The following is a 116990-nucleotide window of genomic DNA, read 5'->3' on the forward strand; positions in this document are numbered from 1 at the left end:
GGCCCTCTGAAATGTCGCAGGGGCATTTTGAAACCCAAAAGGCATTTTTTTATACTGAAATGAACCCTCTGGGGTAACAAACGCAGTATTTTCTTTGGCGCTACCAGTCAGGGGTATTTGCCAATATCCTTTGGTCAAGTCTAAAGTAGTTAGATAGCGGGCTTTGCCAAGTCTGTCTATAAGTTTGTCCACTCTGGGCATTGGGTACGTGTCAAACTTTGTCACTGCATTGAGTTTTCTGAAGTCGTTACAGAATCTCCAAGTACCATCCGGTTTTGGGACTAAAACGATGGGGCTAGACCAGTCACTATTGGATTCCTCAATGACATCTAGCTCCAGCATCCTTTTTACTTCATCACTAATGTCCTTTCTCCTCGCTTCGGGAATTCAGTACGGTTTGAGCTTGACATGGACCCCAGGTTCAGTAACAATATCATGCTGAACTGCTGAAGTCGTACCAGGTAACTCTGAAAATTTCTCTCTATTCCTTATCAGGAACTCTCTAGCTTCTTGTTTTTGGAAATAAGACAGGATGTCTGGAACCGTGACCTCAGGGACCAGAGGGGACTCAGTACCCCTAGATGTCACAGGGACGGACCTCGCAGTTAAGGCCAGCCTATCCTTCCAGGGCTTTAACAGATTAATATGGCTTCCTTTTTCCTGGTTGATGCACTTTATAATTGACCTCCCCAACTCTTTCCAATACTTCAAAGGGACCCTGCCACTTAGCTAGGAACTTACTCTCGACAGTAGGAACTAACAGCAGGACCCTGTCACCAGGTGAGAAGACACGGAGTTGGGCTCCCCTGTTGTATATTCTCTGTTGGGCTGCCTGGGCCTGCAGTAAGTGTTCCTTTACCATAGGCATGATCGCTGCAATCCTGTCCTGCATTTGAGCGATGTGCTCAATTAAACTTTTGTGGGGTGTCTGCTCCCCCTCCCAGGTTTCCTTGGCTATGTCTAAGAGTCCCCGAGGGTGTCTCCCATAAAGCAATTCAAAAGGAGAGTATCCCGTAGAGGACTGGGGTACTTCCCTGATGGCGAACATTAAGTACGGAATCAAGAAGTCCCAGTTTTTTCCATCCTTGTCCACAACCTTTTTTAACATACTCTTTAATGATTTATTGAAGCGTTCTACAAGGCCATCAGTTTGAGGGTGGTATACTGTACGGAGGTTCGCAACTGGGTCACCTTAAATAACTTGCACAACTCTTTAGTTATTCGTCGTGACATAAATGGAGTGCCCTGGTCCGTAAGGACCTCCTTAGGGATCCCAACGTGACTGAACACCATGAACAACTCTTTAGCAATGTTCTTAGCGGATGCAGTGCGTAAGGGAACTGCCTCGGGGTAACGGGTAGCATAATCCATGATTACAAGAATGTGTTGATGACCCCGGGCAGACTTGGGGAGTGGACCCACGAGGTCCATAGCGATCCTCTCAAAGGGCACTTCAATAATGGGTAAGGGCACTAAAGGACTTCGGAAGTGGGGTAGTGGGGCTGACATCTGACATACAGGACAAGATTGACAATAATTGTCAAAATCCTTCTGTATCTCAGGCCAGTAAAACCTGTGTAACACCCTTTCAGTGGTTTTTTCAACCCCTAAATGACCTCCTAGTAAGTGTCCATGAGCCAATTCCAGAACCAGTCGTCTGTAAGGCTTAGGGACCACCAACTGTTCAACAATTTCATCGTTCTTTTTATATACACGATACAATAAATCCTCATTGCTGCTGAAAAAAGGAAAACAGGTCCTGTCCCCTGGTTCGACAGGTACATCATTAACCATTACTACATTCTCCCAGGCCCTGGCAAGGGTAGGGTCTTTTCTCTGCTCGGTACCAAAGTTTTCCTTGTGCACATTAAGATCAGCAAACTCCAATGTACCCTTAGGGTCAGCAGAAGGTTGTCCACCTTCACTGGCTGAGGGGACTTCCTCAGGCTCCTCCAGTTTTCCTGCCAAAACAGAGAAAGGAAAATCCGGGGAACCGTGAGAGGAATCCCTTGAACCCATATGGTTGGTGTTGGCCAGGAGTTCTGGCTCCGCCACTGAGTCAGTTTCGGATGTTACCCCAGTTAGGTTTGCTGACAGGCAGTGGCTTCCCTTGTTTGGGACGCCAAACTTCAGCTCTGGCACCAAAAATCCTCCCCCCTGTCTCCTTGCCCTGCTGACCACCCACTTCCCCTGGAACAGTCTTACCGGTTGTCTGGGGAGACCGTGGCTTTGGGTGGAAAGTCTGTGCGGCCTTAGGGGTGGTGACCAGGTTCTCTGCAGCATAGTAACTCTCAACAAGCTCCACCAGGTTGTCCGCCGACTTGGGGTCTCCTTGACTCACCCACTTCTGCAAAGGAGTTGGTAATGACCTCAGGAATCGATCCATGACTACACGCTCCACTATTTGTGGCCCAGACAAGGACTCCAGCTGTAGCCATTTTCGCGCCAGGTGGATTAGGTCAAACATCTGTGATCTTGGGGGCCTCTCATCTCGGAAGGACCAGCTGTTGACCCGCTGGGTTCGAACGGCCAAGTTGACACCGAGACGCGCCAGGATTTCCTGCTTGACCTTTTCATACTCTCCTGCATCCACGGACTCCAAATCGTAATAGGCCTTCTGCGATTCCCCAGTAAGTAAGGGAGCAATCAATCCTGCCCACTGGGTTTTGGGCCAGCCTTCCCTCTCAGCGGTTCTCTCAAATGTAACCAGAAAGGCCTCTGGGTCATCATCAGCAGTCATCTTGGACAGGAAGCGACCAACATGGATGGCTGAGGAGCGGTCTCTAACTGTTTCAGTTTTCACAGCAGACTCCTGTGCAAGTGTCTGCACCACCTCAAGCAGCACCTTTCTGTCTGCTTCTGCAGCACTTGCCAGTTTTTCAAACATCAACTGGGTTTGATTTTGTACAGCACCAATCTGTAGTTGAATCAAAGAGTTTGCTTGCTGTTGTGCAGCGTTTGCTTGCTTCGTTTGTTCTTGTACAACACCAATCTGTTGTTTAAACAAAGAGTTTGCTTGCTGCTTCGCAGCATTCGATAACACCAACTGTTTGAGGATTTCCTCCATGTTTAGTCACTCCAGGTACTGGCCCTTTAAGTAGTAACTTACTACCACTGCCCGCATTCCTCCACCATATGTAAGCTGGGGAACAGGTAGCAGGTGCAAAGCTCCCTGGGATGAGCAGTCTTTCAGGCACAGATACCAAATCCACTGAGGTAGTGACAAACAGTGCGGTGTTTATTGGTGCTATATACAAGTTTATAAACAGGTGCTGTACAGTGCTTTAAGGAAAACAAGCAGGAATAATAATAATAAACAAAAGCCTAGCCGTGTCCCGGCGCTTAATACACACAATACAGTGTTACCAACCTTCTGCTCTCCTAGTCAAACGTTGTCTAATTTCCCAGGCTGAGAGAGCACTGCTGTCTTTCTCAGGTGAGATTAAATTGGCCTGGTGAAGAGGACCAAGATCCGAATTGGATCATGGCTCAGAGATCCCTAAAGGTATACGAGAGATGCCTGGGTGATGTATAAACCCCAAACAGGACTTTTCCTGGCTCTCTCTGTACGTGTGTATATATATATATATATACATATATATATATACATACGTAATTCTTGTGAATGAGTAGCCCAAACCAACTGTATACATTATATATATATGTATACATATATTATATATATATTTATATATATATATATATATATATATATATATAATATATATATAATAAATGTATACAGTTGGTTTGGGCTGCTCATTCACACGAATTACATGCAAAATAATGTTACCGCTTTCAGCACCTAAAATCCAAAAGAATCATACGGCCAGGGAGGTTAAAAGTACAAGTGCAACTTGTGCATCAAATCAATTCAGTGTATTACAGTGCAAGGGGGAACTCTGCTGACCCTGATGTAAAAGGGAACTCTGATGTAAAGGCGCATGCTGCAGACCCTGATGTAAGTGGCAACTCTGATGTAAAGGGTAACGCAGTGGACTCTGATATAAGGTGGTTTCTGGTCATGAAAGCCCCCACTTACATCAGAGTTCCCCCTTAAATGATGATCTGCCGCATTCCGCTTTATGTCAGCGTTCCCTTGCACTGTAAGGGGGAATGCTGCAGACTCTGATATATGGAGGGAACTCTGTGCTGGCTGGGTTATATTATTCTGACCTTTATGTAAATGTAAAAATATGATTTTTGACTTTTGTTCACATTGCTAATAGATACATGTTTATAGATCAAGTATTGATTTTTGCACTGTTTAGCACTGAAAATTGCCATTTTAGGCACTTTTTAGCAGTGTCAGTAAAAAATGTGGCTTGCTCAGTAAATTTCATGATTTTCGCCAGTAGAAAATTGGCGCCGTTTTTAAAATGTAGCGTCCTGTCAGTAAATGTCACTTCGGGAGTGGGGGTGGGGGGCAACACTGAATGTGTTGCAGGTAAGGAATGCCCCGTGTGGACATCATAACCTCAAGGTTCATCAACAAGCACTGCATTGCCTGGGGCCCTTTAATGCTCTTAAGGTGGCACTGATCTTACACAAGGACAAGGTGGTCTTGAGACCCAAGACTTACTTTTTTCCTAAGGTACTTTTTACCTTTACCTCAATCAGGACATTATCCTCTCATTTCTTTGTCCAGTTCCAGCTCATCAAAAGGAGATCTCCCTTCACTGCTTGGACTGCTTGCATTGCTCATTTACTGTGTGCATCTACCTCACAGTAACTGCTTCTGTTAGAAATACTGTCTCTTTGTCATTCCTGAGGGTCCCCCTAAAGAAGAACCCACGTTTCGTTCCATAATTTCTCGGTGGCTGAAACCAATCTCAAGACTTATGGATTCTGTCAAGGAACATTCTAATAGATTTGTGAGTGTTTCTTTTTTTTTTAAGCATTTTTTTTAAGGTGTTTTTGTTTAAGAGCCGGTTCACACTGGGGCGACTTGTCAGGCGACCTGGTCGCCTGACAAGTTGCCGTGGGTCGCCTGCCATAGATTAGTACAGGACCCGTTCTAATAGGAGCGACACAAGTCGCTCCGACTTAGAAAAAGAGTCCTGTGCTACTTTGGGGCGACCTGGAGCGACCTGCATTGACTTCAATGATATGAAGTCCGTGCATGTCTCTCCGAGGTTGCGGTGCGCGCTGTGCACCGCGACTTCACAGGTCGCCCCGGCAAGTCGGGACGCCTGTATGTGAACCAGCTCTAAGTGTTTTTGTGTTTCTTAAGCTTTTTGTCAACAAGCAAATGTTTCCCAGATTTGCAAGGCTGCCACTTGATCTTTTGCTTACCCATTTTCCAAATTTTACCAGTTGGATGTTCAGGCCTCTTCTGATAACAGCTTCAGATGTAAGGTCCTTCAAGTGGCTCTTCAGGTAGTCCCCATTTCTGTTATGTTTTTGTGGGCCTCAATGACGGCGAAAGAAAATGGGATTTTTGTATTTACCCTAAAATGTATTTGTTGGAGTTCTTTGAGGTACACCTCCTTTGCATGTAAAATAATGCTTTTGTTACTGCTTTGCCACAAAACTGAGGTATGCTGGAGGTAGGAAGGGTTATCCTGTGCTTGTCCCAATTTATTTGATTGCTAGTGTTCGATTCTTCTGAAGGCGGCAGCAGGGCTGCTGTTAGAAATCGTGGGGGGCCCCGTACAGACCACCTGGCAGGGCCCCCCCAAGAAAATATTAAAGTTATATTTAGCTAAAATTACAACAAAATCAATATTAGCAGACACAAATATAACATAACTCACATAATTGTTGCTAAATCTAAAAAAAATCTATGTTAATAAATAAAAATGAAGATGAGATGAAAAAAATATACAGGCTGGGCAGGTGGAGCTCAGTGATCAGAGAGACAGAGGGAGAGAAACAAAGTTACAAATCAACTCCTGAGCAGAGATAACATTAGAGCCAGTGCTGGGAGGGGGGCCCACACAGGGAGGGGGATTAGCGAGGGACAACTGTCTCTTTCTCAGAAGATAAAAGCTGGTAGCAGGGAGAGGGACAGAGATCAGATTCAGGTGCTGGAGGAAGATTTCTGTATTTGTTGTCCATCACTAATCACCCTCTCTGTGTGGGCCCCCTGTGTGCTCGGGCCCCCTACAAGAGGGCTGGTGGTCCCCCCCTATCAGCAGCCCTGGGCGGCAGTATAACCCCAACAGTTTCTGAATTCCTATGTTAATCAATGTACTCCAAAAAAAAATAAAAAATGTTTATGGTAAGCACACAAATTCTATTGTTTTACATATACTGCACATAGATTTGTTATCTTAGTACATGTTTGAAATGATGAAAAATAAATAAAGTTAATATTGTGAATTACAATATTATATGCATTTTCTTTGTATCTTTTCCCTGCTTTCTCTCCACTAATAACTGTTTTTGAAACTTACCTGACAGTTTCTGAATTCCTATGTCCTTCAATGAACTCCAAAAAAATAGATTTTTTGGTAAGTACACAAATTCCATTCTTTTACATATACATAGAATTGTTATCTTAGCACATGTGCGAAATTCTGATAAAGAACAATGTTAATATAATGTATTACATTATTATATACTTGCTCTTTATATCTTTTCCCTGCTTTCTCTTCATCAGTAATTGTTTTCAAAACTAAGACACGCAGCAGTGAGAAGCGTTCATCTTATCTTCTGAGACTGTTGCATAATACTAAGGCTGAAGGCAATTGTGTCTCTTGAAAATGACATTGGCATTAACATATGATGTCTGAATTGTGATCTTTTTATTACACACAGATCCCCAGCCAGACGTTGCAGTGATGATTGCAAACTTAATTTTCTTCTTTTGATAGATATCCAGTCTAATTTGTCACAAACTGGAATGGTTTAAAAGATAACTTGGCAATTTAACAAGAACTGCACATAAAAAGATAACTTACCCCTACCAGTCTTCTGTATGAAAACAATTTATAAACTGCAATTTACCAGACTAAATTACATTCTTTACTGGGAGGTAACTGTTAAAAAAATGATTGCGTTTTTTATGAATGAAATAATACAAGTCAAATTTATGTAAACCCAAGCTGTAAAAGGACTCATATTTGGAGTCAAATTATCGCATAACTATTTAAATTTAATCATGTGACAAAACAACTAACTATGCAGTGGGTATAATGGAAATTTTAGATAGATTCCCTATTGTCCTTTGCTGATAAGAGACATAAACTGGTTCTGTAATTCACTGCCCATCGAGAGGTCTTGTAATGTGAACTGAGCAATCAGACAATGCATAATATCAAATATAATGCCTTTAAATTAATTTTTATTACACAGAGATGGGAGGAGGGGGTGATCTGTTTCTAAGTGCTGATTACTGAGTGTGGTAGGTCAATCTCTGGTGTCTATTAGGAAGGCCATAGATGATAAGACTTTCTTTCCTGCAACCACGGAGAGAAAAATCTAAAATTCCTCCTGCTGATCTATTGTGTTCTACCAGGCATGGGGAGGCCACGCTGGTTGTATCCAAGTCCGGGGTCGGGACAAGGGGTGGACACATGGGCGTCCACAGGTAGGGGCAAGGGGGGGAAATGCCCCATGCCCCCCCCTGAAATCTCAATGTTCCCTTTAAAGTGGTTGTTAAGCCACTTTATACTGTCCTGTCTGGTCTGTTTAATAATTCTGTGTGCCCCTGTGTCTGTGTATGTGTTTTAAAAATAAGGCACTCTTTACCAGTTTTTAGAGCGCCGAGCACCGCTCACATGACCTGTCAGGTCTCTCCTCTCCTTGTCTGACAGCTGCCTGCAGCGGGTGGGGCTGAGGATTCCTCGCTGTCGTCAGTCGGGAGGGGAAGAAGAGGGGAGAGGCGGTAGGTCACGTGAGCAGCAATTGGCCCTCTGAAAACTTGTAAAGAACGGCTTATTTTTAAAAAAACACAGACACTGGGCACACAGGATTATTAAACAGACTGTAGACAAGATATGAAACTTTAAATGAAACTATAGCAGCTGCAGGGGAGGGGGGGGGGCACTGACACAGAAGCAGACAGGCAGGGAGAGAGGGGGGAGATAGGATGAAGGAGACACATAGACTGACCACGGTGTCAGGGCTCAGCAGCCATGGTATACTTGGTATACTGTGGTCAGTTTACAGAGGGGAGGACATAGCCAGGCAGGATCAGCCAGGTATTTTAGGTAATAGAGGGGGCCAAATTACACAGCACAAGCACTGTGCTGTATAACATGCTTTAAGGGAACAGGATCATTTTTTTTTTTTAATAAAAATCAAAATAAGTATAATGACTAAGCCCCTCCCCTTCATGACATTGTTAAAAAGGGGCGGAGAATGGGTGATCTTTAAAATGATGCCCCCCTAAAAAGAGTTCTGCGGACTCCCATGGGTGGGCAGGAGGGACGGCTGCCCTGGGCGCAATGGTTTATTGCAGAAATGGAGGTGCCCAAGTCGATCGATGGATTGACGTGGGTACAATCAGCCTTTCTATGGAAGTTTTTAATCTTGGCTGGTTCAGCAGAGACTGGCCAAGATTTGGACCATCTATGGCTGGCTTTAGGCTACACAATAACTTGAAGATACCATGCACAGCTGCTACAGCAGGAAAGCAAAAGTTGGACTATGACAATGAAGGTTGTTGGTACAATGGCTATTTGACTGCATATCTATTTCTGTGACCTCAGACATTTGTGACGTTTAAATGGTTGTAAACTCTTTCATAAACTCAGTGAAGTGACTGGCCTCAGGTAATGCACAGAGATGAAAAAAATCCTCCGACACAAGTTTGACCTGTTTATCTGCAGCCCTCTCTCCTCTACAGCCATTCAAAATACAGCATCTACCCCACATTTCTGACCTTTCAGAAGGTAGTGGGGTAGGGATCTGATTTTCACATTGCACAGCATAGAGCAAGGAGCTTAGTGGAGGCAATGGACACAAACACACACCCTCCACACTGTTTTATGAGGAAATATGTACAGGTAAGGCTGTCAATTACATTCTATGTGCTGGAGGGGGAACAGGGCTGTCTCCCGGGATTGATTGGTGTCAGAATAGATTAGCAGAAGTGACTAAAGCAAATAACAGAGGAATGACAGAGCCGAGAGATTGGATTGAGGAAACTACACACTATAGAAGGATAGTTGTTCCTTTATATTTTTCATTTCAGGGGGTTACAATTTAGCCCACAGCTTAGTGAATGCTGTGACTTCCATCATCCAATCATGTGCAAGCAAAATGCTGTTTTTTAACTTGCATGTTTTTTTTTTTTTCCTTGTATGTGATTATGTATTCTTTGCAAAGTGAAATTTCACCACATTTACTAAGCTCTGGAGAAAATTCCCTTGCAAAGTACAACTTCACTTGCAAAGTGAACAGCCTATCTGCCTTTAGTAAACCAACCACATTATATTTTATATTATATATACAGCATATTTTGTGTTATTGACATTTTTTCAGATGATCAAAGTATAAACATGAATTTGAGACCTAATCCATGTATTTTTCCAACTGAAAGTAGAGCTATTTTAGATGGGAATTTTCCTTTCAGCTATCTCTAGATTAAGGGTCTTCAAACTATGGCCCCCCAGCTGTCCAGGAACTACAATTCCCATCATGCCTAGTCATGTCTGTGAATGTCAGAGTTGTACAAAGCCTCATGGGATGTGTAGTTCCGCAAAAGCTGGAGGGCCGTAGTTTGAGGATCCCTGCTCTAGATTGATACAAACTGCTTTCCATATGTAAAGAACACCATATGATGAGGGTCTTGGAGGCAGTGCCGAGACAAGATTATCCAGCGCTCAGGGCAAGGATGCCAAACTGTGCCCCCCCCCCTTCACTTAGGGTTAAGGTCAAGGCGCCCCCCCCCCCCCCCATCCCTGCAATAAACCATTGCGCCTAGGGCAACCACACCTCCTGCCCACCCCTTGTCCCAGCCCTGCTTGGAGGAGTTTAACCATCTCAGCAGATATAGCAGGATAGGTCAATAATGCTCTTCAGTGCTTATAGAGTTAAAAAATGACATCCCCTAATGGCAGACATACATGCCATATTCCCTACTAATTTTATAAAATATTTGTTTTTAATTAATACAATCATAAATATAAATATATATGTTGATAAAGTACAACATATTAGTTACTGTCTATTTTTTATACACTACTTTGTAGCCTTTCTCACTCCCTTTTCTTTACCCTCTAGGGTGCTCTTATTCAGTATGTACCAACTGTAGAACAAATAGCACTCTGGGGGGGATAGATTTGATATTTAGATTTGACTATATGATATATAACCTGGGATTTTTCACTTCCAGCTGTTCTTACTATATTTCCTAAAAAAGGAGGCAAGGAATAGTGACATCTAGTGGACATTAAATATATTTGCAGCTATGAATGTCATTATTTTTATTAGTAGTTAATTGTACAGATATTTTCAAGGGTTACAATTTAGTAGCTTTGGGCTATAATTCCTTACTTGCAAATGCAGTATGATGTGTATACTTGCACATTATGGCAGGAGCCCTGGGGACCCACAGCAGCACAGTTCCACTGTTAATAAATAAATATAAGGCACATTTCTAAATGAATGGAAACATGTTCGGAGATACATAAAGGCTATCATTGTCAGCCTTCTGAAAATGCTAGTTGCCTGCTTGTTATACTTATCCTCTAGCTGCAATTCTTTGAGTCAATGACCTGGGACATGTTTGCCTTTAAAGGCTTCTTGGGTTTCCTCTTATGATCATGATTTGTAATGTGTTCTGGGTTAGCGATTTAGAAAATGTTAAAGCCAAGCAACTAGCATTTTTCTAAATAGAAAGCAATGTCAGTATATGTAATTCAAAAAGCAATTCAATAAGTAATTCAAAGGAAAACTGTCACCAGGTAGGTGACGGTTTCCCTTTGAATTACTTCCCAATACTGCTCCTCACATGCACTTCATTAAAGTAGTTTTAAATCTCAGACATTAAAAATGAACAAAGGATATCCCCCTAGTGTGTACTTGTCTCAATCCAAGGCTGTAAGTGTCACATATGTCTGCTGCTTCGTTCCTCTACAATCTGCATAAGTCACTTCTGACAAGTTTTCCAGACACCAAGAGAAAATTGGTGACAGGGGAGTGATCTCAGCTCATTGACAGCCTCAGCTCTGATCCTGTGTACTGCCCGAAGGGAATGCATCCCTTCCCTCTAATCAGCTCTCCTCGCTAAGTGCAACTTCAGCTCCCCGCCCCCTGCTTTCTGAAAGCGTAGACAAGCTTTATAAATTCTGTACTTTAACCGGTCGCCGACCGCTTACCGCATATTTACTGCGGCAGTGTGGCTCTCCCAAGCAAACTGACGCAGGGCTACATTTGTTGCTTGACAAGCAGCTAGGGGGCGAGGGCACGCCGCCGCTGGCGAGGTCCCGTGGCGTGCTCCCAACCCCGTTTGTCAGCGGGGAAGCCGATGCACGGGGCAGGCGGCTCCGATTGCTGCCTGACACCCGCGATCGTTCCCCGCTGACCGTTCTACTCCCTGGAATGATCACAGAGCCCCTGTGATCCTTCTATATAGGATCACAGGTCTCGATGATCATTTCACAAGCCACGCCCCCCACAGTTAGAAACACGCCCCTAGGTACACATTTAACCCCTTGATCACCCACACTGTTAACCCCTTCCCTGCCAGTGTCATTATTACAGTAACAGTGCATATTTTTAGCACTGATTACTGTAGTCATATCACTGGTCCCCCCAAAAGTGTCAAAAATGTCAGTTAGGGGTCCGATCTGTCCTCCGCAATGTCGAAGTCCCACAAAAATCGCAGATCACCGCCATCACTAGTAAAAAAAAAAAGACAGAAATCTTTCCCGTAGTTAGTAGACGCAATAACTTTTGCGCAAACCATTTAAAATACGCTTATTGCGATTTTTTTTACCAAAAATATGTAGCAGAAAACAAATTGACCTAAAATTTTAAACAATTTTGATTTTTAATTTTTTTTTTTTCGGGAATGTCATAGCAGAATGTGAAAAATATTGTTTTTTTTTTCAGAATTGTTGCTCTTTTTTTGTTTATAGCGCAAAAAATAAAAATCGCACAGGTGATCAAATACCACCAAAAGAAAGCTCTATTTGTGAGAAAAAAGGACATCAATTTATTTATTTAGGTACAGCCACGCACGATCACGCAACTGTCCGTTAAAGTAACACAGTGCCGAATCACAAAATATGGCCTGGTCATTAAGGGGGAAAATCTTCCGGTCCAGAAGTGGTTAAACAGCTGTAGAGAAGAGAAACAGCTAAATAAACAGGTACAACCTTTGTAGGAGGATTTGTGTCATCTCTGTGTATCCCCTGAGACCAGTGACTTAAAAAAAAACTAAAATGCACGGCTGAAATACATATAGAGCCCTTTCACATTGGTGCACTTCCGGGTTTTTTTTACATGGAGACCCGATCAGAGCCGAATGCAGCTTAGATCGGGTCTTCTCTTCGGCGGCCGTGCAGGTAGGATGCCCAGGTCTCCTCTCCTGGTTGGACGGGAGACCCGGGTGAGCCGCGGAAGGCGGCGGGAGGGGGGAGACGTCCCCTCCCGCTCCTTGTAATGACAGCCGAGTGGCTTCTCAGCCGCATCGGTTGTCATTACAAGACAGCCGACCATCAGCTATGGATGCCGGTACCGGGGTGATGCCTCTAGCTGCAGGCATCACTCCGGTACAGCACTTTCCCGAAATATCAGCAATATTGGTAACCTCAGGGGCCGATTCCGATGTATCAGGGAAAGTGCATATCGGCCCGGATATATCAGCATTGCCGATAATCGGTCGATCCCTAGTTTTAATTACATTTTATTTTTTTTAAAAATAACAAGTCACACTTCCCTGCTCTGTGCCATGGTTTGGCACAGAGTAGCCCCAATCCTCCAGTTCTAGGGTCTCCCGCTGGTGCTCCAGGCTCCTGCCCCCTGCCGAGTACCCACCATAGCAAGCTGCTTGCTTCAAGGACACTTGTTTGGGCTTGCTCCTGAGCCAGCTCTGTGTGTCCATAGACACACAGAGCGTGGCTTGGCAATGCCTCGTCTCCTTCCTCACCACTTGCTGTGATTGACAGCACCGGGAGCCACCGGCTCAGAGCCAATGAGGAGTAAGATATCAGAGAGAGCCTCTGCTGTCCGGCACAACGTTGGATTTAGCTCAGGTAAGTACAAGGAGGGGGGGGGGGGAGCTGCGCAGAGAAGACTTTTTACCTTAATGCATAGAATATATTAGGGTAAAAAAAAAATTTCAGCCTTTGGAATCACTGTAATTGGATGGGGTGAAGGTTTCCATTAAACGCAGAAATCTTCAATAAATATTCATCCAACTTTTTAACTCTTTTTTTATTCTACCTTAATAGGGTAGAAGAAAAAGAAAATTCTAAGCAAAATATAACATTGTCATAAAAAAACAGCATGTTATAATAAAAACCATATTAATACAACAATGTGACAATAGAAATATAATAACAATTAGGATGCCACCAACAGCTGGTGTTAGTAGATTTCCTGTGCAATATTTGTCACCATCATATCTCCTTAGAAGACAGTGGGCATGAGGAGGGTTAAAAAGGGCAGAGCTTAGGATCCAGAGCACTAGAAGCAGGCAGCTGAAACAGTAAAGTACGCTTCGATGATTTCTCATGCTGATGGAATTGCGATAAATCCTTCCTCTGTCTTTTCAAGGATTAATTTGCAGTGCCATATAAATCTGCTCTATGACAGTACATCACTAAAACTGACACAGAAGGTACTCTAGATGAACATGATCCAGTGGACTCATCTCCCCTTTGTACTCATTATTGCTTGCTCCATCAATTCTGGTGAGTGCATGATTTCATTATACATGTGTTTACAATGTTTTCAAGTTATTATGGCTTTTTCCTCTATATCTATGTCTGTTTAGCTATAACTTTAACTTTTCACAGCTCAAGCTGTATATTGATCCCTTGCCTGGAAGTAGTGTGTAGTGTGGAAGGAGTGTAATTGTGAGATAAAGAGATATTGTTAGTATACCACAGGTATGGGCGAAATACACAATGCTTACTTAGTACACATTGTACAGTACTATAATATATTGGTTTATCCTGATTGGACATCAAAGCCAAATATTCATCTTTAAATATATGTGAAAACCCAATAGAATCCCAAATAAGCACTAATATGGTAATGTGATTTTAAAAATATTTTTTAAATATTTTTAAATCTACAACTTTCATTATAATAACGGTGATGTGAAGGTGTCAAACTAGATGTTGTTCAGTTTGGGTTTACATCTTTCACTGTGCCTTAAACTTATATTATGGGTTTAGTGTTTTACAGACCTTTTAATACAATTGTCCTCAATGCCTACAGTACATAACTTTTATTACTATTATAACTGCATTGTTGAAAAAAAATAAGGTGTAGTGCCAACTGGATTTTGGGTGTACTTGTGTAAAATTAATAAAAAGTGACTGTAAAATATAATATGTGATTGTAGTAAAATATACTGTAGATCAATTATCAGTCATAGATCTTGTGCTGTTGTAAGCATGGACTAGCTTCAGTCTTAAATATGGTCTTGTGTTCCTTGTGCATGTTTATTGTGTGCTGCAAAAAAAGATTTAGAAAAGGGTGGCTTTATCCCATGCAGAAAAAAAAATCAGGTCATGCTGATTCTTTTCTTTTTATTAAGAAAAAGAGGGTATATTATTATTATTATTATTATTGTTATTGTTATTATTATTATTATTATTATTATTATTATTATTATTATTATTATTATTATTATTATTATTATATTATTATATAGGATTTATATAGCGTTGACAGTTTACGCAGCACTTTATATTTATAAGTTAAGGATCAATAAACCTCAGGGTACTAATATTAAAAATAACAATCAATTCTACTCTCATATTTCTTCTCATAGGTATTATTTTTTATAAATGTGTATTTTTTAATGTTACAGATCTAAGCATAGACTTTTGTTTTCAGCCATATTAGTCTAAGGAGGCTATGAGATTACTAGTTACAGTATAGAAAGGTGGAAACTAAGACATCTGCCTGGTCTTACTTGCCTCAGTAGAGGGATAGGATCTGCTATGGTGCTCAACCCAACTCAGCCAAAATATATAATTATAGTGAACGCATTGTCAGAGATTTGTTTCATTTTCTAGATACAAAAGGGAACAAATATTGTACCATGATACAGAGATCTTTAAGGCTCCATGTACACGGGACGTTGTTAAAAGTCCCTTTGAATGCTGGAATTTTTAGGACGTTTGAAACGTCCGTTCGGTCGCGTTTGTACCCGCGTTTAGCGGGCGTTTAGCGGGCGTTTGCGTTTAGAACCGTACCTAGAGGTCAAAAAATTATTAAAATGGAAAAACGCGAACGCTAAACGCGGGTCATCGCGTTCGGACGCGTTCAGACGCGTTTGGACGCGTTTGTGCGTTTGAAACGCCGGGAAACACACGTTCGAACGCAAATAATTGCGTTCTAAAAACAGTCCCTGAACGCAACTGCCTGCAAATGACTGTAAACGACCTTGTGTACATGGACAGATAAGATAAAATGTAGATGGGTTCAGGGGCTTCTGAAAAAAACGCCCAACTGCTCCTAAACGGCCATTTCCAGCGTCCCGTGTACATGGAGCCTTAAACTTAATGTGTATTCAGAAGTGATTTTGTTATAATTAAAGCAAACCTTTCCTGAGATAAACATGGAGGCTGCCTTTGCTAATCTCTCATACTGAAAATGCTAGTTGCTGGGCTGTCATACTACTTTTTGGCCTTGGCACCTTGGACCCCTAATCTGGTACAAGTATGCAGATAGGGATATTTGATTTTCTGATTTTCATAATTGAAACCAAAGGGTCAGTAAAAGATATCATACACAGATGTGTGTAAACACCGCTCTAGGTCAGTCTCCCACCTCCACCTCCACTAACACACAGACCAGGTGTGGTCTCATCCATCATGGATTCCAATGAGCAAAAAAGAATTCTGGTTGGCCGCATGTTCATAAAAAACATGTCCAAAAACACAAATAGAGGAGATCACTAGCTCGTGATTCTGTTTCCCTCTATTCGTGATTTTGGACGTGTTTTTATGGACTTACTGAAAAAAAAGGTGATTTTACTGGACATGCGCCCAACCAGAATTATTTTTTGCTCACAAGATATCATGCACACTTGAGCTCAAAAGCCTGTGCTTTTAGAGGCGTTTCAGCTTTTTTCTTTTTTTCCTCTGCCTATAAATGACCCTCCATGTTAGCCTATATGTCCATTCACACTATAGGTTTACAGGAGTTTAGGCAGGAGTGTTTAGAGGCAGAAAAAAAAACACCCAAGTCATGTTCAGGAGAGGAGCTTTTGAGCATAAAAAATGCCTGATGCGCCAAAATGTGGGTAAACGTGTGTAAATATGTCTAAAAATGCGTAAGTACTAGGTGAGTTCAATGCTTTAGCATTTTTTTTTTTATCTCAATGGCCTGAATAAATTAATAGCTAATGAAATAAATAAATGCCCAAGCGCTTGACGTGCCTAAACTTGCAAAAAACGAGGCTTTGTAGCATTTTTGAAGTTGATTTTCTACTGCCAGTAGAAAAGCATTTATAAAAGCCCCCCGTGTGAATGAAGCCTAATAGCAAAGCAATTAGCAGTGTCAGAGAAAGATCAACATTGGAAGCCCCCATATTTCTCTCCCAACAGGTTTAGATCCTACAGCCCAATAGTTTTCCAACGTCTACAAGCAACACTCAATTCTCCTGCATTGCCTGCAGATGCTGAGCTTTGTAGTTCATCTGTGTATGGGAAATACTTCTAGCCTAAATCCCAAGCATCTTATATGTGTAAAAAACTCCGGAAACCTTTACATATTATAATACTGTATTTATATAGCACCAACATTTAGTGCAGCACTTTACAATGACTCATATACTGTATATGTGTAAATTGTGATACTTGCAGATTTATATTAAATGTGGTGCATGTTTTACTAATTTCAAACAAGTTACACCAGCTCAATGCCCATTGGCCTTTTATAGTAAATGCAATTGCAGAACGCATTACTGATGCCTCTGTTTCTTAAAGGGACAGTCTACCTAGAAGTTTGGTTGGTTAAGTTGCCTACGGACTTCTTCCATCTCTTGCAGGTTTAAGAACTAGATCTTCCAGGCATAATTCCAGAGTCTGTTCCCACACAGCACACAGTCTAACAAACTGAGTCAAGCTTATAATTGTTTTGACTAGTGTGTGAACATGACACAGATATTACCATTAGATATTTAAAAAATGTTTGTTCATACAAAAGAAACCCATGTTGAAAGAAACGTGTAGGTCAGGGACTGGGTGATGGGGGTGACAGGATGGTTGTCACGTCCTCCATGTTTCCCTCTTCGTTGGGTGCCAAGCAAGGGTCACATGAGAGGTATACCCCGGGGTGGGTTCTTCTGGCCTATGCTAGGAACTTTATATAGGGTTACGGCATTACACAAGGGGTACCTTTGCTGTAACAATGACTGACATGAGTGACCCCTGACAATGTACTAAATATCACCACGGTAACTTGTGCATTTAAGAGGGGTACTCAAAGCCCTTGCCCTCTCCACCTGTCCAGCATATCACCACTACCTCACTCCCAGTTATAGTATGGAGCCCCACCATGCACCTAGCATACTTGTGTACAGGCTGAGGGCCTCGGCAGTGCAGATCTGCTCCTTTTCCTATGGGAGACGGATCTCTGCAGAAGGAGTGCCAGCAACATCTCCCTCACTGCAAGAGGCTATCTCACCCGTCACATGCACATGCTTATGAAAGGCTGATAGAGAAATCTTTATTACCCTTGGTAACCACTTTATCTTTACACTGTATAAACTCTTGTACTGTGAACTTCATACCCCAAGGTGTTTTTTGACCCATGCTGTAACTACAGTCAGGTCCATAAATATTGGGACAACGACACAATTCTAATCTTTTTGGCTCGATACACCACCACAGTGGATTTGAAATGAAACAAACAAGATGTATTTTAACTGAAGACTTTCAGCTTTAATTTGAGGGCATTTACATCCAAATCAGGTGAAAGGTGTAGGAATTACAAGTGGGAGTGTGCCTCCCACTTTTTAAGAGACCAAAAGTAATGGGACAATTGGTTGCTCAGCTGTTCCATGGCCAGGTGTGTGTTATTCCCTCATTATCCCATTTACAAGGAGCAGATAAAAGGTCTAGAGTTCATTTCAAGTGTGCTATTTACATTTGGAATCTGTTGCTGTCAACTCTCAATATGAGATCCAAAAATCTGTCCCTATCAGTGAAGCAAGCCATCATTAGGCTGAAAAAACAAAACAAACTAATCGGAGAGATAGCAAAACTTTAGGTGTGGCCAAATCAACTGTTTGGAACATCCTTAAAATAGAACGTATCTGGGAGCTCAGCAACACCAAAAGACCAGGAAGACCACAGAAAACAACTGTGGTGGATGACCGAAGAATTCTTTCCCTGGTGAAGAAAACACCCTTCACAACAGTTGGCCAGATCAAGAACACTCTCCAGGAGGTAGGTGTATGTGTGTCAAAGTCAAGAATCAAGAGAAGACTTCACCAGAGTGAATACAAGGGGTTCACCACAAGATGTAAACCACTGGTGAGCCTCAAAAACAGGAAGGTCAGATTAGAGTTTGCCAAACAACATCTAAAAAAGCCTTCACAGTTCTGGAACAACATCCTATGGACAGATGAGACCAATATCAACTTGTACCAGAGTGATAAGAAGAGAAGAGTATGGAGAAGGAAAGGAACTGCTCATGATCCAAAGCATACCACCTCATCAGTGAAGCATGGTGGTGGTAGTGTCATGGCATGGGCATGTATGGCTGCCAATGGAACTGGTTCTCTTGTATTGATTGATGATGTGACTGATGAAGCAGCAGGATGAATTCTGAAGTGTTTCAGGCAATATTATCTACTCATATTCAGCTAAATGCTTAAGAACTCATTGGATGGCGCTTCACAGTGCAGATGGACACGGGTCATTGGGTCATAAGCATACTGCGAAAGCAGCCAAAGAGTTTTTTATGGGAAAGAAGTGGAATGTTATGCAATGGCCAAGTCAATCATCTGACCTGAATCCGATTGAGCATGCATTTCACTTGCTGAAGACAAAACTGAAGGGAAAATGCCCCAAGAACAAGCAGGAACTGAAGACAGTTGCAGTAGAGGCCTGGCAGAGCATCAACAGGGATGAAACCCATCATCTGGTGATGTCTATATGTTCCAGACTTCAGGCTGTAATTGACTGCAAATGATTTGCAACCAAGTATTAAAAAGTGAAAGTTTGATTTATGATTGTTAATCTGTCCCATTACTTTTGGTCCCTTAAAAAATGGGAGGCACATATACAAACTGTTTTAATTCCTACACCTTTCACCTGATTTGGATGTAAATACCCTCAAATTAAAGCTGAAAGTCTGCAGTTAAAGCACATCTTGTTTGTTTCCTTTTTAAATCTATTGTGGTGGTGTATAGAGCCAAAAAGATTAGAATTGTGTTGATGTCTCAATATTTATGGACCTGACTGTATGTGTGCCAGTTAGTGGCATTACACCCCGTTAGTAACTTCAGACCAGGCAAAGTTTCAAATGCTTTTTTGGAATAAATAACCAGGATGACATACACGGACAACGGTCCGAAATAAAGTGCAGTCTTTTCCCTGACATCCCTAGCCCCTAACTTCAGTATTGTGGCTGCCCTAGCATACCCGCATAGGAAAGAGTCCATTCTTGGCAGAGTCCATGCTTGGATTCCCAACAATCCACCTTAGTATTGGGAAATCTGACCTTGGCATGGCACTGGGAATCCAGACTCTGGCAACGGCAGTGAGCGGGTCCCCGACAAGTCAGCAAAGCCCAGTCTCTCCTCCTAGTAAGAACCCCCTAGGCTCCAGGCCTCTGTCCCTTTTATAGTGCACAGGACCGGGGGTCAGACCCAAAAAAACCCTGCCATGAAATACACAGGAAACGCAATAAAGCCCAACCTTCCCAACCAGGGCACCATTAACCACTACTTGCCTTCAAACGTGGAGGCCACAATTCTTTTGAAAATACTGTCTGTCCATCATGTCCTTCTAATAGCTTCCATACCTGCATACAGATTGAGGGTTCTAACTCAAAGAACATTGATGTCATTAGATCCATACAACAACCAGGTAACAGCTTAACTAAAAAAAAGCTTAGAAAAAGTAGTCTCCACATTTCGTTCAGAACAAGTTTCCTTCTAGTCTCCAACTGACCCTTTCATATACAGATAGGAGTACACCATTTACAATGTGTGTCCTACCCCTTAGGAATTATGCAAACTGCAACATGAATAACGTGTAATGTCATTATGATGAGTAGTTCAGTGGTTTCTTGTGTAAATGTCCTTGCTGGTGTTAAATTATGCCCTAGGATTACATTTGTGTCTTCTTCACGCACATTTTTTATCCTTTTAGAAAGCTCAGCTGCAGAGAGGAAGTCTTTAGAGAGCATTATGCAGTGTATACTTCCAGCAGTTCATATTTATGCTTTGTTGTGGATAGAAATCATTTTGTACGACCTTAACAGCAGCAAAGAATTTGCTTTAAAAGCATCTACCCAAATTAAACAACTCCCTTTTGTTATTAAATTATGTAATTTTCTGCTAAAATATGTTAGATTATCCAGCATTAGTGAGGAAATACCTACTGAAAATAGTCATGTTGGCTTCATTCCTTCTTGTCAGTTATAACATTTATTGTCTGGTTTTATCCTGAGCAGTGGTGTTACTGTATGTTAAATTGTAACTAAATAACATGCTTTTAAAAAATGCAATTTCCACTTTTTTTTATAGTTTTTATATTTATCTCAGTGCTGCTGATCACCTGGAATCTTTTGGTAGCCACGTCCTATGTACATGCACTTGATTCATTCTCTCAATGACAAGACTGATTAGAAAAATGCATTACTTGCATCATTATGTGCAACTAATTTTCTAATCCAAACAACAGACAGTGGCAGAGTATATGCTATACAGAGGCATGTGGTGCACATACGACAGAGTGTATAATGAATATTAATCATTCCCTTTAGTTGTACTCTTACTAGAGTGCTAAATGCCTTTCACACAATATAGATTTTAGCTACTTATATAGAGAGCATGTATTTTCAGGAGCAGAGGGAGTATGCTAGTGTCAAACACTCTCTATCAATATATTTGTTCATTCTTGAAAAAAATACTTACTGTGCATTTGTGTCTGCATGAATTAGCACTACCTGGACACTGCAAGGTAGCAAATACATTTTTCTAATAGTTATGTTGCTCCGAAGAAAGTGATGGAGTGTTATAACTGCTGTCAGGTTTTTTGCCATCAGTATTCCACTAGGAAATTTAACTTCCTGTCCCATAGCCACAACAGGAAGTGAGGGTCACCAGAACCTTTAGTCCTGTTCTGGTGACCATTCAAAATTTGGGATTGTCCTCTTTCAATGATAACGGTCACCAGGACAAAAAGAGTTTGGTAGGTGTTCTAACTCCAAAAACAAAAAACTGTTGCCATTGGGTATACTTTAAAGTGCTTCCTTTCTAGTATGGGAAATCTTCATTAACTTCACCATCCACTGTTTCAAAAGCATTCAATCTTTCCCTAAAAAGTGCAGTTGAAGCAGACTGAAAATTACATATTTGACATGTCTGTATAGCTTTTTCTAAAAAACAACAGTCAAGCCTTCATCCCCACCTCTGATCACTCCTCCAGCTATTGGTATTTAGGGTTTTATTTACTAAAGACAAATAGGCTGTTCACTTTTTGTCAAATTTAGATAAAAATACCCCCGGGACAGTCAGGGCTAGTACATTCCACAATGGATAGCCTCTGAACTGTCCCGGGTCGCATTTGCCTGTAAGAAGAAATACTTACCTTGAAAAGTTCTTCTCCAGCGCTGCCATCTCAGGTGTGGGTAGCTGAAGCCAGCGCGTCCTCTTCTGCGTCCTCTTCGGTGACGTAGCAATCCCACAATGCACCGGCCCCACTCGTCACTTCTGGTGCAAGCGCAGCATCCCTGAACAGCTTTTGGGCATGCCCAGAAGCTGTTTAGCAGGGAATGACACGCCTGCACCGGAAGCGACGAGCTGGGCCAGTGCAGGTGCATTGAATCCTGGGAGCGATGACGTTCAGCTCCCAGGAGTCATCGTAAACCGGAAGAGACGGCGCGGGCCGTGGCCATAGAGGGAGGAAGTGGAAGGAAGGTGAGTATATTTTCTTCAATATCAAAGTAAGTGACCAAAAAAAAAAAAAAAACTGGGAGCATCCATTTCTTTTTCAGGTGGCCCTCAGCAAGCGGATGGCCCAAAATCGATTTTTTTCTATTTTGAGGCCGGAACTCCGCTTTAATGAATGAGATGAAGTTTCAGTTTGCAAACAATACCCAATCATGTTCAAGGAAAATAAAAATAAACAAATTAAAAAAAACTGCATTTTGTGTGGAATATCAAAAAAATGGCCTGGTCATAAAGGGGGTAAAAAATTGTATTTTACTGAAAGAGTAGTCAAAGCTTGGAATGGACTTCACCAGCAGATGTAGCGAGTCAGTAAACAGTAAGTGGATTCAACCATGCTTGGGACAAACGTAGATCTATACTATCTAAAAAGAAAAAAACACATAACATTTTGAAAAAAATAGATTTAGTGGAGTATTTGGTCTTTTTTTCTGTTTCAAATAGTAAATTAAAACCCAGACCCATTCAGAGCACATTTATGATGGCTAATATTTCATTCCTTTCTATTCCTGAAAATCAAAACAATTTAAAAAGCTGGAACTGTATGCAGGCAATATTTCCTCTACCCAAAACCTTTTCAGGATATATTTTTTAAAAAAAATGTATTTTTGATAGATGGACTCTCCAGTTAACAGACCATTCGTGACTCAAAAAGGTCCACGGACATACCCACTCATTCTTTATGCCCCTCAAGATAAAATAGTTTCTGCTCGACTTAGCTCGCCCTAGAAATCTACTTACATCTGATAGCAGAAAGCCTTAGCTTGACAGCACTTGATGTTCATTCACTTTTCATCTGTTGCTAAACAGCATAAATAAGTAATGTGAAGTAAGCTACTTAACAGTCTGGTTCTGCAAGACAAAAGACTATTTAAGATGATAAACAGCAAAAATGTTAGGAATCAAAAGATTTACAATAAATCTTAGTAAATGTTTTGATACGGAAAAAAAAAAACGTTTTTTGAAGAAATAGGCTCCTTTCACACGGCCGCTCCGTGTGAAAGGTCCGCTGCGGGACTTTTTTTTTTTTTTTTCCACGGAGCGGATGACATTTCTTTCATCCGCTCCGTGTGCCCGCATATCATCCCATCCGTTTGCGGATGATATGCGGACATAATGTAAGTATATGACACTGCGGATGTCAGCAGATGACACCGCTGACATCCGATTTTCCTTCCTTTCCGTTTTTTACACGGAAGGAAAAATGGGGTTCTGTTCCATTTGTAAAAACGGAACAGAACTGAAAGGAGGAAAATCGGGTGTCAGCGGATGGTATTCCGCTGACACCCGCAGTGCCATTCATACATTATGTCCGCAAATCATCCGCAAACGGATGGGATGATTTGCGGACACACGGAGCGGCCGTGTGAAAGGAGCCATACACATTTTTTAAACTGAATTTACTTTCACGTAAAAGCTATCAAATGAGAAAAAAAAAAAAAAACACCATTAAAGGTAAAAGAGATCATGGGATCCGTGCCATGTCTTTTATTCACAATGTTCTGTGAATGTGAAAACTACAAGTTCTTGCAGCCTTTGCAGCTGTCGGCTTTTAGCTCTCAATGAACTACCAGGGCTCTATTGAGTGCTCTAGTAGTTCATTGAGCTGTTACAGTGTAACTGCCTGCTTGTATCGGAGGTATGGTCAGACAGTTACACAGACAATCTGCAGGACTGTGGTATTACACCCACCATCTGCTGATAGTGGGTGCACCGTGCAATGCTTTACAAAAACAAAAAACAGAGCGCCTCTAAGTGCAGTATTTAATGAAAATATATGAACACACATAAATATACAAAGAAATGGCTGCACTCAGATGTGGTCAAAATCCAGGTTTATTGGACACCCCAATGTGGGAAAAAAGTGGCAAGGTAGACGCATTTCACACACTAAAATGTGTGCCTAATCATTAACCTGGATTTGGACCACATCTGAGTGCAGCCATTTCTTTTCATTATTGACTGTCCACGGAGGCGAGCCGGGGCGAGCACCGCTGTTGGTCATCAAGCTTCCCATTACCTTGAGCAGTGTATCCCTTTCCTTTGTACACATAAATATACACTCACGTGGTAATGAGTATGAGAAGGCTTGAAAGCTCCGTTGGTTTGTTAGGTGGGAGATATGAGTCCTGAAATCTCCCACCTAACAAACCACCGGAGCTTTCAAGCCTTCTCATACTCATTACCATGTGAGTGTCTATTTATGTGTGTTCATATATTTTCATTAAATACTGCACTTAGAGGCGCTCTGTTTTTTGTTTTTTTTATTGCACTCATTTACATTAACAACGCTGTATCTCAGAGCCAGCCCTTGCAGCATTTTATGGACTTTTAACCCTTCCTTCATATAGTGACTCCTTCATTTGGGACATTGCTCTCACTTGATCCCATTTGGCCTATGCAATCTTTTTTGGACTTGACCATCAGTACATTTGAAGTGACCACCACTCATCTGATCAACCATATTGTCCAAAGCTCCTATTGGTCTTTTTGACCTATTAGCATTGATCCCACTCCTGTAAGCCGTATCTTCAGAGCGCTTGTTTTTTCCTTTGTTCGTGCAATGCTTTACAGCAGGAGTTCCCAAACTGTGGGTCGGGACCCACTGGTGGGTCGCAAGCTGCGTTTGAGTGGGTCGCGCTGAGCCGGAAATCACTGAGAGAGGGCCCGCTTAAATTGTGCTGTGTGAGCCCGCGCAAATTACAGAGAGCCAGAGCAGTCAAATCGCGATGGATTCAGAACCCCGCCCACGCAGTTTACGTTTGAGGGTTGAGGGTGCTGATTACTTACAACTCCGCTTATATGCCACACATGCCACAGGTTTTTGACCCCTCACTTAGAACATCTGGCAAGTGTATTCAGTAATAAATTGTAAAGTAGTAAGATTGATATTTGTAATTTAAAATCCTCCTCCCTTTAAAATATGAATTATTAATATTATTTGCATTTATATAGCGCCAACAAATTCTGTAGCGCTTTACAATATTCAATTACAAGCAAGTGAGTCCCGAAAAATAACTGTATTCAGAAGTGGGTCTCAGTCCAAAAAGTTTGGGAATCCCTGCTTTACAGGCTTCTAAAAAAAAAAATAATAAATACATATTTTTTTTTTTTTACCTGCAAATAAATTTACATTTATTTTTATTTTTTTTGTAAAGGTGAACATATCATTTAAGTCTACAGTGTAATGTAGTTTTATTACCTGTAGATCTATTATTTTTCCCCTTCCTTTACCAGGCTAAACTGTGGAGCAAAAGTGGCAGTTATAGTTGGGACAAAGCATAAAACACTGTGTTACATTAGTCAGCTTTTATATGAAAAAAAAAAAGAAAACAGCTGCTGTATCCACTTAAAAAGCATTGGGCTTAAATTTGTAGGTGGTACCCCAACGTTGCTTTATATAGCCATACGTTGCAGCTGGGGCCCTACCATTAGACAAGGTAACCCAGGGCATATTCCTTGCTTTGTAGCCACCATAACCCATTTATGACCAACCTGTCTGCTAATATGTGCACAGATGCTGGTGCAGGGCTGGCCCAAGACATTGTGCTGCCTGGGTCCAAAAAATTAAATGCTGCCCGCCCAAAAAAAAATCACGCCCACCATATCATGATAATTAAAACTAAAATTAAATTTATCAGGAATTCAGATTTATATGCAACAGCACCTTGTCTACATGCCCAATTATATGACATACTATTATATTAAATTCCAACCCACAAACTCCAGCATTATTTAGTTTGTCTGAATGGCTGACGTCATTGCGCACACCCCTTCCGCCTCCTCATCAGTTTCCACTGCGGGCGGCACTATGAGATGGGGAAATGCTGCCCTTAATGCGATGCAAACTGATGACACACAAAAACTGCTGGAAAAAAAATCTTGGGCATCAATTTGCTGCCCCTCTCAAAGTGCTGCCTGGGTCCAATGGACCCAGTGGGACCCATGGTAGGGCCGGCCCTGTGCTGGTGTGAGATTGGCTCACCTTATCTTCCTGATTCTGGTCCATAACAACCCCTATATACCCAGAGCACCTCTCACTTAGGGCCCTGCAATTATCTGTGGTTTGGATTAGGACTACGGAAAAAGTCCAACCGAATATTTGGAGGCCATGGAACACCTTGAGGAGGTCCTCTCACACCACCAGGAGGATGACTCCTTTCCCTAATCACTACCAGCTCCTTGGTCCATCAGGTGTGCCCTAGTGCTAATAGTTACTCTATTCCCCAGGTATTTGCTGTTTACACCGATTCACAGTTCTAATCACTTTCATCATACCACACAGTTGCTTGTTGCACGTTAAGCTTTTTTTTTGGAAATAAATGTTAAGTAGGAATACTGCAGTTTCATACATTTAGTAAATGGTTACAAATAGTTCATATGGATGGCGAACAGTCCCATAACAAGATAAACCTTCATCAATGTCCAGCAAGATGGAAGGAGGGAGAAATGGAGTATTCACAATTTTGTAACGTGTTCTCACTTAGTCCTCAATCAAGGATCACAGCCTTCAGTTCCCAGTCATGCGTCTTCCCAAAGGGGAAAGCACATAGCTCCTCTGCTACATTTTCAGCGTATGGCTGGCCAACTCCACTCCTCTAAGTCCTGTCTAACCCTTAAGTATGGAAAACCCTCATTCTCCACCTACAGGGTGGGTTGTACAGATGAGCCATTGCCTGGACGTGTGTTTGTTCCTTATTTAAATTGTATGTTCAGCCAAAATGTTTTTTGGTTGTTGTTTTAATTACAGTTGGGGAAGGGTTAGGATCCCTGCAAGGGCATACCTGTGAATCATGGAGCACCATAACAAATTGTGACCCCAAGATAGCTCTCTCTGTAGCAACTGTCAGTGTGTCAACTGTGAGAGTGCATGTTGTTGATTTTAGCACTATTCCTAAATTAGGCAAAGGCAGATGGAGTGCTGTCAGCATAGTGAGTAAATTTGTTGTTGTAGTAGCAATAATAAGCATTATGATATTTTATATTATGACAAAATTATTGATGCTCTTGTACGCAATTACTGTATAAGCCTAATACAAACATTCTAAAATTCTAGCTTCTGCATAGAAACACAGCTTTCCTTTAAGGCTTTTTGACTGAATTAGGCATAGGCATAATTTTAGTTGGTAGAATGTCAAAGGGCAATACATTTGCACTGCTTCTTACTGCACAGAGGGGGATCTGTAACTAGCGATCCCGAGGTCTGACTTCAGCTTTACTATACTGTCCACATCACAGTTTAGATTTTTTTTATCAACCTCCCTAAGGGGGCCCCCTCCCACCCAAGGCCCCATTGTAGGTGTGTAAGCTGCTATGGCTATTGTCATACCATTGGATCCCTGTTGAATTTTGCTGCTATCTGGGGCTCTGTTAGAAAGATTGCATCTTTCTGTTCTGCTGGCAATGGTTTCACAAGACAGGAAATTAAGGTAAATTTTCAATGGCAATATGCTGTTTAGTACAGCAGGGGAAGGATAGGACCTATGTCAGCTTTGGATTGCTGCCTGTGTCCCTAATGCAGATATGTCCTCTTTTTCTGACTGGCTTTATAGCAAGACAAGCAAAATACTCCAGTTTTGAGAACCTTTGTATGGGCAACAACCTAATCTGCCCTGAAATTCCATTTTATTTAGATAAGGCGATCATACAGATAATGTGAAAACACTCTACCTCACATAATGTGAACAGCTACCCTCCATACTGTATATACTATAGATCAGGGGTAGGAATCCTTTCAGAGGTTGAGATCTACCTGGACAACATAGAGGAAATCAAAGATACCCGGGAAAGGGGGGCACCCTTTCAAAAATAACTATCAAGCACTCAATAAAATAACAACATAGTGTCCTTTGCCCCCCCCCCCCCTTCACTCCTACTAGTGTCCTCAACTCCCATTTACTGTACATCATCCCCCTCACAGTAGTGTCCTCTGCCTCCCTATAGCAGTGTCCTGCCCCCCTTCACATTAACCCCCCAACTATAGTGTCCTCTGACCCTCCTACTATTGCAGTGTCCCCTGCCATCCCCCAAAGCAGTGTCTTCAGTCCCACTTCACATCAACCTACCAACTATAGTGTCCTCTGACCCTCCTACTATTGCAGTGTCCCCTGCTGTCCCCCAAAGCAGTGTCTTCTGTCCCCCTTCACATTACCCCACCAACTGTAGTGTCCTCTGCCCCCTCAAAGAAGGGTCCTCTGTCCCCTTCACATGCCCCCACTGTAGTCTATTCTGCCCCCTCCTCCAAAGCAATGTCACCTTCACACCCTCCCGCCACTGTAGTGTCCTCTGTCCACGTCACCCCCCACTGTAGTGTATTCTTTCCCCTACACACCCCCCCCCCACTGTAGTTTCCTTTGCCCCACCCCCGTGTCAGTGTCCTCTGTCGCCTTCACATCACAACCCCCCACTGTACTGTCATCTGCACCTCCATAGCGGTGTCCCGTGCCCCCTCAAAGCAGTGTGCAACCAATTACCTGCTGATTAATGTAAAAAGTTAATTTCATCAGCTCCGTCCCCTGCCCCCGCCTTCTATCCAGTACTGTGACTCTTCCCGCTCTTGCTTTGTGGTTAAGAGGAGAGTGGCGGAGGCTGGGGGGAAGGATTGTGTGCAGGGCTGTTTTCTTGATTAACGCGTCGGCGACCTGCTGTCGACAGGTTGATCGCGATCAACTGCTTGCCGACCCCCGCTTTAGATGCATCTCAGGTTTAGTAACCTGACAAAAGCTGTTAGAATTTGATAAAGGCAAAAGGTGTTTTCCTATTTGAATATATAATGCTGCCCTATGTATTTATGGGGTTTTATGGTTGACCAAAAATATACAGTATAGCAATTTGGGACCTATTCTTCCTATTCTTACCTTACAGGAAACTTGCATTCTTCCATTCTTTTCAAAGTATTACTTTTTTTTCTTTACATACTGTACATGTGTAAAAGTGATTATCTTAATATGAATATTTTGGTTGATACGCAATACAAAACATAGGCTTGTTACATATGCAGGTTCTACTTCCTTCTTTGCAGTGCTACACATCCATTGTGCTTTTCTGTTTCTTCTGACAAGGAACTTCCTATGTAACTGATATCCTATTTCAACAAATCTTTTGAAGTTAAGCATAGTCCTTGTAGTAGCTCACCTACCCTGCCTCTAGTAGCTAGACTACAAACCCCTTCATTGAATAAATTAACATAACAAAAAAGAGAAATTAGGTAGGTAAAAATGCGAAGGTCGAAACAAATAATAAAAACTGTAAACTGCAAAATTAGCTCAAAATATACATACCTCCCAACTTTTTGTGATGGGAAAGAGGGACACGCACAAAGAATAGAGGCAAACGACACATCCCTGCCATGCCTTCATTAACACAGACAATGAGGATTAGTGTGCAAAAAATGATTGGTTTACCTTTTTAACACTATTTTTCCTTTATTTTGGCTTTTTAAAAGCAACAAATTGACTAATATAAAAGTTATATAAAAACTTTAGTGCAGTAAAACAGTTTTGATATTTAAATAACACAATTTTTTTATAGAGATCCTTATATCAGACCAAAAAGAGGGACAACTGAGGAAGAAAGAGGGACAGAGGGATTTGGTCCCAAATGCGTTGGGAGGTATGAATATATACTCACTAAAATACACTTTACTTTCCACTTTGACAAAACCTTTTTATGTTACAATCTGTACTGTACTGTTCTGAAGACCCTAAATGTCATGTCTGTTTTGTGTTGTAACACCGTCTTATTTGTGCAGTTTGTATAATGGTAGTAAGCTCTTCTAAAGCCTAGTAAACATGATGAGATTATTGGACGAATGATCGTCCGTTTTCTTTTTTGCATGCTAGTCTCCGGATCGAAAATGAAGAGATTACTACCAGTACCAAAATTCTCGTACAACAGAATAAAAATTTGGAAGTGATGTAATGTGTTGTATTGAATTTATATTGTATTATTGGACAAAATCTGTACTGATTAAACAAAAATTGTATGATCTGAAAATGTTCATGTTTTTCCCTTTGGAAAATTTCAGACAAAAGCTGTGTACTAATGATCAGATTATCGTAGGATCGCTTCAAAAGTGGTATTTTTTGTACAAGTTTCTGATCGTGTACTGGCCTTAAGAAGAGAATTTTTCTTTAAAAGTAGGAAGAGAAGCTATTACTGATTACTGCAAACACTCTCCTGATGTCATCTGTGTGCAGGAGTTCCCTTTTATCTATTTCTTCCTAAAAACCATAAGAGATTTATAATCTCCACAGTGCTGTAAAAAAAAAAAAACATAGAGGAGTTATTACACTAATGAAGATCTTCATTCCTTTCCAATTTCTAATTTGTGATGCAGATGTTATCTTGCACGTCACATTATAAAGTGACCTAATTCCCCGGGTAACTTAACATTTATTACACTGGTAAGTGCAGCCTAGCAGACCTTGGATGTGGTAGCTGCGATCATTTTCTTTTTGTCCTTTATTTTAACTTGGTGATCCTGCTGCTTACTCACTGTACTGTATCTATAAAAGAGCACCATTGTCACCCCAGGACAGGAAGTGTTCTGGGACCATAGAACACCTTCCCCTCTTATCTTACCCATAACACATAGATGACGTGATCTGTAGTCCACAGTGAGAGCTGGGACTAATGCGATCTGATAACAGTTAGCTGAGGCAGAGTATACAAGAAGTTAAAGTGAATCTCAACCCCAATAAAAACAATTTAAAATATTGCAACCTCCCAGTCCTTAGATGTGGTGGCTGCATTATTTTATATTGTTCAGGCTTTTTTTCCAGTATTATTCTAACCTGAATTAAAGCTGGGTACACACAAATCGAAATTCAGCTGTTTCAGCAGGGACCAGCCGAATTTTCGATCTGGCCGTAGCCCTCTCTGTTACACAGAAGCCAATCGTAGGATACAGGATGTGGTAACCTTACAAGCAGACCTGAACAAAATAATGGGGTGGGCAACTACATGGCAGATGAGGTTAAATGTTGAAAAATGTAAGTTAATGCACTTGGGCATCAGAAACACGAAAGCAAGCTACTTACTTGGGGGGAACCTATGTGTGAATCTAAGATGGAAAAGGACCTGGGGGTCCTAGTGGACAACAGGCTTGGCAGTGGCATGCAATGCCAAGCAGCTGCAAGCAAAGCCAACAAAATACTGGCATGTATAAAAAAGGGGATTCACTCCAGAAAGAAAGAGATTATTCTCCCACTCTACAAGACTCTGGTCTGGCCACATCTGGAGTATGCTGTCCAGTTCTGGGCACCGGTACTCAGGAAGGATGTGCTGGAACTGGAGAGAGTCCAGAGAAGGGCAACAAAAATAATTAGGGGAATGGAGGACATCCGCTATGAGGAAAGACTACAAGCATTGAACTTATTCTGGAGAGACGCTTGAGGGGGGATATGATATCAATGTACAAATACTGTATGGGTGATGACCCTAGCATAAGGAACAAACTTTTCAGAGAAAGGGAATACAATAGGGATACGTGGCCACTCACTAAAACTAGAAGAAAACGGTTTAACCTTAAAATACGTAAGGGGTTCTTTACTGTCAGAGCAGTAAGGATGTGGAATTCTCTTCCACAAGCAGTCGTATCAGCAGGGAGCATCGATAGTTTCAAAAAACTATTAGATGGGCACCTTAAAGACCACAACATAAAGGGGTATACAATGTTTGGTTAACACCAAACACATACACACATCATAGGTTGAACTGGATGGACGGATGTCTTTTTTCAACCTCACAAACTATGTAACTATGTTGAATGGAACTACTGGAAAACCTCCTTCAATCAGCGTTTTGCAGGCAAACAGTGTATTCTGACAGTGCTGTTCCTGCTATCGAAATACAGTGTCCCAGTGGATGGGAATTCCTGCATCCATATCAGTTTTTTTCTCAGCCCACAGGTTGAACAACAAAAAGAAGGCTAACAGTGTGTACCCGGCTTTACTGTTCCTGGGTAGCTATGCTCTCCTTCACTGTACCTATCGAGGTAGCCATAGTTATCACCCAGGCTGGACTTCAAAGATGTCTGCTTTTGTTTATCTTAATTACATGGTGGCTGAAGGCATTATTAGTTTAGAAAAGAAAGGTTTTGTCCTCACAGGCAGTGGCCTTTCTGGCAAAATCTACATTTATTTTCTATACTTGTTGAAAATGTTCTTAGCCTGAAAAATTAAAACTAAAGCCACCACCAAATATAAGGATTGGTAAACTGCAAAATATTATTTTTTCTTAAGTATAGTTTTAAAAAAAAAAAAAAAAAAAGAGAGAAAATAAAAGAAATTAATTCTTAGGTTTTTACAAACATCTAAGACTGACTATGTGCAATGTGATATCACATAGCACAAGAGAATTAAAAGAGAAGCTTTCATTGATTGCTACAAGCCCCCTCCTGATGTTATCTATTTGCAGGAGTTCCTTTTCTTTCTTTTTCTTCCCAGCTTACATTTCTTTCTAAAAACTACACTACAGGAGATCTTTAATCCCGTAAAACCATAAAGAAGTCATCACTCTGATGAAAAACTTCTGATTCTGAATTCTAAATCAGACACTGTGGGTAATGTTGTCTTTCAAGACACATTACAAAGCATTTGCCTCATACTGACCAACTAAAGTTCTTTTTTTTTTTACTGTTGTATAATTTGTAAACCTTCTAAGCCTATACACACAATTCTTATTTGGTTTTACCTTCCAAAACTGAGAAAACCACCACAGAAATAGAAATACAAGGCTGTCAGCTCCCCATCCATGACAGCTTAATTCTGTTAGTTCTGCCTCTCCAACTCATAGGACCAATAACTATGAATGTAAAGACTCACAGTCCCCCGTCATTCTTGTATATAGCTAAAGAACAGACAAGGGAGGTTTGTTTATTGCCATGGGTGGGCGCCAGGAAAAGAAAATTACTCTAAGTATAGATAATAATTTTCCATTTTCCTGCTGTCTACCTGGCAGCACACATGTTATTATAACATTTCTGACAAGGGTTGGGTAAAAAATTGGAGTTAGAAAAATAGGAAGAAAGCGTAAATCTCTTGAAATCCACGATAGTCAGCATACCAAGATCCACTAGTTAGGTGGCTAAAAGATAAGATGACCTAGTAGTGGTCTTGCATTCACTAATTCCCTAGCTACTGTTGCCTAGAAAGAAGAGATGTTCCTAGTTGAGTGCACCTTTATATCTTCTGGAGGCTCCTGTCCACTAGTCCTATACACTCTGTGTATGATTTTAACAAGCAAAGATTAAATGATTCAAGGTAAAGCTTCTGGGATGAAGAATAGTCTCTTAGAGGACCTTAATGATCTTGGTGCCACCAAGTAGGCTGACAGAAACCTAGACACATCTAGATTGTGAAGCTGAGGGCTTTCAGCCCCCTTCAAAAAGCTGGTAGCATCCACTCTTGATTTGGGTGAAAGGAAGATGCAACTTTTAAAAGGAATTTTTGCACTAGGTATAGCACCAACCTTTCTTGTAAAAAAAACAATAAAAGGCTCCTCACATCTTAAGGCTTGATCTCTCTGAATCTCTGACACCCTTCACAGCTAGGTAACAGCCAGCAGGAAAATAAAGTATTACAAGTCCCATTATGAACACTGATTGGGGTTTTGAAAAGGAGGCTTTAAAAGGAAATCTAGTGACAAGGTAAGATACCACTTCGGAAAACCTCCTTTCTTGGATGTCAAATTTTCAAAACCACGTTTCTGAAATGATCCATCAAGTGGTTGAACGTAACAATCATGTGAACTTTGAGGGTCCTTAAGTTTGGTCCCATGTGTAGAACTTCCTATAATAGGGAGAGCAGGTTATTGTATTGAGTTGCTAGTGGATGGACTTGATGTCCAGAGAAAAGAACAAATATATCCCAGATCCGATGATAAAATTATACTCTCATCGATTTTTATTGCTCTCAAAAGTGTTGAGACAGTGTTTTCTGAGTTTCCAAATTGTATTAAACTCCTCCTTTCAACTTTCACGTCACCACAGCTAGATGATGCTGTCTTGGTTGGAATATTTCACTCTATAGTAGAAGCTGTGACATGCTCGGTAGACAAAGAGTTGGAATGTAATGCCAGCTGTAACAAAAGTGGGAGCCAATGCCTGTGCAGCCAGTATAGTGCTACTATGATTACCATCACCTCTTTTAGAAGACAAGCCAAAAAGAACAGAAGAAGAGGCAGAGGAACAAATCTATTTCACATATTGAACTTTTAAAATTGTATTAGGGCATCAATCCCCTCTACAGCAATGGTCAGGAGCCTGGAGAAAAAAAAATTTGGTTTTGGCATTGCTTGGTTTCTTGAGGAGATCCATTTGCGGAGACTTAAATTTCACTTCACATAGTGGAGAAATCCAGTTTCAAGTCCTACCACTGGGTGGCATCCTTAATTGCCAATATGAAAAGCTCTACCAGAGCAAAGTCTAAGTCCATTTTACAGTAAGACTCCTCCCCTTTGTCTGCCTCCTCTTCAATGCACCCTGACAGCATGTCCATGGGATATTTTCCTGCCATTGTGAATAATTTTGATGGTTATGATTTGTGAAGGGACCCAGAACTCTTTTATGTGTCCTGATTTATTTAAAGATTCTTGTACAGTCTGCACTATGCAGCAGAATACTTTACATTCTGTTTATTCCACACAGTTTTCACGAAACAGACAAATTTAAATGGTAACTCTATGTCATCCCCAGCATCCTCCATAGTCTGGTCTATGCCCACATGGTTGAAAGAGTGAATAGTGTTCCCTTCCTTAGCCCCTATAATGCAAGCTGTGTAATTTTGAATGAGACGTGCTTACAACATCTTCACCAACATACATATATATAAAATAGCCATCTTCACCTCCAAGATCGTCTGAGACCAGCCACCCGGACAGCTGCTGCAACAATCGGTTTGCATAACCAAAGAATTTCTGCATAAAATGTCAGAAACCATCTCAGGGAAGCTCATCTGCAAGCTCGTCGTCCTCACCAGGGTCTCCACCCGACTGCAGTTTGTCGCCGTAACAGAATTGAGTGGGCAAATGCTCACATTCGATGGCATCTAGCACTTTTGGAGAGGTGTTCTCTTCACAGATGAATTCCGATTTTCTTAGATCTTTGAGTTCAGCTCATGAAAAATGGGGGCAAAAACAAGTGTTGCATTTATAATTTTGTTCAGTATATATACCAGATAGTTTTAAAATGCATTTGCTCATTTGGGAAAGCAACCTCATCAGAATGTAAATTTATATGATTTTTTTTTTTTTTCATATAATAGTGTTTTTGCTAAGTAAGATAAAATACCTCCTTTATATTTTATACCTGTATACTGTAGTTTTAAAACTGATATTTAACCTATTACTGAATGTAAATGTATATATTTTTATTCATTTTTCCCATGCTAGTAGTGTTTTGCTAAATAAGATAAAATACTGCCTTTATACTTTATAACTTTATACTGTAGTTTTAAAACTGATATTTAAACTGTTGCCAACCTAATTATGTTTGTGTTTTAGCTTCTGGAAAAAATGCAAATTAGCACAGATTTTGTAACTTAACAAAATCATCTTACAGAAGATTTTAAATAGTTGAGGATTGTAGTAATTAGCTAAAAAAAAAAAAAGCCACCCTTACATCAGCTTACTTTGCAAAAACACCTTTTTTATCTGAAGACATCCTATGTAGGCATAGTTTATGCACTTTGGATCCTAATGCAAGATGTATGTTAGAATGATGACATCTTCAAATGCATGATGGAATCCTTCTTGCACATATATAAATATTCTACCACCCCTCATACAATTCCTAATACACTTTATAGAGGAAAAGACATTGTCTACAGATGTGCTTTGCTCACTGGTTTTCTGACCTTGTTTACGGGAGCAATATAAGGATATTCATCTTCAGATCTGTGTATACAAAGGAGCACGGGGGAGCTCATGCCAATATTGGAGATTGTATTGACACAGCCCCAAATGATTCAAAATGGCTCAAAAGTGAAATGGTCCGGAAATATTTAGACAAAATAAAGGTAAAAAAAGTACCTTGACCAGATGGCATACACCCACGGAACCTTAAAGACTTGAGCTCTGGTATTTCAAAGCTATTGTTTCTAATATTTAGGGACTGCAATAGTACCACTGGATTGGTGTAAGGCTAATGTAGTGCCTATATTTAAAAAGGGATCAAAATCTTTACCAAGTAACTATAGACATGTTAGTTTAACTTCTAGAGCTGGGAAGATACTGGAGTGTTGAACAAAAGACCAAATAGTTGAGTTATGGCTTGAAAAAAAGTTGTCAGACATTTTTTTTTATGAGGTAGGTAAAACCTTAGACAAATGAGTGGCTGTGGATGTAGTATACTGTACTAGATTTTTGCCAAAGTGTTTGACACAGTTCCCCACACACGGCTAATGTGTAAAGTAGAGTCTACAGGCTTGGAAAAATTAGTTTGCAAATGGATAGAAAAATGGCTAAAAGAACGAATTCACAGAGTAGTGGTTAATGATTTTCACTCTGAATGGTCTAAGGTTATCAGTGGTGTACCCCAAAGGTTCAGTGTTGGGATCCTTACTTTTTAATATATTTAACAATGATATAGAGTCTGGAAAAAAGTACCATTTCAGTGTTTGCAGATGACACCAAGCTATGCAGTGAAATAACATCCTTACAAGATATCTCCAATTCACAAGCCAACCTCAATGCACTGTTTATTTGTGCAACTACTGTATGTGGCAAATGAGGTTTAATGTTGATAATGTTAGGTACTTGGGAGCTAAGAATATGCATGCATCATACATACTAGGGGGAGTACAACTGGGGGAATCAATGGTGGAGAAGGATCTGGGTGTTCTGGAGGATCATAAGCTTAATAATGGCATGCAATGTCAAGCTGTGGTTTCCAAAGTTAGCAAAATCTTGTTTTAAGAAGAGGTATAGACTCCAGGGAGAGAGATATAATTTTACCCCTGTACAAATTATTAGTAAGAGCTCATCTGAAATATGCAGTTCAGTTTTGGGCATTAGCTCACAAAAAGGATATTGGGGAACTTGAGAAAGTGCAGAGAAGGGCAACCAAACTAAAAAGAGGCACAAAGGAGCTCAGCTATGAGGAAATATTAGAGGAACTGAATTTATTCTCTCTTGAGAAGAAGAGGTTAAGGGGGATAGGATCAACATGTATAAATACATAAGTGGTCCATATAGTGAACTTGGTTTTACGCTATTCACTTTAAGGTCATCACAAAGGACAAGTGGGCACTCTTTACGTTTGGAGGAAAAGAGATTTAATCTCCAAATACAGAAAGATTTCTTCACAGTAAGAGCAGTGAAAATGTGGAATAGACTCCCTCAAGAGCTGGTTCTGTCTAGCTCACTAGATTGATTTAAAAAAAAAAAGCCTGGATTCTTTCCTAAACGTACATAAGATAACTGGATACTAACATTTATAGGTAAAGTTGGTCCAGGGAAAACCTGATTGCCTCTTAGGGGATCAGGAAGAAATGTTTTTCCCCTGCTCGAGCAAATTGGATCATGCTTTGCTGGGGTTTTTTGCCTTCCTCTGGATCAACTGTGGGTATACTGTAGGATTGGGTATATAGGATTGTATATAGTTTTTTCCCTTTTATTTGTTGAACTAGATGGACTTAGGGCTTTTTTTTTTAGCCAGACGAACTATGTAATTATATTAGTAACTATTAGTAATCTCTACATCCAGTTTCTGGATTACTCATGTGTGGGACAAAAATTAGGCTGTACAAAGATCATATATATAAAAAGAAGTGGCCAAAACAAACTGCATCTTTTTCATGCATGTTACATTTTAAAGATATGATTGCTAGCTGTGGCCCACACACTTGCAAGTTGTCTGAAGACTAAGGCCCCTTTCTTAGGAGAAGTCTGATCGGGTCTGCCTTTCAGTTTTTTTCGGTAGACCCAACAGACTTTCCATTCTCCTCTATGGGCAGTCAATGTAACCGGATTTGTGTCTGTTTACTCCCGGCTACCTCGAATCTGATCCAGTTCAGAAAAAGCAAACAGAAGGGGATCCGTTCCCCTCCGTCTGGCCAGATTTGATCTGAGCGCAGTCGGGTGTAAACGGATAGCCGGTCCTCCTCCTAATGGTGCTACTTGTATGTTTTTAGCTATGTGTAAGTATGGCATGCTGACACTCACTGTAAGGGGAGCATTGACCCACTGATCACCAATGGGACATTTTTCCCGCTGAAACCTAATGAATTTGTTTTATAAGATATTCCTGTGGATTTGAAAGTTATTTTAAGGTTTCATATTGGGTAAAAAGGTTTACAAAGGCTGTCTTAAAGTTATATTGCCAATGAAGCTAGCATAAATAAATGCATTTGCCCTGATTTCAGTCTCATGTAATTCCTTGTACAGCAGTACTCATAATGGGAGAAGGAGGGACATTGTTTGGGAATAATCATATGTCCTCCATATCATAACAAGGAACATGCTGAAAAAATGAGAACTGAGAGATCAATGCATCAGTCTGTTGCTGGAAGCAAGAAGGTGACTAGTAGCAGGCAGGGTACAGAAGGTGTTCTGCGTTGCCTAACTGCAGCAGAGTAAAACCAGGTCATCAAGCCAACTCTGCCCCCAAGTATGATCTTTTTCTTACCTCTGTAAAAGAGATCTAAAAATCACAGCATATGCTGTCATTTTATAAGATCAACATTGTAATAACAATGCAAACAATAGTTATTTTTGACAATCAATTATAATCTTACTTGAAAAATCTCCTTTGATGTTATGAGTTCTGCTTGACTGCTGACCAACTCTTTCCAAAATTTCCAATATTCCCGCAGCTTCTCCTTTGTTATTAACTTTCGATTTATAAGGACTAAATATCCCATGGCACCTTGCTGCTTGCAAGCAGATATAATGTGGTGTGTTTCATATACTGACTGTGCCTCCTGTAGTTCAGAAGGCAGGCTCTGTGAAATGTGTGACACAGCAGTGCCTACTCATAGGACATAATTAATATTGAGGAGATTTACTAAAGCTGGTGCACACAGAATCAGGTACACCTGTGCATACTAAACAATCAGCTTCTAAATGTTATTGTCAAAGCCTAACTGAACAAGCTGAAGTTAAAAGCTGACTATGGTAACTATGCACAGCTGCCCCCGTTTTAGTAAATCCCCCCGTTTTAGTAAATCTTCACCAATTGGGTTTTCAAACTTCAAGATCTTTCAGACTAATAGGAGTAGGCTAGAAATAATTGGAATTCATGAAATGTGGAAATGAACGTAATATTTTACATTTTGACTTTACATACACTTTAACAATAATATAATCAGTGCAATTGCATCAATATCAAGGCATCAACGTATGCATTTAGGTGCCTATGTTTATTGATAAATATTCTCCTCTATATCATTAATGGAATGGAAGCATGCTAAAACTTATCAGAGGTCTTTTTTTGTTTAAGTCTTTTGCAGCATCCATCCTTTGGCAGAAATAGAAGATGCGCTCCTGCGGAACCTTTTTACAGGTTATCAGAAATGGGTTAGACCTGTTGTAAACCCCAATAAAACAATAAAAGTGAATTTTGGCTTGAAGATATCACAGCTCGTTGATGTGGTAAGAAGGCAATTTAGTTTTTTTTATTCTATAGCCTTTTAACAACCACATTAGAACTCATTAATAACACTCAAAGTCAGAGGAGCACAATACACATTAGTAGAGCACATGGCTGTGCTTTATAAATGTGTGTGGTTTTTTTTTGTATGGCAACTAACTGAATTCCTCCTTTAGTTTTCTGACTTCAGTAAACTGAAATCTGGTTGGTTCCTGTACTATACATATTATTGTACTTTTACTTTGGCTTAATGAATACATTTGCTTGACATTGGAATCTTATTATTTTACCTTTAGCCCCCGTTCACATTGGTCTGATTTGAAATGCGATTTGACATGTCAAATTGTATGCCAAATCAGAGCCATTTGACAGCAATGGCACCATCCGAATTGGTGCAACGTTGACTTTGCGGCATGGCACCAATTCCCAAAAGTAATTTCTGCACTACTTTTGACAACTTTGGGGGGGGGGGGGCGATTTCAATAGACATCTGTGCAGGAACCTGCACAGATGTCTATGAAATTGCCCCCAAATTCGGACTGAAAATGCCAGTTTGAAAACCGGCCTCAGTGTGAACCTAGGCTTAAAGAGACTATGTTGCCAGACAATTCTTTTCAACAAAACACTTCCTTTAAGATTACATGTGTATTTAATGTAGTTTTATGCACAATATTTTCCTGTAAAAGTCTCCCTTGCATAGATATCCAAAACAGACTGAGACTGCTTTTGGGCACTGACATTTTGGATGTGATGTCAGCGCCCCTAGCAGTATTAGGGCTCTTTCACACGGTCCGCCTCCGTAGGCGGATCCGTGTTGCTCGATCCCCGCTGAGCCGGCGGATGACAGCTCCGTCTCCGCTTGCAGAGCGGAGAGGGAGGTGTCTCAGCCCCCGCTACCCTCTATGGGGGATCGGATGAGAGCGGACCGCCTGTCCACTCTCATCAGATCCGATCCACTCCGATTACTGAACGGATGGAAAAATAGGGTTTCCATCCGTCCAGATTTCACGGACAGGATCGGATGCGGGTGGCAGCGGGTGTCAGCGGAGGTGTCGCCGCTGACACCCGCTGCCCTATAGAGCTGCATGGAGGATCCGATCAGATCCGCCTAAAAAACTGACAGGCGGATCTGATCGGATCGCCCGTGTGAAAGAGCCCTTACTCAAGTATTCTACTTCACTATGCCCCCAATAACTACACTAAAAGTAATGTAGTGAGTGGAGAGTCAGAGGAGTTGGGCCAGTATGGACAGTATTTAGATATTCCATCAAGTTCAGTAGCACATTGCAAGTGAAAAAAAATAATTTATGGAAAGAAAAAATACTGCAAGTAAGCATTTAATAAAATAGATTTTTGTGTGCTTATATAAGCAATTTTTTAAGTTATTGACACACTGAGGAGTCTTGCTCACTAGCAACAAAGCATAGAAGAAGCAATGTCTTGCTAGCCCAGCTAGCAAGGAAGAGATTCCATAGAAACTGACAGGCAGACTCTTAGTGATCATGACGCTGGTGATTTGTTGCCTGTGTCAAGTTCACCCACGTGACGTTGTAAGCAGGTGCAGTCTGCTGTCTCCACTGCAGGTGGCACTCAACTGCAGCGGCAAAGCAGAGTGAGAAGAAGTCATAGGGAACAGGGTTCCTGAATGGTTTCCTAAGTCACTGGGGCAGCGAACCTGATTGGATGCTGGCTGCTCATGTGACTCTGGTGGCCATCTTAGGTGTAGCAGAGTTAATTTAAGACCCTGGCCCCTGGGTTTTACTTGCTTTAAGCGAGTGGGTATTGTAGGGAAAGGGACTCCCTCTGTTTGGGACAGTACTTGTGATAGGGAAAGGTTCCTGATGAGGTGGCAAAGTGTAGGGTCACATCTCTCTGGATACATTGCTGATTGGACATGAGACGGCCAGGCCGCATTCTGTCCCCTCTCAACAGACGCTGTCAGTTCGGTTGGAACCTGCTTCTTCACATTGCAGGAAACTGTGAGTGTGTCCGGCTGGGTAGCTGTCCCAATGTGATTGTCTATTGTGAAATATTGCTGCATTACTTCAATACAAGTTTTATTTTGTACCTGATTGTGTGAATTATGGCCACCGCACCCCACTGCACCCAACCTACACTTGGTAGTAGTTGGCAGGATATGTCCCTTGCAGCAGGTGCAGAAAGAGGACTGGGCTCCAGCATGGCTCCACTAAGATCTGCCTTAGCCCTGAAACCGAAGTTTAATGGCTCTAGCATTCCTCTGACAGTCCTAATGCTTTAGAAGCTGATGCCCACATGGGCGCACCACCCTAGAGCAGATCATGTCACACTTCCCCTGTTTGGAGAGAAGCTATCGATGCCAGATCTGCGGCAAAGATTTTTCTTAAGGAAGCAGCAGGAAGACGAGAGCCTCACCCACTATACAGTGGCCATGCAGAATCTCTGGAGATGCCTGGAAAAGAAGGATGTTCATGGCTGTGGTGATATCACTGATTCAGATCACATCCTAAAGGATCAATTCATAACTGGTCTAAAGGCAGGCCCGGCCCCGACAGCCCTGCAGGAGAAGGTTAAAGCACAACCAACCATTTTCATTCAAAATGTGCTGGTGGATGTGGTAAGCGGGAACAAGTAGAGGTGGATACAACAGTAGCAATCACCAAGAAGTTTGAGCCTGTGTACCTCAAGGAGGCCCTGACACTGTCACTCCTGTCAGCCATGCAAACAACACTGATGAAGCTAGCTCAGGACCTGGTCACCTTTAAAGCAGGAGGTATCCTCCTCTATAAAAAGACTCACCCCCAACCCCATAGGGGCGAGAACCCATTGCACATGGATCTGGAAGAAGAAAGAAACTGTTAACAGCGTGATCGCTATGGACACATATCCAAGAACTGTGGGTGGTCTAGACCCAGGAACCCGTTCAGGCCGTCATTAAACAACTAACTCCCGAGGCAGAGGGATGACTCCTTGGACAGTCAACCCAAAGTCCCAACAAGTCTGAATGTATGGTTTCTCCAAGCCCAGTGGTGTCTGTCCTAGTGAATGGGCAAGAGGTCTGATTAACACTGGTTCCGAGATCACGGTAGTGAAATATGATTTCTATGTGCAGAAATTTGGAGCCCAGGAACAGCTGAACCCTTTTGGCTGTCCCTCTGAGCAGCCAATAATAATAATCATAGTCAAAGGCATCACTTGGGTGAAGGTTCAAATCGAGGACCAGGTGGTGGAACGAGTTGGAGTAGTTGTGGCCCAAGGCACAGTTAATACTGCAGTGCCTGTGGTGCTGGGCATGAATGTCTTGAAGGACTTGAATCTGCCCCGTCAGTTAGATAAATATGAGCATTCAAGCTGGCAGGCCCATGGCTGCAGCCTGTGGGCAGTATGGTTTAGAGTACTTTAGGCTTTTGAGGAACAATGCAGAGTTACTAAGAGGCAACCTGAACAAGTGGGGGTGGTTCGTAGCCCCCCGAAGCAAAAGTACATTTTGGCACTGCTGCAAGAGGTGATCTGGTCCTGCCAGTGGGGGCCCACAGGAAGATACAAGGAGCTACAGTGATGGTAGAGCCTCACAAGGATCTCCTAATGCCAGGAGAATGGCTGGTGGACCTTATCCTATCTAAGATTCACTGCCGAATGGTGTTGGTACAGCTCATCAACCTGGAAACAATCCCAATATCACTGCCCAGGCAGGCTGCATTGGCTGACATATGCGCTGTACCTTCCCACTGCATCTCCAAGGTCCACCCAGGGGTTGAGGCGGTATGTGCCCCCTTGAAGGCATCCATAGCTTCCTGGGACGGGACCCGATACAAGTCCCTCTTAGAACAGCTGGATGTTACCTTAAAAAACTTCTCCTTACCTCAAAAGTGACTGCTTCATCAGCTTTTGGAAAAGCACTTATTGGGGCTCACCACTGTTCCGAACGTGGATGTCAGACCCCTACCCTTCTCACCAGCTCGTAACAAAGGACTGGGCAATCTCACACCACGCTGTCACTTGCGTAACAGTGCAACTCTCAACTGCACCCTGCACAAATATTTTCCAGCTTGTGGGACCACAATCTAGGTGCCAGCAGCCTAAGAGTGATTGTCACTGGGTTAAGTTAATTAAACAATAAACCCTTTAACTGCCACCACTGACTTTTGCCAAAGAGTCTGAACTTCCACAAGATTAGCAATACCAACTATGATTTTAAAATACAGTAAATGTCTGCAGTACACACTGTCAATACAGACAGGTATGTCCAGAGTATTTACACCATACAGTAGTACTCTTTAAGAAATAGGGATTATTTTTAGTTTGCATAGAAAATTTTAGAAACAAGGTTAACACTTTTCAAAATGGGGTTTAATAATGAAAAGGTAAAACAAGGTGCAAATACAATATTTACAGAAAAAGGGTGTTACAAAGAAATAAAGAGACAATAAAACAACAGAGATATAAAAGAGTTGAAAAGGAAGAATACTTGCAATGTCCTAGTTTCAGCAGAGTCCAGCGAATAAGCAAAAATGGTACAGTGGCTCTCACAAGTTCTGTTATGTGTTCCTTGGTTTGATGTCAACGAGAGCTGTCAAACTGTCCTGGCATTCCCCTTTTCTCAAGGATTAAAGGGATGTTGACAGAGGCCATCTGACCAACTAAGCATCTGGGGAGTGGCCATCATGGTTATGACTATGTCCTGACCCTCCCTTACACATAGTTTTTTTACTAATATTAATACCTTCCAATATGTGCAGGTTGTGTTCAACTGGTAGATTATTGTTCAGCATTCAGTTTTGTGTTCAGGAATACTAAACACATGGTATCTTGGATAAGCCTGTTAGCCAGGATGTAGGAGACTGCTATCTCCCCTTCTGCATTTTCTAGCTTAGTCATGTATGACCTTGATTTGCTCCCTATTCAAATATACACTTAATTTAATGTGTCATGTTCCTGTATGATTTTTATGAATTGTGTGTGGATTTTGTTAAATTGAAGGTCTCTTAAGAATCGTGTCTTGGCCCTGAATGACTTTTAAGATCCCCATTAGTTCTGGGTAGACATTTTATGTCATGCTATGTATTCTTAATGGATTTAATTGCCCTACAAACTATGGGTGCAGAACTGAATGATTGTGTTATAGTTTTACGATAGGTCACTTCCAATCCCCTCAGGAAAGTAATAAGCTGTAGCAAATGATTGCTAGCAGACAATGCCAGATCCCCGGCCTCAGTGGAGATAACAAGTTCTTTTGAAGCCCCAGGCTACCATATTCACCCAGCGCTGTGTCAAGAGGTTAAGGAGTTACTTCACAATATGCTACAGGGTGGGGTGAGCCAGAAAAGCCACAGTCCATGGGCTGCTCCTTGTGTACTGGTGCATAAGAAAGACTGCAGTATATGGTTCTGTGTGGACTATCGCAAAATGAATGCCTGCACCCTCACGAACGCTTATGCCCTTCCTCGGGTGGAGGAATCCCTAATGGCCCTTGGACAAGTCAAGTTCTTCTCTACCCTCGCCAGTAGCTAATAGCAAGTCTATGTAAGGGATCAAAACTGGGAGAATAACACCTTTTTTGCACCAACGGGTCTGTTAAAGTTAAATCACATGCCTTTGGCCTCAGCAATGCTCCCCGTCACTTTCCAGCACCTAATGGAAAGATGTCTTGGGCATTTCAATTTAAAGACTGTGCTCCTTTACCTTGATGATGATATCATCTTCTCAAAAACTTTGGACTGGGTGCTGGTAAAGAACACCAAGCAAACCAGAGGAAGCAACCTGGAACCCGAGTCGAAGTGTACCCTGTCTTGGATGCTGGGGCAGTTTTTCCCACCTACCCCAGTCTATGACCTGGTCCCAGAGGGGCCCGACCCCATGAAAAAGAGACTGCATCAAACATGCTGAGACCTGTGTGCTGGGCAGCGACCAGGATGCCTACCGAAGACTGGGAAGTATTTGACACAGTGGATCTTCCCCCAGCATATAAAGCCCCAACTGACTGGTTCCTGGCTCCCCTTGTTCTCGAGCCTCTGGGCTCTACTGAGCTGCAAAAGTCCTGTGCAGTCCTGCACAAAAGACTGTACTGACATGTCTGAGAATGTAAATTTGGGCCAGGGTGGGGGGCAAGTGGAAGACATGTGTGACGCTTTGCCACCAGCAGCCCCTGAGCCACTACTTGAAAAAAAGCCTTTGCCAAGGGGCTCAGAAGAACCAGCACCCTTTGCGGTCTAACTGCAGGCAACTCCCTGCAAGATATTTGGAATATGTTGTTTAGCTGGAAGTTGTTTAGTACTCTGCTTAACTATACTCTGTTGTGTTACTGTGTTTTCATGTTGTTGTGATGCAGAGGAATGCATCTGTTAAAGAGAGGAGGGGAATGTAAGTAGTGCTCATCTGCAGCGGCAATGCAGAGACAGAGGAAGTCATGGGAAACAGGGTTCTTACATGGTTTTCTGAGTCACTGGGGCAAATTATCCGATTGTATGTTGATGTCCATGTGACTCTGGTGGCTATTTTAGGTGTGGCAGAGACTATTTAAAACGCTGACCCCTGGGTTTGATGCGCTTTCTGTGAGTGCGTAGCATAGTGAAAGGTACCCCATCTATTAGAGACAGTTCTAGCAATAGGGAAAGTTTACTGACAAGGAGGTAAAGCATAGGGTTGCATCTCTATGGATATCTTCCTAATTGGGCATGATATGGCCAGGCCGCATTCTGTCCCCTCTCAACAGAAGCTGTTGGTTTTGCTGGAACCTGCTTTTTTACTTTACTGGAAACTGTGAGTGTGCCCAGCTGGGTAGCTGTCCCAACGGGTCTATTGCTGCATTACTTCAGTACATGTTTAATATTGTACCTGACTGCGTGAAATATTACTACCGCACCACGCTGCACCCTACCTACATCATGGTGCCATTTCACCTTCAGAATTTGAAGCTATTATTGTGTTGTTTTATGGTCAAATATACAGGCCCTTTCCTTTTCTGAAAACATTTCTTTAAGAGATTTTTGAGTGCAGATGGCAGGCTCAAAGGCAATTAACGTTTACCAATTCATCCACTGCAAATTTGAATTAGTTGACCAGAACACTAGTAATAGAGGAGAGCATGTTGCCAAATTTCATTTCAGGCATATCCTAAATGGTCAGCATTTAGTCAACTCGTACTTTCCAGTCCGTTCCAACTGAACACGTGTAATCGCTGCAGGAAAAGAAAGCATACCAGATGTGCAAACATTCTCTGTAAAGCACTGCTGAGTAACTGCAAAGCACTATATAAGCGCGTAAAATGAAAACATAATAGTTTTTCCAAGCAGCCAGACTCTGGATGTCATTTGTAGTGCAAAAATAGGGAAAAGTAAGGTATTTTTTCAAAGATTTTATACAGACACCTCACCAAAGCCGGCTTTTTTTGCAGCTACTAGCTAAAGAGCATATCAAGAAATGTAATCATTTAAAAAACAATATATCCTATTCACTCTGTTTCATAAAAGAATGAACATGGAACAGAAGACATTCCTAAACTTACAGAGAGCATATTGCTTACAGTACTAATACTATACAGCACAGTAATCCATGTGTGTGATTCACTTGACACTCTGAAGGATCCAAAATAGTCCTGTCTGAAAATCCTGTTACCTGTGTCAGCAGCTCTGCAATAAGCCACCTCGTTCTCATGCTCATCACGTATCTAGCCACTACACCAGGGCTTTTTAACCCTTTTATTCTGGACAATGAATTGTGTCCTATGCTGACCCAAAAGAACGACTTCTTCATAGAAACCTTAAAGTAGCAATGCAAAATAAAAGATTAGTATTTTAACCAGCTACAATGTGGAATTAGAAGGATTGCTGTGTCTTTAGATAGATGCCTGTAAAATAACACAATCTCTACAAAATAAAATCGCAGGAAGGGTATTTGATATAAATTGTGCAAATGCTTTGTCAGGGATATAGAGACAGTGGAAATCTCATACAGTATCTCACGAAAGTGAGTACACCCCTCACATTTTTGTAAATATTTTATTAGATCTTTTCATGTGACAAAACTGAGGAAATGACACTTTGCTACAATGTAAAGTAGTGAGTGTACAGCTTGTATAACAGTGTAAATTTGCTGTCCCCTCAAAATAACTCAACACACAGCCATTAATGTCTAACCCACTGGCAACAAAAGTGAGTACACCCCTAAGTGAAAATGTCCAAATTGGGCCCAATTAGCCATTTTCCCTCCCCGATGTCATGTAACTCGTTAGTGATACAAGGTCTCAGGTGTAAGTGGGGAGCAGGTGTGTTAAATATGGTGTTATTAAGTGTTCTTGCATGGCAAGACTACTTACTGTTATCTCCCATATATATTCTTATTATTATAGCCAAATTTACCACCCTAACTCCCACAGTTTTTACACTACATATACAGAAATATACCGAAATGTGTTGAATGTTCCCGATTGGTGTGCTATTACTTTGTGGAAGGTTTTGCAAAATGGTTCACAAAATATCAGCGTTTTTGTGGCAAAATTGGTCCCACAGGAATGAATGGGCGGAATGTTCAAAACTAGAGTGGGAGCTGACAAAAGCTAGAGTGGGAAATGAAAAATCAGGACATGATTTCTAAACTGCCACCACTCTCTCATTTTCAAGCCCACCTACACAAATCTTATATCAAAACGTTCAGCTATCCCTGCCACCACAAAAAAATGTCCACGGCTAAACCATAGACCTGATAGTTTTCACAATATGACCATTTGTTTGTTGATGTGAATGTGCAATGTATATGTAAAGCGCTGCATAAATTGACAACGCTATATAAGTACCTGAAATAATAATAATTTGTTTGCAACTCACGCCGCCCATTGACATTCATTGAAACTCCACTCTAGCCACCTCAAATTTGAAGGGCAATTTCTAAACTCCGACTGTGTCTTCATTTTTAATATTTTAGAGACATACTATGCTTTGAAATGTATGTCTGGGTCTTGTGTTTCTCACAATATAAAGCTCTTCACTGTAGGATTTATAATTTATAATTAACTACAACCGTTTGAAGATGGCAACTGCCAGTGAAGTGAGAGAGTTGGAGCAGTTTGTTTTTAACCGCTCTTCTCTGCCCTTGCTGTAGAGTGAGTTGCCATTGGAACCCAGGTGTGTGAGCAACCAGCAGAGTGACAAAAGCTAGAGTGTGAGCTGAAAAATCAGGACTTGATTTCTAAACTGCCATCACTCCCTCATTTTCACCTACACAAATCTTATATCAAAACATTCAGCTATCCCTGCTGCCACTAAAAATGTCCACGGCTAAGCCATAGTCCTGATAGTTTTTAAAATTTCTTAACTGCTGCCACTCCCCCACACACACACACACACACACCACACCCCACACACACATACCACACCCCCCCCACACACACACACACACACACACACACACCACACACACCACACCCCACACATACCACACACACCAAAGAAGACAAGCAGACTAAGGACATGGATTACTGGAACCATGTCCTGTGGTCTGATGAGACCAAGATAAACTTATTTAGTTCAGATGGTGTCAAGTGTGTGTGGCGGCAACCAGGTAAGGAGTACAAAGACAAGTGTGTCTTGCCTACAGTCAAGCATGGTGGTGGGAGTGTCATGGTCTGGGGCTGCATGAGTGCTGCCAGCACTGGGGAGCTACAGTTCCTTAAGGGAACCATGAATGCCAACATGTACTATGCCATACTGAAGCAGAGCATGATCTCCTCCCTTCGGAGACTGGGCTGCAGGGCAGTATTCCAACATTATAACGAGCCCAAACACACCTCCAAATCGATCACTGCCTTGCTAAAGAAGCTGAGGGTAAAGTTGATGGACTGGCCAACCATGTCTCCGGACCCAAACCCTATTGAGCATCTGTGGGTCATCCTCAAACCGAAGGTGGAGGAATGCAAGGTCTCTAACATCCACCAGCTCCATAATGTAGTCATGGAGGAGTGGAAGAGGGCTCCAGTGGCAACCTGTGAAGCTCTGGTGAACTCCATGCCCAAGAGGGTTAAGGCAGTGCTGGAAAATAACGGTGGCCACACAAAATATTGACACTTTGGGCCCAATTTTAAATTTTTACTTAGGGGTGTACTCATTTTTGTTGCCAGCGGTTTAGACATTAATGGCTGTGTGTTGAGTTATTTTGAGGGGACAGCAATTTTACACTGTTATACAATCTGTACACTCACTACTTTACATTGTAGAAAAGTGTAATTTCTTCAGTGTTGTCACATGAAAAGATATAATAAAATATTTGCAAAAATGTGAGGGGTGTACTCACTTTGTGAGATACTGTATATCAGCTTTTAGCTGGCCTTTCCTCCCTGAAGCTCTGGTCCATGGGCAGTCCCATGTTGTCATCACGCACAATGCAGTAACCCTGCGCTGTATGTGGTGGGGATAAACATGCAACCATGGCTGGGAGCGGCTTAGAGAGGGGCCTCGGGGGGCCAATTGCACTCCTGGGAGAACCTGCTGGAGCACATAAAAAGGTAAGTATTACACCTTAATCCTGCACCCCTTCCTGGAGTTGGGCTTTAATGCAACAAGTTTCCTTCCATTAAATAGTCCATTTATTTAGAAAAAGTTTACCTGAGCCTTTTTTAATGCAACACAAAGCAGGGTTTTTACATTGTGGTGTGCAGCAGTGCAGGTGGGTAAGGATGCTATTTGAAATAAATGGAATCGCAACACACCACATGTCAAGGAAACGTGTTTTATCACATGACCATGTAGCCTTTGCCTGTAACAATCTTTTTTCATTCACCCAATGGCGGCTGTAGAAAAAGGCTCCACATTTCCCATTGGAAGGTGCCTTCCCGAGAAACAAACCACCACACATTGTTTAGACAGAAAAGGAGGGAGAATATTACTGACCCTTGGCATAGCACCCCCTCCACCCCCCACCTGCCTCGTCATGTAGTGTTAAAGAAGGGAGAGGAGCCTACTGACCTGAGTACGGCTCCCCCCTTTGGCCCCATTTGGGGCTGTTTTAGCTATGGTGTCCCACTAAAAGTTCTCATAGGGTGATAATTGGGTTGAAATAGGTTCTATAAGTCTTTAAAAAGTGGCTTGGTGGCAATTTTCCCCCAATGGTGGCCATAGTGCATCAGACTTTTAACCTGACTGGGAAACCTGTGGGACATGGGCACTATGGAGTTTATTTACTAAAGCTAGGGAAGGCAAAATGAGTCACAATTCTGCAGAGAAACCAATTAGCTTTCAGGTTTTATTGCTAAAGCCTAATTAACCCCTTTAGCCCCGGAAGCATTTGCCCCCTTTCTGACCAGGCCCTATTTTGCGATTCGGCACTGTTATTTTAATGGACAATTGCGCGGTCGTGCGACGCTGTACCCAAACAAAATTTACGTCCTTTTTTTCCCACAAATAGAGCTTTCTTTTGGTGGTATTTGATCACCTGTGCAATTTTTAATTTTTGCGCTATATACAAAAAAACAGCAACAATTTTGAAAAAAAAAAAAAACATTTTTCACATTCTGCTATATAACATTCCCCCCAAAAAAATGTAAAAATCAACATTTTTTTACATTTTAAGCCAATTTGTTTTCTGCTACATATTTTTGGTAAAAAAAAATCGCAATAAGCATATTTTGATTGGTTTGCGCAAAAGTTATCGCGTTTACTAACTAAGGGAAAGATTTATGTCATTTTTATTGTTTTTTTTTCTTTACTAGTAATGGCGGCGATCTGCGACATTGCGGCGAACAGTTTGGACCCCTGACTGACATTTTTGACACTTTTGGGGGGACCAGTGACATTACTACAGTAATCAGTGCTATAAATGTGTGTGTGTGTGGGGGGGGGGGGGTTCTGTGACAGACACAGAGATTACAGTCTCAGCCTTCTTATCTGTCACTGAGAAGATCCGCCTGCTTTGTTTACATAAGCAGGCGGGTCTTCTCACAGTTTCCCCGATGATCAGGGAAGGGAGGCGGGAATCGCCGACTCTCCTCCACCGGCCCGACTCCCGCTGTGTCCCGCTCCCTCTCCCACTCCGGCCCGACGCCGCCGGAATCACTAGGGGAGCCGCACTGCCGCAGTAATATTACTGCTGGCAGTTGGCAAGTGGTTAAACAAGCTGAGGTTAGAAGCTGATTGGTTTTTCTGCAGAATGATAACTAATGTTTTCCTCTCAAGCTTTAGTAAATAAACCCCTATGGGAAGTGTCCACATTTCCAGGACTGTCCAACAGGATCCACAACACTTGGCAACAATGTACTTGAGTATTATTATATTGAAACATAAATACACAAATCACAGTGTGAAAAACAGAGACAGTAGACTTAAAGAGGTTGTAAACCCATATTACTTTTTTTTTTTTTGAAACCTGTAAGAGAAACACATAATGAGCTAGTATGCATTGCATACTAGCTCATTATGAAATACTTACCTTTGAACGAGCACCCGCCGTGCCGCCCGCTCACCTGTATGACGGGCGACATGTCCAGTCGCCTGTCTTCCGGCATCTGATTGGCCGGAGCCGCGGTGACGTCACTCCCACGCACACGCGCGGGAGCCGACAGTCACGACACGGGGCTCTGAAGAAACTGCACCAGCGGCTGTTCCTTCAGAGCGCATGCGCCAGTGATGTTCACTGGCTGCATGTAAGGTAAATATCTCCTAAACGGTACATGTTTAGGAGATATTTACAGTACCTATAGGTAAGCCTTATCATAGGCTTACCTATAGGTAAAAGTGTCAGAGGAGGGTTTACTTCCTCTTTAAATACAGGTTGTTATACAATTTAAATATTCAAATGCTCATTGTTATAGTTTAATATGTAAGTTTACATCAAGGCAAAAAAATTTCTTACAGTACATAGAGTGGGGAAAGATTTGAACCCCTCTCAGGTTTATACTGCTACCCCAGGACTCAGGTAAAGAGATTTACCCTTACTTCCTCTGCTATTAATAATGGTTTGACCAAACAGGACGTAAGGGAGAATTTGTGACAGGGACAAAGTAAGTAATAAACATCTGACAGGACAGGAAGTGAGGGAAAGTCTATCTTAAAAGGCCCCAGATAATAACCTGACAGTGGTTTAACTCTTCCCTGCTCTATTCAAAACTATGTTTTAGCTGGATGTTCAATGAGTCTATCACTACACGTCACAGTCATATTAATTTTAACCTATTGTTTAATGCATACAGTATACCCATTTTAGGCTTGTAAAGTTTGAAGAGCTGCATATTGCATTGTCAAAAAATGAGTTTACATAACAGGAAATCTGCTGTGGACAGCATAATCTCATTCCCATAATGAAAGATGTGGAATATGGTTGAGCCTGGTAAAATGGCAAAATATATACAGTATTTGTGTTTAACTTTGTGTTTAGTTTAACTAGCAATAGAATAGATGCTTAGAGTATTAGAGCATTAGAGTATTTCTGCTCATGCATGAGACTGGTAACTGCAAAGAGCTGGCAGGGAAAATGAATGAGACAGATTATATTAAATAGGTCAAAAAAACTGCTGAATGTTCAAAACTACAGACCTATTTCACTAAAGCAGCGCGGAAGGTGGAGGGGAAGAAATATCACTTCTTTAGCTTCTTAAAATCCTGCCTAAAAATATTTATATATATATATATATATATATATATATATATATATATATATATATATATATATATATATATACATACATACATACACACACACATATATATATATATCAGTATAACATATACTCCTTATCAGTATTTAAATATAATCCTTGATGCCATTTGTTCTTTCTGTTACATGTTTGTTAATGGATGACTATAGAAATATAAATATTTAATTATTTTTCTAGACTAGCTCTTAGGGTAATTGCAGTAGACTCTCCACCCTAGTAACAGTACAGAATGAATTGTACAAAATTAATGTGGTATTAATACTAATATTACATTTTGTAACAACACTAGGGTGTGCATTCATTACTTGACAATAAATTGCCCCTATGTTCTCTTTCTCCGACTGCTCATTAGATAGATAAGCAATAAGATACATTGTTTTGTTTTTTGGTATATTTATCAACAGGGCTTTTTTTGTGGCGGCTTTGCTGCTTGGTTGTGGGTCTATGAGCTGGATTGGATTGTCTATTAGCTGGATTTGGCTGTCTCTGAGTTGGATTAGGCTGGCTGGATTGGACTGTCTCATTGGTGTATTGGACTGTCTCATTGCTGGATTGGGCTCTCTCTTAGATGGAGTGGGCTCTCTCTTAGCTGGATTGGGCTTTCTCTTAGCTGGATTGTGCTTCTTAGCTGGATTGGGCTCTAAACTGGATTGGGCTGTCTCTTAGCTGGATTAGTCTATCTCCTAGCTGGATTGGGCTGTCTCTTTGCTAGATATATGGAGCATGTCTCTTTGCTGAATATATGGAGCATGTCTCTTTGCTTAATATATGGGGAATATCTCATTGCTGAATATATGGGGCATGTCTTTTTGCTGGATATATGGGGCATGTCTCGTTGCTGAAAATATGGGGCATGTCTCTTTGCTGAATATACAGGGCATGTCTCTTTTCTGAATATATGAAGCATGTCTCTTTGCTGAATATATGGAGCATTTATCTTTGCTGGATATATGGAGCATGTGGACTGCCAGATGTTACACTTACGGGTCCCCCTGAGATACCATTAGCAACCTTGACATGCATAGTCACTCTCTCTTTTGCTTCTTGGCACGTCCCATAATCAGTCCAGGGGTAAGTAGTTGTTTTTGTGTTTATTTATAAATTACGGTTGGGAGAAGGGAATAGTGGGATACTCCGAATTAACTATGCACAATATTGGAGGACTTCTATCTCTCGGTACAGCCAGGCTGTTGATCCACCTTGCCACTGAGGTGGATTTAGCTTTAAGTCTCTTTCCTAAGATGACTTGATGAATTAAGGTTATCTTCAGGACACTCTCCTCAGTATCCTCTTTCTCACTGCCAACACCCGTCCACTGACTATCCTACTCTTGGGGTGGCCCACCTCAGGTCAGGCCCATAGACAGTAGCCACTGTACTCATGATACTGTTTTTCCAGGGTCTCCAGTGTCTCCCCCTCAGTCAGCTCTCCTGGACCTCTGGGTTCAGCTCCATTCCTCTGGCCCTCAGGACAACCTCCTGAGGCCACATGCCACTGCTACAGAGGAGGCTTTTATACAGTATCCCAGAATGCCCCTGCCAATCACCAGGACGGTACCAAAGCCTATGCATCCATTTGTCAGGTTTCCTCCCACTGTCCAACATGCCTCCCTATTGGACCAGTGTGAAACACTCTCTAGACACAATGAATCACATACTGAGCACCATGAGCAGACCTCACTAACAGATCCTGCTCTCTAATATACAGAGAGCAATATAGATTTGCCCGCTGCTCCTCTGATAGGCAGACAGAGCCAAAAACTATACTCTCTCACTAGCACCTAGTGAGAGAGGGTGCTAAACAAGCATGACCTAGGAGGGGGGGGGGTTCCTGCATTTGTTTCTCTGAGAAAAAAAGCCCTGCTTATCAATAACTATTTTTCAGCAATATGTCGCTTTATCAACATATGGTTCTATTTGAAAGGAGCTGATTTTTGGCAGGGTATCCCTTTGAGGTTGATTTACTCATACTGGAAAGTGCAAAATCTGGTGCAGCTGTGCTTGGTAGCCAATCAGCTTCTAACTTCAGTTTGTTCAATTAAACGTTGACAAAAAAAAAAATGGAAACTGATTGGTTTCTATGCAGAGCCACAGCAGATTTTGCTCTCTTCAGTTTTATTAAATCAACCCTCAATCAATCAATGTCTCTTGCTATACCATCTAACAGTATCTGTGCATAAAGGCTGGTGCAGGCTTCTGATTGTATCCTTTCCCATGTCACAGCACTCTGGCAAACCCTGGATAGCAACTGTAAAAACTCTGTGTACAAATCAATTTTACCTTCTTAGGCCTGATGTGCAGTGTTTGTCTTAAGCCTTCATGTTTACAATATGGGGAAAAGAAAAGATGAAGGAAAATAAAGTGGAAGGAGGTATCATGGGATTTTACTCATCATTTTATAGATATCTAATAAAGAGCTTACAACAGCATAGATAAACAAAAATACACTGCTCAATAAAAATAAAGGAACACTTTGAAAACACCTCAGATCTCAATGGGGAAAAATATCGTACTGGATATCTATACTGATATGGATTAGGTAATGTGTTAGGAACTGAAGAATGCCACACCGTTTGATAGAAATTAAAATGATCAACCTACAGAGGGCTGAACTCAAAGACACCCCCAAAAATCAAAGTGAAAAAATGATGCAGCAGGCTAATCCATTTTGCTGAAATTTCATTGCAGCAACTCAAAATGGTACTCAGTAGTTTGTATGGTCCCACATGCTTGTATACATGCCTGACAACGTCAGAGCATGCTCCTAATAAAATGACGAATGGTGTCCTGGGGTATTTCCTCCCAGATCTGGACCAGAGCATCACTGAGCTCCTAAACAGACTGAGGAGAAATATGGCAGCATCAGATGGACCAAAACATAATGGCCCAGAGGTGTTCTATTGGATTTAGGTCAAGCGAGCATGGGGGTCATTCAATGGTATTAATTCCTTCACTCTCCAGGAACTAGCTGCATACTCTCGCCACATAAGGTCAGGCATTGTTGTGCACCAGGAGGGTGCAAGGATTTCATCCTGATACCTAATGGCCGTCAGGGTGTTATTGTCTAGCGTGTAGAGGTCTGTATGTCCCTCCATGGATATGCCTCCCCAGACCATCACTGACCCACCACCAAACCAGTCGTGCTGAATAATGTTACAGGCAGCATAAAGTTTTCCAAGACTTCTCTAAATCCTTTCACGTCTGTCACATGTGCTCCGGGTGAACCTGCTCTCATCTGTGAAAAGCACAGGGTGCCAGTGGTGGACCTACCAATTTTGGTGTTCAATGGCAAATGCCAATCGAGCTCCATGGTGCAGGGCAGTGAGAACAGGGCCCACTAGAGGATGTCTCTGATTGTTTGGTCAGAGACATTCACAACAGTGGCCTGCTGGAGGTCATTTTGTAGGGCTCTGGCAGTGCTCATCTTGTTCCTCCTTGCACAAAGGAGCAGATTTCGGTCCTGCTGATGGGTTAAGGGCCTTCTACGGCCCCGTCCGGCTCTCCTAGAGTAGCTGCCTGTCTCCTGGAATATCCTCTATACTCTTGAGACTTTGCTGGGAGACACAGCAAACCTTCTGGCAATGGCACGTATTGATGTGGCATTCTGGAGAAGGTAGACTGCCTGTGAAACCTATATAAGGTCCAGGTATCGCCTCATGCTACCATTAGTAACACTGACCCTAGCCAAATGCAAAACTAGTGAAAAACAGTCAATGAGTTGGGGAAAACAATTTCAGTGGCCTCCACCCATAAAACCATTCATATTTCGGAGGTTGTCTCATTGTTGCCCATCTAGTGCAAATGTTAATTTTATTACCACCAAAGCAGCTAAAACTGATTAACAACCCCCAATGCTACTTAACTGACCAGATCAATATCCCAGGAGTTTAATTGACTTGAATCTGTACTCTGATTAAAAGTGTTCCTTTAATTTTTTTTGAGCAGTGTATATAGTAGGGATGCACCGAATGTTCGGCAACCGAACATTATTTGGCCGAAAATAGCAAAAAAAGCACTTTCGGTGTTCGGCCGAATAAGTAAAAAGGCCGAATAAATTTGTGCCGAACAATGTCCAGACCGGCGACCTGCCATCCCCGAGCATCACTGTAAACATAGCCGGAGGCACTACAGCGGGGGTCACTAAATGGCGGCCCGCGGTCCATCGGCGGCCCGCGCGATGCTTCCGCCCGGACCGCGAGCCCGCTACCTAGGAGTCCTTCAGTCCCCTTCCTCACTGCGGCTCCCGGCTCCCTGCTCACACGCCGCCGGTGTCCTGTCCAGCCGCGAGTAGGGGGTGTGACGTCACGCGCGCGTCCCGCCCCCTGCTCCTGACTGCGGCTCCTTCACACTCGGTCCAGCGAGCTAGGACGTGACACTATGTGCACGCCCTGCCCCCCTGTTCGCGGCTTTTGGCTCCGACCTGGCTGCAGTTCAGGTATGTGGAGCACATTTGGGGGAGAATACGGTAGCTGCACAAGCATTAGTGTGCAGACTGGCATATTTTGCCATATGTTGCCATGCTCATTAGAGTGCCCTATAAAGTGCCCCTTAAAAAAAAAAGAAAAAAAATGTGCCCAACAGAGTGCTCCCTTGACATAAAATGTGGCCATCAGCGTGCCCCTTATTTTATGCTAAGGGACATGCTGATGAGCATATTTTATGTTAAGGGGCACGCTAATGGGCATATTATATGTTAAGAGCAACGCTGATTTAAATGTTTTGTTTTGCCCATCAGAGTGCCCCCTAACATAAAATGTGCCCATCAGCGTGCCCCCTAACATAAAATGTGCCCATCAGCGTGCCCCCTAAAAATTGGCAAAATAAATGGAAAAAATGCGAAACATCGCGTTCGGTATTCGGCCTTCGGCTAAGCATTTCATTATTATTCGGCTTCGGCCAAGAATTTCATTTCGGTGCATTCCTAGTATATAGATATACACGTATATTGGTGCTGTGGCTCATCTTCCACCCCATAGATGTTGTTAGCTAACTACAAAGATATTTGCTCTAATAGTTAGTACCTTAGGTTTGCAAAGCTGTATAATTGCATGGTGGTGGGTGATGATGATGATGATGATGTGTCCAATTAAAAAAAATAATAATAACACATCTGCTCTTACAGTCCTGCTTTCCAAGTGTAAACAAATTTCACTGTTTTTAACACATACACACACTTGTGTAATGCTTACTAAGTTTTCTTAAAGCAGAGTTCCACCCTAGAAAAATTTTTATAGATAAAAATACCCCCGGGACAGTCAGGGCTAGTGCATTTAAGCAACAATAGCCTCTGAACTGTCCCCTGTTTCACTTACCTTTTAGAAGAAATACTTACCTTGAAAATGTCTTGCCCAGCGCTGCCATCTCAGGTGTGGGCAGCTGAAGCCGGAGCGTCCTCTTCGGTGACGTCGGAGTCCCAGAATGCCCTGCTCGTCACTTCCAGTGGAGGTGCGTCATCCCTGCACAGCTTCTGGGCATGCCCAGAAGCTGTTCAGCAGGGAATGACGCGCCTGCGCCAGAAGTGACGAGCAGGGCCGGTGCATTGACTCCTGGGATCGATGGCGCTCATCTCCCAGGAGTCAATGCTAGGAGGAAGTGACAGCGCAGGCCACGGCTGCAGAGGGAGGAAGAGGAAGGAAGGTAAGTATATTTTCATTAAAAAGAAGGTAAGTGAAACAAAAAAAATGTAAATTATCCAATTCTTTTTCAGGTAAATTAAAGCAAGCGGACGGTGAAAAAAAAAATTTTCAGGGTGGAACTCCGCTTTAAGTGTGAAGTGTTGCCAAACGCATACAATCAATACTTTTTTCCCTTCAACTTTGCAAAGGGAACATAGAAGGGAAAAGTCCTATAACCCATGAGAGTCTTTTCTACAGACCCTGCACAAGATTTATGGTCTATTTAAAATCAAAGTTTTGGCATATAAAACTTGGTGGGGAATTATTTAAAATACCTGACACAATGAAAATGTCATTTCTGCAATTACTTCTGTATTTGCTTATTATTTTCTCTCTCTGAAAAATATATCTCATTTCCTTTTATATTCTTGACAGGATGAAAAGAAACAGCTGATGACCACGAATGTTTGGCTGAGACAGGTAATATAATTTATGCCTCTTGACCTTTAGAGAGCTTATACTACTGTTCCATTACAGCTAGCAGTACTAGAAGATTGGTATTATAAGATCTACATAGGAATTATTTACATTCTTAGCTAACTGTTATTTTGGAAAAATAGCAATTGAATAATGATCTATATTTACCTATGAAAGTGTTGGGTTCATTCAGTATATATATTTGCGTATATGCCAGGTGTGAACTGGCATGTTTACTAAATTCAAACTTGATTTTAGCTTCTTATTAGTGGTTGGATGCCGTGTTTCCCCAAAAATAAGCCCGGGTCTTATATTAATTTTTGCACCAAAAGACACAGTAGGGGTTATATTCGGGGTAGTTCTTATGTGTAATGTGCTGTCTTCTCTCCCTCCCTGTCTGTCAGGAATCCCCTGCGTGAACCTAGTAAAAGTGTTTGTAAAATGCAAGAATCCACTTTATGACTGTTTTATATAATGTCCAATGTGTGTTTCTGTAATCTAATAGTGTGAAATACCTTCAGTACAGCGCTGCTCAGCTAATCTCCCGCTCTGCTCTCCTCTCCTTCTTTTCTCATAGCTGTCAGCAGGGGATCTCAGAGCGGGTCACGAAAGCGCCGAGCATATATTATAATTGTGTTAAATACCTTCGCTACAGCGCCGCTCAGCGCTCTGCTGATCTCCCGCTGCTCTTCCTTCTCTTGTCCCCCACTGACAGCTGGGGGTCACGGAAGCACCGAGCGGCTCTGTAACAAAGGTATTTCACACAATAATGCTCGGCGCTTCCATGACCCGCTCTGAACACTGCAGAGGGGAGGGGCTGAGATCCGCGCTGAGAGCTGGGAGAAGAGAAGGAGAGCAGATCGGGAGATCAGCTGAGTGCCCAGCGGCGCTGTACTGAAGGTATTTCACATTATTAGATTACAGAAACACACACTGGACAATTAAATAAAACAGTAATAGAGTGGATTCTAGGATTTTACAAACACTACTGTAAACTGGGGCTTATTTTTATAGTAGGGCTTATAATGCAGCCTTCCCCGAAAATAACAGTAGATCTTATTTTCAGGGTAGGTCTTATTTTCAGGGAAACACGGTACTAGTATTCACAAAAGGTTTGCAGTCAGCAAAGATCACATTAAAGTTTCTCATGCTCTTACTGAATTTGGAACAAATAATTAACATTTTAAGGTATTGGGGAAAAAAGCTAAGTACAGTACATATAGTACAATTACATACGGGGCAAAGCATCCAAAATAATGATTCTAATATTTGAAGAAGACCCATGCCCACAACCTTTATAGTAATTGTGTTAAGGCTTACTGTTATACCTTTTATATTCTTAAAGTAAAACTAAAATCAAAACTTTTTTTTTTTAAGTTTTGGAAATAGTAAAGAGTGATTAGATTACCTGTCAGTTTTTATTGCTATCTGTGCCCCCCGTTAACCACTTCTGGACCGGGCCTTTTTCTGACACTTTACAAGTAAAAATCAGGTTTTCTTTGCTAGAAAATTACTTAGAAAATTTTTTAGCAGAGACCCTAGAGAATAAAACGGAGATAATTGCAATATTTTTTATCACACCGTATTTGCGCAGTGGTCTTACAAACACAATTTTTTGGGAAAAAATACACTTTTTTAAAATAAAAAATAAGAAAACAGTACAGTTAGCCCAATTTTTTTCTACAATGTAAGAGATAATATTACGCCGAGTAAATAGATGTCATGCTTCAAAACTGCACACGCTCCTGGAATGGTGACAAACATTTGTACTTAAAGATTTCTAAGGCGACATTTCAAAAATGGCTACAGGTTACCAGTTTAAAGTTACAAAGGAGATCTAGGGCATAAATGATTGCTCTCACTCTAGCGATTGTGGCGATACCTCACATGTGTGGTTTGAACACCATTTACATATGTGGGCACGACTTGCCTATACGTTCGCTTCTGAGCATGAGCTAACAGGGACAGGGCGCTTTACATTTTTTTTTTCCTATTTGTTTTATCTTTTATTTTTAATTTTTACACAGTTTTTTTTTTTAATTTAATCACTTTTATTTCTATTACAAGGATGTAAACATCCCTTGTAATAGAAATAAGCAGGACATGTCCTCTTTATTGTGAGATCTGGGGTCAAAAAGACCTCAGATCTCACATCTACACTAAAAAAAAAAAAAAAAAAGTCATGTTTATTTATGATGGAAAAAAAATGGGCTCTTTAAATCCGTTGCTAGGAAGCGACATATGACGTCGCTTTAGTCCTCCAAGTCCATAGAGTCGAGTGAGGGCCATCTTGCCCTCACTCGACTTCCTGCCTGAGGGTATAGTGGACTGGATCGCTTTCCCCGCTACCGACGGGTCCGGTAAGCGGGGAAAATGACCGGGAAGAAGCGGGAGGGAGGGGGCACATAAGGGCCATAAGGGTGATCCCGTGGCGAATCCGACGCTGGGACCATCCTTATGTTGAAGCAGACCGCCCGCCGTTTAAAAAAAAAAAACAGGCTATCTGCTGCCATAACCCTGGTATTTAACGTCAAATTACCGACGTAAAACTGTGGCGGGCGGTCTGTAAGTGGTTAAGAAGATCCCCCTGTTTACCCTTATCATTGAAAGTAAAAGTATAAGAAAATCACAAACTTTAGGATACTCCCAGAAAAGTAATAGAGGGGAAATCTTCCAATGGAAACACTAGTTCTGGTGACCTGGGGGTCCCCAAGGAATTCCCTTAAATTGCAGGAATTTCCTCTCACTTCCTGCTTGGCTACAGGAAGTGAAGGCAAATCTCAGGAATGGGACACAGATGGTAGAAAAAAAAAATCCAATGGGGGTTATAACCCTCCCTTACTCTATCCAAAATGGAAAAAAAAAGTTTTACCAATAGTTCTACTTTGACTGCAGGCAACTGTGGAGTACAACTTTCAATAACAGTGGAGCTGTGGTCAGGCTATGAACATTTAAATATTTATATATTTTCTACAAGCCATAAATAAGCTTTAAAGAAACTCTTAATGACTCCTGCATCTGCAAGCGCTTTGGAGCCATCCATCCTCAAAGAGAAGCAGTAAAGTCCTTCAATTCAGGCTTCAGCACTCTGCTGCCTCCCTTCTTCCTGTGCACCTGCTCTGCATTTACATTACAGATTAACCGCTTGCCGACCGCCGCGCGACTATGTACTGCGGCGGTCAGCCCCTCACAGGCAGAGTGACGTAGCGGTACATCACTAGCCTGGGAGGGTCTGGGGAGCGAGCGCGCGCCGCCAGCGGCGCGCTCCCGCTCCCGCGCGGTCACGGACCCCCCCGCGCGTGTGACCGGCGGACCCGATGTCCGCCGGCCACTCTGCGATCGGCGGGGGAGAGGGAGAAAGTCAGGCAGCTTGTGTAAACAAGCTGCCTGTCATTCTCCTCGGTGTAAAGACACTGATCACACGGATCTACTATGTAGATCCGTTGATCAGTGTCCTTACAGGTCAAGACACAGCCAATCACAGTAGAAAGCATGCCCCTAGGGACACACACAGCCCCTCCCTCCCAAATAAAGTTAACCCCTTCACTACCAGTGTATTTTTACAGTAACAGTGCATATGTATAGCACTGATTACTGTAGAAATGTCACTGGTAACCCCAAAAGTGTCAAAAATGTCAGTCAAGGGTCCGATCTGTCCGCCCCAATGTCGCAGTACCGCAAAAAAAATCGCAGATCGCCGCCATTACGCGTTAAAAAAAAAACAACAAAAATGACAAAAATCTTTCCCTTTGTTAGTAAACGCGATAACTTTTGCGCAAACCAATCAAAATACGCTTTTTGCGATTTTTTTTTACCAAACATAGGTAGCATAAAACAAATTGGCCGAAAATGTTAAAAAATTTTGATTTTTACTTTTTTTTGGGGGGGAATTTCATATAAAAAAATGTGAAAAATATTGCTATTTTTGCAAAATTGACGCTCTTTTTTTGTTTATAGCGCATGATCAAAAAATCGCACAGGTGATCAAATACCACCAAAAGAAAGCTCTGTTTGTGGGAAAAAAAGGACGCCAAATTTGTTTAGGTACAGCGTCGCACGACCGCGCAATTGTCCGTTAAAGTCACGCAGTGCCGAATCGCAAAATACCCCCTGGTCGTTTAGCAGCCAAATCCTCCGGGGCTTAAGTGGTTAAAAGGGAACAATCTGGCAATTCACAGCTGGTAGTGGGGTAGCAAAATCAGTTACTGAGACAAAATGAAAGTGTCTTTTGAAGTAAATTTTGAAGATTAACAATGTCAAAGTGACTGTAACTATAGAGGTTGGTGAGGGGTTGTTTTAAAGTTTTTTTTAGTTCTTGTTAAGAATATGTAAACTTTTGAATATCTACTGTATAGCCTGGTGAGAGTGCTTCCTTTTTCACTGCCCTGGCTGCTCTGTCAAAGCTGCTTTGATGTTGGGGGCACACTGCTTGGCATTCACAGAATTCTGACCCTCAGAGTATGTCCTGCCTTTAAAGAGGAAATAAACTTCTATTCCTGACTTTTACCTAGAGGTTGACCTATAAAAAGGTTTACCTATAGGTAGTGTAAATATTTCCTAAGCGTGCAGCGTTTAGGAGATATCGTCATGACATGCAGCTAGTGGCATCACTGGCGCATGCGCTCTGAATGAACGGCTACGTATGCGCGGGAGTGATGTCACTGTGGCTCCGGCCAGTCACAGAACTGGAGCACGCGAACCCGGAAGCAAGATGGGTGAAGTTGGAAGTGGCTGCAGCGCTGACATCCCAGCACTGGAACAGCTGCGTTTTAAGGTAAGTTTCACATAATGTGCTAGTATGTGATGCATACTAGCATATTATGACTTTACCTTGCAGGGGGGAAAAAAGGCCAGCGGTATACAACTGCTTTAAGTAGTATTACAGTATAACTAAAGGCAAATCATTTTTTTTTAGTTTTGTGGAGAAGGATTCAAACCTTTAGTAAAAAATAAAAAAAAACAGTGTCCCCCAACCTTTTAGTAAAAAATAAAAAAACAACAGTGTCCCCCAATTTAAATCCATTGCCAATCATGCCGCCCGCTATACCGCCGAACCCAAAAAAAAGCTCCGCCTGCAAGGATGGCTAACTGACAAATGCCTCCTCCGCCCTTTGACAGTTCTTATATAAGTAAGGGCAGGACCTCCTGCCGACATCACCTGGGGGCACTGCCCCCTTGTGACGTCAAACCTAGCACTAATGACTAATGACAGACGACTAATCACCGAATGCCTCCTCCGCTGTTTGAAAGTTCTTAAATAGGTAAGGGCGGGGTCATCTGCGACGCCACCTTGTGGCACGACCCCTTTGTGACGTCATGTAACAGTGCATGCTGAGTTTGACGTCACAATGGGGCAGTGCCCCAGGTGATGTTGGCAAGAGGCCTTGCCCTTACTTATATAAGAACTGTCAAAGGGGGGAGGAGGCATTCGGCAGTTAGCCGTCCTTGCAGGCAGAGCTTCTTTTTTTTTTCCGGGTTCGGTGGTGTGGTGGGTGGCATGATTAGCAAAGGATTTACATTGGAGGACACTGTTTTTTTATTTTTTATTTTTTAATGAATGAATTGTCAAAAATTATGTCTGTGTTTTTAATACTTTTTGACACTTGTTTGGTGAATGGGTACGGGTACTTTTTTCATTTTGGCGTGGGGTTCCCCTTAAAATCCATACCAGACCCGAATGGCCTGGTATGCATTGGAGGGGGGGGGGCACATAGTTTTTTTTTTTCATCGTTTTTAATTGCCAGCATGTTTTCTTTACATTTAGCTGTTAGTGGGGAACCCGCTGACAGCTGATGAGTCATCCCCACAATTTGTTAATCCAGTATCATGCATATAATTCTGTATTTTTTTTCCTACATGAGATCCATTAATATTTATAGCATTTCTGTAATTTCCTTCCTTAGGAATGGGTGGACCTAAAGTTAAGATGGAATCCTAAGGATTATGGTGGAATTACGTATATTAGAGTGCCTTCTGAATCACTGTGGCTTCCTGACATTGTCTTGTTTGAAAAGTAAGAATGTTTTGTTCTCTTACCAGGTGATATAGAAAAAACAATTACTCTAACTTGTATGCAGTGTGTGATATCCTGGTCTAATATCTAAGGCACTGTTCATAGAGAACCTAAATTGATTCATACTCATGTTTTCATTTAAAGCGATATTAACCACTTGCCGAAAAGCCGCCGCATATATACTGCAGCAAAGAGGCGCTATTGCACAAAACGACGTACCTGTACATCGTTTCATTCAATAGCCACTAGATGGCGCCATCGTGTTGCCGGAGGGCTTGATCGTGCCGTGATTGGTTAGCGGGGATGTCAATCAACTGATCCTGCAGACCTGATGTCTGCCGGCCACCCGCGATCATCCCCTGGAGAGGCAGAACGGCTATCTGCCTATATAAACAAGACAGATCGCCGTTCTGCAAAGCGACAAGATGGAGATCTTGTGTTCTCTGTCTTTTTCCCAATCAATGTGATCTCTGTCTTCCCCAATTCATCATACCCCCCCCCACAGTTAGTAAGCACCCCTAGGGAAACACTTAACCCTTTGATCACTCCTGATGTTAACCCCTTCCTTGCCAGTGTCATTAATGCAGTGACAGTGCATTTTTTTTTAGCATTGATCACTGTATTAGTGCCCCTGGTCCCCAAAAAGTGTCAAAAGTGTCAGTTAGATGTCCGATTCATCCACTGCAATCCCGCTAAAAATCGCTGATCCCTGCATTACTAGTAAAAATTTATAAATAAATAAATAAAAATTCCATAAAAATATCCTATTGTAGACGTAGTTTGTAGTTTTTAGACAGTACAAAATTTGCACAAACCAATCAATATACACTTATTGGGATTTTTTCACCAAAAATATGTAGCAGTTGGCCTAAATTGATGAAAAAATTAGATTTTTTAATTTTTTATTGGCTTTGCTTTATAGCAGAAAGTAAAAAATATTGTTTTTTTTTTTCTTTCAAAATTGTCGCTTTATTTTTTGTTTTTTAGCGCAAAAAAATAAAAACCGCACAGTTGATCAAATACCACCAAAAGAAAGCTCTATTTGTGTGGAAAAAAATGACATATATAGTTTATTTGTGTACAGCTTCCTACAACCACGTAATTGTCAGTTATAGTAACGCAGTGCCGTATCACATAGATTGACCCCCTTCCTGACCAGGCCCTATTTTGCGATTCGGCACTGCGTGACTTTAACGGACAATTGCGCGGTCGTGCGACGTGGTACCTAAACAAATTTGATGTCCTTTTTTTCACACAAACAGAGATTTCTTTTGGTGGTATTTGATCACATGTGCGATTTTTTGATCATGCGCTATAAACAAAAAAAGAGCGACAATTTTGCAAAAATAACAATATTTTTCACATTTTTTTATATGAAATTGCCCAAAAAAATGTAAAAATCAAATTTTTTTTAACATTTTTGGCCAATTTGTTTTCTGCTTTATATGTTTGGTAAAAAAAAATGGCAATAAGCGTATTTTGATTGGTTTGCGCAAAAGTTATTGGGTTTACTAACTAAGGGAAAGATTTTTTTCATTTTTGTTGTTTTTTTTTTAACGAGTAATGGCGGCGATCTGCGATTTTTTTTGCGGGACTGCGACATTGCGGCCGACAGATCGGATCCTTGACTGACATTTTTGACACTTTTAGGGGTACCAGTGACATTAATACAGTAATCAGTGCTATACATATGCACTGTTACTGTAAAAATGACACTGGCAGGGACGGGGTTAACTTTATTGGAGAAGGAGGGGTTAAGTGTGTCCCTAGGGGCGTGCTTCTAACTTTGAAGGGATGTGGCTAGTGGTGTAACTACAGAGATATACGATCCTGCATAGCAGGACCGTATGATCTCTGCACTTACACAAGGGAGAATGACAGGCGGCTTTGTTTACATTAGCCGCCTGCCTTTCTCCCTCTGTAACGGACGATCGCGAGTGACCATCGGGTCCAACGGGCACACACGCGGGGTTGTCTGTGAACGAGCGGGGGTGGGAGCGCGCCTCCGGCGGCGCACGCTCGCCCCCTATTGGCTCGCAGGCGAGTGACGTACCCATACGTCACTTTGCCTGCACGGGGCTGACCACCGCAGTATATATACTTACGGCGGTCGGCAAGCGATTAAAGTGATTGAAAGTGTTCACCTTGTAAAACAATCCATTCAGTTTAAAATAGAAATGAAAGGCAAAACATTTTTGTATAGATTTAAAAAACATTATAAATGCAATTTTCCCTTATTTTTTTTTATAAGTGATCCCACTCCCTCTGTTCTCAGCTGCGTAAAAACCTGGGGAAATAGATGCAACAGCACACTTAGCTTCCCAGGGAATCGCTGTGCCATGGGGCTGTGTCAGGACAAGTCTGATCATTGGAGAAGAGCATACTGAGTTCCCAGCATAGCTAGAGAACTGACCACGGTGTGCTCTCCTGCTTAGTGTGGTCAGTTTTTAACAGGAAATTAGGAGGACTAGCAGGAACACCAGGGATTTCACATAAAGTAAGCAAAACAAAGAGAACGGGATACTTTCTAATACAATTACATGATACAGCAGACATATATCAGGAATTTGAAGTGTTGGGGTAATAAACGCTTTAATGGCCAGATCACCAGGTGAAAATAAGGAAAAGAGAGTCTAAAAAAGAAAATGAATACAGCCACCACATCTAAGAATTGGTAAGCTACAATGTAATAAATGTTTGCTTTGGGGATTTAAGTGTTACTAAACCGAGGACCCTGCATTCACCATATCTGGTTTCTCACAATACACAGAACATGGAAATGCAATTATTTTAGTAAATATAAACTAAAAACCCTTTTTCATCAACATTATATAGCAGTTTTGTGACTTTTATCAGTGTCAGGCAGAGCACTGGTTAAAGCTTGTAGGAGGGATTTTCATTCTACACTGACTGTCCTATGAGGCTGTATGCCCCCTGACCCTCTGTCTGGACAGTGCTGATCGGCCCTGTGTTGGTCACATGCGCCCTCCCAAAAAAAAAAAAACAATATATATATATATATATATATATATATATATATATATATATATATATATAACTAGATATATCTAGATAGATAGATAGATATACAATATCTCACAAAAGTGAATATATCCCTCACATTTTTGTAAATATTTTATTATATCTTTTTATGTGACAGCACTGAAGAAATTACACTTACAGTATAATAGTGTAAATTTGCTGTCCCCTCAAAATAACTCAACACACAGCCATTAATGTCTAAACCGCTGGCAACAAAAGTGAGTACACCCCTAAGTAAAAAAATGTAAAAATTGGGCCCAAAGTGTCAATATTTTGTGTGGCCACCATTATTTTCCAGCACTGCCTTAACCCTCTTGGGCATGGAGTTCCTCAGAGCTTCACAGGTTGCCACTGGAGTCCTCTTCCACTCCTCCATGATGACATCACGGAGCTGGTGGATGTTAGAGACCTTGCATTCCTCCACCTTCCGTTTGAGGTTGCCCTACAGATGCTCAATATGGTTTAGGTCTGGAGACATGCTTGACCAGTCCATCACCTTTACCCTCAGCTTCTTTAGCAAGGCAGTGGTAATTTTGGAGGTGTGTTTGGACTCGTTATCATGTTGGAATACTGCACTGCAGCCCAGTCTCCAAAGGGAAAGGATCATGCTCTGCTTCAGTGTGTCACAGTACATGTTGACATTCATGGTTCCCTCAATGAACTGTAGCTCCCCAGTGCCGGCAGCACTCATGCAGCCCCAGACCATGACACTCCCACCACCATGCTTGACTGTAGGCAAGACACACTTGTCTTTGTACTCCTCACCTGGTTGTCTCATCAGACCACAGGACATGGTTTCAGTAATCCATGTCCTTAGTCTGCTTGTCTTCAGCAATCTGTTTGCGGGCTTTCTTGTGCATCATCTTTAGAAGAGGGTTCCTTCTGGGATGACAGCCATGTGGAACAATTTGATGCAGTGTGTGGCGTATGGTCTAAACACTGACAGGCTGACCCCCCCCCCCCCCCCACCCCTTCAACCTCTGCAGCAATGCTGGCAGCACTCACACGTCTATTTCTCAAAGACATTCTCTGGATATGAGGCTGAGCACATACACTTATCTTCTTTGGTCGACCATAGTGAGGCCTGTTCTGAGTGGAACCTGTCCTGTTAAACTGCTGTATGGTCTTGGCCCCTGTACTGCAGCTCAGTTTCAGGGTCTTGGCAATCTTCTTTTAACCTAGTCCATTTTTGTTTAGAGCAACAATTCTTTTTTCCAGATCCTCAGAGAGTTCTTAGCCATGAGGTGCCATAATGAACTTCCAGTGACCAGTATGAGAGTGAGAGCAATAACACAAAATTTAACACACATGCTCCCTATTCACACCTGAGATTTTGTAACACTAATGAGTCACGTGACACTGGGGAGGGAAAATGGCTAATTGGGCCCAATTTGGACATTTTCACTTAGGGGTGTACTCACGTTCCCAGTGGTTTAGACATAAATGGCTGTGTGTTGAGTTATTTTGAGGGGACAACAAATTTACACTGTTATACAGTACAAGCTGTACACTCCCTACTTTACATTGTAGCAAAGTTGTATTTCTTCAGTGTTGTCACATGAAAATATATAAAAAATAATGCACAAAAATGTGAGGGGGTGTACTCACTTTTGTGAGATACTGTATATATCTAGCAATATACATCAAAATTAGCATGTTCAGAGTTCAGAATGTGGCATTCTCTACACATTGCAGGTTAATCTTCCTGGTGTGTGTTTTAAATTACAGTGATTGATTTACCTGCAGCGAATGTTTCGTGAATATCTTATTTACTGCTTAATAAATATGCTGCTAGTTGTTTTACAACAAATACTGATCAAACCAGGCAAAAGGAGCATTTTTATTATTATTTTGTTACATCTTTTGTCTATAGATGGCATAGAAGATAAACCAATTTTGCAAGGCAATATTGTCAAGAGAATGCCTTTTTGTACTAAAAAATAACCCCAATATATGTATTACTTTTTTTATCCTATTAAAAAAAGTATTTGCTGGATCAATAGACCCATAGCGAAAATGAAAAATTGCTCTGATCTGTAAGGACTATTTGTGTTGTGAAAAGTTGAAGTGATTAAGCTGAAATAAGTTGAAATTTGGCTCAGTATATAGTATAAAGCTGACACACAAGTCAGCAAGTATACTTACATTATTACAGTAAATTTGAAAAAGTGACAGTCCATTGAGATTTACAAAATATAGCACACAGCACTAAAAAGGCAAAATCCTTTTCCTTGTGTTAAAGCTTTATGGATTAAAGTGGTTGTAATGGCAGGAGTGGCTTGCTATGGAGGGAAGGGGGGAGGAGCGTCGGTGGGGGACCCCAGAAAAGGAGGATGCTCTGTGCAAAACCATTGCTTGGACCAAGTAAGTATGGTATGTCTGTTATTTAGGAAAAATATCTTTACAATCATTTTAAGCCTTAAAAAGTATGTAAACTATGTTGGAATATCGCTCAATACGTAAAGCCAGATATAAATGCATGTCACTTGATAAAGCAATTCTCCAGTCAGTTATTAAAAATTTGTAGGAAGGTATCAAACATAAAGTAGCAAATTGACCCCTTTTTCAGTTTCCCGAACTCAGGAAAGAGTAATTTGTCTTAATAGTTGCAGAGCTATGTCGTGTTCAAGTTAGTTCCCTGCAGACTCTCTACTAATGTCTATTAATTTAGAAATTGAATAAGATGTCGCTTGATAAAGGTGACCAAAATATAGCATACAGCTAGAGTCTGTTGGCTTACTACTAATTACTCTAAACATGGTCACATAAAAAGTTGTTTAGAAACAGCTGATATTTTTTAAATCTTTCTTATGTTACAGTGCAGATGGACGTTTTGAAGGCTCCTTGATGACAAAAGCAATAATAAAATATGATGGAACAGTGACGTGGACTCCACCAGCCAGTTACAAAAGCTCCTGCACTATGGATGTCACATTTTTTCCTTTTGATCGCCAAAATTGTTCAATGAAATTTGGATCATGGACTTATGATGGCAATATGGTTGATCTCATTCTTCTTGATGCAAATGTAGATAGGAAGGACTTCTTTGATAATGGAGAATGGGACATTTTAAATGCCACAGGTCTGAAAGGAATGAGGAAAGATGGGCTGTACTCATATCCATTCATCACATATTCTTTTGTTTTGAGACGACTTCCCCTATTTTACACTCTTTTCCTTATAGTCCCTTGTCTGGGACTATCCTTCTTAACCGTTCTTGTTTTCTATCTGCCGTCTGATGAAGGGGAGAAATTATCATTGTCAACTTCTGTACTAGTTTCTCTTACAGTGTTCCTTCTTGTCATTGAAGAAATCATTCCGTCCTCTTCAAAGGTAATTCCTTTGATTGGAGAATATCTTTTATTCATTATGATATTTGTTACGTTGTCAATAATAGTGACTGTATTTGTCATTAATGTCCACCACCGCTCCTCAGCAACATATCATCCAATGGCTCCCTGGGTGAAAGGCCTTTTCTTACAGAAGCTCCCAAAGTTGTTGTGTATGAAGGGGCATGTTGATCGATTTTCCTTCCTAGACTCAGAAAATACTGGACAGCCAACAAAATCAAAGCCATCTGGAAAAAGAAAACATATTCAAGCTAGTGACGGAGAAAGGGTTCTAATTGCTTTTCTGGAAAAGGCATCAGACTCTATAAAATATATTTCAACACATGTCAAAAAAGAACACTTCATTAGACAAGTAAGTATGATTATTCTTTGCTTTCTTTGGGCTATACATACAACATGGTGATGTTGCTGATTTTAGTGATATAGCTGAGCAACAGGTAATAACTTAAGGTGGTTATTATCCAGTACATTAGGAACTAAAAAGCAGGTCCCCTTGCATGTGCCTGGGCTATCAAGATGCTCTTTGCAGTGGAAGTGTTGTCTCTCTATCCACATAAGAAATGAACCAATATTTGGGTGGGAATACAGTTTATGGTCCTCTGAGCGATAAAATAAAACCAAATGGTTTTTGATCTTGTGATGGATTGATTACTAGAAATGTTCCCAGCCTGTTTTAAAGACTCCCTGTTGGCAGACTGTTCGTTTCAAAATACATTACCTATTACATTATATTTGCATTTAATGTATTTTAGGCATATTCTTTACCTGTAAAAACCTGCTTTGTTTAGGCATACAAAAGCCTTGAGACTGTTGCTAGGTACCGCCATTTTGGATGTAATGTCAGCAGCCCCAGAAGACTTAAAGTTGCCACTCAAGTGACAATATAATGTATTCTCCTTTATTCTCCCCCCCCCCCCCAAAACTACATAAACGTTTAAATAGAAAGGATATGGGCAGAGGAGCTGGGTAAGCACAAAGCGTAAATGGACACTTCTAGAAAAAGAAGTGAAGACTGTGGCATGCAAGTAGGGGGCTGGGAAATGAACTCCTCTAAAACAGTCCGATTTGCCAGCAAGTTCCAGAGTAGCTCGCAGTAGGAGGGTTTCAGCAGCACAGTCAATCCAGCAGGATAGGTGTTCCCAGCTTCTGCTTAACAAGCTACAGGCTTGTAAATCAGCAGTAACAATATTGATATCCACAACCCCTGCCAACATCTCTCATCCCACTGTAGTGCAAGCAGCCACAGACTACATACTGGGCAATGCTGCTTTGAATTCAGTAGCAGTGCAGCAATGTTGCCCCCATCACAGAAAGCTGAATGAGATAGAGTTCAATGGCAGAATCAAGAGGTATTTTTGAGACTTTGCAAAGAGTTAAGGGAAAAGTGTATATGCACAACTAAATGCTACAGCCCATTGTTTTTTTTTTTTTTTTTTTTTTATGTACAACTTCAGTTCTACTTAAACACTATCCCCATTTTACCCAAAAGTCCAAGAACGTTTTGGATTTAGATATACTTCAAGTCTGATACATATATTAATGTTACTTCTTAAACCACTTTTGCTGCACTTGGATAATGAAGAGATCAAGCTGTGAGATTCTCAAAATTAGGAACATTTGAAAAAATATCAGACCAAGGATTTTATAGTATGTAAGCCATACATATAGGTAAAAAAAAGGTGTTTTTTTTTGCAATAGATGTCTTCTAAAAGACGTAACATACCATTGGCATTTAATGGGCTAACACTGTAACTTAGTGGTTTGATCTCTTTATGTGTAGATACCTAAGAAACATAGGACAATCTCTTAGAAATGGGTGAAAATGTTAAACTTAAAAAAACACAAAAAAATAAATAAATATTTAAAACAAACTTATGGGAACCTACGAGTATTTAACATTAAATTCTTTATCTCTAGGTTGTACAAGACTGGAAATTCGTAGCTCAGGTTCTCGATCGTATCTTCCTCTGGCTCTTTCTTACTGTCTCCATCACCGGCTCAGTTCTTATCTTCACCCCTGCACTAAGGATGTGGTTAAACAGTACCAATGTCTAATTACCCAGCACACCACATTGAAGAGAATTATTCTTCATAATTTCTCAAATCACCAATAATATCACTTTCTGTCCATATACATTTGAATATATATTATGTTTCAGTCAGTCCTATATAATTTATTGTAGACCTGTTATGATAAAAATGTTTCAATGCAGCACTTTGGTTGTGGAACATTTTGCCACCACAAATGAAAGACAATTTTGAAACTTAGGGTGGACCCAAAATCTAGAAATAAACAATGTACTTGATAAAAATGCAAAAATAATCTTGTAAACAGAAAATACACTTATCGATCATTCAATTTCCAGGAATCTTCCAGGACAGCACATAAGAAATAGGCACCTCCTCCTACAGGAACAGGAAATGCCTCTCCAAAAACCTTTTAAATGGAATTCCTTCTGCCAAACTGGACAGTAATAAACAAGAACAGAAGGACATTTTTTGAAGCTAAACAAATACAACAGAAAAAGACTCTCCCCCAAAAAAGGCCAGTCCTGAGTATTACAGATGATACAGTAATATACAAAGATGTACACTGCAGAGTATATCCCATATGGGAAAATACATTTGTACTTGCTTCACCTCCTAGACTAACTTTAAAAAAGATTATATAGATTTGACTGTAAAAGAAATACAGTATAGAGTCCAATAATAAAACTATGGTGTAGCTTTAGACACCTGGAAACATATACACAAGCTTTATAGAAGATCAATATTAAACTGATATTGATATTAGGCAACTGGGGGTATTCGGTTAGCCAAGTGAGATCTAATAGATAACAGGTCCTATTTACAACATAAAGGAAGTCCATGCAGATTTACCATTATTAAGTCAATAAAAAATGTACAAGGTTATCTTGGCATCAACACATATTTATTCTTTAGGGTTAGAAGGGATGTAAAGGCCTTTACATTAGCCTAGGTCTGAAACAAGCAAAGTAAACAACCAGGCTTTACATGAAACCTAACCCCCTCCCTGAGACAAGGTCTGCTGGGCTGCAAGATGGAGTCAACTTCAGGATCTCAGAGACATCTCATAGCCTTTTTATTCATATGAGCAAAAATTATTATTGCAAAATCTTGAAAGTCAGCTGGTTTGCCACTCGAACAGCTCAAGCTCAAACTTTCCTGGATTATGAATAACGAGTGTATGTCAGCGATCTTAAATGATAACATGCGGATGTTTGAGAAAGTGTGGGACACATGGGTCAAGTCAGAGGCGTAACTAGAACCTTCAGGGCCCTGATGCAAGAAACCATGAAGGGCCCCCCGACCCCTGGCCGGGGCCCTTACCTTCAAGCCCAGGGCTCTTCCTACTAATCCTGGGGCTCTTTACACTCGTTGCATGGCCTTTTATTACGGTCCCGCAGCAGGATTCTTTCACAAGTTCTGCAGTGGGCCCCCTTTCTGCAATCTTGGGGCCTCCCCACAGTGGTGCAATGCCAGGGTCCGGTCGCAAGTGTGACCTTTGCAATCCTGGAAGTTCACCCACTGGTTTGCTACCGGGCCCCCTGGAGCATGGGGCCCGGTAGCGATTGCAACCCCTGCAACCCCTGTAGTTACGCCCCTGGGTCAAGTACCTGACTGGAGATCCTGGATCTATAACCGATTAGGGTAGTTTCAGGACGGTGAGATTCAGAGAGCGAGGTCATACCGTGTTTTCCCTCTTAGCATTCCCCCTCTTTTTCTATTCCTTTTGTCTGTCTTTGATGTTATATCTCTTAGGTTTTCTCACCTATTCCTTCTAAATTTAGAGAAGCTATTGCTAACTCAAGGTGAAGGCCCATTTCTGTGTGACGAGGGATGCGGCTTCCTTTCCATGGAGATATAGGTCCCCTTCTAAGAATATATATAGACAGTTTATACTAGGCGTATTTCCAAGCCATTGCGGTCCACAGGTTGACCTTAAAGCGGTAGTATACTATACTATATGACTTTTACCTACAGGTAAGCCTATAATAAGGCTTACCTGAAAGTACAATTATTATCTCCTAAACCTTCACGGTTTAGGAGATATTAAACCTGCATGCAGCTGCTGACATCTGCAGCGCATGCGCTCTGAAGATCTGGCGGACCTTCAGAGCTCCTTGCCGGATCTTGACGGAAAGTGCATGCGCAGGAGTGACGTCTTCGCGGCTCCGGCCACTCACAGCGCCGGAGGCGCCGAACCAGGAAGAGACGCCGAGGGAGCATGTCAGCTTCCGCAGCATTGGCAATTTATGCCCTTCCTTTTGATTCATAGATGGGCGTGTGTTATGTAAAATAGACTCCGCACATTAGGAGGTATAGGGAATCATGGCAACTGTAGTTCCCTGCGGGAGATGCAGATGATAGCACAGTGGAAGAAAATGCTTCAGAGCTCCCCCCACTATCACTGACATTATCTAACAGAGGAAGAACAGTGGGGTAGGGATTACAGACCCCAATTGTAGCTATATGTTAGGGTAATAATAATTTCATTTATTATATTTGCAGTATTACTGTGTAACTTTCAGGTGTTGTAATCAAGTTTCACTAAAATATGCAGGCTGTCTTTAGTTGTATTTAAATTTTAGTAGAGGAGCAGCATGGAAAAGCCCAAAATCTGTCTTCCAGCATCCATGCCTTCATCAGGAAGCTTTGGGGGAAAGAGACACCAGCAGGTCCAGACATTTGCCACCTGTGGCTTTCACAGCCTAGGAACCAGGAGCTGCTGTGCCTAGGAAGTAGTGTTACCCCACCTGGACCTGCTTCTGATAATGCTGGCCAAGTGAAGATAACCCAGTGTGTCCCTAAGCAGGGACATCGCTTTAGCACAAGACCAGCCCCATAAGGAGTACTCATCTATCCACAGGAGTGCCTTGCACTGCCAATATAAGGGATGCCACTGGTCAGCCCACCAAAGGGGGTAAGTCACAGCCCAGTGCTGGCTCATCCCAGATACTTAAAGGAAAGCAGTCCTAGAATTCTTCCTGAAAAATATGGCCATGAGACCTCCATGCAAGGAGGAGCAAGGGGAAATGGGTGGAGGACTGCAAACAAGAGCCTGGGCTGAGCCTCTTTCCACCAGATTACAAGAGATGTGTCACCCGAGACTGGCAATGAAAAGACAATAACTGACCGGTTATCCAGAAGGACATTTTATTTTTTAGGTATTTTTTTGGTTATGTACACCATGTCATGTTTGTGAAGCCTCTCTATCATGTGCTATCCTCAAAGATGATTTGTAAAAGCTGGATCCCCAGTACTTCCTGGTCACAACAAGCCTTAAGCAGCTAACTGTCTCTCTTACGAGATTAATGTTATTCTGATTTGTCCTCTAATCTGTCCAGAACTCGTCCCTGTTTGCACAGGAAACAGTGTTTCATAAAACTCTCTTCCTTGTGTTTGCACTGATGAAATGCATGCACAATCTAGCAATAAATATTCAATAAATATGAATAAAGCAGCAGAAAGGTGTATTCTTAGCCCTATGATTGGATTGCAGTGGTGCATCTCTATACAAAGGCATCTACTGATCTGTGTCTCATTTTCATATGTACTTGTTAAAGTGTTTGTTACCCCCAACATTTCAAATTCCTGATATGTGCCTGCTATACATGTACTATGAAAAATTATCCTGTTCGCATTGTATTGCTTCCTTTGTGTGAAATCTCTGGTGTTCCTGCTGCTTTCCTGTTCAAAACTAACCACACTAAGCAGAACACATCATGGTCAGTTCTCTAGCTATGCTGGGAACTCAGCCTGCTCTCCTTCAATGATCAGACTTATGTGGACACGCCTCCCCTGCACAGTCTTTCACTGGGAAGTTCAGTGTACTGTTGCCTCTCCTACCCCAGCTCTTATGCAGCTGAGAAACAGAGGGAATGTGGTCACTTATAAAAAAGGGAAAAAATGTATTGATAATATTTTTTTTAATATCCATGCACATATGGTCTTCCTTTAATCTTTAATGGATTCTTTTACAAGATGATTGTTTAGAATCACTTTAAGGAAAGGACCTCTTTCAGGTTGCCTAAAATTAAATACATTATTAATAAAAATAAATAAAAGGTGGGTTCCTATGCACTACTGTATTGGATATGCAATATTACAAGCAATAGGGCAGCTGCTCACATCAGTGCCATGTGTCCCCACATTAAGAATGTTAATGAAAATTATTTATTGATGTGGCGGTCTGCCAATAAGAGTTCAGTGATGATAAATAGTACTTGCAAACATAAAGTGATCTCCTGTTCCGTAGTGCAATCACCAATTAGTTGTGCACAAAATTTGAATAAAACTTCTATAATTTATTTTTATCAGTAGGTAAATAATATTCAATCTTATTATAATCTTGTAAATATCAATCTACTAGATTAAATGACATATCGCATTTAGTCCAGTTTCTATAAAGTGCTCTAAATATTATGTGATATATTAAATTTCCTCAAATCAAATACAGTGGGGATCGAAAGTTTGGGCACCCCAGGTAAAAATTTGTATTAATGTGCATAAAGAAGCCAAGGAAAGATGGAAAAGTCTCCAAAAGCCATCAAATTACAGATTAGACATTCTTATAATATGCCAACAAAAGTTAGATTTTATTTCCATCATTTACACTTTCAAAATAACAGAAAACAAAAAAATTGCATCTGCAAAAGTTTGGGCACCCTGCAGAGTTAATATCTTGTACTGCCCCCTTTGGCAAGTATCACAGCTTGTAAACACTTTTTGTAGCCAGCCAAGAGTCTTTCAAGTCTTGTTTGAAGTATCTTTGCCCATTCTTCCTTACAAAAGTCTTCCAGTTCTTTGAGATTTCTGGGCTGTCTGTCACGCACTGCTCTTTTAAAGTCTATCCATAGATTTTCAATTATGTTGAAAAAATAAACAAAGAAGCTGGCGCTCTGAAGCACTGGGAAACAGCTAGTGTGCAAGCAAAATCATGAAATGAATAAAAACAGAAAACAATGTATAACACAGATACCTATATAGCAATAGGCTGGGGTGAAGTCCATGTAATGAGGAAATGAGATGAAGGTCTGCACGAAGGGCCAGCTCTGCTGCACAGGAAGTCAATCTGTCAAAAGGATGAAGCAAAAAAACAAGCGGAGCGCCTCTAAGTGCAATACGTTTAATGGAAGTAAAACATACAACAGGTGGTAACTCACTAGATGTGCCTTGAGAGCCCGGTCCCGGGGAAGACAGAGCCGGCATCTCCCCGCTGCTTCATCTACCGGATCAGATCCTCTCAACATCCTTCCTCTCGGCAGTAGCTACATGGACAGCCTGACCCCAGGACGTTTGTTTTTGTGCCTTTACTTCATCCACATCTAGTGAGTTACCACCTGTTGTATGTTTTACTTCCATTAAACGTATTGCACTTAGAGGCGCTCCGCTTGTTTTTTTGTTTCAATTATGTTGAGGTCAGGAGATTGTGAAGGCCATGGAAAAACCTTCAGTTTACACCTCTTGATGTAATCCCCCATGGATTTCGAGGTGTGTTTAGGATCATTATCCATTTGTAGAAGCCATACTCTCTTTAACTTCAGCTTTTTCACAGATGGCATCAAGTTACCATCCAAAATTTGCTGAAATTTTATTGAATCCATTTTTCCTTCTACTCGTGAGATGTTCCCTGTGCCACTGGCTGCAATACAACCCCAAAGCATGATTGATCCACCTCTATGCTTACAGTTGGACAGAGGTTCTTTTCATTAAATTCTGCGCCCCTTCTTCTCCAAATGTACCTTTGCTCATTCCGGCCAAAAAGTTCAGTTTTAACCTCATCGGTCCACAGAACTTGTTTCCAAAATGCATCGGGCTTGTCTATATGTTCATTTGCAAAGTTCAAACGCTGATTTTAGTGGTGAGGACGTAGAAGAGGTTTTCTTCTGATGACTCTTCCATGAAGACCATATTTGTACAAGTATCTCTTTATAGTGGAATAGTGTACCACAACTCCAGTGTCTGCCAGATCTTTCTGGAGGGATCGTGCAGTCAAACGTGGGTTTTCAATTGTTTTTCTCACAATCCTGCGAGCTGTTCTGTCTGATATTTTTCTTGGTCTTCCGGATCTTGCTTTAACTTCCACTGTTCCTGATGACTGCCATTTCTTAATTACATTCCAAACAGAGGATATTGACATCTGAAAACGCTTTGCTATCTTCTTATAGCCTTCTCCAGCTTTGTGAGCGTCAACTATTTTCAGTTTCAGTTTTCTAGACAACTGCTTAGAAGATCCCATGGTGCTGATTGTTGGGGCAAGGTCAGATGAGTCTGGGCATTTAAAACCTTTGAGATTGACATCACCTGGTCTTCCCAGACAATGATTGAGAACAATCCATGACACTGGCAGGTCTCAGCCTTGCAAAGGTGGCAGTGCATGCTATAAATTCTGCAGGGAGCCCAAACTTTTGCAGATGCCACTTTTTTGTTTTCTGTAATTTTGAAAGTGTCAATGATGCAAATAAAATCTAACTTTTGTTGACATATTAGAAGAATGTCTAATCTGTAATTTGATGCCTTTTGGAGATTTTTCCATCTTTCCTTGGCTTCTTTATGCACATTAATGCAAATTTTTACCTGGGGTGCCCAAACTTTCGATCTCCACTGTATATATATATATATATATATATATATATATATATATATATATATTTATATATATATATATATATATATATATATATATATATATATATACAGTTGGGCTCATAAGTTTACATACCCTGGCAGAATTTATGATTTCTTGGCCATTTTTCCGAGAATTTGAATGATAACACAAAAACTTTTCTTTCACTCATGGTTAGTGTTTGGCTGAAGTAATTTATTATCAATCAACTGTGTTTACTCTTTTTAAATCATAATGAAATCAGAAACTACCCAAATGACCCTGATCAAAATTTTACATACCCTGGTGATTTTGGCCTGATAACATGCACACAAGTTGATACAAAGGGGTTTGAATGGCTATTAAAGGTAACCATCCTCACCTGTGATCTGTTTGCTTGTAATTAGTGTGTGTGTATAAAAGGTTAATGAGTTTCTGGACCCTTGCATCTTTCATCCAGTGCTGCACTGACATTTCTGGATTCTGAGTCATGGGGAAAGCAAAAGAACTGTCAAAGGATCTGCGGGAAAAGGTAGTTGAAATGTATAAAACAGGAAAAGGATATAAAAAGATATCCCAGGAACTGAGAATGCCAATCAGCAGTGTTCAAACTCTAATCATGAAGTGGAAAATGAGGTGTTCTGTGTAAATCAAACCACGGTCAGGTAGACCAACTAAGGTTTCAGCCACAACTGCCAGGAAAATTGTTCAGGATGCAAAGACAAACCCACAAATAACTTCAGGTGAAATACAGGACTCTGAAAACATGTGGTGTGGCTGTTTCAAGATCCTCAATAAGGAGGCACTAGAAGAAAGATGGGCTGCATGGTTGAGTCGCCAGAAGAAAGCCATTACTATGCAAATGCCACAAAGTATCCCGCTTACAGTATGCCAAACAGCACAGAGACAAGCCTCAAACCTTCTGGCACAAAGTTATTTGGAGTGATGAGATCAAAATTGAGCTTTTTGGCCACAACCATAAATGCTACATTTGGAGAGGAGTCAACAAGGCCTATGATGAAAGGTACACCATTCCTACTGTGAAGCACGGAGGTGGATCTCTGATGTTTTGGGGATGTGTGAGCTACAAAGGCACAGGAAATTTGGTCAGAATTGATGGCAAGATGACTGTTATTAAAAAAATACTGGAGGAAAATTTGCATTCATTAGCCCGGAAGTTAGGCATGGGACGTACATGGACATTCCAACATGACAATGATCCTAAACACAAGGTCAAGTCGACTTATCATTGGCTACAGCAGAATAAAGTGAAGGTTCTGGAGTGGTCATCTCAGTCTCCTGACCTCAATATCATTGAGCCACTCTGGGGAGATCTCAAACTTGCAGTTCATGTAAGACAGCCCAAGAATTTTCAGGAACTGGAGGCTTTTTGCCAGGAAGAATGGGCAGCTTTACCACCTGAGAAGGTAAAGAGCCTCATCCACAAATTCCACAAAAGACTTCAAGCTTCAAGTCATTGATGTTAAAGGGGGCAATACACGGTATTAAAAATTGAGGTATGTAAATTTTTGATCAGGGTTATTTGGGTAGTTTCTGTTGTCATTATGATTTAAAAAGAGTAAACACAGTTGATTGATAATAAATGGAATGAAAAGTTTTTGTGATATCATTCATATTCTCTGAAAAAATGGCCAAGAAATCATAAATTCTGCCAGGGTATGTAAACTTATGAGCACCACTATATATACAGTATATATCTATCTATATATCTATATATATATCTATATATCTATATATATATAGATATATAGATATATAGATATATATACTGTATATACAGTATCTCACAAATGTGAGTACACCCCTCACATTTTTGTAAATATTTTATTATATCTTTTCATGTGACAACACTGAAGAAATGACACTTTGCTACAATGTAAAGTAGTGAGTGTACAGCTTGTATAACAGTGTAAATTTTCTGTCGCCTCAAAATAACTTGACACACAGCCATTAATGTCTAAACCGCTGGCAACAAAAGTGAGTACACCTCTAAGTGGAAATTACACAGGGCTCAAAGTGTCAATATTTGTTTGGCAACTATTATTTTTCAGCACTGTCTTAACCCTCTTGGGCATGGAGTTCACCAAAGCTTTACAGGTTGCTACTGTAATCCTCTTCCACTCCTCCATGATGACATCATGGAGCTGTTGGATGTTAGAGGCCTTGCGCTCCTCCAACTTCCATTTGAGGAAGCCCCACAGATGCTCAATAAGGTTTAGGTCTGGAGACATTCTTGGCCAGCTTCTTTAGCAAGGCAGTGGTCGTCTTGGAGGTGTGTTTGGGGTTGCAATCATGTTGGAATACTGCCCTGTGGTCCAGTCTCTGAAGGGAGGGGATCATACTCTGTTTCAGTGTGTCACAGTACATGTTGGCATTCATGGTTCCTTCAATGAACTATAGCTTCCCAGTGCTGGCAGCACTCATGCAGCGCCAGACCATGACACTTCCAACACCATGCTTGACCGTAGACAAGACATTCTTGTCTTTTTACTCCTCACCTGGTTGCCGCCACACACGCTTGACACCATCTGAACCAAATAAGTTGATCTTGGTCTCATCAGACCACAGGACACAGTTCCAGTAATTCATGTCCTTAGTCTGCTTGTCTTCAGCAAACTGTTTGCAGGCTTTCTTGTGCATCATCTGGGATGACAGCCATGCAGACCAATTTGATGCAGTGTGCAGGGTATGGTCTTAGCACTGACAGGCTCACCCCCCACCCCGTCAACCTCTGCAGCAATGCTGGCAGCACTCATACATCAATTTCCCAAAGACAACCTCTGGATATGACACTGAGCATGTGTACTAAACTACTTTGGTCGACCACGGCGAGGCCTGTTCTGAGTGGAACCTGTCCAGTTAAATTGCTGTATTGTCTTGGCCACCATGCTGCAGCTCAGTTTCAGGGTCCCGGTAGTCTTCTTATAGCCTAGGCCAGTGATGGCGAACCTTGGCGCTCCAGATGTTTTGGAACTACATTTCCCATAATGCTCATGCACTCTGCAGTGTAGTTGAGCATCATGGGAAATGTAGTTCCAAAACATCTGGGGGGCCAAGGGTCGCCACCACTGGCCTACGCCATCTTTATGTAGAACAACAATTCTTTTTTTCAGATCCTCAGAGAGTTCTTGCCATGAGGTGCCATATTAAACTTACAGTGACCAGTATGAGAGAGTGAGAGTGATAATACCAACTTTAACACACCTGCTTGTGACCTTGTCACACTAACGAGTCACATGACACCGGGAAGGAAACATGGCTAATTGGGCATAATTTGGACATTTTCACTTAGGGGTGTACTCACTTTTGTTGCCAGTGGTTTAGACATTAATGGCTGTGTGTTGAGTTATTCTGAGGCGACAGCAAATGTACACTGTTATACAAGGTGTACACTCACTACTTTACATCGTAGCAAAGTGTAATTTCTTCAGTGTTTTTACACGAAAAGATATAAAATATTTACAAAAATGGGAGGGGTGTACTCACTTTTGTGAGATAATATATATATATATATATATATATATATATATATATATATATATATATACACAAAGATAAAGTGCAATAGATTAAAAATTATTGTGCAATACACCGCATGCTTCAGAGTAAAGTCATTAATAATAATTAAAATGTGCAAACAATATCCAATGTGCAAACCATGCCAAACAGTCTAATGTGTAAATGATCCCAATGAGGTAATTATTCAAGCAAAATAAAGTGAATACAAGTCCCATAAAGAATCTTCAATATGTGTGAAAATACTGTATATAAATCAAGTGCTTTTCTCCTTCTTCGCTTTGTATCCTGGTATCACCCCTTATAGTTGTGATAAAGAATCCACCTCTTGAAACCATATACAGATAACTGGTGTAGGTGGCTGCTCACCTCAAGGTTTGATCTATACCCTCATACAGATCAAATACACTTGGTTTCTATGTATCTTCTCCATATCAGCACCTCCGACAGTCTGTCTGTATGTGTCCTCCCTGCCTGTTCCTCTCACACGTTTTATTAAAAAAATATGTAGCACTCACATATAAAAACGAATTGTCTCAGGTAGTAGTGAAATAAGATACTTTACGAACACTGCCGGTCCAGCCGAGACACGGAGGTTGACTTCACCCAAACTCTTCTGACGCAATGCGTCACTACACACCTGACTTCATAAGGGGTGGAGTCGGGTGAGTTCAATTCATCTATTTGTAGCGCATAATGGTTGACATAATGGTTGACATGTGCTAGTAAATCTGCATCAGAATACTAGCACATCCACTCGAGTGCACCTGTTGATCTATACTGGCTGATCCAAAATGGGCATATATCAGTCATTACAATTCCGGTTGTTATAAACACATGTAGGAATTGTCCTTAATCAAATCTGTGGCTGAAACTCTCAATATGGAGGATGTTCTGTCAGAGAAATCACCAACAGAAAAATCACTTTCTGCAATAAAATGTGTCCCTACCTGTACAACACAAGGTGAGGAAAATCTCTGCTTGTGTGCAGATCCCTGGACTTTTCAAATCTCAGGGAACCGAGCCATGAACTAATCATTTTGGGCTACAAAATAGAATTTTGTTACCATGGGTGAGACTGGTTCTCTCCCTCCAATCTCCATGATATTTGAATAGTAGTCAAGGGTTTGCCTTGGTAAGGGTTCACTGCTCCAGTTCTATCCTTGGACAGGTTTAGAATTTTTTACATATAAACCTCAAGGCTCAGAAAGTATGGCCAAGGCTTTTTTTGGCCATGCTTCTCTTCTGGGTCACGGGGGTGCACTTACTTTTGCTCTCCTGTGGCCCAAAATCAGTTACAGAGACAAAGGCTCTAGAAGGCTCTTGAACATATTGTGGGGTTTCACATGGATGTCTAATCAGCTGCTGATCTCCTTAGCACAATGAGAGTCTGAGCCAGCTGCTTCTGCCTTTTCTCCAGACCAGTGCCTCAGTGAGCACTGGAGGGGCAAAGCAGTTTGTGGTGACTGACAGTCACTACTCTCTACTCCGGGAAGACAGAGAGCTGATCTATCAGTGGTTATGTTATTGCTCAGTTCTAGGGCTTAGAGCCGGCAGGGGACAGCTGCAGCATCACACCGATGCTCCAGCATGGAGATGAGTATACATGTTTATTTGTTTTAAGCCTCAAATTTTTCCTTTAAAATCTTTGTGCAGGTCAAAAAAAATTAAAAACAGAGTCCATCCATATAGTGGTGGCATTATATTTAGGAGACTTCCTGGCATCTTTTGACATCAAGGATGTCTACTTGCATGCCAAAAAATTTCCGCTCCATCAACAGTTTCTACATTTTCCAGGGGGAACAATCACTTACAATTTGTGGATCTCCAGTTCAGCCTTGGGCCGATCCCCTGGTTTTACCAGAGTAATAGTTCTGGTCCTGGCCTTACTGACAAAGCATGGAATTTCCATGGTGGGTTTTCTAGATGGCAGCAGCACTGGAGATCTCCCACATTCTATGTTAGATGAAGAGTCATGTTCTGGCTCTATTCATGGTTTACATTCTGATACACAACTGTAGACAAGCAGACTACCCAAGTAGACAAATTCTAGATGCAAGAGCGTGGTCCTGACACCTGAAGGTCTTCCTTCAGATTTTGTGCAGATGGGGACATAGGATTTGGATCTTCTGGCATCTTGTCTCAACATCAAAGGGAAAAGATTTGTTTGCAAAATGAAGGATCCCTGGGTAGATGTGACATATGTTCTGTTGGCACTCTGGAAGAAGCATACTCTTATCTATGTCTTTCCTTCCATCATTTTTAGCTTTTGAGCCAGATAGAAGCCAGCTAGACCTCAACCTGATAGAACACCTTTGGGATGAAATAGAGCTGAGACTGCAAGCCAGGCCTTCTCTTCCAACATCAGTGCCTGACCTCACAAATGCGCTTCTGGAAGAATGACCAAACATTCCCATAGACACACTTTTAAACCTTGTGGATAGACTTCCTAGAAGAGTTGAAGCTGTTATAGCTGCAAAGGGTGGGTCAACTCAATATTGAACCCTTAGGCTCCGTTTCCACTACTGCGGCTACGAAGTCGTGCTACTTCTAGCGCGACTTCGTAGTGAAAGTTGTTTGCGGCTTTCAGTGCGACTTGTCCTTAATTATAGAGGGAAGTCGCACTGAAGTCGGCCCAAAAGTAGTGCACAAACTACTTTTGAAGTCGCCGCAACTCAAGTCGTGACAGTGAAAACGGGCCGAATTGAAATCAATGGCTTTTGACTTGCTGTGCGACTTGACATGTGTCAAGTCGCACAGCAAGTCGCAATAGTGGAAACGATGCCATTAAAGTTTATCTGCATGTAAAGGCAGGCGTCCCAATACTTTTGAAAATATAGTGTATGTACTAAGTGTAGGTGTCAGCGCTGCTGCATATAATAACTATAAATAAATAAATAAAACAAATCATCAACTAATACCATGTGTGGTCCAAAGTGCTGAGTGCAAACTGTGCAAAATATTAAAGTATCAATAAGTTCTTTATCTGTTAATAAATGTCCTTCAAATATCAAATCCAGTACATATAGTTCTTAAAAAAAGTGAAGATAAAGTGCTTCTGTGCTCCACTCCAAAAATGTGCTTGTGCTCCCCTTTGAATGCCTACTCACCAGAACACTATGTATAGATGGCCTGTGTGTCTGTGTGAGGTAGCCGTATCCTCTCCAAGGCAGGTTTGCATCCAAATACTGTGTCCAAACGCTATGCTTGAGTTGGTATACACACTGATATAGATCGTAGTATGCTGGCCAGGTTCCTCCTCAATGACACAGAAATACAACCCGCCATGGTGAAGTATGCCAAACAACGTTATTGATAAAAAAAAATAAGAACTCTTTACCTCTTTTTTTGTGTTGCTTGTGGCGTGGATATTTGCAGCATACTTTCTGCTATAGACTGCTCAATAGAGCTTAAAATTTTGCACATCCACATCCTCGTGAGGCAATTTGTGCAATTTAATTTCTTTGCCACTGCAGACTGCATGCAGGCCCAAAATGCACCCTGTTCCCTATCATGCTGATATAAAAGCATGTGAGCCAGTGCCACATGGGGTGCTTGGGGAGCATGAAAGCCGCCCTGTGGAGGACTCCGTGGGATGTGGATTGTTCTGGGCAGGCAAAGATGATCATTGGCAGGTCTTATGTTTTTTGGAGCATTTGCGTCAGTGTTTCTGTTCCTAAAATAATGCAAAAAAAAAAAACATAATTTGCAGTCCTTGAGCACTCTTTTAAAAACATGTCCCACGTTGCCCCCTCCTACCTTTGCTAGTCTTCTGTGCCACTAAAAGGTGTGGCAAGCTCAAATTTGCACAAAATATATAGCAAAAATCATATTACCGCTCACCGAAAAACAGGTACACTGTCTATTTAAGATTCATCTGCCTTCATCCACTTCAGAAGCTGCAGCAAGTGAGCCCATGCAACACATCTAGAGGCAGACAGCAGACACAGTCACAGTCTGAGACAAACCCAGTCAGACAGTCCAACCTCCAGGAACGCACAGCAGGGAGCAACAGCAACAAGTCTTTACCTGGCAGGACTGCAGAGAGAGAGGGAGAGAAGCCTTTTCCCCTGCAGACCTCCAAGACTGTTTATGCCATTGCTTGGCACCTGGTGGATACCATCCAGTGCTACCCATCTCCCTGCTACCTGTGACATCATCCACAGCCACTCTCAGACTGACAATAAAGTCAGGAGCGCAGTGCAGTGCACTGCATATACAAGACAGGAAACAACACAGGGGAGAGGCAATAACGACATTGCAGAGCTTTTATAATGCCACACCTGTACAATATCAATGCTGTTTAAGCATAATTTGCCCACGGCCCGTCACACAGGGCACACAGTTTTTAGGAAGGTTTACTTCCAAAATTGTGGGTCTTCCAACTCCATGAGAGGCTGAACATGGAGGGATAGGTTCAGTAGGGGGGGATATACTTGCAGCAAACAAAGTACTTAACAACTGCAATCAACAGGTGGCCTGGAACATGACCAAAAAAAAGTACACTTCAGTTGGGGGAGGGGCTGTCTTTTTTTAGCTAGGAAGAAGTGGTCATTTGGGCTCCAGAGGAGATGTTAGTTGTGGTAGTTAAATGGAGTTGTGTGCTGACGTGAGGTGAGCCAGGAAATAGAATGTTAATTGTGCCCAAGCAGTATCCTAAAGAAACAGGATTTTTGTACTCACTCTAAAATCATTTTCTTGGAGGTCATTATTGGACACAGGAATGAGTTATTCAGCGACGACTGAGTTTTAATGACACTTTCTGGAGGAAATGGATATTGACAAACAAAAAAGCCAATGGCCAGCCAAGTATAACTCCTTGTATTTCCATCATGGTTCCTTTTTGCAGAAAGCAATGTTAGTAAATCACAAACACAGAGACAATTGATGCACCCTAAAGCAGATCAAATGAGGGGTGGGCAACAGTAATAAAACATAAACAGGCTCACATAACAAAAAACTGAAATGGGAGTAGCTTAAAGAGCTGCCCAAAAGAACTTTAACCTGAAGCTGACATCAGAAGAGGCTTGAATATCCACCTGGTAAAATATTTGAGAGAGAAGAAAGAACAATGTCCTTGGTGAGGTGAAAGGCCAAAACCACCTTAACCACTTCCATACCGAGCCATAGTAAAATGACGCTGGCAGGAAGTGCTCCTCGATCCGGGCGGCCGTCATATGACGCCCGCCTGCTCTCACCGCTACTTTGCGCTGTTTACCACGCTGTTTACCATGCTATCGGCTGTGTCCAATCACAGCCGATCACATAAGCGGCTCCAGCGCGAGCCGCTTGTTCTCTCCGCAATGCGCACCCCCGGAGGCGTGCAGCACGGCGAGCAGGGATGAGGCTCGTCCCTCGGACTGAGCCCATCCCCGATCTAGGTAAAGAGCCAATGAAATTGACTTTTTTTCACGTGACCGGCTGTCAATCACAGCCGGTCACAGAATGTCAACAGAGAACACAGTAACTAGCTGTCACCGTGTTCTCCTCCTCACGCACTGCTCCTGTGTGAGGAGGAGATTGCGGTAACACTTAGTTACCAATCATAGTGCAGCCCAAAACACAATGATTGCCCCCCCCCCCCCCAATAAAGAGGACCTGTCACTAGCCCATCAAAGTACCTGTCACTAGCCCATCAAAGTATCTGTCACCAGCCCATGAGAGTACCCAAGTACCTGTCACCAGCCCATCAGATACTCTGATGACAGGTACTCGGGTACTCTGATGGGCTGGTGACAGGTACTCGGGTACTCTGATGGGCTGGTGATAGGTATTTGGGTACTCTGATGACAGGTACTTGGGTACTCTGGTGACAGGTAATTGGATGGGCTGGTGACAGGTACTCGGGTACTCTGATGACAGGTACTCGGGTACTTTGAGTACCTCTCATCAGAGTACTCGAGTACCTGTCTCCAGCAGCCCATCAGGGTATCTGAGTACCTATCTGCAGCCCAATAGAGTACCTGAGTACCTGTCTTCTGCCCATCAAATTACCCGAGTACCTGCCTCCAGCCCATTAGAGTACCCAAATACCTCTCTGCAGCCCATCATAGTACCCAAGTACCTCTCTGTAGCCCATCAGAGTACCCGAGTACCTGTCTCTAGCCCAGAGTACCCAATTACCTGTCTCCAGCCCTGAGTACCTATCTCCAGCCCAGAGTACCCGAGTACCTGTCTCCAGCCCAGAGTACCTATCTGCCCCCTATCAGATTACCCGAGTACCTGTCTCTAGCCGATCAGAATACCCAAGTACCTCCCTGAAGCTCATCAGAGTACCTTTCTGAAGCCGAGCAGTGCACCTGAGTAACTGCCTGCAGCCCATCAGAGTACCTGAGTACCTATCTGCAGCCCATGCCTCCTAGATTATGTGTTGGACTGTTTGCTTTCCAAAATGGGGTAATTTTATGGGGGTTTCCATTGTCTTGGTGCTCCAGGGCCTTCAAAAGTGTTATAGGTTGTAATGAAATTATATGTGTAATTTATGCCCCTAGAACACCTGACGGGCCATCTCATCGCCGCACCACACTGTGCCCAGGGTCCGGAGGGAGCGCCGCTCCGCGGGTGGCAGCGGCTGGAAGGAGCCGAGTTGGAGGAGAGTGAGCGGAGCGATCCCCGGCATGGTACGAGCGGCTCCCTCTCTGACCTGCTGTTGACTCACGGCTGGTGATGCAGAAGTGACACCACAAGGTGAGGGACGTGGCGGCAGCAGATTGGAGAATCATATTCAAATTATCACCCTTCTATGTCCCACATTTACTGCCCGCATGGTCTCCGGTGGGGTAATGGTTTGGTTCCGTCCCATCGGCTTCCGAACCGGACATTTCACTGCTGCCATGTGTTAGCGCTGCCCCAGCACAGAGGGTTCAAGTGCGGTGTAAGTATGGTTTTCCCCATATGGGCTCTTCTGAGTTACCATGCATTATTAGCTACCATTCAACTTTACATATACCTTTATATCTTTTTCAGATATATGCATCTACTCCTGATGAATGGGCATAATACGACCCATGAAAAAAAAAAAAAAAAAAAGAACACCTGACGGTGCTCCTTGCATGTTGGGCCTCTGTATGTGGCTATTCTGTGACAAAGTCCCACATATGTGGTATCACCATGCTCAGGAGGAGTAGCAGAATGTATTTTGGGGTGTCATTTTTGCTAAGTACATGCTATCTGTTAGAAATATCTTATAAATTGACAACTTTGTGTAAAAAAAAAATGCGTTTTCATTTTCTTTCCACATTTTCCAAAAATTTGTGGAAAAAAATGACATGTTCAAAAAACTCATTATGCCTCATAGAATATACGTTGGGGTGTTTTCTTTCCAAAATGGGGTCATTTTGTGGGTTAATCCATTGTCCTGGTGCTCCAAGGCCTTCAAAATTTGTGAAATTATATGTGTAATTTATGCTCCTAGAAGACCTGACGGTGCTCTTTGCATGTTGGGCCTCTGTATGTGGCCAGACTGTGTAAAAGTCTCACACATGTGATATCGCCATACTCAGGAGGAGTAGCAGAATGTATTTTGCAGGATAATTGAAAGTTTGCATATACTGTGTGTGAGAAATAACTTGTTATTATGACAGTTTTGTGTAAAAAAAAAAATATATATATATTTCTTAATTTTCCCAAGAATTGTGGGAAAAAATTACAACTTCAAAAAACTCACCATGCCTCTTACTAAATACCCTGGAATGTCTACTTTCCAAAAAGGGGTCATTTGGGGGGTATTTGTACTGTCCTGACATTTCAGGGCCTCAAGAAATGAGATAGGCCATCGGTACATCAGGTGTGATGAATTTTCAATGATTGGCACCTAACATAGCTTGTAGACTCTAACGTTCACACAAACTAAATAATAACCACTAATTTGGGTTATTTTTACCAAAGATATGTAGAAGTATAAATTTTGGCCCAAGTTTATGAAAAATTACTTATTTGCAAAATTTTATAATAGAAACTAAAACAAAATGTTTTTTTTTTTCAAAATTTTTGTTCTTTTTTCACTTATATCGCAAAAAATAAAAAACCCAGTGGTGATTAAATGCTACCAAAAGAAAGCTCTATTTGTTTGAAAAAAGTGATAAAAAATTTGATTGTGTACAGCGTTGTATGACATCATTCAAAGTGTGAGAGCGCTGAAAGCTGAAAATTGGTCTGGGCAGGAAGGGGGTGTAACTGTTCTGTATGGAAGTGGTTAAAAAGAAAAAAGAAAGACTCTAGGCCTCAATACTCTCTTGCTCTAATGTACGACCAAATAAAAGTGCTGGTAACAGGGAACGCAACTTTGTGAGTGAGAGTGGAAAGGGGAATACCCTTAATATGTCCATAAGGCAAATTATGAATTGAATCAGATTAAGATCCCATGGAGTCACAGATGGTTTACAAAAGATTGACATGAACATGGAATAAGATTGGTCACTTGATAAAAAAAATATATATATTTTTACAATATCACTTCTTTTATTATATTTTTCTAAGTTTTCCTTGCTATTTAGTTAGGCCTTGCTAGGTCATTTCTTTAAAACATTTTAAAAAAAGGGGGGTGCTGCACCCCCTCATGTTGTTGAGGTAGTTCTTTATTTCTCAAATGTTTCCTACTTCTGTTCTAAGGAATGAGTCAGTTACAGCACTGACTTCAGAAGGTTCAGGATACAACCAAACATTTTTGAGGTCTGGATTTTCCACATCCATCCATCGCATAACCAACCTCTTGATAAACACCTCCTGAGCATTGGTTTGTAATGTGTTTAGGAGGAGTAAATAGTTTTCAAGGAGTTTTCCAGCCACCATACAGAGCAGGTTCAAGTAGGAAGAGTATTGCAAAAGTTTTAATAGTCTTATGGCCGTTCAGACTAGTACTAGTAATAGCACTAGTAGTGGCTACAAGCTGTTTTAAATTTTAAGGTGATGTGCACCACATCAACAAGAACCAATATGGTATCTCTAAGACTGGGATCTTTAGAAGTTGGCTGTGGCTCTACAGGAACAAATGTATCTATCAACAATTTGTGAGATTCTTCGTCTGACAGAGCCTCAGCAACAGAAGACTTGGAGGCTGCCACAACTGCAGGCATGTCTGGCACAGATTCTGGAGGAAAAGTAATTCTGGGTTTGCAATAATAGTCACACTTTGACCCAAAAAATGGGAGGGGGACTACATCTGACAGAGCTAAAGAAGATTCAGGAGGTCTTCAAGGTACAACAATCTCGACTAATGGTGTCAGGGGCCTGAGGAGGGACACTGCAGCCACCATGGAAATGTTTATGGATCATAAGCGCTGGGTACTCAACCACCTGCTGCGAGCAGGAGAAGTTTAATAGATGGAGATGACTAGGCCACTGCAGGTAGCAGCAAGGACTAACCAAGATATAATCCTGTGTTTCTTGCAAATAGAGTCAATGGCAGGAAACAGCTACCTCACACTGAAAAGGCAGAAGCAAAGCATGGAATATGCACGCATGACTCTCCAGTTAGTGATGCAGCACTTGATTGTCCAGTGTGTTAAGGCTGTTCATGGAACTAATGAAAGGAATGTAATGATTGAGCCCAATGGTACCAACAAATGCAGTGGCCCCTGATGTTTGACCCATTAGCCTACTAATAAATGAATCTTCAGAGACTGGGTAAAACCAGAGAATGTGCCATGGCTCTGGACCAGAAGAGCACTCTGTGGCTGACAAAGTACACTCGGGTCTGGAAAGCACCACAAGTAGAGACTAGAAAAAGAATACATTACAGGCAGGTCCCACAATTTACTGTCCGACAGGGTCCAAGTACAGTCTTTAAAAGCTATTGCTGAGGATACACCAATCTGCATAGCTGCATAAAGAGTCTAGCTCAGCAGCATGCAGATGAACTCTTGACTGAGGAAAAAATTGCCCTGAAAGGATTTGAAAGACTAGTAGAAATGTTGACATTTCTCTCAATAGGGAAAAAAATAATTCATCCTCCTAGAACACTATTGTTAGAAAAAAAAATGAAGTAGAATGGGAAAGATTACCCCTGGCTGGCAAATTACATTTTTGTTTTTCCAGTGTTCAATTACTCCCGAGTTGGCAGTATAACCCAACTGTATCAGAATAACTGGATTTCTTTATTTCTTAAAGTAGAACTAAGGGCAAAACATTTTATTATCATTTTGGACAGAACAGGGAAAGGTTATAACCTCTGTCAGTTTTGTTCACCATTTTTGTCCCTTTGTGGATATTCCCCTTCACTTCACTTATGCCATAGCCAATACAGGAAGTGAGAGAGTCCCTGGCTGTCAAACAGGGTCACCAAAACTAGTTTCCCCAATGGATGATTTCCCCTCTATTCCTTATGTTGTGAGAAAACAAAAAATGTAGGATGAAAACAGAAACAAAAACAGACAAAAGAGGGTAAATCTCCACGAACAGAGAGGGGATATAGACAGCAATAAAAACCTCAAGGTTTTTATTGATCCATTTCCTCTTCACTCTTATTAACCACTTCAGCCCCGGAAGATTTTACCCCCATAATGACCAGGCCATTTTTTTTCATTTCAGCACTGCATTGCTTTAACTGACCATTACGCGGTCATGCGACGCTGTATCCAAAAAAATGTATGTCCTTTTTTTCCCACAAATAGAGCATTCTTTTTCATGGTATTTGAACACCTCTGTGGTCTTTATTTTTTGCTCTATAAACAAAAAAACAATATTTTTTACTTTCTACTATAAAACATATAAAAAAAAATGTAAAAAATCAAATTTCTTCATCAGTTTAGGCCAATTTGTATTTTGCTATATATTGTTGATAAAAAAAATCCCAAAAAGCGTATATTGATTGGTTTGGGCAAACGTTTTAGCGTCTACCAACTATGGGATAGATTTATGGACATTTTAATTTTTTATTGTTTTTACTAGGAATGGCGGCAATCAGAGATTTTTAGCAGGAATATGACATTGCGGCAGACAAATCTGACACTGACACTTTTTGGGGACCAGTGGTACCAATACAGTGATAAAAAATGCACTGTCACAGTATAAATAACACTGGCAGGGAAGGGGTTAACATCAGGGCTATATAGTTTTCTTTAGATTTTTTCCTTTCGATTTACCAAAACCATATATTATGAGGTCAAACTTAAACACTTTTAATTTGTATGCAATCAAGCAGGCCCTTGCACTACATCATAGATGAAGGTAAATCTAATGTAAATCGAACAACAAAAGTTGTATAGTGTGTATCCAGCTTTACTGTGTGGGGGATGGACTGATTGGAGAAAGAGAGAGTTCTGTGTTCCTGATTAGCAAGAACACATGATCTCTCTCTCTCCTCTTATGTAAACAATGCAGACCGCCATTCTGTCTCTTCTACGAATGATCGGCAAGTCCCAGTGGCTATCGCGGCCGCCTGATCCACTTATTGGCTCCCGTTGTGTCCAATCACAGTGGGAGCGCAGCTCTGGCGGAGCACGCGCGCCCCAGAGCCAACAACAGCAATGACCTACAGGTACGTGATTTTGCACCCTGCTGCAGTAAATGTACGTCGGGCAGTCCTTAAGTGGTTAAACTGAGTAGAAAAAAAAAGTTATTCTTTTAGTTATACTTTAATGAATAAGAAATAAATTTATTTTTTTGGAATTGTTCCTGAAAAATATCCACACACTGCCTGGTATGCAAGTGTGAAAAGGCACTACTGGGTCTACAGCCTCATACCGGTATATCCGTCTCATGAATCTAAAGCACTGTGCTTCAGACTGCTAGTTTAACAATTTAGATTGCAGTCTGGAGAAGTCACTAATGTTCTGCTTGTGGCTCTCCTTGCTAGAGGCTCTGGAAAAAGAAAGCAAAAGACCACCAAGATGGCGGTCTTCCCACAGAGACACAGAGCAAAGCATGGCAGGTCAGGAATGAGGAAAGACCAGCTGCTGGGAGATCACAGGCTAAACTGGCGACTGGTCCTTTATCTACCTTTGAGCTCAGCTTTCAGAGTTTAGTTGTTTTTTTTCTTCTTTTTTAATTTCTATTTTCTGCTACAATCAAGTCACATGTACATGTATGAACACCATAAGATACATGCACTGCTTTATTTGTATTTATTTTGTCATGTGATTTTGTGATCATTTACTTTACAGTAATTTTTTATTTTTTAATTAAAATTTTTATTCAAATTTTAATAAACAATACACATTGATCTTCCAACATGAAAGCAGGGATTATACAGGTGTACAATAAAACAAAGATGGGTTCTTGAAATACAGATACATGTTGAAAGGCAAGAGATCTGAACTAAAAGAGTACTCCAGTTCAAGGTCCGTGAGTCCATCACCCCTGATGGGAGCAAACTGTGAACGGGTATTAATCGACAATAAGTAAATCCAGGTAGGTCCCAACCGGTTCTTCATTTAGTTAGCCTTATCTGGGTGCCTTTTCTCATGAGCATTGAAAGGCTACTGACATAAAACAAAATGCAAAATCTAAACAATCAACAAAACAATCCAATAAGCAAGTAGCTGTCTCCTGGGAGGGTTGTCCAATCCTCTAACTCGTCATTATACTATCAAACTAATACTCTGACTAATGTCTGAGGGGAAAGAAGGAGGGGGGGGTGGTGGTTGGAGGAGGAAAGTATTGGATGTCCACCACTAGATGTTGTAAGCATATGTTCTGATTCATTACAGAGGGTTAGGCTTCTATTTTTCACTCATGGTTAGTATCATTGAATTATTCCTATGGTTTACCAACGTAACAAGTTAAATTTTGTGTTTAACCAGATTTGCCAGTGTAAGCGGAATTTCTGGGGTCTCCTTTCTTTAAATGCCAGGATTCTTTCCATTTCGCCTTGCAAACTGACTCTATTAATTACTTCTGAAATAGAAGGGATGGATGTAGAGTGCCAGCTTTTAGCTATGGAAATTCTGGCTGCAAATAGAATGTGGGCAATTACCCTTCTTGTTTGTGGAGGGAATTTCTCCATGCCCAGTGACAATAGGGCTAACGTGGCTTTTAGAACATATTCCGAGCATAAAATGTCAGAGATCAATGTGGAGATTTCATTCCAGAATGATCGCATTAGAGAGCAGCTCCACAGTATATGCAATAGGGTACCAGTTCCCTGACTTCCCTCCAACATAGAGGGTAGACCCTGGGATCTAAGAGGTTTAGGTGTTTGGGTGTCATGTAGTATCTATTGAGGATTTTTTGGGCGTTATCCCAATGTTCTATGCAAGATGAGGATTTGCTATTCATTTTAATTGCTGTTAGCCATTGTGGTAGCAAGAATGTTTGCTGTAGTTCACTCTCCCCTTTCAACATATTTGGAGTTTTATCAAGGAGAGGGTGATAGTTACATTATTTGTAAAATAAAGAAATGCCTTTCTTAGTCAGGATGAAATGATTCATCAAAAATGTCCCCAGTTCTCTAGGGATGTTAATAGGAGAGATGTTGTGTTTATCTCTATAACAGGTAATTTGGTGCTTGTTGTAGATATCCAGAGGGTCTGGATTGTCAAGACCTGTCGGGGAAAGTTAATTCCTTTTAGTTTGCAGCGGCTAGTATTAAGCCCTGGAATGATATATTCATATGATTCTAGAGGGATCTGCAGCTGGGAGCAGGTTTCTGAGAATGTTCGTCTAGTTAGATGAGACCATACATCTATTGTCACTTTAATAGTTGGGTATGAAGGGATTTAAATGTTATGGTGTAGAGTAGATGCCATTGCTAATGCTGGAGGATTGTGGCCCAGAATAATCTCTCTTTCTATTTGGGACCACAACTTGTCCTCCTGACCTGAAAACCACTGTCATATTTGAGTCATTAGTGAGGCTTGATAATATGCTTGTGCGTTAGGTAGTCCCATCCCTCCTAGATGCTTTGGTTTATAGAGGTTTGTTAGAGAAATCCTAGGAGCTTTCCCATCCCAGATGAATTTCCTTAATTTGGCCGCCAAATCAGAGAAGAACTTTGGAGGGATTGGAATGGGAAGAGTTCTAAATAGATAAATGAGTTTAGGTAGGATTTGCATCTGATAGACTGCTATGCAACCCACCCAGAATAATTGGACTTTGCGAATTTTTGAAAATTCTTCTTCTATGTGATCCATAAGTAGGGGAAAATTGCATACAGCTTCAAGAAAAAGTATGTGAACCCTTTGGAATGATATGGATTACTACACAAATTGGTCATAAAATGTGATCTGATCATCTAATTCACAACAATAGACAATCACAGTGTGCTTAAACTAATAACACACAAAGAATAAAATGTTGCCATGTTTTTATTGAACACACCATGTAAACATTCACAGTGCAGGTGGAAAAAGTATGTGAACCCCTAGACTAATGAAATCTCCAAGAGCTAATTGGAGTGAGATGTCAGCCAACTGGAGTCCAATCAATGAGATGAGATTGGAGGTGTTGGTTACAGCTGCCCTGCCCTATAAAAAACACACCAGTTCTGGGTTTGCTTTTCACAAGAAGCATTGCCTGATGTGAATGATGCCCCACACAAAAGAGCTCTCAGAAGACCTACGATTAAGAATTGTTGACTTGCATAAAGCTGGAAAGGGTTATAAAAGTATCTCCAAAGGGGGCGTGTCCTGGCCGCTGAGCAGTATGGCCGCTTGACTTACTGCTCCGTAGCCTCTCAGGGAGAAAAGCATCGATATATAAGCACCGCAGCCCGAAAATACCGCCCTGTCATTACAGGGAAAGGAAGCCGCACGTCTCCGGAGTATGACCCGCCGGCGATTGCCGTCCTCGGGTCCCCGCCGCCTAACGTATTTCTTCCCAATGCAGACACACCGATCTGACAAAGATGGCGCTGGGGGGGCCGGGGATAAAGGAGCAGAGAAGTATGCGCAGTCTGATCTCCTCACGGACCCGGAGTCTGACATGGAGGAATCCTCCTCAGCTACTAACCTCTCATCCTCGGCTGACAGCTGTAAGAGAGCAGCGGTGTCTCCAGCCTCCTCCCCCACTAAGACTCCCTCAGTGAAAAAACAGCACGGAGCTAATAGCAATGAGCAGGCCGCAGATTTAACAGAGCCCTGCATTAACCCTCTCTCTGCCTTTCCTGCGGGAGACGTCCCAGCCACTGAAGCTACAATGAAAGCAATGCTCCTCTCCCTTCAATCAGGCTTCCAAAGAGAGCTCAACTTATCTATCAATAAATTGTCAGTTAGAGTGGACAGCCTGGAGGAACGGTCACACAATATGGAGTTGCAGATCTCAGACATGGCAGCAGCACACAATGAGGTAGTGGACATACACGAGGTTCAGGCTGAAGCAATTCAGAAATTGCAATTAAAAGTCACAGACCTGGAGGATAGGTCGCAACGAAACAATATTAAATTTAGGGGTGTCCCTGAGACCGTTAAGCCACAAGAAATCGTCCCCTATTTGAAACAACTTATGCTGAAACTATCCCCAGACATATCACCTAGAGACTTACTTATAGACCGTGCACATAGAATCTCAAAGCCACCACATCTCCCAGACTCAGTTCCGAGGGACATTCTGGCGAGAGTACACTACTATCACATCAAGGATCTCATTCTTAGGGCTGCCAGGAATGCCTGAGTGCTGCCGTCCCCGTACGCAGGTGTTTCCCTTTATCAAGATATATCGCCTGCAACAGCTCAGAGGAGGAGGGAATTTGGGCCGGTGACGAAAGTACTTCAGGATAACAACCTAATCTACCGCTGGGGTTTCCCCACAAAGCTTTTGGTCACGTATCAAGGTCACCAAGTTGCTATGACAACCCCAAAAGAGGGATACAAACAGCTCCACAACTGGGGATTGGTCCCCACTCCAACGTCGCACATGGGCAGGCAACAAGGTCCACAAACATCAAAGGACACCCGTGGGCCACCGGAGCATGGTAAACAACTTCCATTCCCCCCGTAATAAACCCAAACCTAATATTTTATCGGGCTTCCCCCAAGAGGGAAATAAGCCGCACACTCCCCTCTGGAGGCTCGGTCACTCTCCTTTTGCTACACACCCTGAGTAAGAAGTGTGCCACGCACACGGGAGAACGTTCCTACCTGTTTTCTTTTGTTCTTTTTTTTTTTTTTTTTCCTATCTGCTACCTACTACTCACATTTGTTTTAGTTAGGCACGTTATACCATTTCTTGATTGTATTGGTTATCAGTGGGTACTACTTGTATATTGACACGAAAGATATCCTTTGTTAACAGAATATAACTTTCTTTTACTCAACTCAGAGGACTCCTCTCAGGGGTACACAGGCAACGCCAGTTACTTTAGATATGTCCCTGAATATCACCACCATCAACGCGAAGGGGCTAAATAGCCCCTTTAAGCGTTCCAGACTATGGAGGGAGGCATTATCTCTCAACACGGACGTATTATGCGTCCAGGAAACGCATTTTGCACGGGATAAAGCCCCCTCATGCACTCACAGTCTCTTTCCACATCAATTCTTTGCATGTGCACCTAATAAGACGAAAGGTGTGATGATAGCTATACGAAATACTGTTGCTTTCCAAATTCAACATGTAGAAACTGATCCCTTAGGCAGATATATTATTCTCTCTGCTTCAGTTAACAACTCCCTGTTGGTGATCGCTACTGTCTATGCTCCCAACACGAGACGTAAATCCTTTTTCAAAACTCTGCTATACAAATTACAGCCATTCCCCAAGGAACAGGTGATCCTTTGCGGAGATTTTAATGACATTCCTGACAACACTTTAGATACATCTAATCCAACTAGACCTAGATCCTCGGCTCTCTCCAACATGATACATACAGAAAATTTTTATGACCCTTGGCGTTGCCTTCATGGCACTGAAAGAGACTATACTTATTTTTCAGCAGCACAAAAATCTTATTCCAGAATTGATCTCTTCCTGGTACATGCCCTTGCACTACAGTCTGTTTCCAAAGTGTCCATCGGATCCATCACTTGGTCTGACCATGCGCCGGTCACTTTAACCCTGACACAGGGACACCATATCACGAGAAACTCTTTGTGGCGTATGAATACCACCATTTTGTCTAACCTACAGTACCAGGCGGAGATCAAGACGGCAATAGAGACCTATTTCGAAGTAAATGCTGGGTCGGTAGATAATGATTCATTATTATGGAATGCGCATAAGGCCTCTATTCGAGGTTTGTTTATGAAGCTGGGAGCCCAAGAGAAATGGAAGAGATCGGAAAAGATCGTTGCCCTAATGGCACAGATTAAACAGGTAGAATGCTCTAATAAGGTCAGCCCCTCTGACCACAATATTAATGCACTGCGTCACCTTAGAGAAGACCTTAGCACCTTTCTGCATGCGACCTTTGATCACCATATTAAAAAACTGAGACTTGACTGGTACGTTCACAATAATAAACAAGGTACCCTTTTAGCTAGGCAAGTCAAGCGAAAGGAAGCCCTTCACAGGATTCCTTATATGACTTCTTCCCAAGGACACAGACTGAGTAACCCTAAAGATATAGCGGATTGCTTTAGCGATTTTTACTCTAAATTATATCATTTAAAAGATGATCCTGCGGAACCTTCACCTACTGTGGACCGAATTAATGACTTTTTACAGTCCTTGCACTTGCCGACATTGACACTAGACCAAACCTCACAACTCAACACTCCCTTCTCGGAAGCAGAGGTATGTGAAGCGATACGTGACCTTCCCCTACATAAAGCCCCTGGCCCGGATGGATTCTGTAATGAATACTATCGTACCTTCTTCCCCCTCCTCAGCCCACATCTATGCAACATATTTAACTCCTATGTAGCATCGGGACATATGCCCAAGGAATCTCTTGAGGCATTGATTGTAACCATACCCAAACCCGGAAAACCCCATGAGGATCCTGCAAATTATAGACCCATATCACTGCTCAATACGGACACCAAACTATATGCAAAAATCTTGGCCACGCGGTTGTCGCGCTACATCGCTGATCTGGTGCATCCGGACCAGGTTGGCTTCATACCACAGAGGCAAGCTCCGGATGGCACTAGGTGGATTATTAACCTCATACAGTGGGCTGAGCATCACTGAACGCCTTCTCTGCTCCTATCTTTAGATGCAGAGAAGGCGTTTGATAGGGTGCATTGGGTGTACCTCTCAACAGTTCTTCAAAGATTCGGTATACAGGGTCCCTTCTACAATGCAGTCATGAATCTATACTCCTGCCCCTCTGCCAGGGTTCGGACTTCAGGGCTTACATCCAAACCATTTGGAATCATCAATGGGACCAGACAGGGTTGTCCGTTGTCCCCCCTACTTTTCGCCTTAATAATTGAACCGTTAGCGACAGCAATTCGATCGCACCCTAATATTGAAGGGTTAACAGTTGGGAAATCTGTTCATAAAATTGGTCTTTACGCCGACGACATTATTATAGCACTCACAAACCCGACCCAATCACTCCCAGCACTCACTGACTTACTGACCCAATTTGGCATGGTTTCCATGTACAAACTCAATTGCTCCAAGTCCGTTATGTTAGGCATTTGCCTTGAAAACTGTTTAAAAAAACAAATTTCTGAGATCTCCCCTTTCCCTTGGGCCACAGCTTCATCTCTGAAATACTTAGGAATTGACCTTACAGTGCCTTCAACCACCCAGGTGAGGTTCAATCTGGAAAGAGTACTTAACTATTGGAATTATCTCTGAGCCTCCGTACTGTCAAAGCGTCCTGGGCAGGGAGAATTGCACTTGCTAAAATGTTTCTCATGCCACATATACTTTATTTATTTAGAGCTATCCCACTGGCTTTTAGTCAAGATCAATTGAACAGACTCCAAAAAACACTTAACTCATTTATATGGAATGGTAAACACCCAAGAGTCCACCGATCCACTTTGTATGCTCCAACGTGCTCAGCTGGTTTGGGTGCTCCTGACATAAAAAGGTATTACAAGGCCACTATTCTAGACCAATCCAAATATTGGTGGACTCATTCAAAGCAACATAGGTGGCTTCAGATCGAGCAAGAAGTAATGGATTGCCCACCTAAGCACATGCTTGCAGCTCTATGGCTACAATTACAGCCGTCAAAATTTCCCCTATCCTCAGTTAATGCGACTATCCGAGTCTGGCAATCCATTTTACAAATGTCTCAGGGCATCTCAGCAACAACTCTTAAGCTACTACCACTGAAAGCTTTGACCTTACTATGTCAGGACCTAGGGATCGACGCTTGGGTGACTACCGGTCTAACCTCGATTGGAGACTTATACAACCAAGGCCAGCTATCAACCTTCTCTGTACTACAAACCAGGTCTCATATACCAAATAAAGACTTCTTTAAATATCTGCGTATTCGGCACTCTTTGGAAAAAAAACCTGTGGTCTTCCTCGCCACTTCCACTACAGATTATTCAAAACCATCTACAACCGTCTAAATCCCGCAGAGGGATCTCCTTTTTTTATAAGCTGTTGGCAAATGGATCGGATCAGCAAAAACTTCCTTCCATGGACAAATGGGAACACCATCTACATTTCACGGAAGACACCAAAGGGTGGCACCAAGCTATGAGATACCCTCTAAAATTCTCCAAATGTTTGTCACATTAGGAATCGGCTCTTAAAATTCTCCATTTTTGGTATTACACACCAGAAAAATTGTCACGCATCTTCCCAACACAATCGAATCGTTGCTGGAGGGAATGTGGACAATTCGGCTCGGCATCGCATATTTGGTGGTACTGCCACGAGATCACTGCATTCTGGAGAGCAATTGACCCGCTCATCAAACAAATTACGGGACAACAGATTTCATTGGAGCCACAGACTGCCCTACTGGGAGTGGGGCTTCATAACTGGCACATAGACTTCCACCCTGTCATCACACACATCTTGATAGCGGCACAATTGGCGATAGCCAGAAATTGGAAATCCCGCCACACGCCTACATTGCGACAGTGTATACATATTCTAAACCAAAACATGCATATGGAATACATGTTTGCGAAGGCTCACTACAGCCTAACAAAATTCTTCACATGGTGGAGCCATTGGCTTAGAAATCCCGATAGTAGTTTGGACATCACTTAAACTTTACAGCTCTCCCTCCTGGCCCCTTGAACGGCAAGCACATGAAATTCCTTAACCAATGCTGCCTACCTTCCCACTGTAGTTGTTTCCAAATCTATTGAGAATATATCAATCTTTATAGCAAAGCTCCTGCCTATGATTTACTCATACCATACAAAGGATACCCTCGTCTGGAAGTGCTCTAACTTATCTTTTTGGAGCTCATATGTGACTCTTCCATTACACCCACCGTTGAGACCATATTTTTCTTTTTTCTTTTTCTGGTTTCTAGTTTAAACCAACACGTTTGCCAATGTATGTTATTATTCAATTGTTGTTGTACATGATCTTTATTGGACATACTATGTAATTGTTTTATGTAGTCATGTTGACTTCTTGTTATACTCAGTTGGTATATGCTACTGAATTGATAAACAAAATAAAAATTACAAGTTGGAAAAAAAAAAAAAAGTATCTCCAAAAGCCTTGCTGTTCATCAGTCCACGGTAAGACAAATTGCCTATAAATGGAGAAAGTTCAGCACTGCTGCTCTCTCCCTAGGAGTGGCCATCCTGTAAAGATGACTGCAAGAGCACAGCGCAGACTGCTCAATGAGGTGAAGAAGAATCCTTGAGTGTCAGCTAAAGACTTAAAAAAGTCACTGGCAAATGCTAACATCCCTGTTAGCAAATCTACAATACATAAAACACTAAGCAAGAATGGATTTCATGGGAGGATACCACAGAGGATGTCACTGCTGTCCAAACAAAACATTGCTGCATGTTTACAGTTTACACAAGAGCACCTGGATGTTCCACAGCAGAACTGGCAAAATATTCTGTAGACAGATGAAACCAAAGTTGAGTTGTTTGGAAGAAACACACAACACTATGTGTGGCGAAAAAGAGGCACAGCACACCAACATCAAAACCTCATCCCAACTGTGAAGTATGGTGGTGGGGGCATCATGGTTTGGGGCTGCTTTGCTGCGTCAGGGCCTGGACGGATTGCTATCATTGAAGGAAAAAGGAATTCCCAAGTTTATCAAGACATTTTGCAGGAGAACTTAAGGCCATCTGTCTACCAGCTGAAGCTCAACAGAAGATGGGTGTTGCAACAGGACAATGACCCAAAGCATAGAAGTAAATCAACAACAGAATGGCTTAAACAGAAGAAAATACACCTTCGGAAGTGGCCCAGTCAGAGTCCTGACCTCAACCCAATTGAGATGCTGTGGCATGACCTCAAGAAAGCAATTCACACCAGACATCCCAAGAATATTGCTGAACTGAAACAGTTCTGTAAAGAGGAATGGTCAAGATTTACTCCTGACCATTGTGCACGTCTGATCTGCAACTACAGGAAACGCTTGGTTGAAGTTATTGCTGCCAAAGGAGGTTCAACCAGTTAATAAATCCAAGGGTTCACATACTTTTTTCACCTGCACTGTGAATGTTTACATGGTGTGTTCAATCAAAACATGGCAACATTTCATTCTTTGTGTGGTATTAGTTTAAGCAGACTGCGATTGTCTATTGTTGCGACTTAGAGGATGATCAGATCACATTTTATGACCAATTTTTGCAGAAATCCATATCATTCCAAAGGGTTCACATACTTTTTCTTGCAGCTGTATATATAGGTTGGATGTAGGTACTGTGAGATGAATTCCCAGGTACGTAATAGATGGAGAATCCCATACACATGGGAAAATGGCTTTTAGCTTCTCTATTTTGGGTAAGGACAATGCTATTAGAAGGGCAGAACATTTAGTCGTGTAAACCTTGTATAAAGATATTTGGCCAAACTTCCATGAGAGTGTTTGAACTTTAGGTAAAGTGTCAACTGGATTTACAATAGTGAACATTATGTCATCAGCGAAGAGACCCAGCTTATGTTCCATCACTCCAACCGTAACACATTTAATTTAACTATTGGACTTGCGATGTTCTGCAAAAGGCTCTATCGCTAGTGATAACACAATTGGAGATAGTGGGCATCCTTGGCGGGTGCTGTTAGATAATGCAAATGGGTCAGATAAATAAGCTGGATATGAAGACCCGGGCCATAGGGTTGGAGTAAAGGGACATAATAGTAGAGTAAATATATCCTGACAATCCAAACCCAAGTAGGGTCTTAGAGAGGTAACCCCAATACACCCTATTGAAAGCTTTCTCTGCATCCAGTGCCAAGAAAACGCTGGGGGTTTCAGGTTATTTCTGCAAATCTAATTAAATTGATCATTTTCCTAGTCCCAGCGGGTGCCTGGCTACCCTTTACAAAACCTACTTGGTCTAAACGAATTAGATAAGGGGTTACTAATAGAAGTCTATTTGCCAGTACTTTGGCATAAATCTTAATATCTGCATTCAAGAGAGAATTGGGTCTAAAATTTTGGGGCTGGCTAGGATCCTTTCCCGGTTTAGGGATAGTAACTATAATTGCTTGGAGCATTTCTGATGGTAATTCTCCTGAGTTCGAGGCCATATTGAAGACTTCAGCTAGTTCCGGGGACAGAAGGGAAGAGAAGGTTTTATAATATTCGGCTGAGAAGCCAGGGGACTTGTGTAAGGGGTAAGGATTTACCTCAAGGATTTCATCAGTAGAAATGGGTTTATTTAGCTGTTGGAAAGTAGTTTCAATAATGGAAGGTAAGCAAATCTCACTAAGAAAGTCATTCATCTCAGAGTCTGTGGCATTATGTGTGGATGGGTCTTTCTTCAGATTATAAAGGGTTTCATAGTATTCCCTAAAGACATTAGCTATATCTCTAGGATTGTAGCTCGTGTGATATGATGTTTGAGGAGGGCAATATGGGACTTGGCTTGTCTTTTTTTGAGTTGGCAAGCTAAAAGCTTCCCTGCTCTATTGCTTTGGGATCACCAGGTGATTTTAAGTCGTTTGAAGTAAATAGCGTAGTCTGATTTGAGTTCCTGTCTAAGCTCCTCCCCGCACGTGTTAAGACACTTTAGGAGTTCAGCATAGGCAGTATGGGTTTGTTTATGAAGAGCTTCCAGCTCAGCTATTTTATGGTGTAGTTGTGATATGTGTTGTGTTTTCCTTTTACGCTTCCATCTGCTTGTTAAATGAGCAGTCCTCTAGCAAATGCCTTATGGGCACACCATGGAGTTGTGGGAGAACATTGACCATTTTTGTTAAAACTGAAAAACTCCTCTAATTTGTTTTTTAATTGTTCACTATGTTGGGGATGAGAAAGGATATACGTATCGTTACGCCATAGAGGTGAGTGAGAGCTTTTGGATGGGTCTTTAACATTAATGGTAATAGGTACATGGTCCGACCACTTAATACTATGGATTTCTGGCTTGGTAACATTCGGGAGGATGTATTTATCAGCGAGAAACAATATTATTCTAAAATAGCTTTTGTGGAGTTAGTAGTAGATATAATCCTTTTCAGTGGAACGAAGGCATCTCCATTGGATCAATGAGGCCCTCTTCCAGGCAGAGAGGATCCACAGTAAGCCTCCTCCTTTGTCCCGCTGAAGAGGAGTCCATAGCAGAATTAAGCACTGCATTAAAGTCACCACAAATAATCAGTTTACACTTCTGCATTAGTTTAACCCTCTTAATCAGTTTGCAAAGAAATTTCTCAGGTTTCTTATTGAGGGCATACAAGGTTAAGATCGTATACAATACATTATTAAACTCAAATATGATAAACCAACCTATGGTTATGATTCTTAGTGTGAAGGCAACTTAATCCCTCACAGCAATAAGTACACCATTCCTTTTCATTGACTCATTAGCTAGGAAAACATGTGGAAATTTATGGTGGGAACATTTAGGTGCCTTTGACTTGGCAAAGTGGGTCTCCTGGGCACACAGGATATCGCATTTCTTCTCCAGTGCCATTTGCCAAAGATTCCTGCGCTTCAAAGGGTTGTTAAGACCTCGTACATTGAGTGACATCTATCTAAGGGATATCTTGAGGAGTTGGAGTAGTTTGTTGCCATCTAGTGGTGGAGGGGAAAAAAGCCAGCTAATAGAGAGCCACAGCTAGGCATGTGTGTTGTGGATAGTTGTAGCCGGGAAGAACAAGCAATACCTTGAATTGAAGGTAAATTGGTAACCAAGAACTTATAGGGGATAGTCTCCAAACTAAATGTAAAAGAATATGAAATCTCGTAACAAACTGTGGAGGAAAGAAGTGTGTTCAGCCAAACACCGGGTGTTATACCCTCAGGCGCATTTTAGCATAATTCAGTGTTAATCCAAATGGATTTCTTGCTTGGCATAGGCAAAAGGGCGATAATCCAATAGCTAGTATATGCCAGTTAAAGAATCATCTTCTAGATCTGTTTCCACGATTGTGTTGATCTTCATTGTGAATTGGCTCCAAAGAAGCGGGATTCCCATCCGTGGGAAGTAGCCCCCATTTGCGGAGAAGTTCCAGGCCTTTATCCAGAAATGAGATAGAGTGGCACGCATTATTCATCGTCACAATAAGTTTAGCAGAAACGCCCCATTTATATATGATCTTGTGGTTCCTTAAGATTTTGGTTATAGGGACTAGATTATTCCTTGCTGCAAGTGTGGCTTGGGATGGGTCCGCGTAGAGGGGGATTCCTACATAAGGGTCAGGTAGTGCAGGATTTTGCCTATAGTACCGCATTAGCTGGTCTTTCACATGGTAAAAGTGAATTTGTACGATAACATCTCTAGGGATTTTTGCTGGTATGTGGGGAGGTTTTCGGAAGTCTGTGGCTCTATCTATAATAACTTCAGCTGGTGTAAGGGACGGAATGGCTTTAACTATGAGTTGTTGGGAGGAAATTGCTTAGCTCTGTGTTTTTGACAGACTCAGGAGATGCCTCTAAATTTGATATTATTCCTGCATGACCTGTCCTCAAGGTCTACCACTTTAAGCTTCAGCAATCTGAGCTCTTCCTCCACCAGCTCATTGTGTGCACCTGTGAACTTCCACATAATCCACTCTATTGCCAATTTCAGCCAGATCTCTCTGTGTAGCATGCATACATGTTGCCATGTCCTGTTGGTGTGCCCCCCCCCCCCCCTTAAGGTTAAGAGCATGTCTTTCATAGTTGTATCTGTGATAGTTTGACCTGTAGTGGGGAATGAATACAGCTGCTGACTGTATGTTGCTGTTTCCTCCATCGCCTCTCCTTCTACATTATTTGTGTATACTAGACCATCCTGCCCTGTTAATCTCTTCTGCTTAATGGGGCTTCTAGATGCTGAGGATGGCAGTGGATCATGATCCCTGTGCAACTCACTGTCTTTTGTGGAGGGAGAGCTGGGCTGTTTATTCTCTGCAGTGGATGAGGAGCGAGAATGAGTCCCGGTGCCAGCGCCATCTTGGATTCCTCGGCCTGCGGCTGGGGAGAAGAATTTGGTCAGCTTCATTGGTCCTCTCCTTCCGTTTGGCCATGGTGCTCATTTGTGTCTCCTCGGGATAGGGGTCTGTTTTAGCCGTGAGGGAGCTGTGTAAGGTCATGGTAGATGGCTGGAATACACCCAGTGCAGCTGAGCAGATCTCCCACACGTCCATTCATTTCAGCTGCCTGCTCCGCCCCCTACTTTACAGTCATTTATTATGTGCTCTGTTACTTTTAAAATCACATTAACATTCATATTGCTTGGCTCGCTTGTCTCCACCCATTATTAATATTGGCATGCATGCAATTCAAAAACATACAGTTCAGTTTCACTATGGTTTCTTAGCCCTGGATCAACTGACATGTGATGGGGGATATGACATTGCAAAAGGTTACATTCATCCATTATGAGTGAAAAAAGCACAACAGCAGATAATGATAACTAAAATCTTTATTTTCCCCCAAAGGTTTTTCTTTGTAGAGAACAATATCTCAGTGCACATTACAGGAAATCTTTGCGGTAATCAGGGTACAGGAAATCCACAGGGGTTGCTATTGCCAACTTCCAGATATGCAGTTTCAACAAAATCCTATCCTAACTTGGGTCAATAATCTTACTACTATCTTACTACTATCTTCACAAACAATCGTACAGAATCAGTGTTGCCAACCGCCAGTATTTTTACTGGCAGCCAGTAAAAAACAGGCATTTTTCTCCTGCCAGTAAAAGGAAAAAAGCCAGTCAAAAACATGGCTGTGATGCTCGATTTGGAATTGTGCATGCATGGTTTTGGTCTGGAGTGAACTAAGTGCCTTCCACAGTGTGTTCAGTCGGTGCCGGTGGGGAAGAGGGGGGCAGGACTGGTGGAGGCAGTGCCTGAGCATGTTGTGTGATGTCATGGTGCAAGGGAGCTAAGGGGATTGGCCGAAGCCTTGTGTACAGGTCTGTGGGATAGGAGCAAGGCAAACTGGGAGGGGGACTGTCAGTGCTGGAGTGGACTAAAGGGACCACCTGGCATGGAGAAAGAATTTCACTTTAACTCAGGAGGGGATGTGTCGTGTTGGTGAGGTGTTTTTATTTGCGCTGCTGCACACTGCTGTCAGTGTCACTATGAGAGTCAAGTTCATGTGTGTGTGCCTGCCCATTCTAATTTCTTGCCCTCTTAAGTCCTGTCCCTGAGTCACTTACCTACTATATTGAAAAATGAATTAAGAAATATGTATTTTGCCTTAATAGCCATCTTAAAATTACATTGCTGATTGCATAATGTACTTGGTTGTAGCCTAAATACTGAAATTTGCACTTTTGGTTTTGTAAGTTTTGGAAACAGCAGTACTGTGCCAGTAAATTTTGGCTGTGGTGTCAGTACATTTCAATCTGGTAGGTTGGAAACACTGTACGGAATATACTCCACCTAATCTTCCATCACAACTGAAACAACAAATTGCCCAAATTTTCAGCAAAAAACATCTACACAAGGGAACATTTATAAAACAAATAGTAGTAAAACAAAAAAAATACAAATAAACATGTTTAAGCTCCAACTAACATATTAAGATTAAGAACAAGAATGCCAGATTTAAAGTTAGTAGTGATTAGTCACATCCAGTTCAAATGTATTTTTTTTAAATGTTGGTTAGATTTATTAAATCCAATTGGCATCATCAGTTCAAATAAGTGGTTAGGAACATACCCTGATATTTATACCCACATGGCCACCTCAAGTAAAACCCAAATGGGACTCAAGCAAGACTGTGTATGTTTTTTTGTTGTATCCTTGTCTCAACACCTATTTCAAGTATAGAGGATAACTTTTACAGACAGAAACATGGCTGTGCGAAGGGATCCCTAGTGTCTTCCATTAAAGCTTACCTGTACATGAAGGAGCTAGACAGTCTTGAACATGTTCAAGGGAACCATACCTAGTCATTAGTTTGAGTATGGGGACAATGGGCAGCACAAGATGAAAGCATTTGAAGCTTTTACATTCACTTGGTAAGCACATCAAGCCCACAGGGAAGAAATTAAACAAGTTAGGCAGGCCATAGTTGGTGCAAATTTCTTTCCTGCAACCACAGTACTGACAGAGGAATCTCTCCTGCCGAGACACTGTGTTCTCCCAGAGGGGAACTGTCCCTGCCGGGAGAAGACCCTGATTATTGCTAGCGGCTTTAGCCGCTAGTGATAATTGCAAGTAAATTCCAGCAGGCTGGTTGTACCCAAGCTGATCGATCAACTTGGTATATTCAGCCTGCTTATACACTGTTCGAATCTCAGCCAGTTTCTGCTGAACCGTTTAGGATTCGAACCGTCTATGGCTAGCCTTACTCTTTTTTCACTGTGTGTTATATTTCAAGGGAGTGGTGGCGACTTAAAAATTAAAATCTATAGGAAACTTACTCACATAAACCAGTATCTGCTTTTTGACTCCCAACACACAAACTAGGGGTTATAATTTTACTGCCACATTGGACAGATAGTAACTACTGGAGTGGCAGTAAACTAAAAAGTATTTTTAAAAAAACATTAGATCTCTGTGTGTTGGAAGCCCAGAAACACACATAAAGAAGTATGTAAATTCAAAAGACCCACCACCCCAACCACAAGGAAAAAAAACTAAATAATGCAGCCCAGTGTAGTTGAGGAACACAAGGACCTTAGCACTGAGGGGAAAAACAACTATTCTGCAAACACATGGCCCAAAATAGGGGGGCAAATTCTACAAGGTAGAACTTTCTACACTTTAAAGAGAATGGATATTAATGGAGTTATTTTGAGAGCAGGAAGATTCACATTTTGGAGAGAGAGATCAACTGGTTCACAAGAGGTATGAACGACTCCATCTATGTCACACTGGAACAACCATCTCTAAATGGCATAGTGTTAATTGGAATACATTTTTAAAAAAAAAGCACTTTCATACCTCCAGTCACGTTCTTGGACAATCAACATCTGGCCTTGACACATTTTCAGGACACCATGGTGATTAGTTAATGGTGCCTGAGTTGCACCCAATATGTTTCCAGCACCAATTTAAACAGAGAACACTATAGTGATGAAATGTCTTCAACATTATAAAGCATATTTAGTTAAATGTGACTAATTATTACTAATATATCCTGACCCCAATAAATGAAAACATCTTTTAAACTACATTATCTAATGTGCTCCTTTGTCATGTCAATCTGTAAACCACTGGTGTGCTTCTAATCCTTGGCTCTATTGCTTTGTGTTAAACAAATCAACTGCAGCTACATTTCATGATTGCCAAGTCATTTAGCATCGCCCTGAGAATGTCTTGAATATGCATTTCAGCATGAAAGGCTGAAAAAACTTTGGATACAAGTATGCTGTGAAAATGTATTCACTAAAAGTCCCCATGTTATCACTAAACTATACATACTTTAGACAGTTATCAAACATTTGCACGTTTGTGAAAAAAAAAATGTCTGCACAAACTAAACCACCCTACAAGAAATAGAGGATTGCATTGTTGCAATTAGGATGGAGGCTAGCAAGGTAAAGAAGATAGTGTTCATTACCCCTTATGCTGCAACCAAGACTCCACTAGAAATCTAGACATTTAGTGAAGTGGCAGCACCACTAGGTATGACCAAGTAAACAGTTTATTGCAGCTTACCAAACAGATACAGTGTTGGAATAAATACTTCATTAGCAAAGGAGCAGCAGCAAAATGGGTGTCACTCCAGTGATGCTGCTGCTTCTCTTCTGCAGTTCATGCAAGGTTAAATAACCTTTTATGATTTTGAATAAATATCTACATGTACTTTGCCATCTCTGTTGCAGGTGTCTGTGAGCTTAAATAAAAATGTATATTTTCCAACAGTTAGGGTTTCAGCATTGCTAGAAATACTGTTGACAAAAATGAAAAACATGCTTTAATGCCAGAACGTCAGACTATTTACATACATAACCAATAATTACATGGCTTATGTCATAGAAATGCTGCACAGTAATACTTCTTTACTTTTCTTCTCTTTTTAATGCAAGCTTACCGTTTTGCTCAGATTTATTACAAACGCAAGTCTCTTTGTGATTTTGGTTTCATCAGCACTTGTTAAAAAAGTATAACTAAAGGCAAAACTTTTTTTAAGATTCGGATAGAGTGGTGAAGGGTTAGAATCGCTGTCATGTTTATAGTGCTGTGCCCCCAATTAGGGAGACTCACTCTCTCCAATGGTCCTGATCACCAATTTCACTAGGGTGACAGGGTAAATATAAAATGTTTAAGTTGCCACCAAAACAGGAACAGAGGGGAGATCTTCCAACTTGTTCTCATGACAACTGTCTAAGAGGGGATTTGCGCTGAGTTTCCGGACAGGAATTGCAAGAAAATCTCCCTTATAAGACACATATGGGAGAGAAAAATCCCATCTATCCAAAATGAAAAAGAAGTTTCGGTTGTAGATATATTTTAGGCGGGTATCTGCAAGCCTGCATACATATAAAAATAATAAGTGAGAGGAAGCACAAAAACTTTTAGGTAAATCTTACAAAATAATGAATTCAATACTCTCAGGTAGTACATTACATTTCTTTAATGAAACTCCCCTCTCCTTGTCCCTACACCTAAAGTTTCGTTACATTTCTGACAGCAGAATTAGGTGAAAAAACTGTCATTATATATGAGGGCAGTCACTACTGAACTATTAGACTGGGTTCACACTTCGTGCGGACAGGGCTAACAGCAAGGGTACAGGGTGTTCCTGTTTTCCGTTTCAGGGATGAATCAGGCCTGAATGTTTGCCTGAATTTGGACCTGAAACAGAGCCAAAGACGCACAGGACCCCAGCTCCATTGAGAGCTGGGCACACTCTGTCATGCGAATTGGATGTGGGGAAATCCCACATCCAATTCGCACTAGAGTGAACCCAGCCTTAAAAATAAAAAAATAGATTCCTGGAGGTTATGTCAACCATCTTGCTTCAGTCTGAGCCACTGCTACACAACTAGTACTCAGAATAGAAAAGTTAGAGGAGTGGCTCAAAATACTGAAGCAAAAGGGTGAGTATAACAGTACGGCAACTAGCACTCTAAAAATGGAAGTCCAGAACTGACAGCTTTTGCATTTCTCCCATTACAGGTTTCCTTAACCAAAGAGTCTAGTACTAATATATTTTAAGTTGGCCTTACAGTGTTTGAGTGATGAAATGTTATTGTCCAGTGGGGGATACATACATTGGTGACTTCAGCTACTGCACAAGTTCGATAAATGTGTTTAGTGGAACTCCATAAACACAATGAGACAAAAAAATTTGGACAGAAGTAAAAAAGGGATCTCTTTAAATGTTCCCTCTTTTCTTAACTCAAGGTAAAAAAAAAAAAAAATTTGGCTGCAGTCAGTTTTACCCTATAAAAAGGTTGGCCAGCTTTCGCAATGGGCAATTTTACTAGGTTGCAGACACGGATTAAAAAAAAAAAAAAATTCAGTGCAAATCTGGAATAATATACATTACAAATGTATTAGCGGTCTGGGAGGGTGGAACAAAAAAAAAATGCAGCGTAATATATTGCATGAGGCAGTTCAGCAATGTCCAAGCATCAATTCTGAATTTGCTAAAAAAGAAAAAAAGGTGGATGACATTTAAACACAAAATTAATACACATTTATATGTGTACGCACCGCTAACCAAATTTAAATAATCCAACACGTTGATATGTGTAATAATCCCACAAATATACAGTGTGTATACATATAGAAGTCTCTAGTATCTTAGAGAGGGGAGGGTAATTGTATTGCATTTTCTTAAAATAGATGTTCTGCAGTGCTTTGAATTATAGTGCAAGGCCACAACATCACCCTGCTTCTATACCTGGAGCAAGCACTATGCACATTCCTAATGGATTAGCATTTTATGGATTCAAACAATACCCCCCCCCCCCCCTTCTGCTACCAATATTTTCTTGCCATTGCAGGAAATTGTGGAATAAGAAAAAGACTAGGTACAATACCAGGTAGGTATAAAAAGGTGTAAAAAACAAAACAAACAATGATGCTTCTGTGTTTGTGCACACAAAAGTGGTGATTGCTTGCCCTGAGTATGGAAGAATCTAAGCAGTGTATGGTCACAGTACCTCATCATTCCAGTTTATGGAGGTCAATGGTATTAATGTTAAGGACCCATCTTTTCTTAACTTTTACATACTAACATGAAAAAGGAAAGATGGGTGCATCTATGCTATGTTAGGCTACCATAATGCTTGTGCAGCAAGAAGAAAATCACAGCTGAATCTAATTTGTGACAGTTAAAGTAAAAATTGTATGCAATATCAATGACAGCATTACAAAACTGAGGTAAGCAACAATTGTTAACAGGAATAATGGATAAAAACGACACCGATGCAGCTTTAATTATTAAAAGATCTCCAAAATCATGCACCAGAATGTTTTTTCCAAATGACAAAAATATTAATCAACTATTCATTTTGTCCTGTTGAGTCTATTTTGCTACTTCCATGAAAACTCCAATCTGAAATTTCACAAATACATATAAATCAGTTACCGTATTTTCCGGCGTATAAGACGACCCCCTAATTTTCAAGTTAAAACATAGGTTTTGGGCTATACTCGCCGTATAAGACTACTCCCCTTCAGAAGCAAGGCAACACCATTGAGAAACATCAGATTTCTCATAGATCTCCAACGTACCCCAAGTACTGTAATACATGTAATCTCTCATAATATCTCCAAGGTACCCTAAGTATAAGTATTACCGGTAGATGTAATCTCAAGACGCTGGCTGTGTGGGAATCCTGTACCGGTATACCGTAGCTTCGGCTACATACAGTATACCACGTTGAGCCAATCACAGAGAGCAATGTATTCTATTATTTAATGCAAAGCCTGCTCGGATTGGCAGAGTCAGAGAGACGGGCTGATGTTACCCTTCAAATCCGAGCAGGCTTTGCATTCAATAATAGAATACATCGCTCTCCGTGATTGGCTCAGCACGGTATACTGTATATAGCCGAAGCTACGGTACATACGGTATTCCGGTACAGGATTCCCACACAGCCAGCGTCTTGAGAGATTACATCTACCGGTAATACTTATACTTAGGGTACCTAGGAGATATTCTACTCGGCGTATAAGACGACTCCCCATTTTTGGAGGATTTTTTTGAGGTTCAAAAGTAGTCTTATACGCCAGAAAATACAGTATTTATCTTTTCTCACTTTTGTCTCTATATGCACCATGGAAGGTAAAGCAATGTTTCAAGTACATTATTGCGTTGTACAAAAAACAAGAAAACCCTGTCAATTATAACCTATCTGTGTATTCAGTAGTTCATGATGAGCTTTATTTTTATTATCGTGCTTATGTTGCTAACAGCAGTCAGATTGAAACTTCTTTTTCCAGTGCAGGACTGAACAATAAGTAACTGTAATTTGAGGTTGAAGTTTTGTGCAGGTGCTTCTAACCCCAAAACCAGACTTACTAAAGTGTGAAATGGAAGTGAAAGAGGTCTGTTTATTAAAATTCATCATG

The 116990-nt window shown here is 41.5% G+C and overlaps 1 protein-coding gene across 3 annotated transcripts; it reads left to right on the top strand.

The window, feature by feature from the left end:
- Window positions 1-13550: 13550 nt before the first annotated feature.
- On the top strand, window positions 13551-75045 carry CHRNB3 (cholinergic receptor nicotinic beta 3 subunit). 3 transcript variants are annotated; one of them, XM_082243888.1, is made up of 7 exons: window positions 13551-13811; window positions 29795-29875; window positions 39705-39856; window positions 59522-59566; window positions 65467-65576; window positions 71438-72320; window positions 73886-75044. In XM_082243888.1, the coding sequence occupies exons 1-7, from the start codon at window positions 13748-13750 to the stop codon at window positions 74021-74023; spliced, it is 1473 nt and encodes a 490-aa protein (XP_082100014.1). In that variant the 5' UTR covers window positions 13551-13747; the 3' UTR covers window positions 74024-75044. The 3 variants fall into 3 exon arrangements, with proteins under 3 accessions (XP_082100014.1, XP_082100016.1, XP_082100015.1); XM_082243890.1 differs by lacking the exon at window positions 39705-39856 and having other exon boundaries at window positions 73886-75045; XM_082243889.1 differs by lacking the exon at window positions 29795-29875.
- The last annotated feature ends 41945 nt before the right edge of the window (window positions 75046-116990 follow it).

This window comes from Pelophylax lessonae, assembly GCF_965119305.1.
Source record: "Pelophylax lessonae genome assembly, chromosome: 1".
Classification (NCBI taxonomy): domain Eukaryota; kingdom Metazoa; phylum Chordata; class Amphibia; order Anura; family Ranidae; genus Pelophylax; species Pelophylax lessonae.

Bases quoted from the DNA above. Each gene is read 5' to 3' on its own strand.
- CHRNB3 (XM_082243888.1), top strand. From the start codon at position 13,748: ATGAACATGATCCAGTGGACTCATCTCCCCTTTGTACTCATTATTGCT. The intron at 65,577-71,437 runs GTAAGAATGTTT...CTTATGTTACAG, and splicing joins GACATTGTCTTGTTTGAAAA to TGCAGATGGACGTTTTGAAG. The intron at 72,321-73,885 runs GTAAGTATGATT...CTTTATCTCTAG, and splicing joins AAGAACACTTCATTAGACAA to GTTGTACAAGACTGGAAATT.